Source organism: Antechinus flavipes, chromosome 1 (genome assembly GCF_016432865.1).
Source record: "Antechinus flavipes isolate AdamAnt ecotype Samford, QLD, Australia chromosome 1, AdamAnt_v2, whole genome shotgun sequence".
In the NCBI taxonomy this organism is placed as follows: Eukaryota; Metazoa; Chordata; class Mammalia; order Dasyuromorphia; family Dasyuridae; genus Antechinus; species Antechinus flavipes.
Window position 1 is genome coordinate 154,702,514 of NC_067398.1, and position 144,179 is coordinate 154,846,692.

At 36.7% G+C, this 144,179-nt stretch overlaps 2 protein-coding genes across 4 annotated transcripts in view; one reads left to right on the forward strand and one right to left on the reverse strand.

The window, feature by feature from the left end:
- Nucleotides 1-9,752: 9,752 nt before the first annotated feature.
- On the reverse strand, nt 9,753-63,009 carry THBS4 (thrombospondin 4). The gene is made up of 22 exons (XM_051991720.1): nt 62,679-63,009; nt 58,832-59,035; nt 45,025-45,272; nt 42,309-42,417; nt 39,638-39,720; nt 39,093-39,144; nt 37,568-37,752; nt 35,674-35,811; nt 34,418-34,486; nt 31,151-31,303; nt 25,824-25,928; nt 25,107-25,214; nt 24,735-24,894; nt 22,544-22,662; nt 21,588-21,640; nt 18,138-18,331; nt 16,430-16,608; nt 14,863-14,911; nt 14,540-14,736; nt 12,575-12,747; nt 10,819-10,958; nt 9,753-9,976 (listed from the first exon to the last, which is right to left on the reverse strand). Exons 1-22 carry the CDS (start codon nt 62,764-62,766, stop codon nt 9,915-9,917), a joined length of 2,868 nt encoding a protein of 955 aa, XP_051847680.1. The 5' UTR covers nt 62,767-63,009; the 3' UTR covers nt 9,753-9,914.
- Nucleotides 63,010-136,782: 73,773 nt separating this feature from the next.
- MTX3 (metaxin 3) overlaps nt 136,783-144,179 on the forward strand; it is a 13,440-nt gene continuing 6,043 nt past the window's right edge. The window contains exons 1-8 of one of the 3 annotated variants that reach the window (XM_051991753.1): nt 137,620-137,908; nt 138,634-138,703; nt 139,225-139,301; nt 141,400-141,492; nt 141,938-142,120; nt 142,274-142,350; nt 142,884-143,041; nt 144,103-144,179. The exon at nt 144,103-144,179 is cut by the window's right edge and continues 12 nt beyond it. In XM_051991753.1, coding sequence (XP_051847713.1) covers nt 137,828-137,908; nt 138,634-138,703; nt 139,225-139,301; nt 141,400-141,492; nt 141,938-142,120; nt 142,274-142,350; nt 142,884-143,041; nt 144,103-144,179 — 816 coding nt within the window. In that variant the 5' untranslated portion in view covers nt 137,620-137,827. Of the gene's footprint in view, nt 137,909-138,633; nt 138,704-139,224; nt 139,302-141,399; nt 141,493-141,937; nt 142,121-142,273; nt 142,351-142,883; nt 143,042-144,102 lie in introns of all 3 variants that reach the window. The other 2 variants (XM_051991736.1, XM_051991745.1) reach the window with 2 other exon arrangements.

Below are 144,179 nucleotides of genomic sequence, written 5' to 3' on the forward strand. Positions count from 1 at the left end.
AAGAAGTCATCTTTCTTCCTTAATCTGTGTCACCTTCAGATTTCTTGTTCCCTGAGGATGACATCATCCTATCAATCACCATATTTTATAATCATAAAGTCATCCTTGATTTTCTCCCCTTTCCCCTTTTTCTGTCCTATACTCCATTAATTGTCAAGTACTATTGATTCAATCTCCACCCCATCTTTTCTACCCATCTCTTTTCCATTAATAGGTTATCCTATTTTAGGTTCTCATTATCTCTCACTTAGAGAATTGTAAAAGTTTTCTGCTTGGTTTCTCTGACACTGGCCTTTCTCTTTCCCACTCTCTGCTTCACACAATTGCCAACACATCTTCCTTGAGGCACTTTTCATACCATTCCTCCACTCAAAACCCTTCAGCCATTCTGGATTCCTTCTAGAATGAAAATACAAATTAATCTGCCATTCATCTGTCTTCAACCTACTTTTCCAGGTTTTTCAAAAGACTTCTCAGTTACATATCCAAATTCCAGCCAACTTGAGCTACTGATTGTTCCCCAAACTTGAAATGCCATCTCTTGTTTTAGTATATTGGCGCATATATACCTAGAATCCAGTACCCTTTTATCTTCCCAAAGGCTCAGTTGTGCTTTCCTTTATGAAGTTTTCTCTGATTCCTCCAGTAATTAGTACTTTTTTATCTTCAAATATCCCTATTACTCTTTGTTGATCTGTTCTTTGACCCCTTTATTCCATACCTTGTATTGTACCTGTCTGCATATCCGTTGTATCCCAGTACAATATAAACTCCTTCAGCACAGGGACTTTTGTCTGTAATTCTATGCTTTAAAATGGTAGGTGCCTCCTAATTGTTGATTGAATGAATTTTTTCAGTTGTGTCCAACCCTTCAGGATGCCATTAGGGTTTGTTCTTGGCAAGAATACTGGAATGATTTGCTGTTTCTTTCTCCAGGTCATTGTACACATTGGGAAACTGAGGCAGGCAAGTGAAGTGACCTGTTCAGCATCACACAGCTAGTAAGTGTCTGAGGGCAAATTTGAACTCAGGAAGAGTTCCTTCTTATTTCAGGCCTGACACTCTTATCAGCTGCATCACCTAGCCCTTTCTATTTAATTATTTATAAAATTATTAATTAAGTTATTAATTTATTTCTACTTTAATGATAAATGAAAGATTCCATGATGGTGCCTTTGCATTCCCTTTGGAAGATAGCATGTCACTTTGCACACACACACACACACACACACACACACACAAATATTCATTGAATACTTGAACATTTTTTAATCTCACTGTAGAATGAGCAATAGAAATTATGGGGGACTGTTGCCATCTAGAGGAAACATAGAAAATTATTCAAATCAGTTTCTGGGTCCTAGATCTAGGAAAGGAACTTTATTGATTTACCAGAAAATAGTTATTCAAAGCATCCTTAGTCTCAGAGGAAGTTTGGAAGGACAGCCACAAGAAGTCTTCAGCACACTGTCTGTATCAGGGGGTTCTATTCCATACTTAGAACCCCATTTTTGTTTATAGAAGCTATCAAACCAGTAAGAACAGGATAATCCATACTTTGATAATCAGAAACTAAACACAGGTAATATAATGTCACATGGGAGGTAGAAAGAAGGATCACAAAAATAACAATGACCAGGTTTGACTGGTAGTAGTAGCGATATGCGAAGATCTTACCCATGTAACAGGATAAGCTAGTTTTTCCTTTGTGGGTATTGAATCTGTACTTGGCTCAGGAAGCTGAAACTCAAACCAGTGACATAACTTCTTGGTGAACTAAATACAAAAGTGCAGAAAAGTCGGGAACTACTCCCTCAGGCTTTTGTTAAGCACATCAACCTGGTTAACATGGAGACGGGCAGGGGAGCTAGGTCCATCTGTGTACTGATGATTTATCTTTTCTGAATGTCCTTTTCTTCTTATAGTTAAATAAACTTTTCTTTGTTCACTGATATATAACCAACCAGGATCATGTTTCCTTCTAATTTTAAACCTAAACCATTAGATTAGCCTAGATCAGGTCCGGCTTACAATAGCTGATCTCCCATTCCCAAAAGCTTGCTGAAAAGAGGTATATTTAATTAGATAATTTCAATTGAAATGCAATTTGATTTTGGTTTAGGGAAATGTCATCTCTTCCTGAGGACTCTGCTTCACCTTTTCTCTGAGATCAATACTTTGTGGTGGTCTTTTAAATTTATTTTTTTAATGGGCCATTCATTTTATTTTATTTTTTTAGTTAAAAATTTTATTTTCAAAACATATGCATAGATAATTTTCAATATTTACTCTTGCCAAGTCTTGTGTTCCAATTTTTTCTCCCTTCTTTCCTCCCCTCCCCTAGATGACAAGTATATATTAAACATATAATAAATATACATATTTCCACAATTATCATGCTACACAAGAAAAATCAGGGAAAAATGAGAAAGAAAACAAAATACAAGCAAAAAACAAAAACAGTGAAAATACTATGTTGTGATCCACATTCAGTCCCCACAATCCTCTCTCTAGGTACCTGTGGTTCTCTTCATCCTTGTGATGGTTTTAAAAAGAATTGTATTTTTAATTTATGGAATAAAACAAGTATTTATATAACATAGGACAATAAAAAGATGATTACATACGAAATTATAAATCTACTATGTACGGGGCAGCTAGGTGGCGCCGTGGATAGAGCACTAGCCCTGAAGTCAGGAGGACCCGAGTTCAAATCTGGTCTCAGACACAGTCTAGCTGTGTGACCCTGGGCAAGTCACTTAACCCCAATTGCCTCAGCAAAAAAAAAAAAAAAAAAAAAAAAAAATCTACTATGTACAACCTGCTATTCATTTCAATAAAATTATCATGTAAATTTCTTTTTTTTTCTTCTTTTCTTTCCTTTCCCTCCCCCTTGCTCCCAGTAGAGATAATTACCATTAGACACAAATAGAAATATATAGGCTTTTCTTCATGTCCTCATCCTCAGGACTTTATTATCTCATTGCCCTCTGTCTTCCTACAAAGGCATCAGTCATTTTCCTCTTTGATGTTATGATATTAGAACCATCACTCCTTCTTCCCAATTGTATCTTTTGAAAATAGTTGCTTGAGGGCAGCTAGATGGTGCAGTAGATAGAGCACCAGCCCTAAAGTCAGGAGGACCCGAGTTCAAATCTGACCTCAGACACTTAACACAGCCTAGCTGTGTGACCCTAGATAAGTCACTTAACTCCAATTTCCTCAGGGAAAAAAAGACAGAAAATAGTTGCTTGATTTTTGTTTCCATCTCATATTAGACATAAAAACAAACAAAAAAACTTCAGTTTTTAAAACTATAAGATCTACTTTCTCCCTATATACTTCCAAGACTGAGTAAAGACATCTTGTGTACCTTTCTGTAATAAGTGGAAAATTCTGTAACCAGCTCTTGCTGTCAGCAGTCAGGACCTTGACATAGCACTGCCACAAACTGCTCCACCTTCCATTGTTACTTTTTTCCAAGCTCTTATTTTGTGTATTTCTAGGAACAGGATTTGTTCAGTTCCTGGATCCCATTCCAGTCATCCTTTCAAGCACCTTATGCTCTTCCAGCCTTCACAATATGCTGTGTGTCAACAGGCTATCACAGTGCCTGTATGAAACTTGTATGAAAACCAAGTTTATTGCAAGAGAAATGAACATGTAGGTGGAACCCAAAGAGTTCACAATACTTATAGACGTTTGTGTATTTATGATAGTACGATAAAAGGAGGAGGAGGAGGAGAAAATATGAAGGGATGTGGTGTGGGAGGGACAAGAGCAGTAGTGGTGGGAGAAAGGACAAAATCACTCTTGAAGGGGAGGAACTTTTGCCTTTACAAAAGTTTTTGTCATTACAAAAGCTAAATGCTTTCCCCTTGGGACTTGCTAGACTGTGAAGATAGGAGGGCTTGCTTTTCCATAAACAAGCATTTTCCCAACCTGGAACAGACTAACTGGCACCTGTCTTGCCTCCCAAGAACACACAGGGGATCCAGCTTGGGGAGCAGATAACAAATTATGTCATCTGAGGGACATCATCCTTGACTCATTCAGGGTCTCTTGCATACTCGGGGTCCAGTTTTTCTGAAAAATTGGCAACTCAAAAGTACAAGTTCAAGGCACGCCTTAAAATATCAATCTCAAACTTATGTGTAAAGAATGAATATTTTATTTCACAGCTTAATTGTATTATACATATGCATAATGAAAAGTAGAAGAATCAATTGAATATAACATGACAGATTGCAAATTCTGTTCATTCTGACCCTGTAGGCAGGAAAGATCCCATTTGAGTTGGATCTGCTGGAATAGCTGCAACTTTTCCAGATGAGGTCTGGTTCATAACTCCAAAAGAAAGTCGGTCTAGAAGCTAGCATCTTGCAATGACTCTCCTATCTTTGGGTAAAAGTAGAGCTGTACAGAAACTCCCAACTAAATTTTTTGTATCAAGATTAGAGAGTGCTTTGGAAATCTTCGGTGATTCTGCTTGTTGGAGATACATGAACAAACAGATACCAGGATTTCTCGGTCCCAAGAAGTCCTGTTTGTGCCTCTGGCTATCCATCAGGTCAGTGTTACCAAAATGCCCTGGAAACTGATGTGTTCCAACTTTATTATAGGTAGACAATGCTCCTGTAGCTATTGTGTCCCTCTGATTTTCTATTGGTTTCCAATTCAAAATCTGCAAGCAGTTCTTGTGTCTGATGTCAGTCTCCTCCCTCCAAGGAGCCTTAGAAACCCAAAGGACAATAGAAACCATTTGGGCACATTTTCACACTGCAAAAGGGCAAACTGCCTCTGTTACACTTCTAAGGCTCAGAGATCAGAAAATGTTTTTCCCTACCAAACATCTCTAAAGTCCAGGTTAGAAAAAATGGGAAGTAGCACCTCCCTTCCCCTAATTTTGTGGGCTGTGGAGAGTTTTTGGTTTAATAGAGTATATGAAGCCAGTCTTTTGCCTGGCAACCAGCAGCCTAGTGACCATGGAAAGGGAAAATCTTGGCTTTGCATCAAATAATTTAGCTTTTTTGTATTTGCAGTTTTGTTTTCAAATCGCTTCACTAATGTGTATCTTACCTCTATAGACAAGGAGCAAATTGCCTAGACGCTATTTTTCTTTTATCTTCATAGTAAACTAGAAGGGCTCTAGGTCATACTGTGGATTGTTGGAAGTGACTTTCATTACATCATGGACCTATTGCTTTCTGTTCTCTAGTAGTTTTGTGGTTGTCTGTGGGAGAAAAGTTCTTCCTCCATCAGACTTCGTATGTAATCATGAAAGGGAGAATCAGGATCAGTTGAAAGGTTTTTGGCTTGTAGAGTCTGGGGTCATTATATAGTATAGGAACAGTTAGGGACTGCATCTATGCAGGGCTCCTCAAACTTTTTAAATAGGGGGCTAGTTCACTGTCCCTCAGACTGTTGGAGGGCCGGACTATAGTAAAAACAAAAACTTTGTTTTGTGGGCCTTTAAATAAAGAAACTTCATAGCCCATAGCCATAACCCATTGTCCTCAGCTGCCGCATCTGGCCCGTGGGCTGTAGTTTGAGGACCCCCGATTCATGGTTTCATTGAAGGGACGGACTCCCAGAAGAGGGAACTCTCTCACAATGAGGGTGCTGATGAATTCTGTCTATACTAGTACATATTTAGCTGTCTTATACAGATTACATTACTCTCAAAGGAAGGGAGTACCTGTATCTGTACTATTGTAATAGTTGGATCTGTACTATTCCCAGTAGGTCTGATTAAATGACTGACCCTCCAGGGTTTAAGTAAATATAATTGAAACATAAAAAGGCAGCATATAATTTCTTTGTAGGCAGAGAGACACCAAACCTACCCCCATTTGGCAAGATCTGGTCCAATTCCACTGTTAGGTACCCATCTCCAAATATGAGGAAAGGAGAAATAAGATTACCCTCTAGGATTCAAGTAGGCAACTCCAGCTAAGCTCTGACTATAGTTTTCATGATCATTTACTGCTCCAGTTTTGGTGTTTGGTGTCCTCTGGAAGAATACCAACTTCCAGACACTCATGGACCATTTATTGCAATGACAACAAAAAGAGAGAGGTCTGTGCTCAACTGTCAAGAATGCTTTGGGTGCCTCAGTCTCTCCCCTGCACTCATTCCTTTCAGTCATTTGCTCTTTGTTTTTGTCAAGTAAAGAGCATTTTAATCCTTCCCTAGGATCTGGCTCTCCTTGAGCCATTTCCTTGGTGGAAATGCCAGTGCAATAAAATGCTTTTCAGCTTAGTTCTAACTTACTTCTTCTCAGAAGTCTTTGTTCTGTGAGAACATCCCAATGGAATCAACTCTGTGCAGAATAATGAAGCTTCTGGGATTCCTTCTCCCTCTCTAGTCTGATTATTCTCCATCTAAGGACCATCCAACTCTTTTCTTGTAGAGAGGAGAGGGTGTACCTTGTTCTTTCTTCCTGCCCCAGGGAAGGGCCTGATTGGACTACCTTCCTCCTTAGTCCACTAAATAATTGCTTGTCTACTTTTTTCTTGTCAGTTGGTATAACTTTTAGTGGTACTTGTCTAATTCTAAATCTTCTTCCTGTGGATTTTTCTTGTTTTGAAGGCTGGATTTGTGTTGAAGGCTAGTGCTAATACTCCCTCCCCCTTTGTTGTGCCTTCGGAGATTTGGCTAGAAGTAAAATGTAATAACTCCTTTTCTTTTATCTGTTTTTGAATTTTTCCAACTAGAGGCAGAAGCCTGAATTATAACTTCTTAACCTCAACTCCCCTATATAAAACTTTTTGGACTGCCCACTTCAGGGCAGTAAGAATGCTGTGCAACATGTCTAACTACCCACCATTGGCATTCATCTTGGCACCTGGGCATCTACCATGGAGACTCATCTGACCCACCCATCCCTCTAGTGACCATGAACTTGGGCTCTTCTTTTCAAGGATAGAAACATGGGAAGACTCTAAAACCCACCTCATCTGAGCCAGGCTCAGGCCAATTTTTCCTCCACAGTCCCAGAAGAAGGCAGGGTTTCAATCATGACTCTGCCAACTTCCTTTGGCAAGTTATTTCTATCTTACTTTCTTGATTTGTGAATAAGACCAGATGATCTCTAAGGTTTATGCCCACAACAAATGGAGGAGCCTATGAAATCAGGTATAAGCTCTATGGGTAACATTTTTATAGGTAGGTCTCCATTTCATTATCCACAATACTTTAAATTTCTGGTAATGGAGCATGTGTAAATGATGGACACCTGTGACTGCTAGAACCAAACAACACTACATATGAGTCTGTGTCTTTGTGAATTGACTCTGTCTCTTGTAGCCTCAATTATTCTCTTTTGTAGCAGGATTCATTAGGAGACCCTTGATAAGTCACCCTCAATTCACTTAATGAGATGGTATATAGCTTTCAAATGGGAATACTTTCCATTGATTTAGGCATATATCCCCTGGTCCCTTACAGTCACCTAGACAGTTATCCTACTCTTTGCTTGGAGAATTTTGGGAACTTTTTCTTCTTTTTTTTTTTCCTTTGGCAATTGGTGTTAAGTGATTCACCCAGGGTCACACAGCTAGGATGTGTTAAATGTCTGAGAACAGATTTGAACTCAGGTCCTCCTGACTTCAGGGCTGGAGCTCTATCCACTCTGCCACCTAGCTGCTCCAAATTTTGGGAAATCTGATGGATGCCTGGTACATAGGGTTGCTTTGAGGAGGAAAAGACCTTCTCTGGATGTAGACTTTTGTAGAAAGAACCTGCCTCCTTTTTAGTTTATAAGAACTATGGAAAAGATTTCAAGCACTTAAGGACATTTTTCCCTTCTATTTTCTCTTCCTTGTGGATTATTAGACTGGAATATAAGGCAAAGGGAGTGGGAGAAGATTTTTCTTCTCCTCCCCTTCGTTCTCCATCAACAGCAACTTCCAGCATAAGAAGCACATGGCAGTGAGAGATTATGTTTGCTCAAAATTAAAGTTTGTTGGACTTTGAGACCCTAATTGTCTTCTTTTGCCTTTCTATTTCCTTTTCTAAGCAAAGTGATCCTGAGAAATAAACATTTACAGGCTTGGGTTCTACCTTATGAGTAGTTCTAACTTGAGAGTTCTTGATTTTGACCTTCAGACATCAGCTGCCCAGAGGGAGGTTTTATAGAGAATTTGTCAGAGAAAACTATCTCTAGAAATATCCTTCAGAGTGGAGGACTAAAGTCAAGAAATGAGGGACCAGGAGATCTGGATCTTGCTAATCCTCCAGGATGATTACTGTGAATTGTTCTGACAATGCAGGTCCAAAGTGAATGGGGAACAATTATTCAGCAGTACCATAAAAGGTCTTTCCCTTTCAAGATTGTGAAATAAATGCAGTGGGCTACTTGAAAGCTTTATGTTTATGTATATGTTCATAAATACCTATGCATCTTTTAAGTTTTATAAAGCTCTATGGTAGAAGAAATAAAAAGATGCCCCATCCCTATTACTCATGTTGTACATCTCTGTTACCTATTTAGGTCTGTATGGGAATCAGGGATATTGTTATTCAGTTTTGGGGAAATCCTGGACATAAGCATCAGTCATAAACTTTGCCTTAGAGATTTCCCTGGAGAAATCCAAGAAAAGTTATTAATGATCTCCAGCATGGAACTCAGTTCCATGTAAGCCCAGAATCTTCTGGACCATGGAATACAATTTTCTTCAATCTACTTGGATTTTTCTCTTATTTCAGGTTTTGGACTGTTTCCATTTAAAAGGCATCAGCCTTTTCCCTTACTTTGTTCTCCAAGTACCTTGGTGGAAGTGCCAAGTTAATTCATTAACACTCAATTTAATGTTTCTTTCAGCCTCAGAAGTATTCCAGATTAATCTCCTACATAGAGCACATGGCAACCTCATCCTTATGGTATCTTGTTTTACTTACTATTTAATTTCCCTGACAGTAAGCATTTTTTTCTTCAAATAGTGGTGAGGGGGTTCATGTGGAATCATCCATACTTTTTTGGTCTGGTCTCCTTGGGCAAGGGTTCTTAACTTGTGCTCCATGAGCTTATTATGTCTTTTTAAAAAACCCATATATTTTGATAATTATATTTCAGCATAATTCATTTCTTTTATAATACTTTGCATTTAAAAAGATTATTCCTAAATGGGATTTATAGATTTCATAAGATTTTCAAAAGGAATCCATGATACATAAAAAGCTGAAGAACTCTTCTACATGGAGCCTATTGGAATACTTTTCAGAGATGGTAGATCTAAGATAGAAGGTACTCTGTTGTTTTGGAATAGTTTTATTCTATGTAAATCTAAGTGGACTGAATAAGGATCTGATCTGTGATTTAGACCTTAGAAATCATACTCTGCTCAGTCTTTCCAACAGAGCCAATTTGTTTAAAAAATATATATATATATATAGGCATCTAGGTGGCCTAGTGGATGGAGCACTGGGCTTGGAATCAGGAAAGCTTATCTTCATGAGTTCAAATCTGGTCTCAGACTGTGTAACGCTGGGCAAGTCAATTCACTGTTTGCCTCAGTTTCCTCATTTTTCCAAATGAACTGGAGAAGAAAGTGACAAACAACACTAGTATCTTTGCCAAGAAAATTCCAAATGGGGTTGTGAAAAGATGGACACAATTAAACAACTCAACACAATGAAAGGAGAACCCTCTGAGATTTGAACTTAGATTCCTAGATTCAAAGTCCAGAGTACTAGTCAGAGCACCATAAAATAGCTGAGCAGCTCCTAAATTATGTCTGGGTCACAAGATGTTTAGAGATGACTTAATCTCCTTTTTATTGTCACATTCATAAGAAAAGTCTTGACATATTTGCAGCAGTGAGAAAAAGCCGTGACAGGCACTGAGATATGTAAAGTTTAAAAATATATTGCTTTAGTCTTTAAAAAAGAAATTGTAGTTTGTTCTCTCTCACTCAGTTATCTATACGATCAAAATTCTGAGTCTGAAATTCTTGAAAGTCCTCGGGGATGGTATCTGCAGGAAGAAAATAAATGGAAGGTTATTGGGGCTCCTACAATTCTGTCACTAGAGCTCTTGAGGGAGTCTGTAGAGGTCACTGTTGAGCATATGGAGAGGGAGCTAAGCCGTCTCTGCAATTAATTGTTACTTTAAGGCAGGTTGCTCAGGCAGGTTTCCTTCACTTCTCTGGGTTTCAGTCTTTTTATTTTTAAAATGAAACAGTTGAAATGATGCTCTATGATCCCTTCCTGCTCTGTAGTTATTAGCCTACGAGTAACTAGATAGATTTTAGTTGACATAGGAAGAGGAAGAAGAAGGTGAGACTGAAAATTAATCATATGAGACTAAGAGCCAAGATCCATATATCCTCAAATCTAAATATGATTGAATTCTTCATTAGTTCTTGGGCTAAAGAAGTCTTATCAAGATGTCTACTGGCCCATTGATTCTCAAAACTGTCTGAGAACCCTTTGGTTAAAATTATTTTCTTAATAATACTAGATTTCTAATATGGTAAATATTAATAGATTTAATCCATATATACAAAAGTTCTTTGGGGAGGTGGTCCTTAAAAATTTAAGAATTTAATGGGGTCCTGACTAAAATATGTTTGAGAACAATTGTCATAACTAACTTAAAATCTTAGATAAAATCCATTCATTTCCATGGACCTTAATTTCCTCATCAGTAAAATGTGAAAAGTGAGATTAAGATTTGCTTCCCTTACAATGGGGTTGTGAGGTTACTGTGAATTTGCATTAAATAAATATTTTGAGCTTGTTGGAGGAAGGTACAGTATAAAAATACGTTAAGGGTCACTTGGGATAACAACAAAAATAATTTGGTAATAAATTTACCATTGCAGCGGTATTTGAGATTGGACCAGATGATGTTCTCTTGAGAGAAGCAGAAGACTCCCAGTCTTCCTCCACGCATGGTAGTGTCAATGGTTACTCCTGAGTCAGCCACAAGCTCGGAACCCTCAAAGAAACGAACCCTGCAGAGAATAGAGTCATTAGGATCCTTCAGGAGGCTCCAGAAGGGGGAAGAAAAGTTCTGACCTCTGACCAACAATGGGGTGCTGGCAGACACAAAAACAGTTATGGGCAGGAAATCATGGAAACAAATTTGGAAGGGGCTTGCCACCTGCAGGCTAGCATCTCTCATCCCTGCAATGGTCTCCCTCCAGATTTCCAGTCTTTCATAGTTCCTTTCCAGGCTCAGGTCAAAAGCCATCTCCTTCAAGATAGGTCATTCAAAAAACCCTTCAAGAGGTCATTCTTGACTTACTGAATGATTAGTGGTTTGCCCCCACCTTCCCCTACCCCATCCCTGTGTATTTATTTTATGTATATCTTGTATTTTCTAGGGTACATAATGGATGAGGTCCTGGGGAATCAGGAAAACCTCAAATTGAATAATTTGAATCTTCACTCAGATATTTAGTAGCTGTATGATTTTGATGGATTATTGTGAGGATTACATGAAATAATACATGTAAAGTGTTTCAAAGATTTTAAAGCACTACATCAATGTTAACTATTATTATTAAATACATTTTGTATTTCTTTAATACAACATAAGCTTCTTGAGGGTAGAGAGGGTCACTTTTGTATTTGTATCCCTTGTATCTATCAGGTGCCTGACACATAGCAAGTGCTTAATGAATGTTTCCCTACCAAAATGACTTAGTTATGGCTTTGATTACTTCATTTGGTGATTGATCAATCAATCAATAAGCATTCATTAACCACACTAAAGCAGGTGGTACAAAGTGGGCCTTCAGTCCACACTTAACCCCAGGCTGCCATCTAGCACCATCTTACTTTTAATTATTTTGGTTAATTAGGTGCTAAACTCATTGTTTTTATGTTGTTGAAGGAGAGATATGGTATCCTATAAATTGGATACCTTGGGACAAAGCTTCAGTTATAGCATTGCCCTAGTTATAGCGCTGGGAACAGTGCTTTCAATTGCCATAGTTTGGCTATGGTTTCAGGACATTGGAGAAATAGGAAGACAGATATAAATTTCAAAAAATAAGGTCCTCCACCATCTCCTCTTGATATAAAGTCTTGTGTTTATCTATATGGTATGATTATAAAGTGATGATGGAATCCACCTGGTATCCTATAGATATTGTCTAGGGTCTTCTGTTTTCTCATGTCCTTTTCAATAATCTTGTAGAAATATTATCTCAAGTCCCATAGCAAAACACCAACGCTAGGATCAACCCAGAAGTTCAACCTGTGCCCCTGATGATCTAAGATTCAGAGTGCAGGGTCTGAGCAGAGACTAGCAGAACTTCCCATTGTTTCTTAGAAGCTTGTGTGAGAACTCATAACCTCACAACTAATTTGGGTATGGACAGGCTCTGAGAAATGACGATACCAGAAGTACATAAGAGCATCTCAACTTACTTTCAATTGTACAGACATTTGTTAAGCACCTACTATGTGCAAGGAACTTGTTAGATACTGGGATATCCCACAATAGTCTCCATCCTCAAGGAGCTTACATCCTACCAGAAGGCATTTGAAGATGAAGAAGAGAAAACCAGATAGTGGAATTATAGCCCTCTCTCTGAAAGCTTCCTGTGGTTCTTCCTCCTACCTGATGTAGCCAACCTGGGGCCGGTGCTGCAGGAACCATCGGTAGGACACCTTGTCTTTCCAGCCGACATTTCTAGAGTCTTTCCACAGCAGCCTCACCTGGTCACTGGTATCCCCAGTGTGCCACAGGGAGTTCCTGAGGTGTTCCCCGGGTCCTGTCTTTGACTTGACGGCCTGATTATAGACATAATAAAGTTACAAGATGGAAGACCATGGCCTACTTTCTCATTTTCACTTGAGTCCTGAGTAAGGAGATGGATGTAGGCTTAAGAAGTCAACTTTATAATCAAACTACTTTGTTATTTAGAAAACAACAAAACATATATATCCCCTCCCCCCGCCCAACTCAAGCTACATAAATACTATTTTTGCCATATAGTGGATAGAGGAGGCCTTGGAGTCAGGAAAATCTGACTAATTCATAATCTCATTCATACTAATCTCTCCTAAGACCATAAGCTCTAGAGGAGAAGGAGTTGTTGAGTTGCATCAGTCAAGGGAGTTTCCATACTGGGAGTTCTACGACATCAATGAAATCATAGAAAGGAGAGAAAAAAAATTTAAATGCTGTTTTGTCTCAGTTTGCTCTAATCCTTTTGCTATAAACAATGGACAATTTAATCTATCCCATTGGGCAAGTGAGAGGATGCAGTGGCTAGAGCACCAGGCTTGGAGGCAGAAAAACCCAAGTTCAAATTCAGCCTCAGGCACTTACTAGCTATATGACATTGGGCAAATCACTTCACCTTGTTTGCCTCAGTTTCCACAATTTGTAAAAAATAATAGCACCTATTTTCTAGAGTTGTTGTGAGGCTCAAATGAGATTATAATTATAAAGCATTTAGACCATAGTAATCAATATAGAGATGTTAGCTAATATCATTCCATTCCATTTTTCTCTATTAATAACACACATAATGAACTAAGGATCTTATGACGATAAAAAAATTGGTTAAATGGCAGCAATGTCACTTTGTTTATATTTTATATTTATTTGCATACTTGTTTGTTCCCTCTGTAGAATGGAAGCCCCTAGAGAGTATTTTTTTTTTGCTTTTGTCTTTCTAGCCCTAGTACATAGAACAGTGGTAGCATGCAGGAGGTACTTAATAAAATGCCTAGTGAATAACTTAATTGATTGGCAGGTGATCTGGAAATCTTTTGAATTGGTGCTAAATGAGTTCAATTCAATTTAATCAGTAATTATTTAATAACTACTTAGTACAAAAGTATTTTACTAACAAGAACTAGCAATACAAAAGACTAATACAATACAGACAGTTCTCACTATACCTTACATGGACTGGTTCTCTATTTAAAATGATTTTTGCAATATGAATTTATCCAGGGAAGAAGGAGACTGATAGACAATGGAAGGACACATTAGAGGCCCCAGACCATCCAGAATGGAGAAGAACAGGTTGGGAGAGACACCTGAGACTGGACATAAATCCAGAGAAGATGGGTGACATATGGGGCTGTAGTTGGACTAAGGACAGACATGAGTGGAATGGGACAAGTTTCCTTTCTCCGTGGGGAAGGTTTCAAGCCAAGACCCATTTCCTTTGTGGAGGTGGTGATCTTTCCACATTCAGGTTCATCTGATTTCACTTTTTTTTAGGCTTATTTTTTGAGGTGTGTGTGGAGGGTAAGAGTCCATGAGTACAGGAGCTGAGAGAGACATAATACTGAACAGTAAAGTTAACATAGATTTTCTCTCCCCCAGAATATGGATTTTTTCAGAATTATTTATGCAAAGTCAAATTTGCAATGCTAATTTATAAAAAGCCAGAACTGTCTGTACAATTCTTTTTACTTAAGGTACTCCTGATCTAGGAGAGCAAAGGCATGTACACAAATAACTGTGGAAAGAAGGGGACGTGCTAAGTGTGTGTCTGATGAGAGGACAGGAGGTCCAGGTCCAGATTCCCAGCCTGGGGAGGGGTTGGGTGGGGGGGGGTGATACCTTGAGCTGAATGCCTGGCTCTGCTACAGCCCGGAATGGCGTGGCTTGCCAATAGGTCTGTTCTGTCTGCTTCCACATGACCACGTAGAAGCTGGAGCTATCTTGGTAACCAAAGATAAAGCCAGCATAATCGTCATCTGTTTGAGTATTCACATGGAAGGTGCCTTCAAAGTCAACGCCATTGAAAGCTGTGTATCCTGAAGAGAGAAGAAACTTGGTTTTTAGGAAAGGCTTGAGAAGAAGAGTGAAAATACAAATGTTTACTCAAGTGTCATTAGGGGACTTTACTAGAGCACCTGGTGACCACTGTCCCCTAGACTTACCAACTGCCAGACCAGGGTCACTGTTCATCGTCTGCACAATTTCCATGCCCTGCAAAGGAAGATTCAGCTAGTTGAAAGCAATCCTAGAATTGGTAGAACGAGTTCATGGGCGTTGAATGGCGCATTGAGATTTAAAACACTATCTGCCATTGAGTTCATCCATAAAATCAGTTCAATATTCTCATTAAGGATTCTGCTTTAGCTCAAAGAGAATGACTAATAACATGTAAAAATTTCATACAACAAGCATTAAGGATGCCACAGGACTACTGATAAAGAAAGCTGCCCACCTCCTGCAAAGAGGTAGATGATGGATTACTATGCAGAAGGAGATATGTTTTTGGATATGGTCAAATGGAGAATTTATTTTGCTTGATTATATATATTAATTTCAAGGATTTTGTTTTTTAATTTTTTTTCACATGGAGGGAGAATTAGGAAAAATGTTTGCTAATTGAAAAAATAAATTTTTATTTAAAAAACAACAAAATGTGCATCTTTTGGGGGATCCAGACTTGTTGTTTCAATGGTGCAGATGGGAATGAGAAAAATACATGAACAAAAATAAACACACATACATGCATGTATATGTATGCACATATATGTATGATGTATATGCACATATATACTTGTGTGTATGTTTATACAAACAAATAAATCTGTGATTGCTCAATTAGAGAATTGGGTGGGGGTGAGGAAATATTAAATGACTCAGTCAATATGGGACAGATATGAGAGACACTGCAAAGACAAACCAAAAATATGCTGGCCTTCAAACAGCTTACATGCATTCCACATGTATGTGTGTTCTCGGAGAGGGGCAGTTTACAACATAAAGAACAAGGTAAATTGAGAGGAGGGAAGAGCCCTAGCAAATAGCAAGGGGCATTATGTATGCTGGGGCACTGAGTTGAACCTTGCTATATCAGAGGTGAGAAGGGAGCCCTTTCTAGGCATGGGGGAGTGAGTGTGGCCCATGTGAAGGCATAATGGGAGATAGGAAATAGAAAAAGGTTTGGAAAAGAGCTAGAAAACCCCAAATAGAGTTATAAAAAGTTGGATGTGGGTGAAACTGACTGAACAACAACCACCACAACAAATTGAGGAAGACAGAAGTTAAATTATTTGCTAATAATAATTTCAGATATTTGCTAATTTCAGATAATTTGCTAATAATTTCAGATCATTCAGATAATTCAGACACTAATAAGTGTCTGAAATGATATTTGAATTCCTATCTTCCTGGTTCAGTGCTCTATCTACTTAGCTATTTGTAGATAGAAAAGTGAAAAACTATTGTGTGACTGGGCATTCTACTCAGCCTCTCTGTTTTTCATCTTATTTATTTGTTCATTGGGAAAATTCTGACATCTTAATTTTTTTTTTGTTTTTGTTTTTTTTTGGAGGAAGGGGAAAATCATAATTGCAGTAACAATAATAGTAGGAGTGGGGCACCTCCTACCATGGAAACATAGCTTGAATCAAAGTAGTAAATACTCCTAGAGGAGAAAGACAAGTATGGCTTATGTGCATCATACCCTCTCAATAAAATGAAGCACAAACTCACCTGGTTCAGAACCACCCAGTTAGGATCAATCTGGGCGTCACCTTCAGGGTCCAGGACAACAGTCTGATAGGCTCTGAAATCTGTCAGAGTGACCTCGGCGTTCTCAGGGCAGACATCAATTCGGTCAATGACCTGGTCTTGGTCGAAGTCTGTTTCACAGATGTCTCCCACACCATCACCTGGATGCATCAGGAGAATAGGAGAAAGGTGACACTAGTACCCACGCATCTTTCCCAGGTAAGGATAAAGATTAAGCTAAACAAAAAGAACAGAAAGCCCTTCCGAAAGCTCTATTGTATGGTATCCAAAAAACTGTTCAGACCAAGGACAAGTCCTTCAGCAGGAGCTGTCCCAGGTGGCAGGTGTCCCCCCAGTGAGGAATTAGCTATTTTAGCTCTTGGAACAGAGCTGGGGATCACGGGGAGATCCAGCTAAACATTCATGACTCATTCTTTATTCAGGGTTTTCCTCAAACTGGGAAGGAGGAAACACAAGTATGACATCTTGCAACCTTAGCAAGTATATCTCAAAGTTTCCTGGGGCCATATTTCCTCTCCCCATTCACTCTTTAGCTTGGGTTTGGGATCTTCTCAACAGAGAAGATGGCAGAGTTCTCCGTGAACTCTCTTTGAGGCTGTCATCTCTGATGTTCTCAAGGACTTTACTGCCAACACTGCCCCATCTTCACTTCTACTCTCATCTCCCTCCACCAAAACCTTGATATTATCAAACTTTTTTCCCCTTTGTGGATACTTCACACAATATTCTGTTCAAAAATTTTTTTCTGAACACTATAATCTGGACTCTGGATTCTTCTCTCCTTTTTTTTTTTTTTACTTACCTTTGTGGCTCAATTCATAAAGAGTCAAATGCAGGTCACAACAATACCGAGAAATAAATTTACTTATGAAAGCAGCATATCTGAGATGAAAAAGCTACAACCACTTTGGACTGGGTACCCTTGGAAAAGTGAGCACGCTACTTTGAACAATAGAAAAAATTATAAAGCAAGTGACTGTTGAATAGACAATTAGACTACAGTGGAATACCTTTGCTCTAAAACAGACAACAAAGATGAGAATTCCTAGAAATAGGGGGAAAATGGATAAAGATCAGGAAGAACTTGATATAACAAGTAAGAATTTGGAGAACAATATGTATATCACAAAAGAAAAAATGAAATTAAGGCTGTAATGGATGCTGTCTATTGTAATTACCAATCCTGGCTCTAGAGAAGAAATGAGGAAATGTCCCACTGTCCTTTGTTAGTTTGGGCAGGGATTATAGGTGAAAGCTTATGCCATCAAATGTAGTTGGTTTAGCTTAAATATTATTTCTTTGTTAGAATCCAAGGCTCACTGAATGTTGTAGATTGGTTTGTGTTAAAAAATTATATTGATGGTACCAATGAGACTTCATTTTGAAAAACAGCACTGGTGTGCTGAGGTATGACTGTGTCCCTATATCTGGGTATTTCCCTATGCAGGGATTCTCAAACTATGGCCCGTGGGCCAGATGTGGCAGCTGAGGACGCTTATCCCCCTCACCCAGGGCTATGAAGTTTCTTTATTTGAAGGCCCACAAAACAAAGTTTTTGTTTTTACTATAGTCCGGCCCTCCAACAGCCAGTTCACTGTCTGGCCCCCTATTTAACAAGTGTGAGGACCCCTGCCCTATGTCATAGTGGCTGTGGGTTCTGTTGTCTTACGGTTGACATCTTCCTGGGATGGGTTGGGGACCAGTCTGCAGTTGTCAGGTCCTGGAGGGATGAGGTCTGGGATTCCATCATTGTCATCATCATCATCACATTCATCCCCCAGCCCATCCTTATCTGTGTCCAGCTGGGAGCTGTTAATGACGGTGGGGCAGTTATCGGTGCTGTCCTGGTGTCCGTCTCCGTCACTGCAGGGAGATGACAGGGATGGAGGGGGAGAGAATAAACCTTTTTGGCCACTTGTGCCTCAACTTCCTGACTTGTTTTGAATATGTTATCTTGAGAATGTTGTCTCAGGGAGGGGTTGAGGGCCAACTATCAGGGCTGAAAAAGTGATATCACAGAGATTTTTGGCATTTGCCTTTTTCACCCATTAAGACAAAAACTTCTTTTTTACTAGGATATAAATCACTGTTACTTCCTTCTTGGAATCTCTACTTCTTGCCTTGAAAAAAGATCCCAGGAATATCAGTTTAGAACTGAGAGATCTGAGAGGCTGTGTAATGCAAACATCTCATTTTACCAATGAAGAAATAGGCTCAGAGAGATTAAGGAGCTTGTAGAAGGTTACACATATATTTAAATGGCAGAATTTAAACATATGTTCCCTCTGTGCCTTTGGACTCCAAAGCCACTTGTGTCACTCTAATTTTTGTTACCAGACTTTTATTAGCAGCATCTTTTGAATGTATGCACAGTCAAGAAAAAACACTGGATTCAGAATCAGATTCTCGGGGAAGGAAGCTCTGCTATTAACTATCTATTGTGATTATGGTAAGCCTCAGTGTCCACAGTAAAATTAGTCCATCAGACTATATGTGCTAGGAGTCGGTGTTATACAGTGGAGAAAGCTCTCACTGCTTCTGCAGGCAGCACACATTCAGATACTGCCTTGGTGACCTTGAACAAACCAATTTGCTTCCCTCAGCTTAAGTTCCCTCATCTACAGAATGAGGGCTTTCAACTAGATGACCTCTAAGTTCCTGGCCAGCTCTGGAGATCAGCTTCTACATGTCCATACTGCAGTTCTAGCTTTGATTTTATGCTAGATTGAGAGAAGATAAGATCTTTGGCATAGTGGCGAGAGTGCTGGAACTGAAGTCAGGAAAACCTGAATTCAAATCTGTCCCCTAATTGGGTGATTCTGGGCAAGTCATTGAACCTCCATCCGACTTAATTTTCTCATCTGTAAAATGAGTTGATAATAATAGCACTTACTTTCCAGGATTATTTTGAGGATCAAATTAGATAATATAATCAAAGCACTTTGCAAACTTAAAAGGGGTTTATATGTATGTATAAATAATGTAATGTATAAATATAGGTATATTTTATAGGTATATATATGTATATATACATATACATATATATTATATACGCACATATATATATAACACATATGCATATATATGTATACAAGTAAATTATACACACACATATATTATATACATATATGCATACATTAGCTATATATCCAATAGGAATTAAGAGAGGAATATTGTGGGGAAAAAATGACAAGGTGAATGATGACCCTGTGCCCTCCAAGGTCACTTTAATTCTGAAGAGATAGATATGGGTTAGCCCTGGTCTAAGGAATTTCTTCTTAATTGCACATATTTAACATCTATCAGATTGCTTGTTATCTTGGAGAGGGGGAAGGGGAGAGAGGAAGAAAAAATTTGCAACACAAGGTTCTGTAAAAGTGAATGTTGAAAAGTGTGTTTGCAGATATTTGGAAAAATAAAATACTATTAATAAAAAAATAATTTCTTCTTTCCAAGGATTGATTCCTAGGTTTCAGGTCCACAGCAAGGTAAGTCTGAGCTTCCTCTTTCATTCAAGAAATCACAAAATTGACCTTATATTCTAGGGACTTTCCCCAACTGGGCCTGATCTGAGACAGCTACTCCCCATTTTGTTCCTATATTCCAATTTGATTCTAAACCAACCAGTGGTAGAGGAAAGGCGGGGGAGGAGAGGGAGGCAGGGAGCCACTAAAACCAAGATGAAGCTGCCAGCTCCACTTAGTGGGTGAGGAGCAGATACATTGATCTGGAGAAGGGAAAACCACTCTAAACAAGCATAAAAACATATAGCCTAAGAGATGGAATTTCCTGTCCTGAAGTTGTTTTTAAAAATCATTAGGTTAGGCTATTTCTATTGGCAACCCTTCTATATCTTTGAATGGTTTTATGCAAAAATAAGGGATTTAATTTTTTCCAGGTTTGGGGATTTGTTGGAATTAGAGTTTAACTGGATGTGTCACATTCACAATACTCAGAGGCTAGTGCAAAAAAAAAATGCTTTAGGAATTCAGAAAATACATGACTTGATAGTTTTGCAGTAGCTAATGATGGTAATTTATTTTATGTATTTCTTTATGTCTGACAAAGTGTATTTCCCTTCCACAATTATAGTGCAAGCTGTTCTAAAAATGATAATTCTTGATAGTTGATGAATGATAGTTCTTTTCTGGCCATCAACCCTGACCCTAATCAACCTGAGTCTCCTGTGTGGTCCCAGAAAGGGAGACAGGGCGGCTCCATTTATGAGTCTCTCTCACTGATTGCCCTTCTTCACTGGGTAGACTCAATGGGAGTAAAGAATGACACACAAATGCAGAGTGTTATTATGGTCTGGCAGGGAATGTAGGGAATTTACTCTCTCTCTTGTTTCCTTACTGGCTTCTGAAAAGATTTCCCAAGGAGGTAGAAAGGCTAGGACTAGTTAAATGATTTTAAATTCCTCTAGGGAAGAGACTGTGATATTTCTGTCTTTATCTTTCTTTCTCTGCCTCTCTTTCTGCTCCCCTCCCTTGTATCTCTCCCTCTCCCTCTTTGTCTCTCTTTCTCTGTCTCCGTTTATCTCCTTGTCTATCTCTGTCTCTGAATCTCTGTATCTCTGTGTGTCTCTCCTTCCATATTTTCATGCTCCTTCTCTCTCCCTCCCTCCTTTTTTGTTCCCTTTCATCTGTCTCCCACTCCCCGCCTCCTTCTCTCTTCCTCCTTGTTTCTCTCTCTCCCCCACCCTGTCCCTTTCCTTTTCTTCCTTTTCCCAGTCAAAAAAAAAGTACCTCCTAATCAAATCCCTTTAATGAAATCCTGAGGTTAATGAAACAGCAAATCAGACACATTCTGCACTATTTATGGTACACTGAGATTTTCCCTGAGCAAAGAGAACCGTCTCTAAATTTCTGCACTAGAATTTCTTCTGTTCACCTGGTCTATGGCGCATCATGACAGGAACCAAGCTTGCCTCAGAATTTTTAGGGCTGCTTATGAGGCATATATATGTACTGACTTTGGGCTGAGTCCAGTCTCATTACCAGCTCCCTGCCGCCAGGAAGGATCTCAAAGCTGGTGGGTAGGAGAAGGCTTGCAAAGTTAATCTATTCTTCCTGATTTTTCATTTCAACTGTTCTTCTAGCTGAGAGGTGTACTGTACCTGTCCTGATTGGTGTCACAGGAGTCCCCGACCAGGTCATTATCTATATCAGACTGCAAATAAAACAAAACACTGTTAACAAAACCAGGGGTGTTCCATCAAGACTGTTCCCCCAGATCCAAGCCTGGCCCGGGATTAAGTTTGGGGAATGATAATATCCGGAATAGATACTCTGTAAAACTGCAAAAGGACAATGCCATATTGGTGTAGACACATTGTTGGATTTTTAAAAAAATCTTTTAAAATATCAAGCTATGTGGTTGGGCTACCCACACACCAGATGAGCTAATTATAAAAGGGCTGAGAGGTAGCTGGGCGGCTGGGGGTGCTGAGGAACCAGCTACCAGCCCTGGCAAGGGAGGAGAGGGCCAAGAGATTTTTTGTATTTTGGAAGGGATCCAAGGTGATGAGTCAATGTTCGCCTATGGCTCCCTCCTCTCGAAGCTTTAAAAATAAAATGCTGCATCGTCCCAAATTATCTAGTCAAAGAGGAGGAGTGAAAAGAGAAACTTAACAAGTAAGCCATGATGGTGCTTAATCAGAAAGATCCAAGTGTGGGACCTGCTGGGGAGGAAAGGAACCTGGAAAGGTGGAGGGGGGCTGTATGTGTGAAATTTTGCATCTTATTTTCTTTCCATCCAAAGGGATTCTGGTTGAGGAGCAGGAAGGTCACTTTCTTGAATGAACAGACCATTTACAGCCTTCCTTTTAGGGAGAGAGTAATAAGGAAAAATACCAGAGGGATGAAGAGCCAGCTAGCCCACTTTTTCCCCTTTGAAACATATATGTTTCATTGGTCAGCATCTCCAAGAAATCGATGAAGGGAACGGTGTCAAATGTGCTCTTGGGTTTTTTCTTTGATGCTGATCCAAAATGTATCTCTGTATAGAGAAGTTACATATAGAATCCTGGATTCCCTACAACTATTCACACTCAGGCACCGGCATCCTACCGACCTGGTTAGGGTTGCTGACATCAGGACAGCTGTCACAGGCATCCCCGACACCATCATTATCTTTGTCCCTTTGGTCCCGGTTGGGAACTTTTTGACAGTTGTCTAAAATGTTCTTAATTCCTGGAAAAAGAAAGTCTCAGTGTATCAGCTGGAATTACCTTAGGTTTCACAGGATCACAACTAGAGCAGAAAGAAACCCTGGGGGTGATCTAGTCCAACCCATTTATCTTACAGCTGGAGAAACTGAGGCCAGAAGAGATTATGTAACTTGCCAAAAGTCACAGAAAGAAAGGGGCAAAGCTAGGATTTGAACCTAGGTTCTCTTGCCATTATTCCATGATGATTCTTTTTGATACTTTATAAACTACTAGAGAGGTGACTGTGACATGATGACATTTAGATCTCACATCAAAAATTCCAAGGTTCAAGGTTTCTGTAAGTGTTCTTATGAGGTCATCTAGGGCTACTAGAACAAATTTTTCTAGATTATGTGATGCTATATTCTTAGGGAATAAAGAGGAGACTATATTATACATAATCATTTTTACGTCAATGATTTACATTCTAGGTTTGTAATAAAAGAATTATTTAGGGGCAGATTACTTCCTCCACTGCTCATGAAAATGGCTATGTAGAAGAATGTCCACAGAGGAGAGGTCCATGCTATAATATTAATATATTCTATAATATTTCCTTTCTATAATATTAATATAATTTATCCTTCATTGGTATCTTACTATTTACAAAACATTTTTCTCTCCAATAACCTTAGGAGTTGGGTAACCGAAATGCTATGATCCTAATATTACAATGACAAAAGCCAAGGACTTAGATACCAATGAAGGACATTGGCTTGCCTAAGGACTGGACCTCAGCCTTTGATTAGAAACCAAAGGCTCTTTCTAATATACCCTATCGCTTCTCTATGTGGTTTCCAGGTTACCTAAAAGTTGCCTAATTGTCTTCTGAGGTAGTTTAAACTCAGATATTGCATTAACATTATGACCCCATTTTTGCCCAAGGGACTTGATGTTAAGCCTTTTTCTTTAGCTGCTTGAGATAAATACCTACCCCATTTATTTTATACATCAGTTAAGAAGGTCAATACCATCTGTTGACAAATGCTTGGAACATTTCTAACAGTATCTCAAGGAATAAATACAATGAAGGGTGTTAAATAGAAGGATATAATATGAAGTTTCCTTCTTTAAAAGCATAATAAAGTGATAGGATTATTGGATGTCAAAGGGCTACTTTCTACATGAAAAATTTCCTGATCTTACCAGCTCTTAGCATCTTCCCTCCCACCAACAAATTATTTTGTATCTACTTTGTCTCTGGACAGTTAGGTGGTGCAGTGAATATAGTTTTAGGTATGGAGTTAGGAAGACACATCTTGAATTCAAATCTGGCTTCAGACACTTACTAATTGTATAATCCTGGGAAAATCACTTAACCCTGTTTACCTCAATTTACTCATCTGAAAATGAGCTGGAAAAGGAAATAGAAAACCATTCCAGTGTCTTTGTCAAGAAAACCCCGAATAGAGTCATGAAGACTTGGAAATAAATGAACAACAACCTATACGCTTGTCATAGACCCTAAAAGGGTTCATGAAGAGTTGGACATAACTAACCATCACTCTCCCAGCACCAATAACAACACTTTGTCTCTATTTTGTAGATGCATATATATATATATATATATATATATATATATATATATATATATATATATATATTGTAAGATTTGTAAGCTCCTTGAAAGTTGGGCTTATTTTATTTGTGTCTTTATTTTTGTAAGAGCTAGCAGATAGTAGGCTCTTAATAAATGATTGTTGTTATTGACTGATATATGATCCTATTGGGGCATAATAATAATTGCTCGCATTTACAAAGTGCTTAAAGGTTTATAAATTGCTTTGCAAATATTATCTCATTTTATCCTCACAACAATCCTGAAAGATAGGTACTGTTATTACCCTCATTTTTACAGATGAAGAAACTGAGCTGGAGGGTAAGAGATTTATTTAGTGTTACATAGCTAGTAAATGTCTGAGGTTGTATGTGAACTCAGGATTTTCTGTCCTCAGGACCAGAGTTCTATCTGCTGTTCCACCTAACTGCCAGTAGAGGCTTTAAGAGCAATAATATGTATAAGGTAAAATCAAGGAACAGATAAGAATAATTAACCATCTCCATCCATGTCATCATCACAGGCATCTCCTTTTCCATCCCCATCAGTGTCTTTCTGGTCATTATTTAAGACAGTTCGACAGTTATCACAAGCATCTCCAAAGATATCTTGGTCGCTGTTTCTCTGGTCAACATTGTGAGTCAGGACACAGTTATCCTAAAAAAAAAATCAATTGCAAATTTTCTTGGCTTTGTTATATGTATTGGGACTTTCTGAATCTCACAAAAGGTATTTTTATATCATGAACACTTTAACTCGAGTTGCAGTTCTATGTATGAACCCTCCAAAATACTGCTATAAAACTGCAATTTCTCTCCATCGCTATTGGGCACTTGCAAACATGCATTCCCCTGGAAGAAAACTCTCACCTGTTCATTGTTGATTCCATCACCATCAGCATCCTCATCACAAGCATCTCCAATGCCATCTCTATCTGCATCTTCTTGACCAGAGTTTGGTACGTATTTACAATTATCCTAAATAGAGAAACATGGTCTAAAATTATACCATAGATAAAAAAAATGGTCAGTGGTTCTAGTATTTGGGGCAAATCACATCTGAGGCATTGAAAACTAACTTTTAAAGAAATGTAGCCCACAAGGAAGAGGGAGAGCCACAAGACTTGGACCTCAGGATCGAAGATCCCATATGTGGAGAGACTTTAGGAAATCTAGACCCCATTGCTGAGAAAGTCACCTTAAAGAAAGTAATCAGGGTAGGACGTCATTGCAAAGGAGCTTGCTTTAGATTGTAAAGTGCCTTATGATATCCCTATGCTGATAAAAATAACAGGCCCAGTTAAAAAATATTTCTAATTATGTGCTGTTTAATACTTTCTGCTTGCTATAGGAGTTCACATGTATCAGCGCCTTGAGGCAAATTGCATTAGCTCTGTTTGACATCAGTCTGAAGGACAGACATAATTTCTATGGAATCTTGTTGTTAATAGCACACTTGCTTCATTCGAGATGGATTTATCTGGGGGAGTATAAGGGACAGGAAGGCTCTGTTAAGATCCTTCCTACCCAAAACATGTTTTTGGCTGTGTGAAAGCCACAGGTATTTTTCCCTCTCATCTTTCTTACCTTTTTGCAATGTCTTCCAGAGCACGGCAGTTCCTCATCAGGGTAACTATCAATGTCAATGTCCTTTCCACAGATAAATCCATCACCAGCCCAACCAACACCACACTGTGAAGAGAAACTCCATTAGGGATGGAAGGCTGAGTCAGGCACTGGTGCTGGGTGCCAGTTGGCAAACACTTCAGCTTCTGGTTAACCCAACCCCAAAACACGAGGAATCCGAACAGCTTTACTGTGTGGGCTTCTCACTCGGTTCCTGACTGCTCTTCTAACAGCCCTCCTCTGGGCCTTAAGTCAGTGACTCCTTAGAATGGAACAATCATCTGCATTGACTTTTACCAGAGGAAAAACCTTCTGAAGCCTGAGCACTGATCAGTTTCTTGCATTTAGTATCAAGCAAACGAGCAACAAGCATTTACATTTTTTTTAAACATTATTTTCTTTTCCAAATACATGTAAAAATAGTTTTCAACATTTGGTTTTTTTAGACTTTGTATTCTGAATTTTTTCTTCCTCTTTCCCTTACTTCCTCCTCCCCAAGACAGCAAGTAATCTGATATAGGTTAAATATGTGCAATTTTTTTTTGCTGAGGCAATTGGGGTTAAGTGACTTGCTCAGGTTCACACAGCTAGGAAGTGTTAAGTGTCTGAGGCCAGATTTAAACTCACTGTACCACCTAACTGCCCCCTGTGCATTTCTTTTAAACATATTTCCATATTTGCCATATTGTGTAAGAAAAATCAGACCAAAAAGGAAAAAAAACTATAAGAAAGAAAAAAAAAACAAACAAAAAGTGAAAATACTATGCTTCAATCCATATTCAGTCTTCATAGTGCTCTTTCTGGATGTAAATGGCATTTTCCATACCAAATCTTTTGGAATTGCCTTGAATCACCACATTACAATAAGCATTTATTAGGCACCTACTATATTCTTGCTACTGGGCTATGTGCTGAGGATACAGGCACAAAGAATGAAACAATCTTCCCAAGAACCTTAAGTTCTATAAAGAAAGAAACTAAAATATATATGTATATAGGGTTGGTGGAAAGAATGCTAGTCATGAATCAGGAGAACTCCATCTTCCCGAGTTCAAATCTGGCCTCAGACACTTAGCAACTCTGTAATCCTGTGAAAGCCACAGCCTCAGTTTTCTTATCTGTAAAATGAGCTGGTGAAGGAAATAGCTCCATTATCTTTGCCAAGAAAACCCCATATGGGATCATGAAGAGTTGGAAAACTACTCAACAACAACACTAATTATATGTAATAATATATATACCTATGTGCTCAAATATGTATATGTATATATATGTGGATATATGCATATATATACATATATTCACAGAGAAAAAATTAAATTAATCTTAAACTTTTGTGGAAATGTTTTGCATAACTTCACATGTGGTTTCTTAATTGTGGCTAGGGATATGTGAGAGAACATAGAATTCAAAACATTTAAAAACAAATGAAAAAATTGTTTTGGCTATAGCTAGGGAAAAAGAAATCAAATGAAAATTAAATTAATAAATATAAATGTACAAAATATTCTGGGAGGGAGTATGATAGCACTTGGGGTAAGGGTGAGGTCTGAAAGACATCCACAAGAAAATGCTTGAGATGCATCTTGAGGAGAAGGATTCTAAGGGGTAAGGAGGGAGAACATTTTAGGCATGGGGGAGTCCAGTGCAAAGGTGGGAGATAAAAAGTGGAATATTTGTGTGAGGAACAGAGAGATGGTCAGTTTGTTTGGACCAGTATGGGACAAGGGAGTAAAAAAAATCAAGGAACCTGGAAAGAGTTTTACTCTGAATTCACTTGCTTCCTTGAACTAACTATGGAATCACAGAGTTAGTGTAATGGTATTGCCTCTTCTGGGTATCTATCTGCCTGTTCAGGGATTTCCTCCCCTAGTTTCCTAACATTCTAACTAGCACAGACAAAAAATAACAGTCAAAGGAAGAGAGAAAATATCGGCTTCGACAGCCAAGTTCTGGAGAGTCAAGGGGTCTAGCTAGGATTTGGAAGGAGGTCTCTGGGATAAATCAATCTATGGAGAAGTGTGAGAGTATAAGATGGAAGGCAAGGGAGGAGACAGGAGAAAAGGGAAAGTAGAAAGAAAATAGTAAAGTTAAGAGAAGAAAAAAAGAAGTGTTAAAAGAGAGGGGTCAAAGAAGAGATTTGTAGGTCAGAGAAAAAATAGAGCCCAGTGAAATGGAAATGAAAGGAAACAATTAGCGTTTGGTATTCATTTTTATGGTTCTTATTCAAATCCAGAGAAGTCGATTTGAGACCAAAGCCTCTACTTGCTGGGGGAACTGTTCCTTCTCAGTCCTCAGAGATGGCTGTTTGAAACTAGGGGATTTTAAGGTATTGGATTCTAAGAGTGACACTGCTCCCCTTTCCCCTTATCTGTACTTAGTTCCAGCTTGGAATATTCCCCAGAGAGGGCCCCGAACTCTCAATGGTGCTGTACGGTTGCTGATTTGCTTTAATGAAGAAAGAGCCCTCTAGGAACAAATACATTTTTAATGAGCCATTTTTTGGCAGATTAAATTATTTTAGTAGTCACATGAAGCTTATTAATCTTTTACCATCTGCTGCTGCCTCTCATTACAAATTCAAAAACACATTAAAAGTCCCACCACCCACCATCCCAGTGCCTCCTCAAGTAGGGCAAGGGAAAATGATTTAGCTAGAGAGGCAGGCTGCCTATCGGGCCATTCTTTTTCAGAGAGAAGGCAGCACAGAGAATTAGGGATTTTTTTCTCCTAATGCACTGACTCCCCCAGTGCCATGGTGCTTTTCATAAGACCTCAAGATGAGCTGCCTTTGCTCACCATTCTGGTGAAAATCACTGCCATCATCTCTCGGGAAGAGTATGTCAGGGAGGACGAGGATGCTGGAAGGTGAGCCATTTAAGAAGGATGCTGCTTTAGTGCTGAGAGACCCGGACGTCTCGGAAGCCAGGGATCTGGGGAACTCTGAGCAAGGAGTCTGCCTACATGAGCCCACCCTGTCACTGCCTGGGTTATTTTCAGTCTTTTCCCTTCTGCTGGGTAGGCTTTGTCAGTTTGGAATACTGTCAATCCAGGAGACTTTTCAGCTAGAAGTCATGTAGGAGGAGTATGGGGGAAGTGGTGAGGGGGAAAGGGGATGTTTCTAAGGCATGAGACAGCAGAAAATATACTTGATTTGTAGTCATAAGATAGGTTCAAATCCTGACTGTACCACTTGTGATTTGAGTGACATCACTTTGCCTGTAACGAAGCTCAGTTCTTTGGCTGTAAAGTGAGAGGATTAGACCAGATGACCTCTAAGGATTCCTGTCAGCTCTAAATCCATAATCTATACGCCAAATGGCCCTGGAATAGGAGTCCAGCTATTTCAAGGATGCTGGGGAGGGTGCATTTCCAAGGGTTAGCCAGAAGGTGGTACTGTGATCCTGCAAATAACACTCTGGTCCAAGGCAAGTCCTACTCATTACAGCCAGAGTCCTCCTATTTAGCACTTCGAGGCCCTTATCAGATTTATATCTATATCTATCTATAGCCGTAGATATGTATCTATATATGGAGATATTGATCTATATTTATATAGATACAGATAGATGTACAGATATAAATCTATGTATATAAATAGATATAATTTCTTTTTTTTCTCATTAGTATTTTATTTTTCCAATTACCTGTAAAATACATTTCAACTTTCATTATTGTAAGATTTTTAAGTTCTAATTTTTTCTCCCTCATTCTCTTACGTCCCTCCTCTCCAAGACAGCAAGCAATCTGATAGAAGTTATACAGGTGTAATCATTTTAAACACATTTCCATATTAATCATGCATTAGTAGATGGTTTTAAAAAAAATTAATGGATGAACAAAAAGTCTTCTCCCTTGATACTGGGAGTCACTCAGGGAATGTTAGAAGACTCTCAGTGTGTGTCTGTGTGTGTGTGCTTGTTGTACCAGGCATCCTCCTAAGCAATTTATAAACAGCATCTCATTTGATCCTCACAATAACTGGGAAGATGGGTAATCCTCATTTGACAGATAAGGAAAATGCAGTAGATAGGGCTTAAGTGACTTGCCTAGGATCACACAGCTAGGACTCAGGCAGAATTTGAAGTCAGGTCTTCCTGACTCTAGCTTAGTTGTCCTGATAGGTTTTATATAATGGCAGACCTGCTCTGAGGGACCAATACAAAAAAGGATTGACTTTCCCTTCAAGTGAATCGGGTCCTTGACCACATAAGGTTTCTCCAATTTCTTCCTGCCAATCAGTTGCCAAGTTAATTTATAATTATGACATATATGTCATATGATATATGACAACTTTCTCCTAACTCCACTCATTCACGATGGTGACTGCTCAGGCTCGCAGTACTTCTCACCTGGATGCTTGCAACAGCCTGCTGGGTAGCCTCCTTTTGTTCTCTTTTTTGTTCTCCTTTTCCTTTTCCTTTTCCTTTTCCTTTTCCTTTTCCTTTCCTTTCCTTTTCCTTTCCTTTCCTTTCCTTTCCTCCCTCCCCTTTCCTTTCCTTTCCTTTCCTCCCTCTCCTCCTCTCTCCTCCCCTCCCTCCTTTTTCCTCTCCTCTCCCCTCCCTTCTCCTCCCCTCCCCTCCCCTTCCATTTCCTCCCCTCCGCTCCGTTCCCTTCTTTCCCCTTTCCTTTCCTTTCTTTTCCTTTCCTTTCCTTTCCATGCACTCTGTCTCTCGCGCCTGGGAAATAGAACTCCTCACCCCTGCCTCTTATAATCGAGGTTTGGCTTAGATGCATCCTTCTGGGGTACCTTCCCTGACTTGCCACCCCCACCTCAGCGATTGCTGCCATTCTCCCAGAATTGCCTTTCATTTACTTTTTATAGTCTCATATGCTTCCCTCATTAGAATGTGAGCTCTTTGAGAGCAGGGGTTGTTACATTGCTGAATTTATATCCCTAGGACCCAATACATGGAAGGGGCTTAGAAATGCATTTTGATGAATTAGTTGCAAGCCTGATTGTCCACAGAGGAGTTTTAGGCAGATCTACTTACATCTATGAGAAGCTGAAGGTCTGAAATTTGAGGACAACGGAGACATTTTTTATTTTTACTGATTTATTCACCCTTTTCCATAATTTATCTCAGCTGATATTTTAGTCAACTGGCTTTCTCAAATGGGGTAATTTCTTAAAGACTTGGTTTTAAGAGCTATCATTTATTTGTCATAATGATTGTGATTTCACATTTCACACACTTTGATTAATGTTTTGTTCTTGAGTACTTGAACTCAGAAGGAGCTGGGTAAAATAACGATCTCAAAAGTTGAAAAGCAAAGTGATAACTCACCACGCAGGTCACACCTCCTTGCCTTTCCTCAATACACTGGGCATTCACACTGCACGGATTAAGTTCTGGGTTTCTGCAGTTTTGTTCAGTTTTGCATCCTCTGATCTGATCTCCAGTGAAACCGGACTTACATGGGCCACACTGATAAGATCCCTGTAAGGAAACCAATCACACGATCAGTTAATCAATATTTATTAGGTACCTATTATGCTTTTTTTTTAAACTTTTAAATAATAAAATTTATTTTGGACATTCTTAACATTTTGAGTTCCAAAATTCTTTCCAGTTCCTCTGACACCCAAAGACAAAACAAGAAATATATCAGTTATACATGTGAAATAATATGGAAAAAAATGTCAATAATAACCATGTAGCAAAATCATTAAGAAAAAAATTTTAATTATATTTCTATTTACATGGAATTCACCAGTTTGCTTTTTAGATGTGGATAATATGTTTCATCATGAGTCCTTTGGAATTAATTTGATCAGAGTAGCCAAATCTTTGATAATTGATCATCATTAAAATATTGTTGTGACTATGTACAAAGGCCATGTGGTTCTGCTCACTTCATTCTATCTCATTTCATATAGGTCTTCATACGTTTTTCTGAAACTATCCCCTTCATGTCATTGTTGTTATTTATTGGTTCAGTGGGGTCCCTGATCCCACTATGGGGATTGTCTTGGTAAACACAATGGAGTGGTTGTGTAAGTTCTTTCTCCAATAGATTAGAGCAAACAGAGCTTAAATGACTTGTCCAGAGTCACAGAGGTATTAAGTATCTGAAGTCACATTTGAACTCACACTGTGTTCCAGACACAGTATTCTATCCACTGAACTACTATCAAATAATATTCCACTAAAACTATAAACCACAACTTATCTAGCCGTTTCCCAAATGATGAGTATCCCTTCAATTTCCAATACTTAGCTACCTCAAAAAGAGCTACGAGAAATATTTTTGTACACATAGGTTTATTTACGTTTGCTTTGATCTCTTTGACATACAGTACATACCTATTATGTACCAAGCATTGTGCCATGTCCTGGGAATAGGTAGAAAAATGAATAAAACACTTTCTGCTCTTTACTTTCTAAAAAGAAGCCTACATTGGCCAGGATCTCACCTTGGATCCTTACTTTCTTTTTGGGGAGACAACTGGGGTTAAGTGATTTGTCCAAAGTCACATACATAGTTAATAAATGTCTGAGGTCAAATTTGAATTCAGACCCTTCTGATTCCAAAGCTGGACTGTACCACTTAGTTGTCTTTGAAACCTTAGTTTTTAAAATGAAAACAATTCCCTTAACAAGGGTATTATTATCATCATTACTAGCAGTGTTTTGTATGTTTCATAATAATAATGGCTATCATTTATATAGATTTAAAAGTTGTTTTAAATATATTTTCATTTGATTTTCATAATAGGAGGATTAAGTCAATTGCTGCTCTATTGAGATGACGCTCCATCCTTGCTGTTTCATGCAGGCGCCTCAGACCAGCAGTCTGTCTCCTAAGACAATATCTGTGAAAATACCATCCATTTGTAAGGTGTCACAGGTCAGAAAAATTGCTGTGGGAGATGGGAGAGAGAAGAATGATAGGGGATTGTCTGAAGCTATTTGTGTGGCTCTTTGCTCCATCTACTTTCCTTTTTATCTCACAGTGGGTAGAGAATAAGGAAAATAAACAATTCTGTGGTCTCTGTGGAAAGAACACTGGATGTGGAATTTGGTGCCCAAACCTCAACTCTGCTATTTATTTCCTGTGAGACTAAACAAATCACTTGTCTCTTGCGGTCATAGTTTCCTCAATTGAGAAATAGCAGACCTGAACTCTTCGAAGGGGCTGAGATTTTCAATGGAGTTAGTAGGCTTCCCTCCAGGGACACGATAAAAAATAGTATTTCTTTGTCTACCAGACACGTCCAGGCATTAAAAGAAACATCTGCATCTCTGAGGAGAGATTCTGTGGGCTTTTAGTTAAAATGAAATGAGAAAGGCTGAATGTGATAAAAAAAAATCTTAAAATTCACAAAATGCTTTCTATACTGATTTTCAAAATAATCCCATAAAATAAGAATTATCTCTATCATACAATAAAGATGGGGAACCTGACGTACAGAGAGTGACTTATCCATAGTCACATAGCTAGTAAATGTCTGAGGCAGGATTTGAACTCAGGCCTCTGGTGACTCCAACTCTTCCCACTGTATCCCTGTACTACTTCCCATCTTCCTGACAATGTAGTGAACAAGTGATAAGGGCAAGATAGGAAAGAAAACTCTTAATTCACAGTCACTTTATTTCATCTCCTTATAAACAACATGTCAAGATGGAGGTAGGTCCCGTGGGCTATAGTGCTCCCATTAACTCTCCATTTTTGCCAACTGTTTCCCATTTATTTTTATTGCTTTTCCACAAAACCGTGTATCCTTAGGCTGACTTCACATGCAAGGAAGCTGCGGAAGGGAGAGCTCGCCTGGGGACCACATGGTTCAGACAATGGCTCCTCCATCCCTAGCCCGCTGTCTGGCTTGTTGACCTTATTCCCATCCATTTCTTGCTTAGAAATAGCTGACAGGAATTTCCAGAACTGTGTTGGTAAGGACTGAAATGATTAAATCATCGCCACTAGATGCATTTCAGAAAGTACCCCGGCGTGCCAAGTATAGGCAGGGATTCTGAAGAGTCTCCCAGAGGAGTTAGAGATACAGCTGTGGGGACACATTCTCGTCTGGGCCCCTCAAAAGCACTGTGCTGTGTACATTCCAAACAGGACATGCCTTTTAAATATTGCCATCTTTGCAGAATAAGTATCTTAGAGATAATTCCATCATATGCTTGTATTTAAAAGCACATTGATGAAACTTAAGTGGAAGCAAGAGGACGTGGGTGGCTTGTTAATTCTCTGTATAAACTTTACTTCTTACTTGATCAGTCACATATATTATTACATCCATGTGTTATATTTGAGTTTTGTGGTTACAGCTTATACACACACACACACACACACACACACACACAAAATCATTTTGGCAAATTACTGTGCTTTAAAAATTATGGATTAAAACAAGCATTTCCATAATAGTATAATAAAAAAAGATAATTGTACCTAAAATTGTAAATTAATTATGTACAACTTGCGATTCCTTTGAAATATATAGTAAAGTTGTCATGTAAATTTCTCTTGTTTTCCATTTTTTTCCTTCCCTCTCCCACCAAAATTATTGTGCTTTAAAAACAGTCACAGAAAATACTTACCACAGTGTTAATACAAATAGAATTGGGGACACAGGCTCCATTTCTACACTCATCAATATCAGAGCAGATCTAGTATAGAAGCATAAAAGAAAAATCTAGTTTAGAAACATAAAAGAAACCCACACAAACCATTCTTAGTGGTCTCAATAGCTTTGTGTGACACGAAGTAATACAGAATAATGGATAGGAAGGCCATCTGGACCACCCCCACCTTTTAGCAGGATGAGACTGCTAATTTTCAATGGACAGATGTCCTTGGTTTAAAATAGTCAGAGAAGACTCTCTAACCTCCTTTGGTAATTCCATCCCCTGTCCTGCAACCTCTATAAGCAGGAAGTTCTTTCTGAAGGCTATACTCAGATACTTCCTATGGCAATTTAAGCCCATTTTATTTTGTTTTGTCCTCAGTGGAGGCAAAGAAAAGCTTCTCACCATCACTCACTCATCCATCTGATGACTGTAATTCAGCCTTATTACCTTCTGTCTCTCTCTGCTCTCTTTCCCAATACTCCCTTCTCTTCTCTGGTCTAACAAATGGCTCCCACTGGAAATGAAGGATGGGATAACTAAGAAATAATGATGCTTCCTGCTCTGCTTCATACTTAATGATTTCCCCAAGGTAGTAAAAACCTATCCGAAGAAGATCAACCATCTAAAAAATGCTGAAAACATCCCTCCCAAAGTTTCACAGTCAGTCAGTTTAATAATGACCTGGATATTCTAGTATATTTGGAAACAAGTGGAGAGTGTCATAGAATGCTCTAGTATTTTACTGCAGAAAATGCTATTGAAGAGGATGTGACTATTCTTTTACATCCTCTCTAGCTGCAGTAAACAGTGCATAAATACAAGTTTATCTTCTCTTTTAAAGTTCTTCTGTTGCTTCTGTTCTTTTACCCTTTGATGCCCATCCAAGGGATGGATCTGAATATCAAAATGTTCTACTGGTGTAAACCCAGTGAGACTCCAGTCATTCCTCAAACTCAGTATCACCAGGTTGCCATCACTGAACAGCTGCTTCCTCCCTCCCTTCCACCTTCCCTCCCAGAAATCCATGAATCAGAGAGGAGGGAAAAAAATAATACAGATGTGCCTTGGTGTGCATTATTTATCTTCAACATGTGATAATCACCCAACAGGCCAAATTAATATTTTCTGAAAGAGACGTGAAAGAGCTAGATTCCTTCCTATTTTTTACCATGTGAGAAGGGGAAAATACAAAAGGGAAGATGCCCATCCTTGGAGTCATAGCTCACCTGCTTATGTGTCTTGGCAAAGGTAACCCCTACCCCTTGCACCATTGGTCCTGTGAAACCAACTGGGCAAGAATCACATCTGAAACCTGGACTCAGATTCAAGCAGCGTACTCCACGGAAGCAGGGGTTGAAGGTACACTAGTAAGAGAGAAAAATTCAAAATATTTAGTTAAATGGGGTGCTGCCATTGAAATTGGAATTGGAACTTTGAAATCTGGAACTCTATCCAAATAAACAATGTATCTTTGTTATCCTTATCACTACTTCAATACCTAAGGACTATGCCTTGCAATGAGTAATAAATGTTTATCAAAAGAAGGAGGGAAGAAAGGAAGGAAGGGAGAAGGAAAGAAGGAAGGAAGGAAGGAAAGAAGAAAGAAAGAAGGAAGGAAGGAAGGGAGGAAGGAAGGAAAAGAGAAGGAAGGAAGGAAGAAAGGAAGGGAGGGAGGGAGGGAGGAAGGAAGAGAGAAGGAAAGAAGGAAGGAAAGCATGCAGGGAAAGGATAGAAATGAGTTAATTTATGATTCATTCAATAAACCTTTGTTAAACAGGTTGTCAGGCTATCTAAAGACCAAAAGGTCTTTGGTTTGTTGCTAGGGGAGAAACACAATTAAAGCTATTGTTTTTGCTCTCAAAGACCTGCCAGTCTAGTAGAGAAAAGGAAATAACTATTAAAAACCACAAACAGGTACAGAAGAGAAATGTGAACAAGGAATCACCTCAGTTGGGAGAGGGATCAGGAAAGACATTACTGAAAGGATGGTCTTGCATGGAACCCTGAAAGATTGGAGGGTGGAGGTGTTAGGCAAGTGGTGGATGATGTCCTAGCTTTAGGGGTCTATTTAACATCAACTCTGCTGAATCCCATTTCTTCACACAAACTGTGCCTGTGGCATTATGATAATTATGATAACAACTCCCATTTATACAATGCTTTAAGATTGAAAAAAACACTATCCTTTGACAACTCTATAGAGGGGGTGGACAAGAAATAATTTCAAAGTAACTGCTCTTGAGTTAAGAAATATGTCCGGGTTGGTGATGGTCAAGATGGGCTAAACAGTTGTTCTCAAACTTGCCACCAGGCGAGAAAACCAGCCAACTCCTCTGATTTTAAAAGTATAAAGATGAAAAGACATAATGGAGATAGAATGGAGATAAAAAGTTCCAAAGTCAGACCTGACTCTTCCCTCTGATTGGGCACACAAGACCAGAAGGTCTTTTTAGGCTCCTTTTTATTACTTCTTCAATTAATGTAAAAAAAATCTATAAAATTATGTGTAGATGTTTATTAAAATGAAGGATTATTAGATATTATCTTAACACCTCAATTTTTGGAGGTGGAAAAGAAGAAATATTTTTTATTTCAGACTTTCTATTACTCAGCCCAGTGAGATTGGCTATCCTGAAACTTCAGTTGCCCTCATGGTCTCTCTGCAAGCTTCGAATAATAATGACAACTATCACTTTAAGATTTGCAAAGTGCTTCACATATATTTTCTTATTTGATCTTTATAATAACTCTGGGAAGTAGGTACTATTATTATCCCTGTTTCGTAGATGAGGAAAGTAAGGTAGACTGAGGCTATGATACTTGGCCAGGGTCACAAAGCTAGCAAATATCTGAGGCAGAATTTGAATCATCTGGCAAGCTAATATTAACTTTCAATTCCAGCACTCTGTAGAGGACCAGGTGCTTTCATTGGAACATGTTAAAGGTTAGGAAGAGTGACTAGCCTGGGCAAAGTACTCTTTAATATTCTCCTTCTGAGGACCTGTGGAGGCCATAGCTGTCATTCAGTAAAACTATCCCACTATTGTGTTGTGTTTGAGAGAGATAATAGGATGGTAGTAAAGGAATTGCTTTTCTATATTCTATGAGTCTATTCTTTACCTCATCAATATCAGAGCAGGTAACCCCATTTCCTGTGTATCCCTCTGGGCAGGGACCACATTGAAATCCATCTCTGGTGTCCGTGCATCTGACTCCTCGGAAACAGGGGTTGGAGTCGCATCTGTGAAGCAGGGTTGCTGGAGTTGGAATGGTGTTCGGAGTTGGAGAGTGGAGGCTGAGGGGGCCTGAAAAATACAAGATAAAGAACCTCCAGAGCTGTTCTGTGACCCAACCGATCAGCATTCAAATGATGCTACCATGATTGTCAGTCTTGTAAAATTGCAGTCTCCAAAGCACGCAAACTGTGGCTGACCTGAGGGGCAACGGACAGATGTACAACATGCATGAGTAATGCACAACATATTTCCAGTGATGACTTTGGCACAAGAAGTGACATAAAGATTCGGGATTTGGGACCGATCCTGTGATTTCATTGGTGTAGGGCATTGAATTCAAACTCAGATAGAAAGGGGGCCTCTAAACCATAAGTATCCCTGTGTGCCGTATATTGATTCAGAAAACCACATATTAACATTATTTATTTCTATTGCGTTTTGGTTTATTTCATTATTTTATTTTATTTTAATCTGTGTTGGCTGCTCTGTTTGTGTGTTTGACACTCTGAGAAGAATGTTTCTACCAATGCAAATTAACACTCTGTGCCTTATTCCTGATGTCAGACTATCTGCAAAAGAACTTCAGGATGTCACAGGTGCTGCAATATGCCTTATGCGGATGTTTAGTGAAATGCAAAACCAAATCTGGCTTTCCCAGTGGACTTTCTATCCCAAAGAACATTGAAAGACCCCCAGTCTGAGAGTTGTCTGGGGACATTTAGAGTTTAAGTGTCTTGTCCAGACTCATCCAGCCAGTGTCAAAAGTGAAATTTAAGTCTAAGTATTTCTGATTCTGAGACCCCATCTTTCTATTATACCATTTGCCTTAAGAAATATATGACTGGAAAAGGAGGTGAACTAGTCATATAATAAGAACAGATAAAACTTGTGCATCACTGGTGAAAGCTTTTACTACATCTATAAGAAAAAATGGAAGAATCACAGAAGATGAGAAGCCATAGATGGGTTGCTATCTGTATATTTGAAGGGAATATCCATGTAGGATCATAGATATGTTGAAGAATTTAAGTAAGTTTGGTCCTTTTTTTTTTTGTTTAGACTTGTGATTTCATCAGTATAAGGAAATTCTCTTCATGTGACAAAAACTTCTGAAATGTCTACTTCCCCGGATTGTCTAGGGTATTAGCTGTCCCATCCAAACTGTTTTTCAAGTAAAATCTTTGACTCCTCATTCTTTTGGATAATGAAGAATTTTATTCTACTTGCAAAGGAAAGTTTTTCTCTCAATTAACTCTTCTCCTGGATTATGTGCCAAGCCCTGGAGCTCCAGATCAATGAAGACTCCTCCAATCTCCAACAACAAATTCAACAAACATTTCCACTAATTGGCTCCTAGGATGCATCTTAGTTATCTCATTAAATTAGCCAATTATGAGAAAAGCACTTACCACATGCCTGACACTCAGCAATGGTGTTTCGCAAAAAAGAGGTTTCTTTGACCTTTAGAAATAGAAAGATGATTGGAAAACATTATGTAGCATGCAGTTGAGGGATTGAAGGATCTTGGGGGAGCAGTAGTAAAGATCCTGGCATTGGCTAAGCTGTCTCCTGTGAGATTTGTCTTCCTGTGTCTGATGCTTTGTTGCCCAATGTCAAGAACCATTTCAAAGGGTTATAGATTTAAAGATGGAAGAGACCTTCGAGGCTGTTGAGTCCAACTCCTTCATATTACAGATGAGGAAACTGAGGCACAGAGAGCTTAAGTGATTTTTACAAAGTCACACAGTGGGTAAATGTCTGAGGGAGACCTTCCTGGCTTCCAGTCCAGCTCTTTGTTCAATATGCTACTAGGTTGCTTAGAATCTTATAATAATGAAACTTTAAGGGGACATCATTTAACCTGTGGGCAATAATGTGCCTTTACCTTCCAGACAAATATAAATGATCACTTATACTATTAGGAATGTGTCCTGTTCAATGATCCATACTATACCTGTTGTCTCAAGAGGTCTTTTACTTCTCCCAGTAACTTGTTGAGTTGTGTCATCTGACCCAAGATTTGCCAATTTACATCTCCTGTGGAATACCAAAGTGAAAACCAACAAGCCGGATTAACAACGGTCTTTTCATTGATCCCCAAAGGCTAGACCTAGACCAGCTAGCTCTCCAGGGAAATAGCAAAAGGCCAAAAATTATAATACAAGGGGTCTACGCCAATTTTCTGACTTAAGTAATTGTAATGAAGAGGATGATGATGTCAATTATAACAATGTAACTGGATAAGAAAAAATGAGTTTGTACAAAATTTATCCAGATTATAGAAATAAACCGACCACTATTCACAATGCAAATTCAATATTTTAGACTATCGCACTTAAAAATGGAGTCACCACATGGGTCCCTGTGAGATCACAGGGAACTTTCATCGAATCTCCAGATATTATTGCAAAGCTGTAGTTCATCAATCAACAAGCATTTATTATGAACCTACTATATACCAGGTATGATATTAGATGTTGGAGATGCAATTACAATGATCAGAATTGGGTTTACAGGCATATTAATAATCTAGATGGGAGGTGATAAAGGTCTGAATTTAATTGGTAGCTGTGTGTGGAGAGAAGGGGCAGATTCAAGAGATGTCTGGAGGAGGAAATGGCAAGATTTGACAACTGGTTGTTTATGTAGTGGTTTGGTAGAATAAAGGATTGGAGTAATTTGATTTGTGAAGGTGTGATTGGACAGGAACATCTTTGGGGATCTTTCAATTCTTGATTAGAAGGAATACACAGACTGGGAAGGAGGCTTGCCTGTGCTTGGTCACTTTACCTGAGGGAGCATTCTAAACAAATTGTAGTGTGTGAATATAATTGAATGCTATAATGGCATAAGTAATATGAAAAAAAGATGTTTATAAATAGCTATGGAAAGATTTGTATGAACTGGCAGAGTGAAGTGAACAGAATGAAAGCAATTTATCCTATAAATAAATATCCTATAAATAAAAAAATCCTATAAATATTATAAAAATGAACAGTTTTGGGGCAGCTGGGTGGCAGAGTGGATAGAACACCAACCCTGAAGTCAGGAGGACCTGAGTTCAAATCTGGCCTCAAACACTTAACACTTCCCACATGTGTGACCCTGGGCAAGTCACTTAACCCCAATTGCCTCAGCAAAAACAAACAAACGAAACAGTTTTGAAGGTTTGTATGAATGGATAGAGTCAGATAGTTAGTAAGTGTCTGAGGGGCAGAGTTTGATTTCAGGTTTTCTTGTCATTAAACCCAGAACTCTATTTACTGTGATACTAAGCTACTTCTGGCAGCAATTTAAAACATATGCAGCATAAATACAAAGTGAATAAATGCAAAGAAGTTAGTTGTAAGATAGTTTGGCTTGGTGTCCTACAGCAAAGGTAGAGAGGTAGGAGATGGAGTATTGTGTATGAAGTACAGAGCAAAGGTCATTTGGACTCGATTAAAGAATCCAGGAGGAGCAGTCATGCCCAATGATCCTATAAAGCTAATTTGGAGCAATAAGGATAAACAGAAGAGTTTATATTTTGTACTCGAGGCAATAGGAAGCTGGTGGAACTCACTGAACAGGACAGTTTCATAATCAGATGTATGATTGAGGCAAATTAAGCGTGAAGGATGGTAAAAGCCTTGAGGCAGGGAGTCCAATTAGGAGGCTGTTTTTGTTGCTTATTTGTTGTTGTTTATCCTTCCTTTTCTAAGAGGTCCATTGACATCTGGAGGGGGATGTTTTGATTTTCAAGTAAATTAAATGTAAGTGAGAAGAGGTCCAGACAAGTGGTGATGGAGACTTTGACTTTTTTTTTTAACTTTATTTTTTCTTGAGGGTTTTTTTTTTAGTCTATATTTTCTTTTTCTTTTCTTTTCTTTTTTTTAAAATAACTTTTTATTGACAGAACCCATGGCAGGGTAATTTTTTACAGCATTGTCCCTTGCACTCACTTCTGTTCCGATTTTTCCCCTCCCTCCCTTCACCCCCTCCCCCAGATGGCAAGCTGTCCTATACATGTTAAATATGTCACAGTATATCCTAGATACAATATAAGTGTGCAGAACCGAACAGTTTTCTTGTTGCATAGGGAGAATTGGATTCAGAAGGTATAAATAATCCGGGAGACTTTGACCTTTTTAAACTAAGGTCTTTCCCAGATTTCAGTTTGTCGGAGGCAACACCCATTCAGTGATTGAAGATGAAGTAAAAATTGAGGCAAAAAAAGGACCTAGCTTGCCTTCATAAAAGAATCAGTCTGGGAGGGCAAGACCCACAGGATTTCAGGCCAGAACACAAACAGTTGCTATTTACACTCACTCTGAGCCAACAAAACCTGCAAATACTGAGCAAGTGAGGTTTGGACTGAGACTATTATTGACCAGTTGGTGAGAGTCAGTGGGAAGTGATAAGGGCCTGATTTTAATTGATAGTTGTGAGTAGAGAGAAGGGGACAGATTCAAGAGATGTCTGCAGGAAGAGATGGCAAGATTTGATAATTGATTCTCTCTGTAGTGGTTTGGGAGTATAAGGAGTTAGAGTAGCTTGCTTTGTGAAGCTGTGATTGGATTGGAGCATCTTTGGGCATCTTTCACCTCATGATTAGAGTGAATACACGGCCTGAGAAGGAGGTATACCTGTGCTTGATGAGGGCACATGGTCACTTTGCTGGAAGAAGCATTCTTGGAGGCTGGCGACCTGGAACAGCGAACCTCTCACAACCAGCTTTAGTTCTTCCAAGGTATCCTGGCAGGAAAAAACCATCCATGTCATTGATTTTTGGCACAATTCTGAGCAAAGCGCACTCAGTCATGATGTGGTAGCCCCGTGACCACAGTGAGGTTTACAGGCTGTGATTAGAGCTTCATACAGTGGGCAGGAGAAGTGTTTTAGAGAATATACTACTATTTCACCATCTCACCAGAGAAAATTCCTGAGGTTTCCTGTCCAATGAAAGAGAAGGCTTTAAGGATTCGGACCTGTGCCAAAAGATAGTTGTGTCCAAGTGAGCGAGAGCCCCAAACCACAATCTTTTCAGGGAACTAAGGGCAACATCCTCCTAGGGAAGTTAGTGTCGTGGAAAGAGCAGTGGAGTCAAACTCTGGAGCATCTGGGTTCATTTACTAGTTGTGTGATCCTGAACATGTTTCATAATCATGCTGAATCTCAGTTTTCTCATCAGTAAAATGGGGATAAGAATAGTATCTACCTAACTGGACTTTGGTAAGGATTAACTTAGTGACTTTCATTTCTTCCTATATCTTCCAAATCTCATCTAGGGAGCAATCCCTGGTAGCAAAGAATACCAAAATCACTTTGTAAGATAATTAAGAGCTATAAAAACATCAGTTACTATTAAAGCAATAGGAATTGAATTACAATGTGGAAGGAACTTTGATTAAGAGGAATATTGTACAATGAAAACATCTGGGGCTATGGGATCTGGGTTCAAAATCCTCTCTGCCATCCACTTCCTATGTGACTTTGATTATCACCTAGCTTCTCTGGGCCTCAATTTTTTCATCTACAAAATGAGGGGAATTGGTCTAAATGACCTCTAAGTTTCCTCTGTTGGGTACACAGTGGGGACTATGCTGTTTGGTTATTTCAGTCACATCTCATTCTTTGTGACCCCATTTAGGATTTCTTGGCAAAGATACTGGGGTGATTTACATTTCCTTTTTCATTTAATTTTACAGATAAGGAAACTGAGACTTGCCCAAGATCACATAGCTAGTAAGGGTCTGTCACATTTTAGCTCATCTTTCTGACTTTGGGCTCAGGACTCTAGCTGTCCTGTTGGGATCTACAGGGAACTGCAAAAGAAAAACCTAAGTAACACAGCAAAATATGGCTAAAAACACTGAGCGAAAGAAATCTGTGTACTGGGGACTGCAAGTGACTAAAAATTTGAAATGGATTTTTGTGAGAGAGTTATTCAACAGGCACTTTCCTTTCATTTCCCAAAGATTCCTTTTTTCCCCTCTGCATTAATTTTCCAAGTTTTCTAGGTGGGTTTATGAGCCAGAGATGAAAAGAATCATCCAAAGTGTACTTGGGTCTTTCATGCTCTGAGTGTCTCAAGGGTTACATTAATTTTATTCTTTTATGTTGCCTACATGCTTAATGGAGGAGGTTTATAGAATATCAGACAGAGGCATTATTGTACTTCAACTAAGAGACAAAGATACTCTGGTAGTTTGAAGGACTTCTTCAGAATGCAGTCGGAAAAAGAAATCTTGTAGAAATTTAGTTTTCTAGGAAGAATATTCATGAGGGCCTTTCTTTCCACTCTTAATGTCACAGATTATTAATATCTTTAGGCTGATGGACACTGATCTTAGATTTCTTTCATGATATAATTATTGACTTCCAGGTTAAATGATTTAGCTCATCCTGAGATTTTGAATGAGGGTTAATTTCCTACCATCCCCATCTTCCTGAGCGTCTTCATATAGTTAGGTATTTTCTATTCAGAAGAGTTTTCCCTGAAAGTTGTCTTCTATTGTTCAAGAATATATTTGACTCCAGAGTAAGAGGAATCATTTTTATGTTGGTTCATTGGATTAAAGGACTATAAGTTTATAGGAGATCATCTAATCTTACCACCTTATTTTACAGATGCATAAACTGAGGCATAAAAAGGTTAAATGAGTTTTATCCAGGATAGCTAGACAGATAAATAGCTAGAACATATATTAAATGTTTAGTATGTGTCAATTCCTGTGCAAAACCCACACAATTACTATGTGATACTATAAGTGGCAGAATTGGAATTTGAAGTTAATATTTTTGTTGTCTTCACATATGGACAATTCAAAAGATCAAAAAATCACAGAAAACAGTATAGAGCTGCAGAGCACCTCAGAGGCCATGATGTCTCTATTTCTACCCCATATTTAATGCACAGAAAAAATTAAAAAGGGTAAGAAGTCAAAAGGGTAAGAAATGTGAAAGATTATTTCATTCTTTCTGTCTCTGTCTCTCAAAAATGCCCTATACATAGAACTATTTGTGATTATATGGTTATGGTTAAATGAAGAAATCAAGAATCGCAGAGATTAGATGGCTTGATCACAGATAGTACATGACAGATCAGATATGAATTCAGATCCTGGATTCAAATCCAATACTATGTATGATACAAAGGTTATGTAGTTGACTGGTAAAAATATTGTAAAGTAGACCTTGGGAGTTTCTTGCTTGTTAGAAATTAGAATCTCAATTATTACTACATTTACTAATGTAGCTCTTTGTTTTTGGTTGGCCATATATAAAATCCATGGACAAATCATTGTGTTGTGACTTCAGCTTATGAATCTACCTTAAAGGAACAGATACTGTTCTACTTACCTGTGCTTTTCTTTGAAATGTCCTCAGTTCAACGGGCTCAGAACTGTGAGAGAGCCCGGAGAATGCCCTGGGGAGATCCTGGATGGTGTCCACCTGGTTACAGTCCAGGTAGAGCTCCACAGAGCTGGATCCTCGCTGAAAATTGCTCAAGCGAAGGAGCAGCCTGTGGCGTTTGCCATCAGCCAGCTGGATGTTGTTGAAGACCACCAGGTGTATTTTTCCGTCAGCCTTTAGGTAACGGAGGATGGCTGGAACAAATCACAAGTTAATTATAAGGAAGAGAATTATTCAAGGGAAAACTCCTGCACCAATCAGAGATGGAGGGATCATAAATACATTGGTTATCCTCTTATATTCAATGAAGACACCCTCTCTTTTTCAATCCAAAACTCCACCCACAAGCCAATGATCTGTTAAGTCTAATAAAACTGTTTTTCTTGATAGCTCTTGTTTTTACATCACTTTCATTTTCTTTTCTTTTCTTTTTAAAAAAATTACATTAGGACAACTAGATGGCACATTGGATAGAACAATAGCCCTGAATGTCAGGAGGCCCTGAATTCAAATATAACTTCAAATATTTAACACTTACTAGCTGTGTAACCCTAGGCAAGTCTTAACCCCAATTGCCTTGCCCCTTTCCCCCAAATTACATTTTTTTATTATGAGCTTGGCAAACATAAATTATATTTCAATATGCAGAAAAAAGCCAGAAAGATTACATAAGAAACAGAACTTTTGATGTATAGTTTGTTTTTAAAGAAATACATAATAAATTTTACAAAATAACAAAATTTCTTTATTTATTTGTGTGCCCTTCTATTTTTTTTTTTTTTTTTTTTGTTTTCTTCTGGGTACTCCCCCGTCCATACTTGGTAATTCACCCATTGTAACACCCATTGTAAAAGAAAAGAGGGAATAAAAGGTAATCTAGCAAAACTAACATTTCAGCCAACTCTAACATTTTATGCAATGTTCCATATTCAATGTCTAGCATCTCTCTGAAGAAGGAAGTATATATTCTCGTGTATTCTTCAGATAAAACTCAGTCATTATGACTGCTCAGCTTTTAGTTTTGGCTTTTCTCTCTCTCCAGTTTGGTTTCCAGTTTGTAGCCACTGGGCATTGTTTTCCTGGTTCTGCTTCCTTCACCTTGTATCAGTTTAGATAGGACTAACTGACCAAGTTTTGACTATGGAATTTCATCTCAAAATTTTTGCCAAAGATGCAGTTCTGTTTTTAAATTGCCTCAAGAGCAGCTGTCCCTAAATGCTCTAGTGTTGCCTCAAACTCAAGAGGTTTAGAATTGAAAATTGTATCCCCATTCCCCAAATCTATCTGGTTTCAAACTGCCTTATTTGTGCTAAGGGTACCACCCTCTTTGCAGTCATCTAAGCTAAAAACCTTAGTGTCATCTTGGTGTCTTTCCTTTCCCTCACATTTCATGTTGAATCAGCTGCCATGTCTTGTGGATTCTACCTCCACATTTCCTCTTTTTCCTGCTCTCTATTCATGCTGGTATTTTTTTTTTTAATATCCTGGCTCAGATTCATGTTCTTATCTTCTGGACAACAGAAATAATCTGCTGATTGGTTTTTGTACCTCCAGGCTCTCTTCTGTCCATCTTACTTTTCATACTATTCCCTAAGTAATCTTTGTTATGCACAAAATTGATCAGGTTAGTTTGCCATTAAAAAAAAAAATGGTGATTCTTCACGCTGAAAATTTGGGTTTGTATCCTCCAGCTCTGCTGTTTAAAGTCTCGGGGACCTTGAATAAATCATTTTGGTTCCCCTGGACCTCAGTTTCCTTCTTTGTATAATTAAGGGGCAGAACAGATTGACTTCTAAGGTCCCTTTCAGCTTTCATTATGTGATTCTATGACTTAAAGGATAAACTTCATTCTGGTATTCAATGCTTTCTACAATTTAGCTCCAATCTGCTTTTGTAACTTTCTTTCCTCCCTTATTCTTCATTCTGTCTGTCAGTCACACCGAGCTTCAGTTTGCTGGTTGTGTCCTCCCTCCTCCAACCTCAGTGCAATTGTAGCATGATTTTTCTCAGATTGTGCATGGGCTATCCACACATATCCAGTTATTAAGATTCAATTTAGATGCTGCCTTTTCTATAAAGCCATCTCTGATTTTTCCTCTGCTACAGGTGAAGCTTCCCTCCTCAAATCTCATTTTGAACTCATCTGTGCATTTTCTTAACTTGTATGATAATTGTTTACATACATGACTCTTTCCCTCAATAGACTGCAATCAACAAAGCATGCCTGGTTCCCCCATCTCCTCGCACCTAGCACAATAATCATAGCTAATAGTGATATAACACTTAAAGTTTGCAAAATGTCTTATTTTTATAGTTATAACATTTTATATTTATAGATAAAATATTTATAATTGTATTTTGTCCTTGCAACAGTGCTGAAAAGGAAAAATACTATCTTTCCCATTTTACAGATAAGGAAACTGAGGCAGATAGAAATTAAGTGACTTGTTTGGGGTCACACAATCAGCAAGTTTCTGAGACTGATATTTGAATTGAGGCCTCCAATTCAACTTTAAGTACAGTATTCTATTTATTCAGCTGCTTAGCTGCCTATAAGAATTGAGTTGTTCTTTGACATTTGCCATATTTGTTCACTTTTGATTTTTTAAAAAAAGTTCATTCAAGAAGGCTTTAATTGCCTGCTGTGGACAGAGAACTGTATTATGTGCTGGAGTAGAAACTCAGTTTAAATAAAGTAGTCTCAGCCCTCAGATTTTTAATAGCAAGCTGCAAGGTTTTCAGATTTGGGGCCCAGCTAATGTGGACTTGAGAGCACATTATGGGCCCAGAGAGAACAGACACCACTAAGAGACCATGACATATGGTGGTAATAAAAATAATCAACACATGCCGATTTGAGTCTGCACCAGGAACTCCTGTGTGGCCACATTGCTGAGTACTTAAACTAGGTTTAAGCTGTAATGCCTTTTCCAAGGAATAATAGGCATCCATTGGCTGGCTCTGCACCCTCCAGCCATCCAGTAAGACTCAAGGAAGGTCACTTTCCATTCTCAGGACTGCCAGATACATTGCTTAGAATAGCTCTATGCTGAGGTCGGACAATATAGCAGAAGAATAGTATTTACTCTCAGAGAGGCAATTTTTGACTGTGGTGAGAGCCCAAATCTTGTGTGGCCAGATTGACTGTGACCAGCACAGAAGCTACAGTCCTGTGGGAATGTTTTTTATTTTTATTTTTTTGCTATGTGATTTTTAAATTTAAAAATAATTTCCATTAATATTTATATTTCATATTAAAATATGTTAGGAATATTCCTTGAGAAAGGAATTCTGCTACAAATTTATATGCATAGTTGAGCTAAAAAAAGTTGCCAATATAATAGGATTTTTTTTTCCAAATGTCTTTTTTTTTTTCTCTTTTTGCAACTACTGGGCATGATTTTTGGCACACTCTTACGTTGCAACCCATTTCAGAAGGTCACTCATATTCACATTCTTTGCAGAACTCCATTCCAAAAATTCCAAAGGAAATGTGCTGAGTTTTTATATAATATGGGTAACATGAGCTCAGCATCAGACAGTTAAATCAAATGCATTGACACCAAGAAAATCCTTCATAGGGTCACTTTATCCTCTCCAGGCCTAGATGATAGCTAGAAACTGCCAAGATTTTGTCCCTGTGGTAGTTCTTGAAAAAACAACCAGAGGGAAGGGTTCACCTGGCTCTCCACTCTTTCGACTAAAGCTCTGGTGCTATCCTGGGAGGGCTCGGAATAGTAAATAAGCCAGTTTGACTGGGAGAAAGAGTAATATATAAAAAGGCTGGAAAGGCAGGGTAGGTCCAGGTTGTGAAAGGTTTTAAATGTCATACAGAAAAATTTATATTTCATCCTAGAGGCAACAAGGAGCCACTAGAGAGACCTTTCCAGACTCGATACAGCCTATGTTAATTTTAGTTTATGCCATTTAATTTGTAAAGCACTTCTACAATCTTTCAGAACTGTTTTTAGAGTATAAAAATTCAGGTTTATAACCTGGACAGCTTCCTAAAAGTGGAAGACACAATTCATAACTACATACTTTCCTTGACTATACCACAGAGCCATTCTATCTTCAAATGCTCTCACTGGGTAGTGGACCTCTTCCTATCCCAGGGGTAATACCATATTTTTTGTGATAGACACTCAGCAAAATGGCTCACTTCATCACTTATGCTTAATTTTGCATTTTGGTCAAGAATATACATTTATTTCTTTAAAAAAATTTCTGACAGTCCTTGCTATCAAGAAACTTACATTCTGTTAAAGGTATAATCTATTTATGGCTAAGATAATTGGCTGCCAGCCTTAGGACATGAGTTTTCCACATCTATAAACAGAGATTGGATAAAGTCTTTGAAGAGATAGTATAAATAAAATTCAAGCTTTGGTAGATTTTTTATTGCTTAATTCAGAGATCCCTTTTAATTATGAAACTCTAAAATATGGTCTTTCTTTGAGAGATATTAATAATTGATTTTACTATATTATTAATAGTAATTCACAATCATCACTTTCATTTGATCTTACAACAATAACGTAAGGCCATTAGGGTAAACATTATTTAAATTTTATAAATGAATAAAATGAGGTTCAGGGAAGTAAAATGATTTGCTCATGGTCATATGTATATACATAATACAAACAATGGGAGAACCAGCATTTAAATTCTTATCTTCTGACACTAAGTAAAATCTTCTTTATACCAAGATAGATTAAGACTGATTTTAAAGGGAATTAAAGGGAATTGTTTGTTTCTGTGTATATAAAACCATAGAAAACAATGTCTAGGCCTGTTCAATCAATTCCTCTTAAATAATACAAATTCATCAGTAAGAACTCCCCTAGTTAACCATTTTAAAACTCTTACCCCAGAAGATTTACTAAGAATTGATGCAAAGGAAAATAGGCAGAACCAGGAAACCTAACACACAATGACTCCAATCACCCAAGTAGAAAGAATAATAACACATCAAAATCAAACACTATGTTATTATAATGACCTGCATGGTTCCAAAGAAGGTTTATGAGATTACATCTTCTCTTCTTTGCAGAGCTGGGGGATTCCATTGTGGAACATAATGCATATTTTTAGATTCAGTTAATATATTGATCGGTTAGTTTTGCTAAACTTTTTTTTAATTCTTCGTTATAAAAGATGGTTATAAAGGAGTCATCCAAAATCATCAATCATAGTAATGGCGGGGGAGGAGGGGAGAAGAAAAAGAATAATTATTCTTCCTTTTCTTTTCTCCCCCTAAGAATAATTATTCTCCCTCTTCCCTTCTCCATCTTTCTAATTTTATACTTCATCTCAGCTCATATCCATGGGCTCCTGTAAGAAATCTGAACAGGAAATAAGATTCCCTCAATCTGAATCCTTACAATTCATTGCTATCTGCTTATCTGGGACATTAGACCTTATAATAAATGGATCAACTCTTTGAGAGGGGGGAATAGAGGGGTAAATCAATGGGAAAAATTAACAGAAGGTGAACCAGAATGGTTTCTACCCCTTTGGAAGTAAGGGAACTAAATGAAAGCTGTCCAAAGAAGAACTGGGAGCAGTCTCTTTGCTCCACCCCACCCCAAGCCCGGGTCTTCACTCAAGGGAGCACCATGCTTTGGAAAACAGGTACTGGGTACAAGTGTGTTTCTTCAGCTGTGAGTTAGTCAGCTCTCATTTCCTTTGTTTTGTTCCTTACAAACCAAAGGAGATTTGTGCAGCAATTTTACAGCTGCTCACCCTTAGCTAGAAGGAAGATGCAGTTTGCAGGTTCATAAGCACAAGGATCAGATAAAAAAAATGGAAAAGCACTTAAAAAATCTTACGTGCTATATAAATTGTGGTTGTTATAATAATAATACGTTTTAATTACATATTATAAAATATGTATGTGTATATCATAAGGATACCACAGAGATATTCTTTTAAAACTGGATGTCAGGAAGTAGAACTTTGGAAAGAGTACTGAGTTTGGGGTCAAACAGTGTGAGTTTTAATTCTGGTTCTGCCACTAATTACCCATGTTCTTTTTGCTAAGTTGCATAGTGACTCTGGACCTCTGTTTCCTCATATGTAAAATTAGATAGTTGTGCCATAATAGATCATACAGTTCTAAATTTATCATCCAGTAGTTATATAGTCATAACTGTAGACTATGAGACTGTAGACTAGAGAATTAGTTTATCAGCTCTGATTTATCAAATGAGAAAATATAAACTACTTTGCAAATCTTAAATTACTATATAAATATTAGCTGTTATTATCATTATTATTTTTAAATGGCTACCAATTGGCTAGATTTTATTTTTTCTATGCATTTTTCTACCATTGTTAGGTTCTAGAGGAAAAAAAGGAAATGTGGAGTTGAATTACCTAGGATAGTTAACCTAAAATTAATTGCCTAAGGTTATTCAATTGTGAGGAAAGAAATCTAGAGGAATCCTGAGATTGTGAGAGGTTGTGGGAAGAGAGGGTTTTAAGCATAGGATAATTTTTTGACTTTGGGGTATGGTTCCTTTTTTTGGTTTGTTTGGGGGCACCTTGATCTCCAGTCTTGCAGCAATCCTTAGGAGAAGCCAGAGACTGCACCCAACCTTGGAATTTTTGGTGATAATACAGTGAAAACATTTGGTGATCAGCCAAGGGCTAGAGATGAATTTTTCCTTGATTTACCAGATAGGAGTAAGATAACTGAGGGGTGAGCCCATCTTTCTCCATGAGACTTTGAGACTAGAATACTGAAAGTTTTTTTTCACTAAAAAGGCATTAGTTTGGACCTAGGAAAAAAGATCAGAAGGCTGTGAAGGTGAGGTAAGATTTCAGACCCCACTGGGAGTTATGGTTGTCTGCCATTCCATCATTTTAAAACTAGCATTGTTAATTTCATTATCACTATAGTCATGAATCTGGGAAATTTCAGTTTCTGTCAAGGTGTGGTACTACTTCCCTAGACTCCAAACTCTATATTTCATTAGTTTTAATTCTCTTTTATAAAAATAGACTCTGATTTATGTAGGGCTCCTATGTAATCCTTCAAGTCTCTTTTAAGTTGGAAAGATTAGAATCTTCATGGGATGGGGGCTGAGCCATGAGAGACTAATATATTATTATATTTATTCATATCTCTAAGCAGAAATCCAAGTTGCATGAAAAGGAACTGTGGGATTCAGAATCAGACATGTGCAAAGAGAGTCAGAACCAATTGTGCCATTTCAGTTACTTGGAGTATTAGCTGACAGCTTGGAAAGCTTATCTGGTGACTTATCCAGATAGAGTTCTCTGAATAGATATTCCAAAAAATCTCTTAGTGCCAATGAAAAGTAAAAGTTTCTGTGGATAAAAGCATGCCCTCCTCCATTCTTATAATTATTACATATAAATATAAATAAAGCATAATTTTAAAAGTTTCTATTGACTTAATTATTTAACATCTTTCAGCTCTTAAAAGTTTAGCATCCGTACATACCTGCTAATTCTGGGGCTAATTTCAAAACAACAGTTCAACTCAACAAATATTTATGAAGCTTTTACTCTGTTCAGGACATGATGCTAGACCTGGGGATTTGACAATGAAAAATTACACGGTGTGTAAACTCAAGGAGTTTACAATCTATTGGGGGTGGGGGTTAAGACATGTATGAAGATCATTAGGAATTAGAAAGTGGCTAAATGAATATATTATGAAGAGTGGACCAAAAGTCCCTCTAAGAAATTATTGAAAAGATATAGAATGTCACAGCAAGTAAACAGTATGGACCACCTTCAGGGAACCAGCTGCATTATGAAAGGATAATGTTTTGTCTGTTTGAAGAATCAATCAATTTACCCAGCATTTTTGAGCAACTACTATGCTCCTGGTGTGATATAGTCTACAAGGCTATGAAGAGTCAGACATGGCTTAATGACCCTTTTTTGGCACTGGGCTAAGTACTGAGGGTACAAAGAAAAGCAAAAAGGAATTTTAAAAGCTCTGGTTTTTATATAGCAAGTTCAGGGTATGAGTTTGGTATTCCACTTGATATCTGATGCAATAATGATTACACCATTATCTACATTTATCATCACTGTATACTTGCCTTCTTCCTTATTTAGGGCCAATGTGTGTTTTAAATAGGATAGCTAGGTGACACAGCCCTGGAATCAGGAGGACCTGAGTTCAAATGTGACCTTAGACACTTACTAGCTCTGTAGTAGGCAAGTCACTTAACCTTGTTTGCCTCAGTTTCCTCATCTGTCAAATGAGCTGGAGAAAGAAATGGGAAACCACTCCTGTATCTTTGCCAACAAAACCCCAGTCATGGAGAGTCAAACATGACTGAAACGACTTAATAACATGTTTTTAAAAGGTACTTTCTTGCTTTTTTCACCCCTTGCAATGGTTTTCCTTGTTTGAATTTGCTAATTGATATTTCTACATCCCCTGTGCTTTGCCTTGGCAATTTTTATGCCTTCTACACAAACATAAGTGGAAAATCACCAAATTTATATTCCTGAAAGTTCTGTTAGTCTTCCAACTACATTAAATTACAAAATCTGGTGTGTTTAAAAAAAATCACTTAGAGTAGTTTGAACAGATGTAAATGCAACATAATATAAATATGTATAATCAAAATAAAACATATGGAAAGAAAATATGTGAAGTAGTATTTAAGATAAGAACAATGCTTTATGTTTGTGATGACTAATTAATGCATTTTACACGGCATGTAAATGAGGCTTATCATAATCATTTTGTTTTCTAAGGCTTACAAACTAGGTGAAGATTATAATGAAGGATAGATGCAAAGTTAGAATTGGAAATGGAGTTTTCTGGAGCATGTACAAAGCTCATTAAGCAAGGGCAGAATGAATAGAATCACAGAAGAGTTGAATATTAAAGATTCTACAGACTTCAGAAGTAGATTATCTACATTGGTGCTTCTAAACATCAGGGTCTTGAACTCCTCAGGGACTTTGGATCGATTTTAGGGGCTCTTGAAGGTAGAGTTTTTAATTGTTTGATAAATTAAATTTCAATATAATTGACTTCTTTTGAAAATACATATACAAATATAAGTATTTTATTAGCTTGAACCAAAATCTGCTCTCCTTTGATTATCACCTATTGCTCTATTTTTTTGTTGTATAAAATCATATTGACTAAATATCTTTCATATGAGAACCCTTTGCAAATTTGACAGCTAACTGTACTAGGTTCCATCCAAGTTTTTTCTCTAGGCTAAATATTTCTAGTTCCACAAACAGTTATCCAAATCCATCATTTCCAGACAGAGGAACTATGATATAATAGAGAAAAAGACAGCCTTGAGATTAGGAGAATCTGAATTTAAGTCCTACACACAACTGGGACGGTTGAGATACACCATAGATATTTCATAAGAGATATTTCATAAGAACTTTGATATCAATTGTGAGAAATGGGAGACTAGTTCAAGACTATCTAGCACAGCATTTCTGCATCAAAGAAGAAGCTGTACTCTATAAGCAAAGCAGAATTGCAATAGTTCAAAAGCAATGTGAAATGTGTAGAAACATCTCCTTTCCAAATGTTCATATGGACTATTTGTGCTCACCCTGTGGTAAAGCCTTTTGAGTTTATGTTGGTTTGATCAGCACCGTTGGACATACTGAACATTGACTCTGACATCATGATGTCACTTTGGTCCCCTTTGATTGAGGACAACAATAAAGGAATGTGAACCTGGAACAGTCACTTAACCTGTCTCTCAGTGCTTTGGGTAATTCTAAAACTATGAGTTTCAGAGAAAGTACTGACTTTCATTGGTAATAGGAGCTCCCTCTTCTTGGAAATTTCTTGTGCCAGTGAGGGTATGACTCCTATCCCTACACAGACTTTTGCCATGGTAGTTATTCTCTTTTAGATTCCTTCAATTTTGTCAATGTCTTTCTTAAAAGTGTTCAGAAACAACTGGAGTGAAGTCAGTGCCCAACTGGGAAATGGTTAAATGAATTGTGTTATATCAATATAATGAAATATTTCTGGGACATAAGAAACAATATCTGTGAAGAATTTAGAAAAGTATGGGAAGATAGATAAACTGATGCAAAGTAAAATCAATAGAACTAGGAAAACAATATATATTATGATACAACAATGTAAACAGAAGAAAAACAAAGACAAAACCAAATATTATTTAATTAAAATGATCAAATTTGAACCTAAAGAAGAATTGGAAAATTTATATTGACTTTGAATTTTTTTTATTACATACATGAAGAATGATGTAACATTGCAAGATTGGCAGACCTGGTGCCTATATTAGTTACTTTTACTGAACTATTCTCTTTCTCTTTCTCTCTCTCTCTCAGTATTATTGCGCCCATCATGTGTCAGGCCCAGATCCTTTCAGCAAACATTTTAACATAACTAGTATATGGAAACTTCCCCAAAATAATGTTAAATATTTAACATCTCTTATGCTATAGCTATTTATTTTGGGATTCTTAGAACACAGGTGACAATATTCACAGGCCTATAATATGATTTTATTTTGGAAAAAAGTATCTGAGATTGTGTCTAAATATCCTAATCCAGGTATTTCATCTAAGAGTTTCCTAATCATATCCTATTTGATTTCACTCAATTAAATCTTGAATATTCCTCAAATGTAACTCATTCCATAGCCATCACAATGCTTCTGACTCTACTCCATGCTTATAACTACTTTAATCTGACAAGGACAAAATGTTTATATGAATAGTCACTTGATTTTTCATAGGAAAAGACCGAGAAAAGACATGGTAGTTTTCTACTTAGAATCATAACTGAAGTCATTCTTCTTAGAACTTTGGAACGAGAACCACAGAAGAAGGAATAAAAGGAAGGGCAGGAAGGAGAGAATTCAGGAAAGAAAGAATGAGGAAAGAAAACAAGCATTTAAGTGACTGCTGCAAACTAGGGACTGTGCTGTCATAGAGGACCAGTGATGGCCATTCAGTACTTCTCTCTATCCATGTCACTAAAAATCTCAAGAGTTAATGTGAAGGTCTCATATAACTTTAGAGAATGAAATATGTGTATTCCAAGTCTCATGTAAATCAGATTTATCGTGATTTTTTTTTCTTAAGAAAATCCTAGTTTAGATCTATGGAATATAATTCAGTCTGGAATGGTACAGAAGATAAATTGTCACTTTTGTACTTATGGGTAGCCCATAACTGGAAAGAAGGGACAGAATGTGGGACCAAGAAGCAAAATTTCATCTTCTATTATAGAAACCTCTGTCTGCCTATCAGGCTCATAGATTCAGGACTGGAAAGGATATTAGTAATGATTTAGTCCAATCACTTGATTACAAATGAGGAAGCTGAGGCACTCCTCATCGCCTCCCCCTGCCAAAAAGGTGAAACAACTTGTTTAAGTTCATACAGGGAGTCATAGAGCTGATATTTGAACTCAGGACCTATGATTTCTGCTCCTGAGATTCCACTTTTCTCATTGCCCTTTTAGGCTATATGTATGTAATGAGAAAAAAAGTTCTTTCATGCCTCCACAAGATGATAGCTGAAAAGCTGGAAATATTCTGAGAGCTCAGCTCATTTAATCCACTCCTATTATAGATGGGGAAACTGCGACCCAGAAGGATAATATGCTTGGCTTAAGGCCACAGAGCCAAAAATCGAACTTGGGTCTCCTTCCAATTTCAGCATTCTTTTCTCTATCCTAGTAATGAGAGTGTAGTTACTCTATCAGGGCTCCCCTCACTTGATTGAAGTCCTTTGCAGTGGTCCTCAAAGTGTAGTCCAAAGAATTGTTGGGGTCTCTGAAACCCTTTCAGAGGGTCTACAAATTCAAAATTATTTTTTTATTTCTAATATAGTAAATAGCTATAAATATAACCCATGTGAACAAAAATTCTTTGAACGGATCCTTGATTTTTTTTTAAACAACATAAAAATACTGAGAACAAAAGTTTGAGAACCACTGCCTTACAATCTTATATTGGTTTGAGGCAAGGGAATGAACTAATTATACTTTAGTTGCTACTTAAGATGGAGAAAAAAGAACTAGAATGGTTCCTGACCATTAATTATGACCATGTTCCCCAATTCCCTGTTTTCCTCTTATACTTTCTCCTATTTCCATTAACACTTTTACCAAAATGGGAGTTTAAAAGAAAAGAGGAGGAAGGAAAAAATCATTTTGGTGTACTATATGGGAAGGAGTGTGTGAGTACATATGTGTACCCTTATCAATGGAACCAAAAATTCTTGAAGGACTGTTATTAAATTCCAAGACTGGAAGGGTCTTGGAATTAAATCATTAAAGAAATTAGTGGAGACCCACTTTCTTCTTCATCTTAGACATGGTGATCACCATAAGATACTCTGATGGATATTTAATTATTTTACTTTCTCAAGTTTAGGGAATAAATAATTCAGCCATGAATAATTCTCTAAGAAAGTTTATAGTACCGGTAATGTCTCTGTTATAAAGGTAAATTGAAATAAAGTATCAGATCTCATTAGAGCCAATCAGTCAAATTTTGTCTTGATTTATTGTATATAAAGTAGAGCATATATGTATTTGTCATGTTCCCTAGTAACCAGAAACATGTGTAGTACTAAAAGGTGAGGTGGGGGAAGAAAAAAGAGATCAGATTCCTTATTTCTTTGGGAACCATTCAGGAGTACTTGGAGTATCTCCCTCTGATAGCAAAAACAAAAGGAGAAAATTGTTGCCTGATTGGGAGCATTTGGGTCTTGAGACAATCTGTACAAATCCTTGGATTCAGATTTGCTTTCTCCTTCAAGCCCAGGAAGGTGCTTTTAACTCATTTATATGGATGAGGAGGAGGAGAAAGGGAGAAGCTTCCTTAGTGTGGAGGTGGAAAGTGGGAAGTGCACACACACACACACACACACACACACACCACACGGTTGGAGAGGATGCTGTTTCCAGATTACTAGAATTTAGCTCTTGGGAGAGAAGGGCTGGTTAAATCATTCATTTGTAGGTGAGCACAAAATCCCTCTTCTGAGTAGCCTTGTGTATTGCCCACTAACACTCTCTGTGCTTTGTCCCTTTGGTAATCCTTTCAGAACTGAGGCCCCAGGGCAACAATTGAGTGTAATTTAGTCACACAGCATCTTTGTATAATGGAAAACATTTCTGCCTTCCTCCTTTTCATCTCCTGCCAAAGAGAGGGAGGCAACATAGTAAAGAGGATTTGGAGTCAGAAGTTGTTCAGTTATTTTTCAGTCATGTCTGACTCTTCATGACCTCATTTTATGTGCATGTGTGTGTGTATACACAAAAATAATGGAGTAGTTTGCCATTTGCTCCTCTAGCTCATTTTACAGATAAAGAAACTGAGACAAATAAGGCTAAATGACTTGCTTAAGGTCACACAATTAGTAAGTGTCTAAGGTAGAATTTGAACTCATTCCTTCTATCTACTGCACTACCTAGCTGTCTGTTTCCTATTTCTGTGACTGACCTTAAGTTCCTCACCAATCTCCCTCCCTAGACTTCATTTTCTCATTCTGAAATGAGGGAATTAACCCAGAGGTTTTCTGAGGTCCTTTCCAGGTTTATAACTATGAACCCATGTTCTACAAATGTGCACTTGGAAAAATTGGACTCAATGAATAGGCAGTGGGAAAGGAAATGAACCTTGAGTGAGAAGAAAATTGTAAGGAATACAATCTCTCCTGTAGGATAAGGAACATAAGATCACAACACTGGAAAATTTTTGAAGGAGTGATTTCTCCGTCCCATGCTTACCTTTGTTTAGACGTCCCATCACTGTAAATTCAAAATACTTGCTGTTATCTGTTGAAGAATAAAGGCCAAATATGGTGGCAGAACTTTTTGTCTGCAGCTTAAAGGTTGACATCACATAGACTTCATTCAGGGTGGGATCCATTAAGATTGGTTTCAGGAAACTCGTAACCAGTTTTTGGTTTGAAGATGAAAGAAGATCGAAGACTGTAAAGAAGCAACAGTGGAAAGTTAAACAGTCGATTAAACCACAAGCAGTAACACTTCTACAGAATGAAACCTAACCTTCCACTACTGAGCTTTGAGGCCAGATACCAGGTGACCCTGTAACAATTAGCCCTTTGCTTACTTAGAGTAAACAAAGACTCCCCTTACAAGGCTGAATCACTAGCGTTGTTTTATAAAATAATGGTATGGTAATTTAATTCATTGGTCTAGTCCTGTAATCCCATTTCTCCCACCTGAAAAATTCTCATAGATCCTTCCTGCCCATATCAATGTCTCGGCAACTGTGCCCAGAGAGGCATTTAAGGAAGTGTGAGCCAGTGGTTGCATGGGACCAGCAGGAAAGAACTGAGACAGTACTGAGAAACACTCCTGCTTAGGAACCAGAAATGAAGAGGAAAAAAAGAATGACTATGGGTAGAACATCATTTTTTTTTTTTTTTTTACCGATCATTCCTGTGGCCCAAAGAATGCAAGTGTTGCTGTGGGGTCCCTTACATGTGCTGGGTACAAAGGAATTAATTTAATGTTCACACTGACTGACCCTTCCCTAAAGCCTTTAATGCCTCCTTGGAATAGAGGTGGCTCTAGGATCTCATGCTAGAGAAGTGAAAACTTTGATGGGAAGGGAAAAGCTTGGAATTCAATTCTAGGGCTAAGTATAGCCCCATCACTACCTAGTGCTGACTTGGAGAGAAGACAGCAACTCATGATGACTGTTTAAGGGATGGAGGAGGTTGTTGGTGAAGGGACTACCCATCCTGATGAGATCACAGTTCTAGCTCAAATTTGAGTTCAGGATCGGAAAGGAACCAACCTAGGGACCTGGGATATAGAGCAGAGCAGTAGAAAGGGCTCTAGGTTTGGGTTTGAATACTGACTCTGCTACTTAATATCAGTGTGACCCTGAACATATGTCTTCATTAGTCCTTTGTCTATAAAATGAGAGAGTTGGATTAAATGGCTTTTAAGCTCCTTTTTGGCTCAAAAATTTATGATCTTTAAGGTATCGAAGAAAAATAGTCCAGTCATATAATGAAACAGCAGAGACTTTACAGATGGATTGCACCAAAGGTAAGCCAGTAGTTGTCTCTAATTCTGAGTATGCCTTACTTTAAATGGAACCAGCCAGTCGCACTTACTTTCAAAGATTGAGCTGTGTCATTGAGCCAAGAATGTTCACGGACTATCTAGCAGGGGAAACAGCATAAGTTGCAGCTCTAGTAGCCTGTATGTAGCATTGGAGAACTTCTTTTGGTCTCTTAAAAAAAAATCTACTCTCTGAAAATTAAGAGGCCCGTTATTTTTAAGAGACAAAAAAAAATCAGATTTTAAATTCGGTTGATTGGATATGTGCTGAAAACCACCAGTGCTTTGAGAGGGCAAGGAGACACACTGTGTAGTGCGTGAGTGGCAGTTCACATCCAGAGCCATTGCCTAGAATTTGTTCTCTGTGTGGTGTGAGGGAATCTTGGCCAGAACATGAAGGCTGCTACCTAATGTGTTTCAGAAAAAGGGAATGGAATCTTTAAATCTGGGGAGGAATGGAATTTTGAGACTTCCACCTGTAGAGGAGAGGGAGAACAAGGCAATACTGTTTAAAACTTCACTACAGGAGGTTCCACTCTCCAAAGAGAGTCTCTGTAATCTTAAAATTCAAGGATCACTCTCAAAACTAAACACATTTGATTTATGTTCTTGCTTTTTACCAGGATCCCTTCAGTGACTTACTGTGGGCAAAAATCTCACTTCCTTTCATCTGCACCATTGAGTTTTCTTCTCTTATGGAGTCATGGTGGAGATTAATTACTGCTGAGCTGCCCAAGTGTTTTCAAGAGGAAATGATCTCTCTGTACATTTATTCCATTGCTGAGGTTAGCCCTCAAGGTAAGCATTACCTCCTGGGTTAGAGGCAAAATTTCTGTTCCCAAATGAATTCAACTAGTACATTGTGTATTTCTAGAAAGTTCAGAGGAGAAAGGAACTCTGTAGTTTCATATTTTCATTGTTTTCAGAACTGGAAGGAACCTGATAAATTTGTTCAACTGTAAATAGGAAATTTCAGATAAATAGATATATTTGACACTTGAGAAGTCTACACTGATCAAATCAAGCAGATAATTAACAATTTTTTGTTGCATAGATTGTGTATAAGTGTGTACAAGATAATCCTACCCTTATTCTGTCCAAAGGAGTAGGGGCTACCCAGACAATCCCTATTCAGACAGAATTTACAAAATTTATCAAACAAGAAATCTATAAATGTAATTCAAAATATCGCTTGTGACCTGCCAAATGACTTCTGCAGTAATGAAATCTCTCTTGAGTTATGTAAGGAGGAGAGTTTCCTTACTCCGAAGTTAAAGTCACAAAGAATTCAAGTTGCAGAGCATTTCAAATAGGTTTTCCAAACACTAAGGCAGAGGTCCAGTGCACCCTTAAACCACTCTTCTGATTGTTTGGGCTGGAATTGAGCAGGGCAATTTGCTAAAACCCTACAGGAATACCGAGGTTATTGGAGAGCTAAAGATCTTTGAATGTAGATTCATTTTGGAAATATTAATATTCTGAGATCTTCTGAGGAATAAAGAAGCTTCTAAATATTTGTGTGCTTTTTTTTCTTGTTTTATTTCCCCAGCATATTAATGATCTAAGTCTGCCACTAACTTTAAACAAACAAAGGCCATAGCTGAATAACACATAACACTTGCTATTAGCTCTTCTTACTTGAGTAATTCTATCTTTTTTTGAGGTTTACATCATTTTTCTGAAAGGGCTCTTCACATATTTCATACTTAAATAACAAAAAGGTTTGAGGTCTGACTTTTTAGAGTGGATAATATTTCTCCATGAGAAGAAAAGAGGAGGGATTACTCAGCTCCTCTCAAATCCCAGGTGATCCCAGGGTTCCCTTTGCTTGCTCAGGGGAGGAGACAGAAAAGCTTCAGTGGAAATAGGAGAGGACACTTTGGAGGTGTTAATGGGTATGACCAACCTGGAGAGTATTTTTCAGAGGCATACCATATCTCAGAAGATTTACAGTCTTTATTTATAAGGGTGTCCAACACATTATGGGAAAAAGCTAGGGGAAAGGAAGGTCAGGAATACTCAAACCTCTCTCTGAGGAGAAAAACTGATTTTAATAAGTATAAGAAAGGCTATTTTCCAGACTCTTATTTTTTAAAGAAAAATCTTGTGGAAAATGCCAGATATTTTCACACTCTTCCCCTCTCTCAAAATTTAGTATTCCTGTCTCTGCGCCTCACCCCTTACCATGAAACAAACACCTTCCCATTGCAGGAATGTGATTATTTCAGTCAGGTTTTGAGACAGAATTTTCAAGATGGACAGGACCTTAGTGATTTTTAGACATAATTTTTTGATTACATGATTGTTACTGTTAGTATCCTGTTCTTAAACTTTGACCTATGGGAGATAGAAGAGATGGAGAATCAAGAATTAAGAGGAACAAGAGCTACCTTGCCAGACTCATTTGCATCAGGGCAAGCTTCAGACTAGAGTGATTTGATTTTTAAATCTGCCTGTCCATCGGAATTCCACTCCTAGTTCAGTGGCAAGCTCTCAGCCCGGTCCCAACCCAGGGACAATCCCTGAATCTACTTACCTTGAGGTGCAGCTTGGGCTCCAAAGCCTGGCCAGGACTGAAGGAATATGTGCAGGAAGAGGAAGGCAGCTTTGAGTGTGGGCAACATAGCGCCTTTTCCTTATTCTGTTGGCTAGTGAGGAGAGCAGAGGGCACAGCAGCCCAGATGTTCTGTCTGTGTGTGTATGTGCGTGTGTCAGTCTTGGAGCAGCTCAGGTGGACGATGCTCAGAACTGGGTTGTGTCCGGGCCAGACCTGTTCCCTGTGCAGTTCAGCCCCTCCAGTGGAGGAGACTCAGCGGTGGCACGTCTAGGGCCAGCCAGACGGGAGCTCTCTGAGTGGGGCTCAGCATCTAACGGGGCTGTTTATGCTCGGGGCTGCCCCTGGCCAGGCGCTGGGGGAGGGACCGAAACCAGTTGCAGCCCCCTTGGCTGTGACTCTCTCTTCACGGGTTGGGAGGCGCCGGGGCGGGGTGGGCGGGCGGTCGGGTCTGGATGGACCCCAGGAGGAGCCCAGAGGAAAAAATGGGGGCCCGAAAAAGGATGGGGGCCAGAGACTTGGAAGGGCACAGAGCAGGAAAGTAAAGGAGTCAGACGGTTTCTGGGAAACAGGAGATAATAGAAGAGGGACGTAAAGAGCGGGAGAACCGACGGACGGGAAATGAATGAAGAAACGGGGCGTGAGGAGGGTGATGTCAGGGAAGGAGAGCCAGAGAAAGAGGAAATTAAGTGAAAAAATAGTACGAAGAAGAAAGCAGGGAACGAGAGACTAGGGTAAGGAAGATGGGGGGGGGGGTGGGGGGAGGAAGAAAGAGGAAAGGAGAGAAAATAAGGGAGGAGAGAGAAACTGACACACCCAATAGACTGACCATCCTGGGCTCTCTCCTTGATTCTCTCCACACTTGATACTTTCTTTGTGCCTGTCTCGTTGATTTTCTAATTGTTCTTTCCCACTATAAAAGGATGAATAGGAAGCTGATCGGCCTGAAACCGCCCTTCTGATTTCTAAGTTCAGGAAACTTCTTTTCAGGTATTCCACCTAAGCACAGAACTAAATTCCATTTCTTTTGGTATGGTCATTAAAAGGAAAGATCATGGCTATATTAATTTTTAAAAAAACACCAATGATTGAATGGATTGAATAGTACTCTAAAATAAAAGTCAAACCACATATAGCAAAAAATGTATCAAGATAATTCCCTTTAGGAACTGGTATAGATATGGGCTTTTATGTTGATTAGAAAGAAAGATGCCTATTCTAACAACAGAATTAACCCTAGGTTCTCATGTCACAGATGACAAACTCCATCAGGTTCCATCTAGATGGAAAGGCAAAGGATTCCAGTATGACCCCCCAGTAATGAACAATGTGCTGTCTGGGGACCTGCCTAGGAGATGATTGGCATCTGAAGGTTGGCCAGAAGGTCAGGAAACTTTGGCATGGGTGCCCCATGTATAAACTTCTTGATCTGTGCTTCCATATTCATAGAAATCACACACAAATCATTAATACTTACACACCCATTGGAAACAGGCTATATGATGTTATGTCACTTATTAAGTAATTGACAGAAACAGTCTTACGATGAATTTTTTGGATGTATTTGATGGGCACGTGCACTTCTAAGATGAATTCTGTTTCATGGAGTCACAGAATCTCAAAGTTTGAAGAGATTTCAGAACGGATCTTGTTCAGCAATATCCTCTAAAATATTCTTGACCAGTGGTCATCCAACCTTATCTTGAAGACCTCTGAGATGTGTAACCAACTCTTTCCTGAAACAGACCCACTTTAGTATGACTCTAATTATTATAAAGTTTCTTCTTATATCAAGTCTAAATCTGCCCCTCCATAACTTCCTTTTGTAGTAAAAGGCTAATGACCCATTGGAACTTTAAAAAGGTATTGATCCTTTCTTCTGTCTCTTCTTCCTTAAGAAGAATTCTGTTCTATGGTATAACAAACCTAAAACCCTCTTCCACATAGAGACTCTTCAGATAGTTGGACAGTATGCGGTTCCTTCTAAGTGTTCCCTTCTGCAGATAAAGACTTCTAGTTCCTTTCAATCATAATGTGGCATAGTCTCTAGGATTTTCACCATTTTGGTCACTTTTTCTGTACATGCTCTAATTTGGCTAAATCTTTCACAGATTATGGGATCCAGAAATGAACCGTATCTTAGATGTTGCCTCATCAGGAAAGAATATAGTGGAATTACTTATCAGTTTGTTCTTTCTGACTCTTATGCCTTTCTTTATGCAGTCCAGCAATTTTAGGTGGCACAGTGTATAGAGTGCCTGGACCGAAGATAGAAAGACTCATTTTCCTGAGTTTAAATCTGACCTCAGACACTTAGTAGCTGTGTGACCCTGGGTAAGTCACTTTATCTTGTTTGCCTCAGTTTCCTGATCTGTAAAATTAACTGGAGAAGGAAATGGCAAACCCCAGTCCCTTTGCCAAGAAAATTCCAAATGAAGTCATGAAGAGTCAGACATAAGTGAAAAATTATACTGCTACAACAACAACTCTTTTTAGTTGCCATGTCACATTATTGATGCATATTGAGATTCCATTCAATTATAGCCCTAAAGAATTTCTGTCTAGTCATATCTTCTCCATTCTATATTTGTTGAGCTGATTTTTAATACAAACAAAAGGCTTTGCATTTTTAATTATTATATTTCATATCATGAAATTTGCTCCATTTTCCTAGTCTGTAAACATCTTTTTGGATTCTGTAATACATTCATTAACTCTCTCACTTTGTGTCATATGCAAGTTTGATAAGGATGTCTTCTATGGATTAACTCAAGTCAATGATAAAAAGGTCAAACAGCATAAGATCAAGGAAGATCCCAAGGAAACTTCACCAGAAATGCCCCTCCAAGTTGATATTGAATCTTTAATGACAACTCTTTTGGATCTGGTCATTCAACCAATTTAAAATACACTGAACTGTACTTGCATCTACCCCATATCTCTTCATCTTGTCCCTAGGGATAGCATGAGAGATGATTTAAAATGCTTTGCTAAAATCTAAATATACTATATTTACAGCATTTCCCAGTCTAGTAATTATCATTTTAATAAGGCCTTCCAGAATTTTGCTAGGAATAAAATAATATGGAAGGAAGAAAAGAAAAACAGAAGGGAAGGAGGGAAGGAGAAAAGGAAAGGAAAGGAAGGAATGAAGAAAACAAGTGAGGAAAGGAGGAAAAAAAGAAGGAAGAGATTCAGAGGAGGAAGGATAGAAGAAAGAAAGCAGGCAAAGAAGGGAGAAAGAAAGGAGGAAAGGGAAGAAAGGGAGAAAAGTATTTATTAGATTCGACTATGCCACTTTGTAATGGGCTGAGGCTTGAGTTGATGCACTGAGGTCCCAAGCCCATGAGGCTAAATAGTAATTGGACCATACTCTATTAATATATAAGCTTGGAGAAAGAATGGCCCCCGCCCACTCTTTGTGCAAGTCCTGATGTGTTGTATAGGAAATGATGATTTTGGTGGGTGGAGGCAGGGGAGTGGAAAAGGAAGGGGGAGGAGAGACTTTTGGCATTGCCATTGCGACGGTTTGCTTAGCTCAGATCTCTTTCTGTTAGCTGGCTTCCTATTGCAACCGCCCATATTGCTATCACAATCTTTCTTGCCTATATTTGCTATCGCAATCCTTATTCATCTCTTCACTTCAATAAATATTGAAGATTTTTCCCTTAACCTGAATTCCTGACTCCAGCTGATTTTAAATACGCGGTCATTACACCACTTGAACTCTGGCCATCTTCTTCTTCCTTCTCTTCCAACCATAGGGGCTTAAGCTTTTCCTCTGACACTTGGAATATTATAGGAGAGGTTTTTACCTTATGTTGTGTGGAATGAGGCCACTATACCACTTCCTGATCATTTCCTGTAGCATGTTGCTACTTGCATATCCATCTCACTCAATTTGAATGTAAGTTCATTGAGGGCAGAGGCTGTTCTGCTTACTTATCAGCAATTAGCTTAGAAAGTCCTATCATTGCTAATATCTTCTAGATTCCCCCTTATTAGCCAGCCTTTAGTAAATCAAGCATCATTCCATTTACATATTCTTATTCTCCTCTATCAATTACTATGCACAAAAATCCCAAAGCATAGCTCAGAAAGTGAAGGTAGTACATAATATATTACTTTTCACCAATCCCTGTCCAGGAATTCATTCTCCTAAAAAAGAAGGGACCATCCCTAACACATTTATCTCTTCAAAAAAGGGAGCATTATTGGAACTGCCAAACCACTATTGTAAATAGGATGCAGATTTGGAGGACTATATACAGTGTGATCATCTTAATCTCTAGCTCTTTTGAAGCATTGGTTGCTCTATAGACTATCCTTAAATAAATTTACTCTGGAAGTCTAATGCCCTTTCCTCTTCCTTTACCTAGTGCAGATTCTTGTGTTAGCATATAATCACTCCTTAGGAGAACCATTCACCACTAAATTAAGGCATTTATATATGTAGGAGAAAATGATCAAGTTTCTTCCTTGTTTCGAAATTTGTCAAATTTGAAGAGCCCTGCTTGCAATAATTTCAATGAAAAACTCTAGGTTATTTGGGTTAACTTCTGGGACTCAGGAATTTGACTGGATGACCTCAAAGATCCCTTCCAAATTAAGGATTCTATGTAAATGATGGGCACAACAATGTTTTCTTAAAGATACTGATAAACATGCAGAGGAGATTCAATTCAGTTTTTCAAATATTGATTACTTATCTTTTATGTGTCAGGCACTGTGCCAGGCATTGGGCATACAATGACAAAGACTAATTCCTCTTGTCCTCAAGGGGCCAAAGTCTTAACAAGGATATAAAACTTGTATCCAGACAAGTGTAAATCAGGTAATTTGAGGATGGAGAAAACACTAATAATTTGGGCCACCTTTAAAGGTTTTGCCTAAGAGGTGGCACCTGGATTAAGCTTTGAAATAAGCTAAAGATTCTAAGAGGCAGAGTTGAGGACGAAGTGCATTCTAGGCAGGAGCTTCAACCTGTGAGACATCATAGGGAACACCAAGTTCAGGGAAAAGCTATTGGGCCAGGTTGGCTGGTACATAGAGTACACAAGGAAGAGTAATGGGAAATACATCTGGAAAGGTAGTTTGGAATTGAGTTGTGGAAGGCTTTAAATGCCAGACTGAGAAGTGCAGACTTTAATCTTTTAGCAACAGAAAGCCCCTGGAGATTTTTGGTCAGGGAAATAATATTCTTAGATTTGACTTAGTAGCTAGATCAGTGGATAGATTGAAGAGGAGAGAAAATGGAGGCAGGGAGGCCAATTAGGAGCATATTATAGTAATGAGAGGTAGCAGGCAGAGGAGGGTGGGACTGAGAGGCATTGGGAAGGTAAAAATCACTATGACTTGGTAACAAATTAGAAAAGAGGGCGTGATTGGGCAGCTAGGTGGTGCAGTGATAGAGCACTGGCCCTGAAGTCAGGAGAACCTGAGTTCAAATCTGGATTCAGATAGTTAATACCTTCTAGCTGTGTGACCCTGGGCAAGTTACTTTACCCCAATTGCCTCAACAAAGCAAATAAAAAAATATAAAAGGGGTGAGGAAAAGAAAAGGTCAGGGGCAATTCCAGGATTGTTTATCTGAGGGTCTGTAAGCATAATGTTGTGTTCAAAAGAAATAGAGGAGGGAAATAGAGGGAAGATAATAAATTTTTGTTTTGATATGTTGAATTTGAGATATTGAAGAGATACCCAGGTGAAGATGTTGAACAAGAAATTGGCAATGTGGCAGCTGAGATCAGGGGAGAAATTATGATTGCATATATAGCTATGGGAGTCATCTATTTAGAGTTGACTGAACCCAGAGAAGATGAATTCATTCTCTCTCTCTCTCTCTCTCTCTCTCTCTCTCTCTCTCTCTCTCTCTCTCTCTCTCTCTCCTCTCTCTCTCTCTCTCTCTCTCTCTCTCTCTCTCTCTCTCTCCTCTCTCTCTCTCTCTCTCTCTCTCTCTTCTCTCTCTCTCCTCTCTCTCTCTCTCTTTCTCTCTCTCTCTCTCTCTCTCTCTCTTTCTCTCTCTCTCTTTCTCTCTCTCTCTCTCTTTCTCTCTCTCCTCTCTCTCTCTCTCTCTCTCTCGTAGTTGAATGTCAAAAGCTACAGAGGTCAAATGGAAAGAGGAATGAAAAATATGCCAGTTGATTTAGTTAGCGATTGTTAGTAGTCTTGGAGTGTGTGTAAGAAATTTCAGTCAAATAGTAGGGCTGAAAGTCAGATTTCAAGAGGCTGAGATGTCAATGACAGATGACAAAGTGGAGACAATGAGTGCCTTTTCTAGAAGTTTGGCTATAAAGAGATATAAGACAACAGGTTCAAGAGAACGTTTTTAAGGGGTAGAGAAGATTTTGGTGTTTGAAAAGAATCAGGAAAAGAAACATTAAATTGGGGTTCTTAATTTTTTGTGTGTGTCATACATTGCACCCCTTAGCTAATCCTTGACTGCTTCCAGACCGGTATTTGTGACTCAGTGCTGAAGGACTTGGGCATTCTGGAGCTAATAAAGCAGCCCTTTTATTAACTATTGAGCAGGAAGAGTCTATGATCCAGTGGATCATTTAAAAACGAGTAACTCTCCCTTAGACTGCTTCTGAGACAATTGGGGAAAAGATGAATAAATTGTAGCATGTAAATATAATGAAATATTCTTGTTCTGTAAGAAATAATGAAAGAGAGAATTTCAAGATAACACATTGGTATATCTTTATACAGAGTAAAATGAGCAGCCCCAGGACAACACCATAAGGGAAAACAAAAAAAAAAAAAAAATCACTTTTGAAAGACAAGAACTCTGATAAAAGCAATGTTTCTGTGGGGCCTAGGATTATTACTCACTTTGATAGAGAAACAGTCTAGATACAAAGTCTAGAGACAAGTTTTTGTGTATGGTCACTATGTGGGTTCATTTTGCTCTACTTCGCTTGTTACAAAGGACTTTCCCTCCCCTTTCATTTTTCTTTTTATGGTTAATTGGAAGATTAAGGAGGAAAGGGAAAGGTTAGTAAAAGTGATACCACAAAAAGAAGATACTGATTAAATTTTTTAAAGCACAGAATTAGAACAGAAGGAAGTATCCACAAGCAGGATAGTTTTAAAAGCAACATTGTATCCATTTGAAAAAATAAGCAGTATGGAATGGAACTTTATGCTTTCAATTATTTTGTATATTGTACGGTGTATAGAAGTACTTACTTACACTCTTCTTTGCTTTTCAGTTTAGAATTTTTTAGAAGTTGTTTTTAAAAAGAATGACTCGAGACTTGTCTCCCTTCCACCCAGCAGGTGGCATCCTGTAACTTTGGAACTTCCCATGAGACTAGAAGAAGCCTGGTCTCCTTCTCTGCCCTGGAAGCCTGTTGACTGCTCCTATGTGGCAGCTGGATCAAAAGATCTCCTTTAGGTGAGTTTGTAGTGGCCTCTGGCTGCTTTTTCACTTTATACTTCTTAGCCTGTCCTAGTAACTAATCACTGATCTGGAGATGGACACCAGGCTTAGAGGTGACCTGATGAGTTTGAGAGGTCCAGTGATGCTGGTCCTTGGTGAGTTCTGCCTGCTCTTCGTCAGTCCCTGGCATCCACTCCAGCTCTCATGGAAAAGATGGTCACTGACCAGAGAATGATCCAATCACAGACGTGGCTTCCTAAAATGCTTTGGGAGTAAGGGAAAGATCATGAAAAACCCAGGTAAAATGCTTATTCAGCAATCATAGCAGATGTTTCATATTTTGGCTTTTTCTTTAATGAAAAGATTAGGAGTAATATTTATTTTTATTTTTTCCATTTTTTATTTTTTATTATTTTTTTCAAATAACAATGATATCTTTTGAGCCTCTACCAAATACATGGTCTGGAGTTTCAGTCCTGGGAATCATCATTTATAATAAGGTTCAGACTCCTTTTTTCACACTCTAGTTCATTACCTCAACTAATAAAATGAAGGGACTGGACCTAGTTACCGCTAAAGTCCCTTTCAGCCCAAATTCTAAGATCCTATGGTTTATATCCATAAGGAAAGAACTAGGAACAATAGGTAAAAAAAAAAAAAGGTTAAAATACTAATTATAGAGAGTAATATGCAGGTTTAAGCAATCATTAGTATTTAGATAGTGCTTTTAGATTTACAAAATACTTTACAAATTTTATTTTATATTTGCAGCAGCCCTAGGTGGTAGGTGCTATTATTATCCCCATTTTAGAAATGAGGAAACTGAGGCAGAGAAGTTAAGTGACTTTCTCAGGATCATACTGCTAATACATGTTCAAGGCCAAATTTGAACTTTAATCTTCATGACTCCAGGTCCAGCACTCTATTCACTTACTGCCTAACTATGGAAAAACTTCCAAATAATTAAAACTATGCAAAAGTGGAATAGGATTCCTCAGATAGAGAGGGAATTTCCTCTCAAAAGGGATTCTTGTGCAGGTATGAGCTGGACCAGATTGCTTCTGAGGTCTCTTCCAATTCCTGATTTTGTCATATTTCAGACTACCTGACTAGCTGGGGGATCCAGATAGTGAATTGTGATACAAATCAATGAAGCTAGTTAGTACGATGGGTAGAATCCTTTACTCGGGAAGATCTGAGTTCAAATTCTGCCTCAGACACTTATTAGTCTGAGTAAGTCATTCCATTTCTGTCTGCCTTAGTTTTCTCATCTCTAAACTGAGGGAAATAGTAGATCGCACCTACCTTCCAGGATCACTGGAAAAATCAAGAGAGAGAATATTTGCAAAATGCTTTGCAAAGTGTTATATAAATTATAGCTAACTCAATGCTAAGTGCAACACCTGTCACATAGTAACTGCCTAACAGATGCTTATTGACTTGAAATGTGACAATGAGGCAATATAGAGCAATGATGAAGGACTTCAACTATCTGGATATTTGCTGAAAGTCTCTTTGTACTAAAAGCAGAACATTTCACACATTCCTGATCTGCTCACTATGTAATGTCTTGGAAATTAGAGGAAATGACCAGAGGACCTACTCTTTTGGTTTTAATTCTCACCACCAAGGGGGAAATATCAGTAAAATCAAAGTTACAAGAATTTTGGGGCACAGTGAATTAAGTATTCAGTCAGTATTCAATCAACAAGCATTTTTAAAGTACTTGTAATGTACCATTCTCTGTGCTAAATACTAGGAATAGAAAGACAAAAGTGAAACAATTCCTGCCCTCAAGTATGACGATCACGCTAGCACCCAGGATACCTTAGAATTAGCTGGAGTCAGAATAAGCAAAAGTCCTTAGTCTTTATTCTTGGTCTTTAGGGGTAGAAGTGAAGGGGATAGAAATAGGATCTCCGCAACCTCCTTCTTCCTTGTCCATGTCCAAAGTGACCCTGGCTAGTCTTACTCCATCCTCTAGTCCCTCCTACAATTCTCTGTATACACCAATCATCGAGCCAGCACAGGATAGTGGGAAGGGCCATTTTCCAAGCATATGCCCATAGAGTATTGTCCAATCGGTAATTAGCCCTAAGTGCTTGAACCAACCTCAGTGCAATGACTCAAGAGTTTCAGCCCTCTGCACTCAAGGAGCTTACATTTGATTGGGAGAATAAATGGAATATAAATATATATATATTATAAATTATATATCATATTTATATATTATATATATTTTCATACATATATACATTTGTATGCATGTAAATATATAAAATGTATAAATAAATACTATGTTTAAAATTATATAGTATTTATAAAAATAAATACTTATAGTTGGGGAGGAAGTATGCTAGCAATTATGGAGAAGGAATAAATAAAGAAAGGCTTCAATCAGAAGGTGACCTTTCAGCTTAGGTGTGAAGGGAATTAGGGATTCCAAGAGATGGAGGTGAAGAAGGAATAAATTCTAGGCATAAGGGACACACACTGTAACATAGACATGGAGATGGGGATAGAGTGCCTTGGGTGTGATAAGCCTTGATGATTCCCCATCATCCCTGGCTGGGGGGTAATGTTGCATTCAGTCAAGCATCTGATAGACATTCTGATGAATATTATTTTCTTCTTTTTCTGCACCTTTTTTTCCCCTTAGACCTATTTATGAAAGAAATTTCTTGACATGAGAGTCTTCCATGTCATATTAACTCCATCCAAGTCCCCAGTTTGTTTTTAATTTCTGCATTTGTGACCCTCCAAGGAAAAATTCAACTTCCCTTGGCTTATCACTTATCTTCAGTTTTCTAAGCAGAGAACAAGAGGAATGGGCCATCCTACTTTACACCATATTTTGTCCTAACAATCCAGTTTTGAAAATTTAGAATTTTGTCAATAGTGGTTTCCACCTTTGTTTCTTCTGCCCATTGAGTTCTTGCAAATAGTGATTAGCTGGAGGAGATAGGAATTAGGTTATTCTGACTTTTAGCATACCTTACAAGTTGCCAAGGTAGCCAAAAGGCAGAGAGAATAACCACCATCTTGTCTTCAGGTAATGCTTAGGCATCAAGGATCAGATCTGGCAACTCTTCCTTGATATCTACTTTCCCTAGAAACTGATAGTATCATTTAGGTGTGGAATCCTATCAGCCATTAGGCATCAGGTAAGATTAGTAATTTTATTCCATATTCATTCTGTATGCAACTGGTTCTTATTAAAGTGCTCCTTATTAAGATGCTCAACCCTGGATTCTGACCCATAGCCTAAATCATCCAGAAGATTCTTAATTCATTGAGATGATAAAATAATATCAAGTGAATTGGCTTGAAGGGAAACATGGGCTTGAAGGGAAACGTGTAGAATATTGCACAATGTGTGTACCCCAAAATGATCAAGACCTATCATCAGTGTGATTCCACCATACTATTAACTGTCAGGGATAAAAAGATAGTTTAGAAGAGTGAGATAGTATTCAAAGGCATGGCTTGCCTTGCATAGTTTAAATAGGAGGGAACATGGCATATTCAAGGACCATTGACTATGCTGACATATCAGTATAAAATGTGAATGAGAAGCACATATTGTCTGCATAAAGGGGTGAAAATGAGGAGGCAAATTAATCAGATGCAAATAGGCACAGAATGTGAATCATATATACTGACAGATAGTAAGGAAGCATTCCCAATGGCCTCTTCTTTGAGGGGAAGGGTAGGGTCAATGGAACAGCTTCCTTGGGAGGGGCTAGCACATTGCTCAATGTAAAAGTGAGCAGTAAGAAAATAAAGTGTGCACACCTTTCTGATAGAGTTTCTCCTGATCTCTATGACTTGAAACTAGCTTTTAGTTTCTCTCTCAGGCCTCTAAATTTAATGATCCAAGAAATTCTTATTCCTGACCTGGCATGACTTCTAGTTCACATTCTAAATTCATCTCTTTTTTCCTGGGGGTTGGGAGGTAGCCAGCCTTCTGGTGATGAACTCCCAATTTAACTAGATAAGTCTTACTTTTATAGACACCAGGTTATGAAACATTTCACACTTGGTAAGACCTTCCAGAATTCTGTGGGCAAAATCTTTAAGGCCTTAAAATGAAGACCACCCAACAAGATGTAGCTTTGACATAGAAATTGAGTAGGCATTGATTAAGATTATAAAATTGATGACAAAATTTAAATCCTTTTTTATTTAAGTACAAAGGGATACCATAAATGTAAAATCATTATCAACATTAAAAGGTGATTTAAAGAGAAACATTAATATTAAATGGTGTGACAATATTTCAGACTTGATTTTGAGAAATATGGATTTTCACCTTCAATTAATTTTCTTCTTTTTTAAAAATTAATTTTCTTCTTGCTTGATTCAGAATTAGGAAAAAGGTACAGGGAGACACTATTCTAGGTTTCAATAAATTAAGGGAAGAACGGTTTTTGATCAGCATGTAATTGTGAATCTAAATTTTTTTTTCATAATTTGGAAGATATTTTGTCTTAGCAATTAGTTACTTAAGTAAAAGAAGCAAGCAAATGAACTGTATACTCTTTCATTTTAAATTGCACCAAGGAATTAGAGAAACCCTATGAAAAGGTATTTATTAGGGTACTTGAATACACTTTGATAATAGCAACAGATATTTCTATAGCACTTTAAAATATGCAAGGTACTTTGCATATATTATCTCTTTTGAGCCTTACAAAAAATTCTTTACGGTAAGTATCATGAAACTGAACTCAGTTACCAAGCACTTCACAATTAATCAGTGTTTCAGGATGATGGCCTCAGTTCTTCTGCCTTATTGGCCATTGTTATAGGACCAAGATTCTCCCATTTCTCTTGGAATATGGTTTAATTTTCTTTAAAAAGAGACCTGAATGGCCCTTGCCTCCCCACCTCAGCTTTTTGGTCACTTAAAGTTACAAAAAGTTCTATCCCCATGGATTTCTTGCTCTCTGACTCGGTGGATGTTTGAAAACCACCATATATGTTGCCTTATTGAAGAATTTTCCCTATGGAAAAGTCACTATATCCTGATTGCATATCCTTGCTATGTTAGAACAAAGTAAATCTACTTTGGTGACTTGTGAGTTACTTCACTTCAGACATGAGACCAGAACTAGATGCTGAAGTTAGGTCTACTCCAACAGCCACAAAAATAAGTCTGGTCCCTTTTCAGTTTGACAGACCTTCAGTCTAGAATCATTCCCCCTCTGTTTTGTTGCTTTCTCTTCTCTAATGTCAATTATCTCTTATCTTTTTGAATCCTAAACAATTCTGCCAAACTGAACAGCCTTCTCACTGAGTTCTATAAAATACAAAGGAAAGAAATCACAGTCAAATGTTCATAACTATGATCTATCCAACAGGAAGCCCAGATAGTGTTTGATAACAAATATTTATTACAGTCACTGTTCCATCCTATTAAACAAAGAATTAATCCATCCACATGGGTGGTTCCTGCAGTGTCTATTGATAGCAATTAATTTGATGCCAGGAAAATCACATATTTGATGCCAAATATCTGAAAATATTTTCTAAGAAAATATGATGAACACAGTAAGAGGATAGAAAATGGGACAAAATTATGAAGTCCAGTAAGAATCCATTAGGATAGACTTCACTAGGTGGTGCAATAGATAGAGCACTAGGTCTGGAATCTAAAAAAGACCTGAGTTCAAATTGAGCCTCAGAAAGTTACTGGATGTGTGAGATCATTTATCCTGTTTGCCTCAGTTTCCTCATCTGTAAAATGGGGATAATAAGAGCACCTACTTCCCAGGATTGTTGTGAGAATCAAATGAGATAATATAAAGCACTTAGCCCAGCGCCTGCCACATAGTAAGGACTTTAGAAATGTTAGCTATTTATTATTATATTTAGTTCGGAATCTCAAATAATTTGCTTTGGGCTTTGGGCTACAGGGAAGAAAGATTGGAAACGACTTTAGAACTCATGTAGTCCTCATTTGATAGGTGGAGAAACACATTTAGAAAAGTTAAAGTGACTTTCTTGAGATCATATATCTCCTAAGTCAGAGAACCAAAATTTGAATGCTGGTAATGTGACTCCAGAACTAGCAGTCTTTCCCCTGTACAACACTGCTTCTCATTTATGATTACCTTTGTACTATCTATGAAAAAAAGTTTTTCAAATCAAATGATAAATGCTAACAAATATTAGAGGCATGTTTAACTTATGAGAATGAATCTGTTAAGGAGGTTAGAGAAATGACTTAATAAGAAACTAACTGGTTGTTAAAAAAAAATGATGGAAATTTAGGGGGAAGTGATCATTTTTTATTTTAGTATTTATTTAGTATTTTATTTTAGTATTATTTAATATTTTATTATTTGATATATATAGTATTAGTATTTAGCATTTATTTAGCATTTAGTGTCTAGTATTTATTTAGTATTTTAGTACTTAGTATTTAGTATTTATTTAGTAATTTAGTATAGTTAGTAATTATTTTTATTTAATAGAGGAGAGGAAAGCAAGCATAGTTTAACAAATATATAGCAAGTATGTTCTGGCCTCCTCTCCCTGAGCCAGGATGCTATATCTTCTTCTTGGGATTCTGGGGTATTCTGTGGGGTCACTTTTCTTCACTGTTATCAGATTGTCATCAGCTGTGTTCTCTCTATTATTAAGCTCCAGAAATTAGCCTTAGTTCCATTTAACCACTTAAGATAAATTTTCTTTTACAAAAGAGTATTTTGTTTCAAAAATATAGCAAGAAAAAAGTATCCTCATTATCTTGAGGAGCTCTCTCCTATACCACTAAAATCAAATACAGAAGCCAAGGACCAACCACATGGCATTGGAGAGGAGGAAGCCCCAAAGCCTTTCCCTTTCTAACATGGTCTCTCACCAGATTCTATGCGCCAAAGAAGCCAGTGAAAATCAGCCAGAAAGATTGAAGCAAGAGAGACATAGAAGATGTCCATGAAGGACTTTTGAATGCCTCTGCAGCCAAAGAACCTCCCCTTTCATCATGTGGTTAGCAGCTGGAATCAGCTACAGAATGTTTCTGCATGTTCAACAATCTCCTCAAGGCACTTCCTTTATACATCATCTTGATTCTTCCCCAAACAGGCTTCTGTTCTCACCCCATGGAGAGATGCCATTGGCGACACTCAGTGCATACACCAGACCCCTATTAAATGTGCATTTTAGATTTTTTTAAAGAACAAATTTCAAAGGGTTTGGAAGATAGAATGTGGGATCTGACAGCAAAAATTCCATAGGAAAATTGGCCTAGAGCAAAAGGAAGCTCTCTAAAATGTAATTCTATCAATATAAACACATATGATTCCAATGAAGAAGAAAAGAGTGGGTAAACTAAAAGAGCTGTCTGTGACACATCAACCAGCTCAGATTTTATAAAGATATGCAAAAAGACATGAAAGGTAATGAAGGATGAATATAAAAGTGCTAAGACTGTCCTGTAAGAATGCCAGGAGGGAATCTAAATGTTGGATAGGATAGTGTGAGAGTTTGAAACCATGCCATAAATCAACTGGTTAAAATAAAAAATGTTTAACATTGAGAAGAAAAGACTTAGAACATCCTACTTTCCAAATACTTGAAGGATGGTTATGTAAAAGAGTGATTATATTGGTTCTGTTTGGTCTCAGAGGTCAGAATAAGGTCAGTTGGTAAAAGTTTCATGGAGCCACCTTTTGATTTCACCCAATACAGAGATTTAAAATCAATAAATAATTGGCTAAATCAGGAGATTGAATATATAAATTTGGAACTATCTTAACCTTTCTCCTGAGCCCCAGTATTGCTTCACCAATTGCTTTTGGGACATCTCAAGCTTGTTGTCCCCTAGGTACCTCCACCTCAACATGTTTAAAACAGAACATTTCATCTCTTTCCTCAAAACCTTGCCCCTTCTGAACTTCCTTCTTACTGTGAAGGACACTGCCATTCTCCTAGTAATGTGGTATTACAACCTCAGTGTCATTCTCAACTCTTCACTATTACTCAATCCACTTATCCAATCTATCATCCAAACTTGCCATTTCTATCTTTTCAATATCTTTTGCTCCTTTTCTCTACTCATATAACCACCACCAAGTTCAGTCCCTCATCACTTCCTAGCTGGACCTCTGTAATAATCTCCTGGTTGCTCTCCCAGCTCATGCCAATCTATCTTCCACTCCAATACCAAAGATTTTCCTAAAGTTCAAGTTGGATCATTTCCCACACCTCTCCTCTTATTCAATAAACTCCAGGGGCTCCCTCTTATTTTCATAATTAAACATAAAATTCTTTGCTTGGCATTTAAAGCCTTTTTTTTTTTAACAACCCTCCTTGCTACCTTTTCTATCTCCTTACATTTTATTTCCCTTTACACACTCCACAATTTAGCTATACCTACCTCCTTACTATCTCCTACCTCTGTTTCTTTCACTCTTAATGTTCTTCTTCCTCACCTCTGAATATTAGCTACCACGGCTTTAAAATTAAGTGAAGTGAGCAGAATTAAGACATTAACAGCAATATTTTTTTTAATTTATTTTTTTAAATTTTATTTTATTTTATAATAACTTTTTATTGACAGAACCCATGCCAGGGTAATTTTTTTTTTACAACATTATCCCTTGTACTCGATTCTGTTCCGATTTTTCCCCTCCCTCCCTCCACCCCTTCCCCTAGATGGCAAGCCGTCCTATATATGTTAAATATGTTGCAGTATATCCTAGATACAATATATGTTTGCAGAACTGAACAGTTCTCTTGTTGCACAGGGAGAATTGGATTCAGAAGGTAAAAATAACCCGGGAAGAAAAACAAAAATGCAAATACTTTACATTCATTTCCCAGTGTTCTTTCTTTGGGTGTAGCTCCTTCTGTCCATCATTTATCAATTGAAACTGAGTTAGGTCTCTTTGTCAAAGAAATCCACTTCCATCAAAATATGTCCTCATACATTATCATTGTTGAAGTGTATAATGATCTCCTGGTTCTGCTCATTTCACTTAGCATCAGTTCATGTAAGTCTCGCCAAGCCTCTCTGTATTCATCCTGCTGGTCATTTCTTACAGAACAATAATATTCCATAACAGCAATATTGTTTTAAGAACAACTTTGAGCAAAGAAATCATTTTGACTATTATAAGCACCCAAATTAATTATAAAGAATATATGTAGGAAGATGTTATCTGAATCCAATGAAAGAAATGATGAATAGAATTACATGTAAAATGATTTTACATATATATGTATATATACATATACTTATAAATGTGTGCCTATACATATATATTTATATACACACAAATGTGTGTGTATACATATACATATATATTTATATGTATATGTATACACACACATTTGTGTCTATTGGTAGCCATGTCTAGAGAGGTAGGGAGAGGGAAGAAAAAAAAATTTACCTGATAGCTTTATTATATATTTAAAGGGAATAGCACAATTATATATAATAGATTTGCAATTTCGTGGACAATTATTTTTTTTTAATTTATATTGTATTATAGAAATGCTTGTTTTATTCCACAAATTAAAAATTAAATAAATAACAATTAAAAAAACCTTAGCTCAAATCTCACATTCTTTTTTGGGCCTGTTGCTTTCCCTACCCTTACACCTTAGTGATTCTAAGATTATCTTCTATGTGTACACACACACATACACACACATACACTCACACACACAAATACATTTTTATCTAATTATCTATTTTATTATATTTACATATTGTTTCATTTCAATAGTGAGCTCCTTGAAAGAAGAGACTATTTGCCTTCTTTATATCCCAGACTTTTAGCATAATACCTGCCACATTTAAGGCATTTAACAAATGCTTTTTGATTAATTGATTGACTGGATTCGTCAAAGGTATTTTCGGGAAAGCTGATTGATTCTCTATTGGTGATTTACATAGGATTAAAAATTTGATAACTGTTGGATTAGATGATTTCTGAGTTTCTTTCCATACTGAAGATTCTATGATTCTAAAATCTTTGTGCTGGAAAGGATAGAACAGAAAAAATTAACAGGAAGTTAAAACTTAATATAAATAAAGAGATAGTGAAAGAGTGTGAGACAGTAAGAGTAGCTGCCTTCACTAAGTTAAAGTCACCAGGCCTGCATGAACTAATCTCAGGGTACCAATGAAGGAATTGTCAGATATGATTACAGAGCAGCTGTCAGTGATCCTTGAAAAATAATGGAGATAGGAGAAGAACCTGGAAACAGACAAATGTCTTGATTTTTAAAAAAGGAAGAAAGTTTAGTCAGCAAACTAGAAGCTGGTGATTGATGGATTCCTGGAAAATTTGGGACCTGTTGTTAAAGGAAAGTCTGTAAGTAGTCTGCCTTTATCAAGAATAGGTCATGTTGAACTAACCTCATATCCTTTTTTAACGGTTACTAGTCTGGAAGAACAGAGGAACCAAGTGGTTTCTCACCTTTTTGAATCTGAGTTATTCAACATAAAAACTTTTTACAATTCCTTTCCCTCTATAATAATAATTGAATTATGAATATTGAATGTTGAATGAATATTAACTCATTGACTATTATATAATTATAAAAAGGTGTTATGAAGTTAGCAAAGCCTTTAAAGGAATTGTTTTATGGATCACAACAGTATGTGTGTACATCTGAAAAAAATAGTAAATAGTACAAGATATTCATTTAGCTTACACAAATTATGCTTGCTTATTCATGAATCACCATATGTATTTGGGAGTCTTTTATGAAAAATCTATAGTCCCTAAGAGCACTATTGTGCTCAAACTATGATCAGTTTATATACCCTTATAATATTAACATTTCAGCAAAGTATCTGACAAAATCTCTTCTACTTTCCCCATGGGCTAGTTAGAAGAATGAGAGAAGTTGGGAGATTCACAATTGATTTAATGATTAGATGCAAAGAATAATCATTAATGGATCAACGCCAACTTGGAGGGAGATCCTCAGTAGAATTCTCCAGGGAATTGTTCTTGATCCTGTGATGTTCCACATGTTTAGGAGTGACTCAGATGAAGATCTAGGATGGCTACTCATCCCATTCATACAATGTGGAGAGAGAGGCCATGCATCAGATGTATTAGAAGTTAACATTAGGTTAATAGGTTAGAATAATAGGCCGATGCTAATAAGATGAAAATTGGCAGGAATAAAAGTATAGTAAGGTTGGGATAAAAAATGTCAATTTTATGAGTACAGAATGGGAGAGGATCTGTTCCTATAAAAAAGGTTTAAGGGATTTAAAAGACTGCACTCAACTCAATAAGGTGATGAGACAGCCAAAAATATCTAACTCATTTAGACTGCATTAAGAGAGGTAGAGTGTCCAGGATGAAATACTCTGCCATTGGATAAAATTTGGAGAATTGAGTTGTGTCCTAGGCATTGCATCTTGGGAAAGATATTGAGGAGCTAATGTGCATAGTGTATGAATATAATGTGAATATTGGAGTAGGAGGAATAGGAGTTACTGTGGTATAGTAGAAAGAACACTGATATTTGAATAAGAAACTCTGAGTTCAAATTCTGCTTCTGGTGCTCATTGTGTGACCTTGAACAAAGTCACTTAAACTCTATGGGTCTCAGTTTACAAAATTGGGGTTTTGGGCTTCTTTCCACTTCTAGGTCTGTGACTCATGTTACAGGAGGAGTGATTGAAAGATGTGCATGTGTAGCACATACAGATTCTGGGAATCTACGCTGTTGATTCAGGTACCAGAAATAAAACTGGCTACATTTCTCCTCTGGATTCCAAGGATAGTTCTGAAGAGTTGAGTGTTGTCTCTCTGATAGTTCATGAACCTCCATCAATGACCTTCATCTATGATTATCAATTGATAGAAGTCAGCTAGTTTCAGTTACATTATAGAAAGGAGATATTTATTAATTTACTATAAAATGTTTCCTGGGACCCATTGTCTCCCTAATAGAAACAGTCTAGGAAATAATGCATTCAATCTTGTATAAAAAGTATCATAAAGCTCTTGGAGGTCTCTTATCATGAATCTCAAAAAGTTCATGTATGGAATAGAGTTTTTCTTTTGGATTCTTTATGGAATCTTGCATTTGTATTCAGTATGTCTTTGCCTCTTGCTGTAAGTACTACTATTTTGGGGATTCTCCTAGGATGACAATGGGAAGTCCAAAATTTTCCTACCCTTCATAGCTAACAATATTCTTCTCCAATCAAGATGTAAGAAATATTTCCATCCATATCCCCAAAATTTCTTCTTAGGGGAAGTTCCTTTTTTTTTCTCTACCACTAGGCATTCAAATCGCTTCTGTTTGAGCTAGTTCTTTGATTGTATTCTGAGGGTGTTACAGAGTTATACCTAATTGAATTGCCTTTGATTAATTTAAGGAGGTGTTTAGGTCTTACGCCTAGTTTTATCTAATTGATTCAAATAATAAATGTTTTTGTCTGACCAAAGTAATTATTTTGAAGTCATTAAAATTGAGCCTATCCTGCACTTAGCATGGAGAAGTGAGGACCTGGGTTGGGGTCTTCCAGGGTTTGAAAAGCTCTCATTTAGAAGAGACATTAGAACTGTTCTGTTTGTCTTCAGACAATAGAATTTAAGTTTGATTAAAAGGAAAAATTCTAAATAATTACAGCCCTTCAAAAATGCATTGGGCTGCTTCTGGAGTAGGTAACTTTCAAGGGAAGATTGGGTGGCTATTTGCCAGAGAATGTTCTAGAGGGAACTCCCTGTTCGGGTATTAGTTGATTTAGATAACGTGTGAGATTCCTTTCACTTTTGAGACTGATTCTTTGTCACATAAATGGATATTCTTCATTATGAATTAGGCTTACTGTGCTATTTCAGAAGCAACACTGGATTTAGATTTGGAGATCCTTGGTTTGAATTCTGGCTTTTAAACTTATGGACCACTTAGTCAACAAACTGAGAATTAGAGAATCTGGATTTAAAATTCTATTTTTGTCATTTAGCTCCTTTGTGTAATATTGGACAAGACACTTATCCACTCTTTCTCATTTGTAAAAAGTAAGCTGTAAACTCGATGGTGATTAAGATCTCTTCTATCTCTGTGTAAATCTTGTGATCTTGAGTAAATCTATTAATCCCTCTGGGTCATCCATAAGATACAGAAGTTGGGCTTTGTTGTTATTCAGTTATGTCTGACTCTTTGTGACCTCATTTGGGATTTTCTTGGCAAAGAGATTGAAATGGTTTGCCATTTCCTTCTTTAGTTCATTTTATACATGGGGAAACCAAAGTTAAAGGACTTGCCTTGGGTCACACAGACATTAAGTGTCTGAGGCCAGATTTGAATTTATGAAAATAAGTCTTTCTGACTTCAGATATGGCACTCTATCCATTGCACCACCTACCTGCCCTTAGAAATCAGAATAGCTGTTCTTAAAGTTTTCTCCACCACTAAATGCTATATGCAGAAATCTCTGCGTATGATTTGCAGACAATTGCTCTACACTATGAAAGAACAAAGAACCAATTGGGTCTATTCTGTTAGTACTGTAACTCCTCCTTAAACTAAGAAGAATAAGGAACAACGAGAGTCAAACGAGATAACTTATGTACAGTGCTTTGCAAAACTCAAAGATCTATATAAAATACTATTATTACTATTAAGCTATTGCTTGCTCGTCCAGCTTGCTCTCCCAGCTTTTTTTTTTTGTTTTGTTATTTAGCAGTTAGTTACTGACTATACTTGTAAGATATAAAGTTGCATTTCTTTCTTTCTTTTTTTTTTTTTTTTTTGAGTCAGTCAACAAGCATTTGATAATTACTACATATTTATCAGGTTTAGAACAGCTAGATGTTGCAGTGAACAGAGCACTGGGCTTAGAATCAGAAAGACTCATCTTCCTGAGTTCAAATCCAATCTTAGACACTTCCTAGCTGCATGACCTTGAGCAAAATACTATTTGTCTCAGTTTCCTTATCTGTACAATGAGTTAGAGAAGGAAATGGCAAGCCACTTCAGTATCTTTGTCAAGAAAACCCCAAATGGAGTCAAGAAGATTTGGACACAATTGAAAAATGACTGAACAATGACAATAAAATGTGTCAGGCACTGTGGCAAACTAGAACCACACCACATTCTTATCACCGATTCTGAACTCTGTGTTCCTCTATAATCAGAGAACCATCAAACCTGGGTTCCTTTACTTTATCATTATTTGCCCTTCAAATTCATGGGAATGGACAAAATATCATTAAGTATCAGAAATGGGCTGCAAACTGAGATCTTTTCTGATTCCATGCCCAGGGCTCTTGAAAGCTCCCAAATGACATTACAATGAACTCTGTATCTGTGCTGGTTTCTTCTCCTTCTTCTTCTCTTCTTTCTCCTCCTCCTTCTCCTCTTTCTTTTCCTCCTTCTCCTTCTCCTTCCCCCTCCTCTTCCTGTTCTCCTTCCCCTTCCTCTTCCCCTTCTCCTTCCCCTCCCTTTCCCCCTCCTTCTTCTTCTCCTTCTCCTCCTTTTCCTTCTCCTTCTTCCTCCTCCTCCTCTTCTTCTTTCTTCTTTTTCCTATTGTGGGCTCTGTTTATTCTTTCCTGAACATACTAAACAAAATTCTTTCCAGAAAAATTCCAGAAGCCATTTTCACATTATCAGCCTAAAGATCTATTTAACACCTTTCTCTATGAAGTTTTGGTGACTGGATAAGCTCTTTCCTTTTTCTCCCTTCTGCACAATTATCAAGTTGCTAACAATTCTGAACTCCAAAAGAGATAGATGTTCCCATGGAGGAATTTTTCTTCTTTGCTCGGGAGGGTGGTGGTGGTGGGGCAGATAAAGAGAGGGTGTTGAAGGGAATGTCACTCACTAACACAAGGAGGGAAAGAAAAAAGAAAATCCTTTCTAAAAAAATCTTTTCTTGCTATGAGCTAACCATCCTTTAGAAAAAGCTCAGAATAGAACTTACCAGAATCTCAGAGTTGGAAGGAACCAAAGATCCCCTTGAACAGAAATTCCTTCTTAGAAATCTCTAGAAAGTAGTCATCTAGGTAGACCTGAAATGATGTGGTACTCACTATTGATAAAATTGAATGGCTTTTTAAAATGGTAATTATTAGTATCATGTCATTATTATTAAGCTATTGCTTGCCCACCCAACTTATTTTATTGCCTTCAAAATTTACCAAAATCTGAATATCTTTCACAGGTTTTTGAATGCACTCATTGCTTTATTTATTCTGCTTATGTCAGAAAAAGCTATCTTTTCAATATCTTGATGTGTTGGTTTTGAATAGTTCTAAATTGTTCCTTGAATCTGGGCCAGGCCACCTGACTCTTGTTTCTTCTCTGTGGCAAACCTGGCAGGATATTTCTTTGAAACACTTATTTAGCAGCTAAAGTTACTGAATGTACTTGGAAGAAATAAAATTACATTTCTTAAAAAATATTCTAGAATTCAGGTTTTTCATAAATATAGACAAATCTTTTGCCAGTGTGCATAGATTATCAAAACTTTGCTAAATTAAGATTTTTAAAAGTTAAACTGTGTTTAAATTCATGTTCAATGCTCAAAAAACAAAATATCATTCTATATTTTGGAATCTGCGTAGTTTTACATTTGTTTGATTGGGAGTTTATAATACAGTGAGTCAGTCTTAAATGCTGAGTGTTTTTAATGTCTTTTCTCAGAAAATTCTTCTCTGACGTGAAGTTTCTTTTCTTCTCAAATTAGACAAATGTAAGACAAGTTCTCATTCTTTATGTTCATATATTTTCTAAACTTTCTCTTCTTTTCTGTCAAGATTAATTTTGAAAAAAATTGATGAGTATGGCCCACTGTGATATAATGGGAAAAGCATAGACTCTTGTGTTAGATGTGTTTGGTTCAAATTCTACGTCTAATATTTATTACCCATATGATCTTGAGCAAGCTACCTCCCTGAGCCTCAGTTTTTTTCATCTATAAAATGAGAGGATTAGGCTAGAGAGATGACTCTGAGATCCTTCTGAGCTCTCAATCCATAAATTTAATAATTTTATAAAATTAAAATTAATTTATATCATAAATATATTATTTTGTATAAATGTATAATATAACATTGAGATATATTTTATTTTACTATATTATATAATAAAATATAATTTTATATAAATACATTATAAATAATTAAATAAATTTACAAATTTCATGATATTTTATAGAAAAACTAGCAAGCATTTAAGACAGTCCTTCAAATAGAATTCTTTCTTATTTAATAGAAAGATGTTGATCTTAGAAAACCTTTTTTCTCTCTTTCTAATAGAGTTGATAGATAGTGTGACAATTGAGACTTTTTTTTGTTAATGACCAATGCTGAAATTGTTTTTGCTTGATTACAAACATTACATTATATGTTTGTAATAGAAGTTTTGGGTTTTTTTGCTTCTTTTGGGTAGAGGGAGAAAAAGTGGGAGAGAGAGAATGTAGATGTTCTTCCAACTTTTCCCAACTCACAAGAATTAAGGAAAGATAGGGAAGATAGGAAACAAAAGAAAAGATAACAGGGAAAGAATAATGAACAGAAACATGTGGTTAATTCCTAGGCAGGATAGTCTGCTAGAGCTAATTTTCTCTCTCTCCCCATTGGAGGCTTACAGCAGTCCTTGACTCCCACTTGGGATGCAGTCAGACAAGGATGACAAAGTAAGGCACTGGTTATTTAATGCCTTTTCAATGTTCACCCACTTTTAGCACAGCAGTTAATTAACAGTCCATTTCTTTATCTTCTTCTAAACAGACATGAGGTAGCTGAATATATACAGCATACTACATACTGAGCATATAGGCACTGAGGTGCTCTCCATTACACATCTGCCTTCTAAAAGTAGATTCATGGAGGCTTCTGCCATGGATCAGCAGTAAAAGGAACATACCGGATTTGCTCTGAGGATGGAACTTACTTTGTCTAATCCTCTATTACTATTTCAAGTGAGAGCTCTTTGTAAGGAGAGTGGGAGAAGTCAGAAGGAAAGTGAACTTTTTTTTAAAGCATCAATAACATGTTTAAAAAGTATTCATGCATTTTGATGCTCTTGTAGAGGAGGCTGACTTGACCTATATAGGTCATTCCATATCCTACAGAACATGTTCAAAACCATCATTCTTATTCTGTTCAATCATGTAAGAGCTTTGAGGCAATCTTCTGATGATATGGTGATTCAGTCATGAGTGACATGATATTGTAAGCCCCTCCTTCCCCAGCCCTGGGACTGCAGCAGTGGGGCAAGGCTGTATTAGTTAAAAGAAGAAACATGTTCTGCCTTAGTCTTTTCTTTTAGCTCTCCTGATAAAAGACATTTCCAGTGATGCAAGAGGAGGACTTCACCCCAGCAAAATGGTGACCATACCCACATGGTAGCCAGTGCAGGGGAGACTCAAAAAGGTGAGATTGCCTGGGTTATTGGCTGACATTTCTCCATTCAGTGTTTGTTCGTCCCTGATCATAGGAAAAAAGTATTTTGAGATGGCTATGTTGGGCTTAGTTGCAACCTTTTGAGTTGAACAGATTTGAAGGACTCATTGAAATCAAACTGAATGGCAGCAAGGGCAGAGTCCCTAGCAACTACTCCAGTATTCTTGGAGAACAAGAAACCAACAAGAGGCTGGACCCAAATCTTGTGATTTTATCAGCAGACATTTATGTAGAATTGTTTGGATAGTGTAAAGCAGAAGTGAAATATAAAACAACTAATTAAAAGACCCATGAAATGCTTTCAGTACTTCTAAAATATAAAAATCAGCTACCCTCTCCCCTTTTCTATATTATTGTCTTGTCATGGTGGAGAGGCTTATGTAACTCAATGAAACTATGTCTATGCCATGCAGGGATACCCAACCTGGACAAGTCATAGTGGAGAGTTCTGATGCACTGGAGAAGAATGTGGCAAATCACTTCAGTATCTTTGCCAAGAAAATCCATGGATTGAGAAAGGGTCAGATACCATTGAACAACAAAATCAGTCTCCCAGAATAAAGTATCAGTAGTACTATAGCCAGATAGGGACCTGGACTTGGAGTCAGAAAGACCTGAATTCAAATCCCACCTTAAAATCCTGGCTATGTAACCCTGGTCATTTAACTTCTCAAAACCTCAGTGACTGCATTTGTGAAATGGGAGTAGTAATAGGATCTACCCATAGAATTATCATGAGGATCAAATGAGACAATAGTTGTAAAACATAAAATTTTGTAAACCTTAAAGCACCAAAGAAATACTATCTCGTATTAATTCAAATTGCTGGATTTCATCTTAAGTTTTATGGAGTGCATCCTGGGAATTTTATACTTCTTTTGAGTCCAGAAAGAAGTCATATGTCCTGCACCTGATTCATCCTGTCCACTGGTTTCCTTTTTATTTTCCAAGCTATGGTCCCTAAGAAGTTCAATGACCTGAAGAATATAAGAACAAGGAATCCAAATGGGTCTCGGGTCTTAACTAGGTCCAGATCACCTAGTTTATTACAGAAAAAGAAGTTGACACAGTCCCTGTGGACACAGTATTGATTCCTTAAGGTTAGATTACATTCACATTAAACTCTTTTTTTCCAGCTTTTATCATGTTAGTTTTCATAACATTCAGCTTACTTTTCTTTTTGTAATTAGCTTGATTCACTCTTGTGTTATAATACACTTCTCATTCTTCCCCATTAACCAATTCATATATTTTCCACATTCTCCCTCCTAAACTCTAGGTATTCTTTCTTGCCATTCTCTAAGACCATCAAGAAGAAATATTCATTAAGCACTTACTGTATCCTGGAAGTTGATAGATAATGGACACCATGATATGGATTGGCTTATAAATTTGTATCATGTAAATGTCAAAGAAGGAATGGTTGCTGAGGAAGGTGACTGAGGAAGCATGTGGAAGTAGAAATGGTGAGGAATAGTTTGATTTGTGCACCCCAATTAGTGAAGCATGGAATATGAGAATAAGGATAATCAATATTAGTAAGAATGAGGAGAAAAACAGTATCTTCAAGAGAGAGAGGGAGCTATGTACAGTGAGGGCAAGAAGATAGAAGGAATGAGAAAGATGTTTAAGATGAAAAAAGTTTGTTAATTACGGAGCAAGCATTTCAGAGGGCACAATGGGAGAGATGGGCAAATTTGGAGTAGGATGTGATGGAAAGGGTATTGAAGTGGTTAGTTTTGAGTTAAGCCAGATAAGAATAGGTTTATATATGTTGGCTATCAGGGGTTCAGAATCACTCAAATAGTATGAGTATAAGGAAATAGGAGCATGTTAATTAACCAATGAGTCTAGTAAAAAGCATTAATAGTGGAAGAGAAATTTGTTGAAAGACTTATGAGATTAGATTATTTGAAGGCCTTTTTTGGGGTACAGCCCCTCAAAAATGGAGAAATTCAAGGAGGCCCATCACATAATAAACAGGAGAAAAGGAAACATTAGGAGAGACCTGAGTAGACCTTAAGGAAAAAATATAGAAGATAGGGCAGTCCTGAGTTAGAGATGGTCCTGGAGTAACAGTCTAAAATATATTGAAGTGCTTTATTTTGCTTACTATAATCCTTTTAGATTATAAAGATAAATAAAGATAAAGATAGATAAAGAAGACAGAAAGTAAGAGGAAATGGTAGGAAAACTTGAGATTAGCAAACATAGATATAAAAGGGATTTGTAGTTAGATTGAAGATGGGGCAGATTCAATGAAGAACTAGAAGAATAAATGTCCTGATGTTCATCAAATCTTCTTTCTTACTCTGAAGTTTTTTTGGTTACCATTAGCCTTTTTGTCCCTTTCATATCTTTTAATAACAGCTGACAAAGAATTCAGGTCACAAATCCAGCAGATCATAAAAAGGGAACAGGAAAAAAAGACACTGACTCCAGCACTTTGCCTTTTACGCAGGCAAATCTAAACAAATGAAAAGGAATATAAAAAGGGAATTTACTGCACCTGTCAGCTGAGCCATTCCCAGGTTATTACAGAAAGTATTTATGACTTACTGAGGATAAGCATTGCCACAATCCAGCTTTTCTTGCTACTTTGTACAGAATGTATAGAATTACATCTTTACTGCAGACTGAGTCTATAGGCTTCATAAATCAGGAAAGAAGACTAGTTTGAGAGATCACTTGTTTATGTAGAAACAACTCTGAGAAAAACACAGAGCAGTTGAAATGTAAATACTAAAGATTTATGCTTTAATACTAAGATCATTTGGTGAAGTGTTGGTTTTTTTTCCTCCCAAATATGCTTGGGGCTATTGCCAACATTTGGATTTCCTGCAAATGCAGCAGTTGGTCAATACTTGCAATGGATTTTCTCCTTTAATATTCTATCAAGCTGGTTGTGATGATAGTGGATGGAAGAAGGGATAAAATGACATTTTTTCCTTCCAGCTGCATGTTTCTAAGAGCCAACTGGGTAGGAGCAGGCAGTCTAGTCTGAGCCACTCCCCTTGGAAATGCTGAACATTAGCAGCTTTCAGAAAAGCTCTTTCTGCCTAGATTTCGAAGCTCCATCTTCTGCCCCTAAAAACACAAAGGGAGTCTACTGCATTATTAATGGGAAGGAAACCAGAGCTCCCTGGTAGGATCCAGTGACATGGAAGCTAAGGTGTATGTCTCTTTCCCTTGACTCCAGATGGAAGGGAGAAGCAGGCTGTTTCCCAAATGTCCCTCTTAAGATGGGATAAACAAACATGCCTTCAGCCAACAGGAATCTCTCATGGAAGGCATAATGATTTGGGGTTAAGGGCTGTGATCCCACAGGCTCAAGTCATTTCTTCAGATAATAACACTTAATGTTGAATTTTTACTCCGAGACATCACAGTAAACCTTTCGGGTTATTTAATGTGACCAACACCTATTGTTTTGTAGAGTAGTTATTTTTGTATGCATTTTATTTCTGTACAAAACTACATGAAGTTCCATGAAAGGAATGTATCTTATTTAAAATTTCTATACTGCCACTCCTCCTCCCTCAGTCTAGCATTGTACTCAGCACACAATAGTAACTTAAAAAATGTTCGTTGAATTTATTTCTTTCCTTTCTTGAAAAATAACAGCAACAGCAACAACAAAACTTGCAAAGGTCAGAAGCTCAAAATCAAGAATTTATCAAATGTTTGCTTGTGTAAACCACTTTGGCACAGTGGATAGAGTGATGGACAAGGAGTCTGGAAGAACTGGGTTTAAATGCTGTCTCAGTTGTAAAATCCTGGCAAGTCACTTAAACTTAGCTTCTCTCTTTCTTGGGTTCCTTAAAAAAGTGGGGATAATTCCTAACTCCCAAGGTTGTTTGAGCAAAAAATAAGATATTTATAAACCTTTATATATCTATATCTATATACATATGTATGTAGATATACATGCACATGATATATGTATATGTACATATGTGTATATATGGATGTACAGGGCCATCTAGGTGATGCAGTGGATGAATAACTTGCCTGGAGTCAGGAAGACCTGAAATCAAATGCAGTCAAAGATACTTACTAGCTGTGTGACCCTGAGCAAGTCACTTAATCCTGTTTGCCTCAGTTTCCTCATCTGTAAAATGAGCTGGAGAAGGAAATGGTAAACCACTCCAGTATTTTTACCAAGAAAATCCCAAGTAGTTGGCTATGACTTAAATAGCTGAAGAACTATATAACTAGGTGTGTGTATACATACATTTATATTCACAGAACATATGTATATATGGGTATACATATAAATACATATATACAGTATATGCATATATACATATATTTATATATCTCATATTGTAGATATAAATATAAAAACAAATCCATTCCTCTCTTCAGGGAGCTGACACTCCACTCAAGGAAAATCATGTAGAGAAGTAAATACAAAATATATGCAGATATTTTTGTGATAATAACAAAATATCCAGTCAACTCTATTTTATGTACAATTGAATTTCACCGAGTGTTAAAGGTTAAAATCCATTTAGTTCTTATGCTTCTACAGTTCCATGGGAGCAGACCTGTATTAAGTTAGTCATCAATCTCTGTATCTCTGAGATAACTTGATCATGTGAAATGTCTAAATAATACCAGGAAAAAATGATAAATATGAATCCATTGTATTTTGTTCAAATACTATTGCTTCATTTTTAGTAGGGACAAGACCAAATGTGTTTACTACATTATGTACAAAGGAGGAAACTAAATCAAACATTAATGACTTTTCCAGATACATGGGAACACTTGGATTAGTATCTAGTTTTTCATTCTGTCTATGGTTTGAAGGGAAAAAAGGAACTTGAACAATTTTCCCCATCAAGTTTATCAGTGTCCCCTACAATCCTGCCCATGTTATCCCTTCTTTCTTGCCTGTTATCCCTAAAAAATATAGCTTACATTATAGTCAGCAGGGCTCAATGTTATAGTTCACATAGTGCTTTGACCTTTACAAAGAGTGAAAGAGAGCACCCAGAAGTCTCTTCTACTAGAACTCTTGATTCTAATCTTTGTCCCAAGTGGAATCAGTTGGGATATTCCCACCACTGCTTAAAAGATGACCAGATAGACAACTGCCTACCTCCCCTTTCTCTACTCGAAGATCTTGTGCTGGCAATATATTCAGGGAGTGACTGATCAGGAATCCACTTATGTAATGCTCCCACCTCCATAATGGAACCTCAGAATTGCAAGTTAGAAGGATCTCAGTTGTATAATCCTTTCTAAATCATGAATCTTATCTGTAATATCTCCCAATGAGACTTCAATAATCAGCCAAACAAAAGCAAAAAAAAAAAAAAAAAAAAAGGAGAAAAAAAAGAGAAAAATATATAAATATAAAATACCTCATGGACCTGGAGAATAAATTCAGGAGAAACAATCTAAGAATTATTGCAGTACCTGAAAACCATGATGAAAAAAAGAGCCTAGACAATATTTTTTCAGGAAATCATCAAGGAAAACTGGCCTGATGTCCTCAAACTAGAGGGTAAAATAGCCATTGAAAGAATTTACTAATCACCTCCTGAAAGAAACACTAAAATGAACACTTCAAGAAATATTGTAGATAAATTTCATAATTATCAGATCAAGGAGAAAATATTGCAAGCAGCCAGAAAGAAACAATCCAAATATCAAGGAGCCACAATCAGGATTACCCAGGACCTAGCAACTTTCACTTTAAATGATCAAAGGGCCTGAAATATGATACTCCAAAGGGCAAAGGAACTTGAATTGCAGCCAGGAATCAACTAATTAACCAGCAAAATTAAGCATTATCTTTCAGGGGAAAAGATGGATATTTGATTAAATAGTGAATTTCATTTATTTCTGATGAAAAGAACAGAGCTGAACAGAAAATTTGATTTTCAAATACAGAACTCAAGAGACGCATAAAAAAGTAAAAAGGAAAAAAAAATTAGCAATTTCTTTTAAAAGTTAAAAAGTTTACATCCCTATATGGGAAGATGATATGTTTAACTCTTGAGAACTGTATTTCTTTGTGGGTATACTTAGAGGGTATAAGTATAATTTGATTGACAATATAGTTGTGATGATATATAAAAGAAACTAGAGGTGGAACAGGAATTGTACTTGAAGAAGAAAAAAATAAGGTAAAATAGGATAAATTATATCTCACGAAAAAACAAAAAAATGCTATCACAATTGAGGGAAAGAAGGAAGGGGAATGAGCTTTGTGTGAACCTTACTCTCATTGGATTTGACTTAAAGAGAATATCAGACCTATTTAGCTTCACATAGAAACTTGTCTCACCTTATAGGGAAGTAGAAGAGGAAAGGGGAAAGCAAAGAGGCTAATAGAAGGGAGAACAGAAGTAGAGAGGGAAAGGGATAAGAAAGGGGAGAGGCTGTAAAAGGGAAGGGCTGTTTGAGGGAAATGATGGTCAAAAGCAAAACACTGGGGAAGAGAGAAAGGGGGCAAGGACAGAGAAAAATATAACTTGGGAAAAATAAGATGGTGGGAAATACAAAGTTAATAATTTTAACTGTAAAGGGGATGAATTCTCCCATAAAACAGAAGTAGATAGCAGACTGGATCAAAAGCCAGAATCCTACACTATGTTGTTTACAAGAAATACATTTAAAGCAGAGTGATACATGCAGAGTAAAGATAAAAGGTTGGAGCAAAATCTATTATGCTTCAGCTGAAGTAAAAAAAAAAAAGTAGGGATTATTATCCTGATTTTAGATCAATTAAAAGCAAAAAATAGATCTAATTAAAAGAGATAGAGAAAGAAACTACATTTTGTTAAAGGGTTCCATAGATAATGAAATAATATCAATACTAAACATATATGCACCAAATGATATAGCATCTAAATTCTTAGAGGAGAAGTTAGGAGAGCTGCAAGAAGAATTAGAAAGAAAAACTATACTAGTTGGGGATCTTAACTTTGTTCTCTCAGAACTAGATAAATTGAACCACAAAATAAATAAAAAAGAAATTAAGGAGGTAAATAGAATTTTAGAAAAGTCAGATATGATAGATCTTTGGATAAAATTGAATAGAGACAGAAAGGAATATGCTTTTTTCTTGGTAGTACATGAAATCTACACAAAAATTGACCATGTATTAGGGCATAAAAACCTCAAAATCAAATGCAGAAAGGCAGACATAGTAAGTGCATCTTTTTCACATCATGATGCAATAAAAATTACATGTAATAAAGGATTAGGGAAAAACAGACCAAAAAATTAATTGAAAACTAAATAATCCAATCCTAAACAAATCATAAACATAATTGATAATTTCATCTAAGAGAATGAAAATAATGAGACAACATACCAAAATTTATGAGATGCAACCAAAGGAGTTCTTAGGGAAAATTTTATATCTCTAGCTGCTTATTTGCATAAAATAGAGAAAGAGAAAAACCAGTGAATTGGGCATGTAACTTAAAAAGCTAGACAAAAAATTAAAACCTCCCAATTAAAATCCAAAATTGAAATTCTGAAAATAAAAAAGGAGATTAATAAAATTGAAAGAAAATTATTGAACTAATAAACAAAACTAAGAATTGGTTTAATGAAAAAAACCAACAAAATAGATAAACCTTTAATTAATTTGATTAGAAAAAGGAAACAAGAAAATCACATTGTTAGTGCCAAAAATGAAAAGGGTGAACTTTTCACCAATGAAGAGGAAATTAGAGCAATAATTAGGAGTTATTTTGCCTAACTATATGCCAATAAGTCTGATAATATAAGTGAAATGGATGAGTACTTAGAAAAAATATAGATTGTCCAGATTTCCAGAAGGAAATATATTACTTAAAAGTCCTATTTTAGAAAAAAGGAATTGAACAAGCTATTAATCAACTCCCCAAGAAAAAATTCCCAGGATCAGATGGATTTACATGTGAATTCTGCCAAACATTTAAGAACCATTAATTTCAATACTGTGCAAAATATTTGGAAAAATAGGGAAAAAAGGGAGTGCTACCAAATTTCTTTTATGACCCATATATGGTGTTGATACCTAAATCAAGTAGGGTCAAAATAGAGAAAGAAAACTATAGACCAATTTTCCTTTTTTCTTTCCAAGTTTTCTTTCTCTGTTCCATATTGATGGGAAAATCTTAAATAAAATATTAGCAAAGAGATTATAGCAAGTTATCCCCAGGATAATATACCATGACCAAGTAGGATTTATACCAGGAATGCAGGGCTACTTCAATATTAGCATAATTAACTATATCAAGAATCAAACTAACAAAAAATCATATGATTATCTCAATAGATACAAAAATTTTTTGACAAAATCCGAATTAAAAACATTAGAGAATGTAGGAATAAAAGGAATTTTCCTTAAAATAATCAGTAGCATCTATTTAAAACCATCAGCAAGCATCATATGTAATGGAAATAAACTAGAACTATTCCCAATAAGATCAGGGGTGAAAAAAAGCTTCCTACTATCACTATTACTCTTCACTATTGTATTTAAAATGTTAGCTTTAGCAATAAGAGAAGAAAAAAGGAATTAAAGTAATGAGGAAACCAAATTATCACTTTGAAGATGATATGATAGCATTCTTAGAGAACCCTACAGAATCAACTAAAAAACTATTAGAAACAATTCACAACTTTAGTGAAGTTGCATGATACAAAATAAATCCACATAAATCAGCATTTTTATATGCTACTAATAAAGTCCAACAGCAAGAGATACAAAGAGAAATTCCATTTGAAATAACTGTTGATAATATAAAATATTTGGGAATCTGCCAAGCAAAGTCAGGAATTATATGAACACAATTAAAACACTTTCCACACAAAGTCAGATCTAATCAAATGGAAAAATATCAAGTGTTCATGGGTAGGCTAAGTGAATATAATAAACATGATAATGCTACCTAAGTTAAACTACTTATTCAGTGCCGTATCAGTCAAATGCCCAAGAAATTATTTTACAGAGCTAGAAAAGAGTAATAACAATGTTCATCTGGAAGAACAAAAGATCAAGGTCAAGAATTTTAAGGGAATTAATGAGAAAAAATGCAAATGAAAGTCTAGCTGTACTATACCTAAAACTATATTATAAAACAGCAGTCGTCAAAATTATTTGGTACTAGCTAAGAAATAGAGTAGTCAATTAGTGGAATAGGTTAGGTTCACAAGACACAATAGTCAATGACTATAGTAATCTAGTGTTTGATAAACCTAAAGACCCTAGCTTCTGGGATAAGAACTCACTATTTGACAAAAGATTGCTGGGAAAATTGGAAATTAGTATGGCAGAAACTAAGCATTGACCCACATCTAACACCCTAAAGTAAAATAAGGTCAAAATGGGTTCATGATTTAGACATAAAGAGTGATATTATAAGCAAATTAGAAGAACAAAAGATAGTTTACCTCTCAGATCTGTGGAGAATGAAAGAATTTGTGGCCAAAGAAGAACTAGAATACATTATGGAAGGCAAAATGGTTAATTTGGGTTATATTAAGTTAAAAAGTTTTTGTACAAACAAAATCATGCAGATAATATTAGAAGGGAAGCAATACAGTGGGAAAAAATTTTTACTTCAAGGGTTTTAATAAAGCCCTTATTTTTAAAATATAGAGAGAATTGACTCAAATTTATAAGAAATCAATCCATTTTCCAATTGGCAAATGGTCAAAGGATATGAACAGATAATTTTCAGATGAAGAAATTAAAACCATTTCTAGTCAGATGAAAAAGTTTTAAGTCACTATTGTTCACAGAAATGCAAATTAAGACAACTCTGAGGTACTACTGCATGCCACTCAGATTGGCTAAGATGACAGAAAAAGATAATGATGAATGGTGGAGGGGATATGAGAAAACTGGGACATTAAAACATTGTTGATGGAGTTGTGAACTGATCCAATCATTCTGGAGAACAATTTGAAAGTAGTCCCAAAGGATTATCGAACTGTGCATACCCTGTGATCTAGTAGTGTCTCTACTGAACCTTTATCCCAGAGAGACCATAAAAAAAGAAAAAGGACTATAAATGTACAAAAATATTTGTGGCAACCCTTTTTGTAGTGGCAAGGAACTGGAAACTGAATGGATGCCTATTACTTGAATAAATTATGGTATATGAATATGAATGAATATGGTATATGGTATATGAATATTATAGAATATTATTGTTCTAGCTAAAACAATAGAGAAACAATCAGCAGTATGATTTCAGAGAGGCCTGGAGAGACTTACATAAACTGATGCTAAGTGAAGTGAGTAGAACCAGGAGATCATTATACATGGCAACAAGAAGTTTATACAATAATCAGTTCTGATGGATATGGCTCTTTTCAATAGAGAGATGATTCAGGCCAGTTCCAATGGTCTTGTGATGGAGAGAGCCATATGCACCCAGAGAGAGAACTCAGTTTTGGGAACTGAGTGCAGATCACAACATAATATTTTCACTTTTTTGTTGTTGTTTGTTAGCATTTTGCTTTCTTTCTCATTTTTTTCTTTTATGATTTGATTTTTTTTGTATGCAGCATGATGGTTATAAAAATATGTATACAAGAATTACATATGTTTAACATATATTGGATTACTTGCCATCTAGGGGAGAGAGTGGAGGGAAGAGAGGGAAAAAATTTGGAACACAAGGTTTTGCAAGGGTAAAATTTGAAAATTATCTATGCATATGTTTTGAAAATAAAAAAGTTTAATACAAAAAATAAAAAAGACTATGACATTCTTTATAATAGTGTAGATAACATAATATAAAACCAATTAATAAGAAGGGGGAAAAGAATCCTGTTTCATATAATACCATATGAAAAATTTGAAGAAATCCCTTAAGAGGATGAACTGGTGACTTGTAATAATCTTTGATTACATTTCTTAATATATATCCTTTAAAAATTTGAGATCTTCCTCCTAGCTCTCATTAGCAACATTGGCTACAGAGTCCCTTTATCTCTCCCCCCACTCTCTTGCTCATTGTAGTGAGTTGCAATTGCATCTCTAGAATGCAACCAAAACTTATCTATCCTTTCTTTTTTACTTTCCCTTTTTTTTCTATTCTTTTAAAAATTCTCTTTGGAATCTTTTCTCTTAAAGTTCAAAATACATATTATCTGGGTCCCAGTGTCTTCGTCTATATTTATCACAATGATTACCATGATTACTACTTCTCAAGATGTGAATCATTTCTTCTTTACCAATTCAATCCTTTCTCATCAGAATCAGGTCTAGAACAGCAGTTCTCCCGTGCTAAGATAGAATTCAGTTCTACTGTTGCTCAGTGTCTAGATGGCTAATTAACCACACCTTTCCTCTTGGACAATTTGTTTACCCCCTTGCATATCCCATACTTGGTTCATCCACGATCTGGTCCTATGAAGAAGAAGAGTTATCTGTAATCACTGACACTGATACAAATTCTGCCTTTCCAAAAATCAAGAAAAATAATGGACAACATTCAAAGACAAACCACTTTTCTTGTTTACCCCTTAATCTTGATTACTGATCTCTATCCTATGTTTGATTCTGCATTTACCAATGAAATTCTTTAATAAACCCATACTAAGCATATTTCTGTTTATCAGTTCTTTTTATGGTGGTGGATAGCATCTTCCTTCATAAGTCCTTTGTAGTTTATTTCAATATACTCCAAAGAACTTAATTGTTCACAGTGGTTCTTTGAATAACATTGCTGTTACTATATACAATGTTCTCTTGGTTCTGCTCATTTTCCTCTTCATTAGTTCACAAGTCTTTCCATATTTTTTAATCAATTAACTCTTAGCTTTTTATACCATAATAATATTCTCTCACAATCATATAGCACAACTTGTTTAGTCATTTCCCAGTTAATAGATATTTCCTTAATTTCTGGGCATTTCTGTCTTCCCACTGTATCCTGCTGCCCAAGTGAGACTTTCCTTGTAACAAAGAAAAGTTGTCAAGCATGAAACAAGCAAGATATGATGGTTCAGTCTGCCAGTAAACACACCATTCTTCTTCCACAGTCCACCAACTCTTTAACAGAAGGAAGAAAGTGCATTTCTTCATTTCTTTCCATGGTCAGTATTGGCCATTATAATTACCAAAGTTTCAATCTTATTTAGCTTCTTTGTATTTATAAGATTGAACTCACTATTTATATTTTTATATTCCTGATTCTATTTGCTTCATCCTATTTTCATACAATTCATAGTCTTTGCATTTTTATTGAATACTTTATATTTATCACCAAAGAAAAGATTTTGAGTTTTATTTTAAATAGCTTGATGATTCAAAATTATTGATTTCAACTTCAGAAAAATACACACATATCATCTTTCTAGAATGAAAGACTTAGTAATGATTTAGCTGGAAACAGATTAGATTTTCTGACTCAAACTAGGAACTTTTTTAGAATCAATCAATCCACAAGCATTCACTGAGTGCATCCTATGGAGACTGAATTAATAAGACATATAACAACCTAGATATGGGTAGGTGATGTGTAAGAGAGGGAAGGGTACATTTTAGACAAAATTCTATTGTGAATCTACTCAGGTAGAGAAGAATGACTTGATTATACTATTATATTATAATGGGCCAGAAATCAGTGAGTTAAGAATGTTTTTCATATTTAAAAATAAAGCTCAAGAATTAAAGCAAAGAGTCAGCAGGGATAGGAAAAATATGTGTGTATATAGGTGGGAGAGAAAGGGTGTGTGTGTGTGTGTGTGTGTGTGTGTGTGTGTGTGTGTGTATAAATATATATATACACATATGTATGCATAAAAATATCCTTTCTTAACTATAATTTGGATGGTAGGGAGATGAAAGGAGGGGAAAAGAATAAAGTAAAAAAGATGGGTAGCAGAGAACAAAAGAAAAATTTCAAATTTCAAATTCAGATATTCAATTCAATTCAATTCAAAATTCAAATGCAAACAAATGGAGGCAGGTCATCCAACGGAACATGAAAGTATGCTAGGCCTCCTGGGATCCTTGAATGGGGAATGAAGGGCAAGAGACATAAGAGCTGTACTTGGCCAAAGAAGGTTAAGGAATGTAGCCACACCAAGATATCTTGGTCTAGACAAACAAAACACTAGATTCATATTTTGTCTTTGGGGAAATAAAAGCAATAAGACTTCATTTAGCAAAATTCCATGCAAGTATTTTCTGAATGTGAAATAGTATGTAGTTTGTAAGCATTCACTCTATTTCCAAACCATTGCTTGTTGCTTTGTTGTTTTTGTACACACACACACACACACACACACACACATGCATGTACACACACAGAGTTAGAAGGGTAGGTGGTCCAGGTTGGAATATTAATTTACTGGATTTATACACACACACACACATACATGCATGTACACACACAGAATTAGAAGGGTAGGTGGTCCAGGTTGGAATATTAATTTACTGGATTCCAAATAAAACATTACAAACTCTGAAATGGGACAAAAGCTGCATTGACTATTCCTCTGGAGCTGGTGAAACCTACATCTGGAACCTGGGAGCTGCTTCCAAATACTTGGTATTATCTTTCTCAGATGACTTTGCAGCATGTATGATGCTTTATAATATACTTAGATTATAAAATAATGTACTATGTGCATAGTTTCATTGATGCTGTAAAGTACTTCCTATTAATCTTTCCCCACTAAAAATCTCCTAAGGAAATTTGTCCTGAGAACAAAATAAAATTTTCCTTTTTCTTCCATTTTTTTGAATACAACTTAGCTAAAAAGTTAATTCCCTCTCTTCTCCTTCTACTCTTTCCTCCACCCTGCCAAGGATCAATATTATAAGAGGGTGATTCTTTTTTTTTTACTAAAGCTTTTTATTTACAAAACATATGAATAAGTAATTTTTCAACATTGACCCTTGCACAAAGGATATGAACAGACAATTTTCAAATGATGAAATTGAAACTATTTCCACTTATATAAAAGAGTATTCCAAATCACTATTGATCAGAGAAATGCAAATTAAGACAACTCTGAGATACCACTACACACCTGTCAGATTGGCTAAGATGACAGGAAAAAATAATGATGAATGTTGGAGGAGATGTGGGAAAACTGGGACACTGCTGCATTGTTGGTAGAGCTGTGAACGAATCCAACCATTCTGGAGAGCAATCTGGAATTATGCCCAAAAAGTTATCAAACTGTGCATACCCTTTGATCCAGCAGTGCTACTAGTGGGCTTATATCTCAAAGAAATACTAAAGAAGGGAAAGGGACTTGTATGTGCCAAAATGTTTGTGACAGTCCTGTTTGTAGTGGCTAGAAACTGGAAAATGAATAGATGCCCATCAATTGGAGAATGGTTGGGTAAATTGTGGTATATGAATGTTATGGAATATTATTGTTCTATAAGAAATGACCAGCAGGATGAATACAGAGAGGCTTGGAGAGACTTACATGAACTGATGCTAAGTGAAATGAGAAGAACCAGGAGATCATTATATACTTCAACAATGATACTGTATGAGGATGTATTCTGGTGGAAATGGATTTCTTCAACAAAGAGATCTAACTCAGTTCCAACTGATCAATGATGGACAGAAGCAGCTATACCCAAAGAAAGAACACTGGGAAATGAATATAAACTGCTTGCATTTTTGTTTTTCTTCCCGGGTTATTTACACCTTCTGAATCCAATTCTCCCTGTGCAACAAGAGAACTGTTCAGCTCTGTACACATATATTGTATCTAGGATATACTGTGACATATTTAACATATATAGGACTGCTTGCCATCTTGGGGAGAGGATGGAGGGAGGGAAGGAAAAATCGGAACAGAAATGAGTGCAAGGGTTAATGTTGTAAAAAATTACCTTGGCATGGGTTCTGTCAATAAAAAGTTATTTTAAAACATGCAATTAAGAAACATTTAACAAAAATGAAGTAAAAATAATTTTAATAATAAATACATTATAATAATAATTTTTAAAAAATTGACCCTTGCAAAACCTTCTGTTTCAAATTTTCTCCTTCTTCTCCCCATCCTCTCCCTAAATGGCAGGTAGTCCAATGGGTGTTAAATATATTAAAAATATATGTTAAACATATGACTGCTTGCCATCTAGGGGAGGGGGTGGAGGGAGGAAGGGAAAAATCGGAACAAAAGTGAGTTCAAGGGATAATGTTGTAAAAAAATTATGTACTGTCAATAAAAAGTTATAATTATTTAAAAAAGAAAAAAGAAAAATATATGTTAAATCCAATATCTGTATCTATTTATAGTTATTTTATTACACAAGGAAAATTGGATCAAAAAGGAAAAAAAAATCTGAGCAAGAAAATAAAATGCATGCAAATAACAACAGAAAGAGTAAAAATGCTATGCTATGGTCCACACTCAGTTCTCACAATCCTCTCTCTGGGTGTAGATGGCTCTCTTCATCACCGAACAAGGGGAACTGGTTTGAATCATCTCATTATTGAAGAGAGCCATGTACATCAGAATTGATCATCATCCCATCAATTGGAAAATGGTTGAGTAAATTGTGGTATATGAACATTATGGAATATTATTGTTCTGTAAGAAACAACCAGCAGGATGAATACAGAGAGGACTGGCGAGACTTACACGAACTGATGCTAAGTGAAATGAGCAGAACCAGGAGATCATTATATACCTCAACAACGATACTGTTTGAGGATGTATTCTGATGGAAGTGGATCTCTTCAATAAAGAGAGCTAATTCAGTTTCAATTGATCAAGGATGGACAGAAGCAGCTACACCCAAAGAAAGAACACTGGGAAATGAATATAAACTGCTTGCATTTTTGTTTTTCTTCCCGGGTTATTTATACCTTCTGAATCCATTTCTCCCTGTGCAACAAGAGAACTGTTCGGTTCTGCACATATATATTATATCTAGGATATACTGTAACCTATTTAACATGTAAAGGACTGCTTGCCATCTGGGGGAAGGGGTGGAGAGAGGGAGGGGAAAATCAGAACAGAAGTAAGTGCAAGAGATAATGCTGTAAAAAATTACCCTGGCATGGGTTCTAGCAATAAAAAGTTATTTAAAAAAAAAAAAGAATTGATCATCATATAGTCTTGCTATTGCCATGTATAATGATCTCCTGGTTCTGCTCATCTCACTTAGCATCAGTTCATGTAAGTCTCTTCAGGCCTCTCTGAAATCATCCTGTTGGTCATTTCTTAAAGAATAATAATATTTTATAATATTCATATATCATAATTTATTCAGCCATGCTCCAATTGATAGGCATCCATTCAGTTTCCAGTTTCTTGCCACTACAAAAAGGGCTGCCACAAACATTTTTGCACATGTGGGTCCCTTTCTAGATGGTGATTCTTTATAAATGAAAGAGCTACCCAGATTTCATTTTTTTATTTTACTTTGATTTGAAAGCACTTTTTTGAAAGTAAAAAATCACTTAAGCAATTTGATATCCTACTTTCTTGCCAGAATCAAATTTTCTTGAGTTACTAAATGTACTTTAAAGATATCCATTATTCTTAAAAGAGATGATACGTAAATAAAACAACTAATTTTATTTCAGAAAACTAGTTAAACCTATTTATGAATCCAGCCTAAGAGGGTCGCCATTTTTCTCTTTGAAAGTTGTAACTGTCTACTTTGTTATTTTTAACTTATTATTTTTATTTATACTATCACCCAAATCAATGATAAAAAAGTTGGCCAAAATGGGGCCAAGAACTGAATTCTTATAAAATACCAGAGTCTCTCCTACCCCTCCCCCTCCAGCCCCAAATCTAGTTGACAGATACATTAATCCATACTTTGAATTGGGCTGTTTCAAACCTACGTGATGGGGATATCCTACAGTCCATATTATTCACCTTATGGGGATATCCTACAGTCCATATTATTCACCTTATCTATAAAAATTTAATGTAAATGTCTACTATTCTTTCCTCACTCTCTTACTATGCAGTGAATTAGTGGTAATTGCTTGGATACTTATTAGCTGTGTGACTCTACGCAAGTCATTTAATCTTTTTGTCTCAGTATGCTCCTCTATAAAATGAGCTGGAGAAGGAAATGGCAAATCAGTACAGTATCTCTTTTTAGAAACCATCAAATGGGGTCAACAAGAGTCAGACAACTGAAACAATTGAATAAAGTTCATTCTAGAATTTATTCCATTCTAAGATCTTTTAAAATGAATGAATTACAGACTCAACTTTTTTTTTTTAACTTGGGAGGCCATTAATGCCCTCTTCTGTATTCCAAATAATCATCATCATAATAGATGAAATATTACATTCATGCCCCATTTTAAAAGCCAGGAATATGCCTACAAGCTAGCAAGATAGTCCTTGTCTTCAGAGTTTACACTCTAATGGGAGAAGACATAAAGGAGGGTTGGGAATCAAGAAGGAAGGACGTATGAACTTGGTAACACACTGTAGAGATGACCTAGAATTGGCAAGCTGTCCTGCTTCCAGTCCAAATGGAACTCATCTGTCAGAACCTAGCATCACAAAGTTGGGGGAAGATAACATTCTGAAGGGGAGAAATGAAGATATTCCCCATAATACAGGCAGCATGATGAAAACTGTTTACATTGCATCATTTTTATACTATATTACATGACTAGTACATTACTTTGTATTACATTATATCACATTTAAGATTTCACAAATCAATAAATCAAACATTAAGTGCCTAGGATATGCCAAGCACTGTGCATACAAAACCATCCCTTTTGAATGTAAGCACAACCCCATTAGGCAGATAAACAGTTTTATATTTAGAAAAATTTGAAAATGATCATTTGAATGAAGTTTTTGGCCTTGGTATCATTTTATTTCCACACAGCCAGAAAAGAAAGTAGATGATTAAGACTGAAAATGATAAGTTAACTCTGAGTAATTAAAAAAAAAACCCAGTGACAGGCAGAAGAGATATTGAAACAAAGCTCCTTCTTTGTTGTTTGAGAGGTAGTAGACTACTGTGACGGAACATTGTACACATTGTCAGGCAGACTTTTTTGGAATATTTTAATTATTTTTCTTTGTCATAAAGTCATAGTGACTTCTATACAGACAAAAGACTTCAATAAAATATCAAAATATCTTTAAATGTATATAAAAATAAAGAACATCTTAGGACAAAGTCTAGCTAGAGATCTAGATAGAATCCAAAATTCACAACATAGCAAAAGAATCAGGGGAAAAATAGTAGCCATTTACTTTAATTATGTCTTTCATGATCTCTTTATAGATAAAGTGGAAAGATATGGATGGTAGGATAGGTTTGGAACAGTTGAATGACCCATACAATTTTTAGCTACTTTCAAAGCATGTATAATCTTACCATCTAAGATTCTTGACTGGGAATCAGGACAACTGGTTCTGCCTCTGATTAGTTGTATGATCATTTGGAAAATCATTTCATTATCCTGAACCTCAACTTCATAATCTGTAAAAAAAATAAAGGGGGCTAGACTTCTCTAAAGTCTTCCCCACTTCTAAATTTATGAACCAATATAATCGAAACCTAAATTCTAGTGCTAATGCTGATCTTGGACAAGTCATTTAACTTACTTGTATCTAATTCTTCTTTAAAATTAGAGGTGTTGGATGAACAGATCAATTAGATTTTTTTCAGGTCTCATGTTCTATTATCTTAGAACTTCATTATCTTCTACTAAAACTCACCCCCTGCTCCAGGAAAGGAAGGTCCCTCCATATCATATCTAATATTTCACATTGCTACATGTTTTAGAAAACTGAATGTATTAGTTTAGAAATGTTTAAAGTTCATAAAATATATGAACAGCTACTCCAGAAACCTTAGTCAATCTGTTTCTGATAATGATAAATACCAGATGTTTTATAGGAAGATTAAACTTCCATAAAATTCAACTAGAATTTGTGTAGTAATGATTTAGAAAAAGGGAACAGCTGGATATGCAATTTCTTTTGGAGCTTAGCTTTCCACCTGTTTGTTTTTACCCTCATATAGGAAAACTGTAAAGCCCCCTTTTTCCATCATTTGAGGAGTTTATATATATATAGCTTTAAAAATTCTTCTCCATATAGTTACTTAGTTGTCAGTTCATGGTAAGTAATTGTTGAAATTCATTTCCATTCAACTTGGTAAGCATTTGCTTTATAAGTATCTATTATGTTTCAGGCATTGTGAAAGATACTTAGAATATAAAGACCAAAATGAAACAATACCTGCCCATTCAAACAGAGAGAAATGAAGTAGAATCAAATAAGTATGTTTGTGCATAGACATGTATATGTGTATACACATGCATACATACATACATACATATACATGTGTTCATAAGTTAAGAGGCACAATGGATAGAGTGCTAGATAGGGAGTCAGGAGGACCTGAGTTCAAATTCAGCCTCAACATTTATTAGCTGGGCAAATCACTTAATCTTGTTTACCTCAATCCCTCACATGTAAAATGAGCTGAAGATGGAAACTGAAAACCACTTTAGTAATTTTGCTAAGAAAATCCCAAATGAGATCACAATGCATCAGACACAATTGAAAATGACTGAAACAACAGTAAAAATGAAATGCTTATGTCAGGATCAGAGAGATAAGAATAGGGTGTATCAGATTAATTAAGTTCTTCTTCTGAGACTGAGATCATAGATTTAAGTTTAATTTTATCCAGCCATGAGAATCATATTGCTTATATGACTGAGAGTGAAAACTGGGGATTAATTTCTATGCTGATGAACTTTCCATTTCAGAGCAGAGCTTGTAAGGTTAAGGTTGAGAGTCTTTGCAATTACATTGTATTTGTTGTCAATATATTTTGTATGGGCTCAGATGTAAACATGCTGTCTTTCTTAAGAAAATTTAAGATCTACATGAACTGATGCTAAGAGAAATGAGCAGAACCAGGGGATCATTATATACTTCAACAACGATACTATATGAGGATGTATTCTGATGGAAATGGATTTCTTTGACAAAGAGAAGATCTAACTCAAGGATGGACAGAAGCAGCTACACCCAAAGAAAAAAACACTGGGAAATGAATGTAAACTATTTGCATTTTTGTTTTTCTTCCCAGGTTATTTTTACCTTCTGAATCCAATTCTCTCTGTGCAACAAGAAAACTGTTCGGTTCTGCACACATATATTGTATCTAGGATATACTGTGACATATATAACATGTATAGGACTGCTTTCCATCTAGGGGAGGGGGTGGAGGGAGAGAGGGGTAAAATTGGAACAGAAGTGAATGCAAGGGATAGTGTTATAAAAAATTACCCTGGCATGGGCTCTGTCAATAAAAAGTTATAATTATTAAAAAAAAAAGAAAATTTAAGATCAGAGAAGGCCAATCATAGTCTAATTTTAGGCACAGTATCTGGAACATAGTAGGTGCTTACTAATTGCTTATTGATTGATGGGATAGTTATGATCAATAGTCATTTATTTGACTGATCAAAAATTCAGAAATAGATACTGAAGAATACTTTGATGCTTATAGTCCAAATAAACATCAGAGTGTGACCTTAAAATTTTCTCTCTTTTCATCATTACCTATTTTATTCTCTTCCTAGTTACATGTTTCCTTTTCTCTACCTACCTACTGGCCATCACATGGAGCTAGAGTATACTTTTTTAGTATCTGCTATTCTTATTGAAAAGAATTTTATGTTCTCTGTTCTTAATAGAAAAACAGATAACTTCAATGTGTTAGATGTCTCTAAGAAAAAAAAATGAAAATTTTTTACACATAGTCCTAAAATTATTTTAATGTAAGTAGGCAAACTTTGATAGAACAGATAATCAGCTCTTGCATTTGCACCTGCCAACACTTTGATATTACCTGAGTGTTCAAAAGCCCTTTATTAAGCCATTCTAAATTTTCTGTTTTTCAGTTTTGCTGACAATCTCTTGTTCTTTTTTTTTTTCTTCCTGGATCTTCCTCAACTGCTTAGTATTTCTTTGTTCTATCTTCCACAATAGACTTCTTTGCAAAAATGACATTTTCTGCTTTTAAATTTTTGTTCTCGAAGGTAAAGGGCTCTTTCTTCCCTATAATGCCTTTGCACTTAGTAATTACAGTCATTGGCTTGCACCCCTCCCCCCCTACTTTTTAGCCAGTGTCTTTGTGAATGTGGGAAGCAGTGTTTCAAATTTGGATGATTGTCAGCATCCTCTGAAGGGCATTTTGTGACCCTTCAAAAAACATCACGAAAGCAATGAAAGGCAAAAGGGAAATGACAAACTAACCTCATCATGGGGCTGTCAAATTGCAAAAAGAGAAAGAGAGACCTCTGATCTTATCTAATTTCTGCAGTTATGAATTTCTAGTGAAGGGCTTCTCTGCCTCTGGAACTCATTGTCTAGTGGAATGCTCATGTCTGTAACAGGCAGATGTGCCTGAGGACAAAAGGCAATGTGTGCCAACAAGGTGAACAACATCCAATTTATGGCTATTTTTACTTAGAAATAATACTAATTGCTCCAAAACCTTCAAAAGAGTTGTAATTTTTGTCAGCGGAAGCATTTCCTGCATTGATCCAGCCTACGACCCTGATAAGGCTTGGGAGAGAGTCTGTTCTTGAAGCCAGGCTGGACTTCAGATGACAGCTAGTCAGCCCATCCCCCAGCTCAAATTTCAACCTTTTGCAGCTTGGCAAATTCCTGCCAGCATAGCCATAGCCAAAGAGAACCCAGGGCCATCTCCCTGACACAAGGATGCATAATTTCAGTAAATGAATAATATCTGCCAAATTCTTGGTGCAGCTCAAAAGAGAGGAAATAACATTTTGCAACTAATGGTTTAAAATGCAGACTAGAAGCTTATATAATGTATGTAGCTACCAGCATTACTCAAACATTTTCTGCACAAAAACTGTTTGATATTTCCTTAGCACCTCCCGACTTATTCTTTTGATAACTGGCTAAGAGCAGAAAAATCTGAAAGCTACTCTGCAACTACCAATCCTTCACCTATAGAGCATTTTTGAGACATCGTTATGAAAACACAGAAATTGATACAGATATTCACCTGTAGGTGTCGTTTTGTACTCATTATAACTTTTTCGTAGCAGGATGGCAGCTGTACTTGCCCAATTTAAGATACCATTTGGTTCATGAAATGCAAACAGGAGGAAAAATGCTCATGTGCCAGATCAACAGTTTAATTGAAAACCAATTAGTTTCATGAAATGTTGGGCAAGAATGTCAGTCTGGAAAGAAAATAAAAGTATAAATGCACTGCTTTGTAAACAAGTTCTATAAATGATGAAGATGCCATTAAAATAAAAAATATGTAGTAAAGAAGGCAATGGTCTGAGGAGGAGAAGAAATGGAGAATTATTAATTGATAAACATAATATTATTAGAACCCTGCCTGGCACATAATAAACACTTAATAAATGCCTTATTGACTAATTCTTTCCCAAATGGTATTTTATTTGATATATAAAAGAATCCTGTGAGGCAGGTAGGATGAATTTGACTTCTATATTAGGAAAATAAAGTTTTTTTTTTTAAGTTCAGTTATTTCTGGAGAAACCTCTCCTCTATCTCACACCCCTTGGACTATCTTTTTTAATGAAGAAAAACTACTTAACTCTATTTGTAGCCCCCAAAGTCCTAGTTTATATAAAATGATACTTTCTCTCTCAGGAAATGAGCATTTTATGGACCTAGTTTGGAACTGGAAAGGAATTTAGAGATGATCTAGTTCAAATATCTTCATTTTACATAATAAGAAAACTGAGACTTGTCCAAGTTATATAGCTAGTTAGTAGTAAGGCTAGGAAAAATCCTTGGATTTATTCCCTCCCATGTGATAAAAGTCAGTTAGTCAATAAATGTTCATTATATATCAAGCACTGTATGAAGAGTTGAAAGTAATGCAAAGTAACCGATGTTCAAAATTATTTATCTTTGGTTTTATGATAAAGTTAGAAACATACCCTCTATTTCACATTAGCATCTCTATTATACTTTGTGGTGGATCAAGATCCACTCTTGGCTTGATGCTAAAATTAGAAGGTTAGGATCTGACTCTATATTAGAAGCAAAGAAGCTTCTAAATTCTAAATTCTAAAAATTATTTATATAATCCAGAAGAAAAGAGAATTGAAATCAAAGACTCTTGAGCTTGAGTCCAAGTGATTATTAAATGCCTATTAGACATTTCAAACTGGATGTCCCATAGTCATCTCAATCTCAAAATGTCCAAAACAGAATTTGTTATCTTTCTGCTTAAACCCATTACTTTTCAAAACCTCTGTTTTTTTTTTCCCACCCTTTCAATCATTCAGGTTTCAGAGTCATACTCAACTCTTCAATTTCCCTTACTCCAAAATATTACCCTTTCTATCTGTACACCTCTTATGTACCTCTCCTCTATGCTACATAGATACCACTATAGTTTAGGCTTTCACTATCTTTCAAGAGTTTCCACCTTCCAAACTAGCTAGCCAGGTGATTTTTCCAAAAGCATGAGACTGCTCTTCCTACTCCTACTCCAGTCTCCCTATTAACACTGGATTCAGATATACAGTTGTTTGCATAACATTCAAAGCCTTTTACAACTTGGGTCTAACCCACCTTTCCAGCCTTACTTCCTCTTACATACTTTATGGCATAGCCATGGACTGCCCACTGGCCTTTTTGCTGGATCTCACATATAACTTTTATCCCACCTCTATGCTTTTCTATGGTCTATTTTCCCCTCATACCCTTACTCATCATCATATGCTACAATTCCAAGTTCCCTTCAAATATCACCTCAAGGATGATCTTACATGTCCCAATCCCTGGATGCTATTTATTTATATTTATATTTATTTTGTATATACTTTTAATGTACATGTTTCCCCTAATAGGGGGAATAATAGTATAATAAATAGTTTTTGATTGCTCAATCTCAGGCAAATCCATTTACTTGTCTATGCCTAAGTTTTTTCATCTATAAAATGAGATTGAAGCATTTGTTTTCTAAAATTTCTTCCAGATTTAATTAAATCACAGGAAAGTAAGTATATGTAAAAGCATGAATTGGTTTTATTTCAAATACTTTGATTAGATTGGATTGGATTCTTTCTGGTACCCAAAGCAGTCTCTAACATTAAGCAAGCAAGTAAGTGAATTATCTTTGTATTTCAATCTGAGAGGACCAATTCATTATTCTGCAGCAAATTGAGAAGGTGCCTCTATAAAGCTAGAAATAATGGAAGTATGGCTCAATTTCTACAACAAATATAATTCTGAAAAGTTGTTCTGGTAGTTACTTTTTTCATATAGAACATTTTACATTTGCACAGGGAACACAGGGAATCATAAAATCTTCTAATCCCACAACTAGAAATAACTCCAATTTCCAATTCCAAAGGTAAATTTGTTTATAAAGCAAGGAAATCTAATTTATCTATTTCTCATATCTAAAATTATGCAAATCAAGTTTTCATAAAGGAGAATATATACACAATCTACTGAATGGCACTGTGGTAATCTGAAATGATTAGTAATAGGTGATATTTATACAGTAAGACAGATTATATCAGAAGCATATTTGAATCCAAGTCTTCCTAGCTTCAAGTTTAGCTTTCTATATCCACTGTGCCATGTTGCCTTGTAAAGAGTAACAGAAGTGCTAGAAATAACTTGATTCATTACAGGTAATAAAGTTTAAAAAAAAGCAGTTTTCTGTCAACTACTGTTAAAATTAACTACAAAAGCAAGCAATATTTAAAGTTTTTCCTTATAGATTGGGCCCAGTTAATGTAGAAAATAATACTGTATTTATACATCCAACAAGAACAATTTTCTCCCATAGTTCCTTTTCCCCTTAGAACAAACGACATGAAATATATTTTTTAGCCTAAAGAACTTTCCATCCCACAGTGTGCAGTATATTGTTCAGAATGAATACCCCAGTAACTTTTATGGATGACTTACTCTCCGTGATTTCTGGATAAGGGCAGAGCTGTCCAAAGGAGACTATTCCAAGAGAAGTTGATCCATGGGGGTGACCTGCTACCCATAATCTGAGCTAAATGTCCTTGAATTATAGAAGAACTAATTTAAATAGTTGAAAATGGCCTATCATCACTTGAAAACAACTCAATTATATATCCTATTGATAAATCAAAAGTTCTTTGAATGCCTAATATATGTTATTAGTTGCTTTTTTGAACTTGACTGAAAAAGCAAGGTATAGTTACTTCAGACCCTCTGACCCTTTCTATCTAATCATTCTCCATTATTTCATATTTAATTCCTTCCAAACACAACTCTTGGTTTGAAGCTGTATACATTTTCTAGGTATTTCATGAATTTTTAAGCAAGTTTTTATTCATGCATTTTGTTTTCTACATTTCCATAACTTTCCCCAATGTCTCTCTTCCTTCCAGAGTGCCATGTTGTTGTTCTTCACTCCTTCAGTTGTGTCCAACTTTTTATGATTCCATATTTGGTTTTCTTGGCAAAGATACTGAAGTGGTTTACTATTTTGTTCTCTAGTGGATTAAGACAAACTGTTAATTAAGTGACTTGCCCAGGGTCATATGCTAGTTCATGTCTGAGGCTGAATTTGAACTCAGGTGTTTCTGATTCCAGGTCCATTGCTCTGTCATTTAGTTTCCTTCTTAAAGAGTCACACAATACAACAAATAGTATTTTTAAGAGACAACAAAAAGAAAAAGTGGAAAAAATCAGTATGACCAATAAACAAATTGAAAAAGTCTGAAATATATATACTTGTGTATCTCCCACCTTTGCAAAACTTTGGGCTGGGACTGATTTTTCATAGTTCTTTTTCTTGAACCATGATTGTTCATTATAATTTAAAACATTATTTTTTATGGTTGTTGCTTTCATTTACATTATTGTATTATTGTGTATTGTTTTCTTGAGTCATTGAGTGACTTTATTTTGCATTGTTTCATGTGGCTTTCTTCATGCCTTTTGATATCACGTTCATTGCTATTTATAGCACAGTAATTTACGATTATATTCATGTACCACTATTTGTTTAGTCATTTGATAATTCTTCTGTCTGTTTTAACTGTTCATTTATTCATTTCACTCACACATCACAATGCTATCAGGAAGAGAGCATAGTAATTTGAAGAAGAGACAACATGAAATAGTCAATAAAGTCTTAAATATCTAATCAGGAAAATGTAGGCTCAAATCCCACCTCAAGTACAAATCACCAGCCTCTCTGACTCTTAATTTTCAATGAAGGGGCAGAAATAAACTTTAAAGACCCTCCCAGTTCTAAATCTATAATTCTGTATTATTCACCTATTTTCTGTTTATTGGTGGGCCTTCAGTCATTCATTTTTTTTTTAATCCAGGCCATTAACCTCATCTAGTTATTTAAGAAAAACTCTTTTTACTTTGAGTTCCAAGGGCAGATATTCCCTTTGTCGTTGTAGACCAGAATCATCAAATTCAACTCCCAAATGGCAGAATCAGATTAAAATGTAATTAGGAAATATTTAACAAAATAAATAAAAATATAACTAAGATAATGTTAATTTGTGGTTTTCAGTGTCAGTTTGTATCCCCAAAGTATTTGAGTTTTGACACTGTGATCAACCTACTCTTCCAAGGAGTTTGCTGTTTTATTTCCCAAATTTGGAATTCCCATAGAATCCCGGATTTATTAGAGTAGGAAGGGACCATATGGCTACCTTTTTCACCCCATAACCAACTACAACACATTCAACAATTGATTAGCATGAGAGAGGAACCACTACTCTTGAGGCAATCTTATTCCTCTTTTAGATATGGCTAATTTTCAAGATGGGTAGCAAGGTAGTCAAGTAGATAGAGCATGGGACTGCAATCAAGAAGATTCTTCTTCCTGAGTTCAAATCTGACTTCAGACATATAGTAGCTATATGACTCTGGGAAAGTCATTTAATACTTCCTGCCTCAGTTTCCTAAATTGTAATATAGACTGGAGGGAAAAAAATGGCAAACCACTCCAGTATATCTTTTGAGAAAATCCCAAAATGGAGTTACAACAACCACAATAACATAAAGAAATACAAAAGTGTTTTTATGTGGAGCCAAAATGTACCTCAAATTCCATTGCTTCCAGTTTTGGCTCCTCTGGGGCCAAGCTGAATAACCCTTACAACTTAGAGCTATCCTGTCTCCCTCTCTGAGACTTATTGGGATAGGTGAGTGGCTCAGTAGATAGACTTTGGACGTAATAGAGTTAACAAGATACTTACTAGCTTACTAGCTTGCTAGCAACTCACTTAATCTCTGTTCATCTCCCTAAAATGGGAGTAATTATATCATCTATTTCTCAGGATTGTAGTGAGGATCAAATGAGATAATTGTAGAGTGCTTAGCCTGGTATCTGGTACATAATAAGCACTACATAAATGCTGCTATTATTATTATTAATCTCTCATCCAAATTAGCCATTCCCAGTTCCTTCAACTGATCCTTTATATAGCGTGGGCTAGAGGCCTTTTAACTAACTGATAGCCCTCCTATGAATACTCTCCAGCTTATCAATAGCCTTCCTAATTTGTAGTGAACAGAACTGAATACAATTGTCCAGATGTGTTATGGCCAAGATAGATTCCAACTGCACTATGATCTTCTTATTTTTAGAATAAGTTCTGTTTCTCTTAATGCAGCCTAAAATTGAATTAGCTTTTTTTGTTGCCATTTAATTGTGATCCTTATTGATCTTACTTTCTCCTCTTTTCCTGGTTCACTAATTACTTCTGTTGGAAAGTGCATAATTATTCATACTTTGTTCCATGCAAGTTCTCACTAATTTCAATTTGGACCTTGGTACCTTCAGTAATCCTTTTTTCCTCCATCCTTCGTTAACCTTCTAATGTCTTCCCCATGTGGCAACTGCTCCAGATGGTTTCCTCTCACCTTAAGCTCTCATATTCCCTCACTTTGGGCTGATAATACCTCCTGTAACTTTACTGAGAAGAGTGGGATCATCTGTCATGTGATCCCTGCTGAATATGCCTTTATGAAGTTATCCTTTTTTCCCTCCTTCCTCCAGTGTGTGTAGAAGTGGAGGTCATGTTTTCTGAACCTTTCCACCTCTCTTGTGGATTCTGTTTCATCTTTATTTTTGAGGGCTCTTGCTTTAAAACCTATAAATGCTTCTCTGGCATTTTAAATGTCTTATTGATTAGCCCTGTTTGCCTTTAGAAATATACAGATCTAGTTTATCATTTCACACACACACACACACATACACACACACACACACACAACACACAACTTCTGTTTTACTTTTTTCTTCCCTATCAAATTCCTTAATTAAGCACAATCTCTGCTTTCTAATCATCCATTTTTTTCTGTCAACTTTTATGGATTAATTTCCACACCCATCATGCTACCGAAAGTGTTTAGTGTTCACCAGTAAACTTCTAACTGAATTCATCTATTAAAAAAGTCTTTTAATAAACTCCATTTAGACATATAGTTATTCTTCATAAAAGTGATGTATAGGGGTGGCTAGATAGTGTAGTGGATAGAGCACCAGCCCTGAAGTCAGGAAGACCTGAGTTCAAATCTGGCTTCCAACACTTAACACTTTCTAGCTGTGACCTTGAGCAAGTCACTTAAACCCAACTGCCTCAGCAAAAAAAAAAAAAAAAAAAAAAGAAAAGAAAAGAAAAAAGAAAAAAGTGACATAGCAGGGATGTGCTTGTAAATGTTTAACAATTAGCATTAAAAAAAGAATTGTGTGCAATACACATTTAAATTTAATCTGCATTATTAGCATGTTTCTCCATCACTTTCCCAAGTCTCAACAGTAAGTGAAATAATAAATGAAGCCCTTGTTTGGAATATCTGCCAAATTCTGAAGTGCAAATACTCACAATTAAAATTTAACAATGGCTCCCAAGAGTGAGTTAGAACTGGTTCCATCACACTGGTGTTTCCAGGATACTGAAAGCATCTATTACCTCTCTGAATGCCTCCTTTTTTAACTCTTTTCTCTTCTCTCATGCCTCAACTGCAAAATGTCCTCTAAAGCTTAGATCCTGGTTTTCTATTCTTCTTATTTTCTATTCTTAAATTAGGGCTACTCATCAGTCAATCAACATTTATTAAGTACCTATTATGTGTCTAGCATACAAAATGTGCCAGGGATACAAAAAGATATAAAAAACGGATCCCCACAGAACTCACAATCTAATGGGGAGAAATAACAAAGAAAAACGTATACACACATATTCAATACAGAATAAATAGGAAAAAAAAATAGATTGGGAAAGGCTTTTTGTAGAAGATGGGCTTTTAGTTGGAACTTAAAGGAAGCCAGGGAAGCTAGGAAGCAGGAATGAGAAAGAACATTCCCAGATAAGGGAGACAGCCAGAGAAAATGCCTAGAGCCAAGATGTTTTAATCTGAATTGCAGTAAGTTGAATGAAGGTTAATTTTTGTAAGTTTGAGGAACTTCAAAATAAGGGGATAATTTCTTTTACCCATTTTAATTCCAATACTTTGGCACAATAGCCTTTCCAAATAAGTGATTATATGATGTCAGCTCCACATCAGGCAAGGTAAAAGGAGGGGAAAAAAAAGATATATTTCCAAATTAGATTTATTAAAGAATTTTTTTTTGCATCTGACAATACAGGACAAGTGTTATGCTCCCCCAAATCTGCAACCAGATTGAAGTGAGAGTGTGCTCCCAAGATGGCATTCTAGCTTTCCTCTTTTTGTAAGAAAAGTCCCATCTCCAAACTATGTTAGAGATACTTTCTTGCTTTTGGAAGTGTGTGTGTGTGTGTGTGTGTGTGTGTGTGTGGGTGCTCTATGGTTGTAATTTGTGGGAAAGCTAGAGGGATCACTTGTTAACTCCACTCCTGGATGTATGCTTTGGGATCTTTGAATATTGTAGCTGGGAATATTAAAAAGATCGTAGGAGAAAAATAGTAATATAATTCTTGGTGTTTTATGTACAAGCCTGCCAGAAATGATTAATTTAACTTTATTCTAAATATGAGATTTCTAATTTAGAGAGAAGTCTTTAAACTAACATAGTCCCTCAAGCCCCTGAATACTTCAAACATACCAAGACAATTTAAGGCAATATTTATAGGAAATTTACACAAGGAAAAGGTCACAATATGTCAATAACACCATTTTGAATTAACAATCTACTCCATTGGATAGAACAAATCTAAAACTTACTTTCTTCTTAAAGTTATTTAGTTCATTCCCTGATATAGCCTTCCCTTATTGAAATCCAGTTCACTTGCCTGTCACAACATTATGATATATCCTCTTTGACAGTGAAGGACAAACAACAATAATAATAATCTTTCTTTAAGGACTCAAGAACTGAGAACGAGCCTTCATAATTCAGGACCTCTTCAAAGGATGGGGGACCAGAGATATTTTTTGCTCTAAGACTGGTTACTACCATTAATCCATTTTCCAGGAACTTCAGTTTTTGTTCTTGACCTTTTACATGCTTTCCTAAAGGGAAAAGTCTGGAAAGAACTTTAGGCTGGAGAAATATTTATTTCTTAATATTTTCAGTTGAACCCAAAATGAGGTTTTTAATATGCTTCTGCAGAAGAAAAAAGGAAAGAGAAAAGAGTCTGACTCATCCCATGGCTGACTTTAGGTATGTTCTTATAGAGAAGAAATTACTCTTCATGGACTTGGCTGGACTCTGAAAAACTTTCCTTTGCATAGGTGATTATGAGCTCATACAAGAAACAAAAGTGCCAAGGATTGTTCATACCCAGAGTTTCTTATTTAATTCTTGATTTTTTAAATCAGATTTGAGAAATGAGAGCATATTCTTAGTACAGTGAATAGGTTAACATTCACTCAGAGACTTTTGTCCAGTTCAAATGTAGTAGTTCTAAAAGATGGGCCAGATCTGCATCTAGAGAAAGGACTTTGGGAATTGAATGTGGATCACCATATAGTATCTTCACCTTTATTGTTGTTGTTGTTGTTTGCTTGCTTGTGTTTTTTGATTCTCTTTTTTTTCCCTTTTGATTTGATTTTTCTTGTGCAGCATGATAAATGCAGAGCTATGGTTAAAAGAATCGCACATGTTTAACCCATATTGGATTGCTTACTATCTGGGGAAGGGTGGAGGTGGGAAGGGTGGAGGTGGGAAGGGAGGGAGAAAAATTCGGAACACAAGTTTGCAGATGTGAGTGTTGAAAACTAAATTTGCATATATTTAGAAAAATAAAAAGCTATTATTTTTTTTTAAATAAAGAAACCTCTAGAGATGGGGGGAGAAAAGAGAAAGAAAGAGCTGGGCCAGGAAATATTTGAAGGTTAAAGTAAGCCCTAAAACAGATCTCTAAGAAAATTCATTCATTTTCTCCCTCCAACTATTTACCTCTAAGCCAATGACTCCTAAATCAATCAAATACTGATCTCACTCTGGGCACCAGGGCTATATCTCAAATTTCTTACAGGACATACTGCTGCCATCCAAATAACTCATCATCTTCAACTCTACCCGTCAAATTCTCATCAATTCCAAAAATTTTTATTCCTGTCAATGACCTTACCATTACCTACTTATTATTCACAAAATTTCAAGGTTATCTTTGACTTACTGCCCCTCTCTTTGATATAAATGATCTATCCCTAACACTAGTTGAGTCTTCTTTCATAGTATTTCTCAGACTCATTTCTTTCTTTAATTTTTTTTTTCATGCCCACTGCTATCAACTACTTCATGATATCTTTCTGCCTCTATTCTTTCCCCTCTATCCTCAATCCTTCTTACACATTGCCTGTTATCAGATTAATCTGCCTAAAACATTACTTTCATATCATGATTCTGCTCAAGAATCTACAGAAGACTCTTTTCAAAGTCAAATTCCTGTGTCTGACATTGGAGACCTCCATGGTCTGTCCCCATTTTGTGTACCAAATCAGTGTTTGTTTGTTTCTCTTTTAAACCAATGTTCTCCTCTAGCCTTCTTGTCATCTCCTGAAAACACCTCTTACTGTAACCTGGGAACCTTTTCTTTTGCTTTTATCTAGCATGAAATGGGCACCTTTCTCTTTTCTGACAGATTATAACCTATTTATCCTTTCAAGTCAGACTCAAGACTTACCTGCTCCATTAAGCTTTTCTTAAATGCCTCTGGCTGAAACTGACTTCTGCCTACTAAATTCTTATCATGATTACAGATTTTTGGTTTTTGTTTTTGACATAATTAAGTTCTTGGTTATGTTATCTGATGTAATTCTCAAACTGCTTCAGACCTTTAAGTCTTGTTTCCTCAATAAGACTTTGAGGTCAGGAACCAATTCTTGATTCCACAAACTTTATCCCCAACATACTAGTACAGTGCTAGATACATAGGGATAAGGACTGTACTTTTAATTTCATTAGTATAAAGAAAACTTGTTACCTTCTGTGAAATTTATAGTTTTAATGAGTCATCTAGAATAGTAATTTTTCTAGTGCTATCTGGGAACCTCTGGAGGTCTCTATGACCCTTTTAGGGGATCTATAAAGTCAAAATTATTTTCATAATAATACTAAGATGTTTTAATTTCTAATATGGTCAATATCAGCATATATAATCCATATAAATTAAAGTTCATTGTGGGGAGGCTCTCAATAGTTTTTAAGAGTGTCAGGTGGTGCTAAGAACAAAAAGTTTGAGAACTGCTGATCTGACAAGTTAAATGAATTGGTCAAGGTCTCAGACAATATGTGCCAAAGGCAATACCTGAACTCGGGCTTTCTTCCCTTCAATGTCATTCTCTATGTCATTCTGTAACATTGCCTCTGTTGGATATATAATATTTGCTAAGTAATCTTGCTGACTGATTAAACTTTAAAAAAAAAACCTTGCTGACTTCAACACTGATTATGATGACATGGAGTTATGCTACATATGACTGAAATCAGATGATATGTTTAGATTGCAGGGGTAAGTGCTCGTAGATTCATTTTAAATTATACAATTTTAGAGCTAGGAAGAATCTTGGAGGTCACAGTTCAACCCTCTCATTTTAGAGATGGAGAAGCTGAAGTTTCAAAGGGTTAAGCAAGTTGCCAATCACACAATAGCTAAGTGTCAGAAGTGGAAAGTTAGGTCTATCGTTCAGTGATTGTCCCCCATCATAAGGTGACAGATGTGGAGGAGAGAGCCTTTCCCTTCAAAGTTTTAAGTCACTTAGTGTTGTCTGTTATCAGTGTTATCTGTCACCATTCAAGCCTGAAGTAAGATTACCCAATAATGTGATTTTTAATGATAAAGGGGGGAAACAACCTTAGAAAAGACAGCATCATGGTAGGTAGATTAGGTTAAGAAATGTAAGAGGCCAAGTTGTGGGGAAATGTCAAGGCTAGAGTTCCAGAGAACACCAGCAAGTGAAACTATAATCTGTCTTTTGAATGACTTTTTCGGGAAAACATAGCCTGGAATACCCATTATGATGTTTTGATTCAGGCCATCCCACACATACATAAGTGTTTTGCAGATAGTATTCTTCCTGGCAGAAATGAAGGGTCTTTGAAATTTATGATTCCAATTAAATCAACAATAATAGGTAGCTAGGAAAACGTGCAAAGGGGCCAACCAGGCATACAAATTCTAATTCCGAGAGGCTTAAGTCTTATGTTGCTTTCGGGAATTTGACTCACTCTGGTTGTATAAGAGGCTGCCCCAATGACTTCATATTTCACAGAATTTGAGAGGTGGAATGGACCTCAGCAGCAATTTAATCCAAACTACTCAGAAGGAATCCCTACTATAACATTCTCAACAAGTGGGTATCTAACCTCTGTTTGGAGACTTTCAAGGAGGGTGAACACACTCCCCTCAAGGTAACTTCATTCACATTTGGACAGCTCTAATGACTGTTTCCTGACATCAGCCCTAAATATGTCTTTTTTCAGCTTCCATCCATTCCTCTTCTGCCCTCAGGGGCCAGATAGAACCATACTAAATAACACCTCTTTCATGTGACAGCCCTTCAAATATTTGAACTTAGCTATCAGAAACCCCTGGAATCGTCTCTTTTTCAGAGTAAATATGTCCAGTTTTGCAAATGACATTGACTCAAGGACCTTCTCCATTCTGGGTTACCCCTTTCTGGACATTCATACAAACCGAGAATATTTAAAAATAAAATTATTAAATGGGAAAATGAATCTTTTTTGAGATAGGTTCCCTCCCAAGTTTACAGGTGAGGAAGCTGACCTTTAAATAAGTAAAGTGTCTTATCAAAGGTGACATAAGTAGTAATAACAGCAACAATAATAAACTGCATTTATACAAGAGAACTTTATTCCCTGTCCCATCTGGTTGTCCAAATGTGGGAGATTTAATTTCTCTTTAATTCTCAGGAAACTAGCTTCTTTATGTGACAGTAGCAAGAGACAGCTGGGAAATTTGCCATCAGTGAGACCCTCCTCCTTCCCTCTTTCCATCCTATAAATAAGACAAAGGGAAACTTTGTCCTTTGTTTAATATGATTTTTATATCTGATTATGAGTTAGGGAATCATAGTGAACTTGTAAGCTTTTATTCATGGAATATGGATATTAGTAGTGCACTTCAGATAAATCTGATTATGAAGAATCCATTTAAAACAGAAAAAGACCCTCCTCTGAAAAGCTTACATTTGAAAATTCTTACTTTCTTTGCTTTGCAAACAGAAGATTCCTAGGATGACTCCTATCACCTGAATCTCTGACAGAAAGGGCAACTTTGAATTAGATTACTATAGCATATTTCTGTTATATTTTTTTCTGGAAATCTCAGCTTCTACCACTTATATTACAAAATCCATGTTAATTTGCATTTTTATGTCAAATTAGGAAGCTAGGTGATACAATGGAGAGAGTGTAGGACCTAGAGTCAGGAAGACTCAGCTTCTTCAGTTTAAATCTGACTTGTGATTCTGGGCAAGTCACTTGCCTCAGTTTCCTCACCTGTAAAATGAGTTCGAGAAAGAAATGGCAAATCACTTTAGTATCTTTGCCAAGAAAACCTCAAGTGGGGTCACAGTTAGACACAACTGGAAAATGACTAAACAACATGTTGTGAGAATTGGATGAAGGTTCAGTTTCCATAGTCACGAAACTTAAATTAGAGAAATGTAGAAAAATGAAACTTTAATGAGAAAAATGAAATTTAAAGATGGAAGCCACAAATTAGAATAAGAAACAAGCTATGAGATTTAATTAGAAGTAGAGAATCACACTCACATAGGGGGAATAAGTGTTCTGGATAGGCTGTAACCACTGTAGTACCCAGCCAAGGGGGAATTAGGGAGGGACTTTGGTTTCAGGACAGGTCATAAAAGACTGTGTTTTTGTCCTTGTGCCTACTAGCTTAGACACCTGCTCTTGCAAGAATGTAAAATAACTGTTATTCTGTAAGAAACAACTGGCAGGATGATTTCAGAGGCCGGGAGAGACTTACATGAACTGATGCTGAATGAAATGAGAAGAACCAGGAGATCATTATACACAGCAACAACAAGACTATACGATGATCAATTCTGATGGATATGGATCTTTTCAACAATGAGATGGTTCAGGCCAGTTCCAATGATCCTGTGATTATGGGAGCCATCTACATCTCTGGAGAGGACTGTGGGAACATAGCATTTTCATTCTTTTTGTTGTTGTTTATTTGCATTTTATTTTGATCCTCATTTTTTTTTCTGGTTGGATTTGATTTCTCTTGCATGGCAAGATAATTGTATAAATATGTATACATATATTGGATTTAACATATATTTTTATCATGTTTAATATATATTGGATTATTTGCCATCTAGGCGAGGGGGTGGGGGAAGAGGGAGGGGGAATTGAAACACAAGGTTTTGTAAGGGTTAATGTTCATACATACGTTTTGAAAAATAAAAAGCTTTAATAAAGAAAAAAAAAGAATGTAAAATAACTTCCTTTGTCTGGTTCCATCAACAGGTTCTTGGTCTTACCTTGTCTTTTACACATATGTCAAAGCTTAATAAGAATTCGCATTTTTATAGTTTAATATTTGCAAAACACTCTTCTTCCCAGCAACCATATAAGTTGTTAGTATTTCAAATAGTTTTATTCCAAGTTTACAGAGGAGGAAGCTGATCTTCAGATAAAATAAGTGACTTATTAAAGGTGACACATTTATATAATATCTTAAAGTTTACAAAGTAAACAAATGTCATCTCACTTGATCATCACAACAACTTATAATGTATGGACCAAGACATTGTTATCCCATTTTATAGGTGAGGAAACTGAGGTACAAAAAGATTAAGTGATTTGCCCAACTAGAAAGCAGGATTTAACTTCAGATCTTCTTGAATTTAAGCCTAGTGCGCCAGTCTCTGTGCTACTTAGTAAATGTCAGAAGTGATATTTGAAGTCACATCTTGGTGTAATCTAAGAGCATCATTTCCTCCATCACTATAAGCTACCAGAATCCTATACATTGTCTTTTTTTTTTTTTTTAGTAGCTTTTTATTTACAAAACATATGCATGGGTAATTTTTCAACACTGACCCTTGCAAAACCTTCTGTTCCAACTTTTCCCCTCCTTTCCCCCACCTCCTCCCCCAGATAGCAAATAAACCAATATATGTTAAATATGTTAAAATATATGTTAAACACAACATATGTATTCATGTCCATACAGTTATTTTGCTGTACAAGAAAAACCAGGCTTAGAAATAAGATAAAATTCACCTAAGAAGGAAATAAAAAATGCAAACAGACAAAAACAGAAGGAGTGGAAATGTTATGTTATGGTCCACACTCATTTACCATAGTTCTTTCACTGGGTGTAGCTGGTTCAGTTCATTATTGCTCCATTAGAACTGATTGGATTCATCTCATTGCTGAGGATGGCCAGGTCCATCAGAATTGATCATCATATAGTATTGTTGTTGAAGTATATACTGATCTCCTGGTCCTGCTCATTTCACTCAGCACGAGTTCATGTAGGTCTCTCCAGGCTTTTCTGAAATCCTCCTGTTGGTCATTTCTTATCGAACAATAATATTCCATAACATTCATATACCACAGTTTATTCAACCATTCTCCAGTTGATGGGCATCCACTCAGTTTCCAGTTTCTAGCCATTACAAACAGGGCTGCCACAAACATTTTGGCACATACAGGTCCCTTTCCCTTCTTTAGTATCTCTTTGAGGTATAAGCCCAGTAGAAACACTGCTGGATCAAAGGGTATGCACAGTTTGGTAACTTTTTGAGCATAGTTCCAAATTGCTCTCCAGAATGGCTGGATGTGTTCACAATTCCACCAACAATGTATCTGTGTCCAGTTTTCCCACATCCCCCCAACATTCCCTATCATGTCCCATATCTTTCCCTGTCATTCTAGCCAATCTGAGAGGTGTGTAGTGGTATCTCAGAGTTGTCTTAATTTGCATTTCTCTGATTAATAATGACTTGGAGCATCTTTTCATATGGCTAGAAATAGTTTCAATTTTTTTCGTCTGAGAATTGTCTGTTCATATCCTTTGACCATTTATCAATTGTAGAATGACTTGATTTCTTATAAATTAGAGTCAATTCTCTATATATTTTGGAAATGAGGCCTTTATCAGAATCTTTGATGGTATAAAGATTTTCCCAGTTTATTTATACGTTGTCTTTATAGCAGTCCTTGGAGGTAGGTAGTTTAAATGATCATCAGTCTCATTTTATGTGAAGTTTTGAAAGGTTTTAGGAACTTGTGTAGTTAGTCTACAAGTATTGATTAAGCTACTCCTATGTGCCAGCAATTGTATTAAGGACTGGGAATATGTCATGATGAAAAGCAAAACCACCTTCTCTGCCTTTGAAGAGCTCACATTTCAAAGGAAGACATCATGCAAACAGTACAACATACAACATATACATACATACAACATACAAATAGTGTAAATGGTATATAGAAAGAGCAAACTAACAGTGGAGGGAGCATGGAAGGTCTGCTTCAAAAGGTGGGATTTGGGCTGAATTTTGAGGAAAGCCATAGAAGCCAGGAGTTACAGAGGTAAGAGGAGAGAGCTTTTCAAACATGGAAGACAATCATCAAAGGACATAGTCAAATGAATCAGCAAACATTTGTTTATCTATTTATTTTCTTTTAGATGGTATTTTATTTCCTCCAATTACATGTAAAAATAACTTCTAACATTCATTTCTAGATTAGTACTGAATCAAATATTTATTAAATACCTCAATGTCCCAGGCTCTTTATAAAGCACTGGGGATACAAAAAGAGGAGAGAGACAATCCTTGACCTCAAGGAGTTTACAGTCTAGTAGAGGGAGACAATAAACAGACAAAAATACAAACAAGCTACATAAAGGATAAATAGGAAAAATTTAATAGAAACACAATTACATGTCAAAACAATTTTTAGCATTCATTTAAAAAGGATTTTCAATTTAAAATTTTTCTTCCTCTTCCTCCCTTCTATTCCTCCCCTTTTTCAAAAATGATAGGCAATTTAATATAGTTTATGTTCTATCATGTAAAACATTTTTATATTAGTCACAATTGTGAAATCAAAGGGAAAATTAAAAGGAAATCAAAAGAAAAAATATATAAGACAATAAAGTAAGTGAAAAAATATGATTTGATTTGTATTTAGAGTCCATTAGTTCTAGTAGCTAAAAATGAAATAATTTAGAGAAGGAAGGCACTAGAATTAAGGGGATTTAAGAAGGCTTTCAGTAAAGATAAGAATTGTGTGTGAAACAGCAAGAAGTCCAGTGTGACTGGATCGTAATATGAATGGAAGGGAGTAAAGTATAAGAAAACTGGAAAAGTAGGAAACAGCTACATTGTGAAGGGAATTTAAATACAAAATAGAGCATTTTTTCATTTGGAGGTAATAGGGAACCACTAGAATTAATGAAGTGGGGTTTGGAGGGTTGACATGGTCAGACCCACAGTTTAGAGAAATCATTTTAATAGTTGAGTGGAAGAAGATGAATTGGAGTGGCAAGAGACATGAGAAACGGAGACTAGATGATGAGATCCCCCACCAAGATGATACATGGAGAGAAGGTGGTTTACATGAAAGATGTTGTGAAGGTGAAAATGAAAGACTTTTGAACAGTCTATGTGAAGCGAGTGACTGAAGAATCAAGGATGACATGGAGATTTTGAACACGTCTATTAGAAGAATGGTGGTATCCTTGAAAATAATTTGGAATTATTTGGGGAATTTGGAAGAGAGGAGGTGTGGGGGTGAGAGGGAAGATGAATTCTGTTGTGGGATGTCCAACAGACAGCTGGTGCAATGAGGGTAGAGGTCAGGAAAAAGTTTAGGGCTGTTTATACAGATCTAGAAACTGTTGAATTGTTTCAGCTATATCTGACTCTTCCTGCTCCTATTTGGGCTTTTCCTGGAAAAGATACTGGAGTGATTTGCCATTTCCTTCTCCTGGTCATTTTGCAGATGAGGAGACTGAGGCAAAAAGGTGAAGCGGCTTGCCCAGGATCACACTGCTAGTAAATCTCTGAAGTCAAATTTGAATTCATGAAGATGAGTCTTCCTAACTCTAGACCCAGCACTGTGCTCCATCTGACAATCATCTGCATAGAAATGATAACTAAACCCATGGGAGCTGATGTGGTCACCAAGTAAAATAGTGCAGACAGAGAAGAGAAAAGGCCATAAAACAGAGCCTGGAGGAACACCCAAGATTACTGAGTAGGCCTGGATGAAGATCCAGATTACAGAGGAATAGTCAGAAGGTAGAAGGAAGAGCCGGTAGTAAAAATGTCATGAAAATCTGAAGAAGAATATGTAATAGAAGATGATTGACAGAGGTTGCAGAAGTCATGAAAGGTAATGATTGAGAGAAGATCATTAGATTTGGCAAATAAGAAATCAGTGGTGACTGGAGACAGCAGATTTAATTGACTGATGAGAACAGAAGCCCATTGAGAAGTATAGAAGCCTGGACTCTTTTTTTTTTTTTTTTTTTCATTTCCTTCTCATTTTATTTTACTTTTTTATAAAGCTTTTTATTTTCAAAACATATGCACGGATAATTTGACAACATTACCCTTGCATAGCCTTGTGTTTCGAAGCTTGGACTCAAGTCCAAAGACTGAAATATTTCTTAATTTTTAACCTGAAGTTATTTGAAACAGTAGAAGTAATGTTTCATAATGGAAGGAACATTGAAGAAATGTGCATATACCCCATTTTCTCTTCTGACACAGTACTGCCCTGGTGCAGACTTTTATCACCTCACAGTTGGACTATGATAGCCTGCTAGTTGGTCTTTATGTCACTCTGTCAAAGTAAACTTCCTAAAAATCAGGTCTGACCAAGTGACCCCCTTACTCAGTAAATGCCAGTGGCTTGCCAGTAATACTTCTAGGATCAAATATAAAACCTGTTGGTTTTCAAAAGCCTTTATAACCTGGTTTACTCCTACCTTTCCAACCTTGGATCTTACATTCTATTACTTATTCTTTGATCCAATGACATTGGCTTTTTTGTGAAAAAGTGAAGATTGATCATTTTCTTATTAATGCTTTAACAAGTAACTAATTTCGCCCCATAACTGCTCAAGTCTTTGTCTCTGACCTTAGTTCAGAGTTTAGCTGGCTTACAATGGATTAAATTTAAAAATTCATCCAATTTGATTAACTTTGGAAAATATGTGAGAAAGCAACGGAGTTTGAGCCTGATATCTTTATTCCACCAGGATATCTGCTTTGCTATCTTGTACCTAGACTCAAACAAAGAACCTTTCTTAATTTCATGAGAAGAGAGGTATGTGTGTCATTGCTAATCCCCATTATCAAAACTCCCACCAGGCATGTTGTTTGTAAATAGCTATGATGTCATTTACCCTGCTGAGTTCTTTGTTCTTTATTCCCCAAAACTTATGAAAGGGAAATGTCTTTTTGCTTGGGGTCTTTGACATCCGTGGAGGTAAGCCATTCACCCCTTTATTGGCAGATAGCATGATCCCTACTAAGAAATGCTATCTTGCTCAGAAATCTGCCTCAGTTTACCCATTTGTTACAATTCAGTTGTGAGATTTGCTATTCTTCAAATAAAATATTTTACCTCCAGATTACTGCCATTTTCTTTGGCTATCCCCCATGTCTGGATTTCTCTCCCTCCTCATCTTCACTTTCTGCTTTCTTGGTTTCCTTTAGGTTTTAGCTAAAATCTTACCTTCTATCAGGAACCTTCCCTAATCTCTTTTAATTCTATGCCTTCCCCTGTGGATTATTTCCAATTTATCCTATCTATAGCTTCTTTGTACATAGTTTTTATGTTGTCCTTCTCATTAGACTGTGAGATTCTTGAAAGCAGGAACTGTCGTATATTTCTTTGGATTCCCAGCACTGGTAAAGAAAAAGGTTTTAATAAATGTTTATTGACTGACTGATATCTTTCCATTCCGAATCACAGAATCCTATTCTCCTTCGCTAATCTTATAATCAAAATATAATGGACAGATTTTATTAGTAATTGAACTAAGTTAAAATAAACATTTTTGTTGTCTATCTGGCATATAGTAAATGTTTAATAAATCCTTGTTCATTGACTAGTTTCAATTAATATATATAAGAACTATGATTGTTGCTTGCCCTTTTTTTCTCTAAGGGAATGTGATGCCATGACATACACGTAAATTGAATTTAAGTGAGGGAGGGCTGTGCAAGGTCATGTGCCTCACTTTCCCTCACAGCCATCTGGGTCCAGTGGCCAGATGTAGATCAAGCCCACTGGAGATGGCCCTGGGTGCAATGAGAGAGCTTGGTCTTTTTAAGCTAAAGTCTTCAACAAGTCTCAGATCAAAGGCCACACCCATTCAGTGATTAAGGCTAAGTAGTAAATGAGCAAAGAATCTCTTTTACTTAGTCCCTCCCTTCCTTCCCTTCCCCTCCCCCCCCCCCCATCCAAATAAATAAAAAAATCTGGGAAGGTGAGACCTCAGGGTTTCTGGCCAAAGCAGAAATGATTCCTATTTATATTCAGTGTAAGCCAAGATCCAAACAATGACCAAATGAGCTTTGGCCTGGGATCTGAAGATAGCCAATCAATGAGAATCATAGGGATTTTATTATGATATAAGATAGCAATAACATGGAAATGTCTTACTAATGGGAATTCTTCATAGGACTATGGATTTAGAACTGGAAGGAACCTAGATTAGTCCAATCACTTCATGATGAAGAAACAGATCCAGAATAACTGTTTTTTTTTTCCAGTGTTACATAGACAATATATATTATTACATATTTACCTTCAATTATAGCACAATTTGTTTTATACTCATATAGTATGTTCTTCCAGTATTATTGAAAAAAATTTTGACATCTGATATATTTCAAGAGTTTTAGGTCCAGTTCTGCTTTGCTATCCCTTTTAATATGAACTGCCTCAGAAGGCTGGAATGAATACAGAGCAATCAGTATATTCAGGTCCACCTGGGACTAGTATACAGTAGAACCCAAATGTTTATAACTTGTTTGAGTTGGAAGACTGCCTGAAAACTGTATTTCATTAGGCCTGAATTTCTCTGACCCTTATTAACTGTGTACCCTTAGCCAAGCTCCCTTTTCTTTTTTTTTCCCTTTCTTTCTCTCTCTCTCCCTTTCTTTCCTTCCCTCCTTCCTTTTTTCTTTCTTTCCGTCCCTCCTTCCTTTTTCTTTCTTTCTTCCTTCCTTCTTTCTTTTTTCTTTCTTTTCTTTCTTCTCTCCTTCCTTTTCTCTTTCCTTCCTTTCCTCCATCCTTCCTTCCTTCCCTCCTTCCCTCCCTCTCTCCTTCCTTCCCTCCTTCCCTCCCTCCTTCTTTCTTTCCTTCCTTCCTTCCAGTATTCTGAAAATTCTATATTGCTTTCCTCGATCAACCTTTTTTCCTCAGTCTCCTCATCTGCAAAATGACCTGGAGAAGGAAATGGCAAATCACTCCAGTATCTTTTCCAGGAAAAGCCCAAATGGGATCAGGAAGAGTCAGACATAGCTGAAACAATTCAGCAGTTCCTAGATCTGTATAAACAGCCCTAAACTTTTTCCTGACCTCTACCCTTACTGCACCAGAATTCATCTTCCCTCTCACCCCCACATCTCCTCTCTTCCAAATTCCCCAAATAATTCCAAATTATTGTCAAAGGTACCATCATCATCTAGTCTCCTTTCCTTCCTTCCTTCTTTCATTCCTTTCTTTTCTTTCTCTTCAAAAAAAAAAAAACACCTGGGAAATCTGGAAAGCAGTTTCATCATAATTAGGTTTATTCAAATGTTTTACACCATATTCTATAACACATTCTAAATAGATAGTTCACTCATTTTCCGTTGTTTTAAGTTTCTGACTTTTCAAGAATTCATATGGGGTTTTCTTGACAAAGATCTTAGAGTCATTTTTCTTCTTTTAATCATTTTATAGATGAGGAAGTTGAGATAAATAGGGTTAAGTGACTTGCTCAGTCACATAGTTAGTAATAAGCTACTTTTCTTTCTTTTGTTTTTAACAGAGAAATAACATTTATTTAGTATTGTAAAAATGAGAATGAAATAGTTTCCAAGTTGGAATGGAATACTATAGTCTCACAAGAATTGAAAATAAGTATCACTCAGAGGCCAATGGAGAGACCCAAGAGGAGCATGAGCAAGATGTCAATACAAATAAGGAATAACAAAGGAGATGTGTAAAGAATATAATCAAAGAAACATATCAGAAAAAATGATGAGCCAGTTTTGTGAAGAGAACAAGGAGTAGATAGACAGACAAAGCATTTATTAAATGATTACTATATACAAGTTACTTTTCTAAAGCTCATTTACTCATAAAAAGAAGGGGTTGGATATAGCATATTGAGGTTCCCTTCTATCACTAAATTTCTTTCTTTAGTATGCAGTTGCTCAATTTAAAACATTTTAAAATGTCCGAGGTCTGAGAAATGGAGAGGTTGGTAGAAGAAGCTATTAGGGATTTTTTCTTTTCATATTCTGATCTGAACAAGTGCTTCTTTTGGTATAGAGGAGCTCTAAAGAAAAGATACTTCTGTCAATGCAAATTGGCAACAGTTAGACAATTACAGCTTGACTGAATTGCCTGGAAGGCAAAGAGAGTTTTAAATTATTTGCCATGGGTCACACAACTACTACGAGTCAGAATCAGCACTTACTCTCAGGTCTAATTTAAAAGATGGCAATATACTTCTTTCATTAAGTATTTTGGGAAAGGGAAATGCAAAAGCCCAGAAAGTATGTTGTAAATGTTGGGAGAAAGGAGCCCATAGTCTCCCAATTAGAAAGTGAGCTCTTTGGGGGCAAGGACGGCGTTCCTGTCAGTGTTAGCACAGTTGCTGAATTTTGTCTGGTTCTTTTTACTTGAACCATTCCTTCCTCATCCTGCCCTTGAACCTCTGAACCAGGGGTCCTCAAACTACAGCCCGTGGGCCAGATGCAGCAGCTGAGAACGTTTATCCCACTCACCCAGGGCTAGAAGTTTCTTTATTTAAAGGCCCACAAAACAAAGTTTTTGTTTTTACTATAGTCATGTCCCCCAACTGTCTGAGGGACAGTGAACTGGCCCCCTATTTAAAATGTTTGAGGACACCTGTAACCCTTATCCTTTTGTGGACTCAAGCACAGGCTGTGCTGTGGGGTGTGACTATCTCCACCCTCCACCTCTTCTTTATCTTCAGTGTTCCTCCACTAAAATTTAAAAAGGAATCCAAAAACAAAATAAGAGAAATTGAGGGAAAATTAGGAAAAGAAAATAAAGCAATCCAAGAAAATAATAAAAAGAGAGGTAATCAATTGGGAAAAGAGATACAAAATCTTAAGGAATTGCTTCTTGAAAACTAGAATTGGGCAAGAAGAGAATATGAAATGTCTCATTAGAAAAACAACTGATCTGGACAACAGATCAAGGAAAGCAATATAGAATTTTCAGAATACCTGAAAGTTATAATCTAAAAGAATCTGGATAAAATTTTTTGGGATTCAGGGATGGGATCCCTAAAATATTGGGGTTTCAGACCATTGTCACAATAAAATAATTTGTAGGCTTAGATCATCTCCAAATCAAGAAGCACAGATTTTATTATTATGCCACCATTGAGAGGGAAGTAAAGGGTAGGAGGAGATAAATTCCAAAAGGGAATTAGTGAAAAAGCAAAAGATAAAAAGCTATTTTTATTGGAAAAAGGCCAGAGAAAGTCTGGTGTCATTGATTTTAGAAGGCGAGTAAGGGAAGTGATATGCTAAATTTTATGGCTTAGAGGCTGAGTTGGAATTAGGGATTAGGTTAGGTTTTGCACCTTACTATAGCTACTTATTAAAGCTGACCATTAAAAACAAACTAAGATGAGATAAGATTGCTACCTGCAATCTTTTGGAGCTAGCGCTCTAACTAAAAAAAGTAAACCAGTACAAATAGAGATAGAAGAAGATGAAGGAGAAGGAGAAGAAGAAGGAGGAGAAAGAAGGGAAAGAGGAGGAGGAGGACAGTATACCAGCGCCATGCCAGGAAACTGAATTGTTTCCATCTGAATTGTTTTAGGAATATTCTGAAGATCACCTGGCAGGATAAGAGACCAGACACTGAGGTCCTTTCTCAAACTAAACTGCCAAGCATTCTAACTCTATTGCAAAGAGCACAATGGCCACATTGTTCAAATGCCAAATGTAAGCTTGCCAGAAAAATTATTTTTTTTTGTGGAGAACTCACACGGAGCAAGCGCTCACAAGATGGTCAGAAAGAGCGATACAAGGACACTCTCAAGGTCTCTCTTAAAAACTTTAGAATCGATTATATGACATGGGGGACCCTGGCATAGGACCGCCCAGCATGGCCTGCCCTCATCAGAGAAAGTGCTGTACTCTGTGAGCAAAGTAGAATTGGATTAGCCCAAAAGAAGCTCAAGATGCGCAAAATTAGAGAAACTATCCCCAAATGTTCATATGGATTATTTGTGTCCTACCTGTGGCAGAGCACTCCAAGCTCATATTGGTCTGATCAGCCACAGTTGGACACCCTGTAACTCAACTCAAACATCATGATGCCATTTTGGTCCCTCTTCGAGAATGAAGGACAATAACCAATAAAGAATTGAGGCAAAAAAAAATGTTATCTAAAAAAAATCCTCTCTTCCCCATCTTTCCTCCTCCTACCTAGGTTTCAGGCCAAAACAGAAACAATTGTTATTTACATTCATTCTGAGTCAATCTGGGCTCAAACAACTAGGCCTAAGATTTATTGTTGACCAATAAATGAGAGCCAAATGACTTGGAGGAGAAAGTGAGGCTGAAGACTTTGCACAACTTCCTCACTTAAATCCAATTTACTTAAATGCCAGGGCACCACCTCCCTCAAAGCTCGGTGCTCTTCAAGAAAAATGGGACAACCTTGGTTAGAAATAGTAAGAATTGCCCTTGGGGGACCTAACTAAAACTGGCAGGTTGGGCCATAGTTTCTTTTCTTTTTCTTTCTACTTTCTCTTCCCTGGGATATCATGTCCTTACCTGAGGATGCTGTGACCAAAGGAATGTAAATTTTGATTGCTGAAACCTTGCAAAATATCTTGAGATTTGTTTCTTTCTTAAGGATCATGCCTTCAAAGGGAATTTCTATAAAAAGAAGGTAAAGTAGTAGGGGAAAAAAACCCTACCATTTGCCATCTGAAATATATCCTACGAGGAAAACTTTCACAAATATCATAGCCACATTTCAAACTCCTAGATTAAGAAAATATTGTTAGCAACAAGAAAAAAAAATTAAATACTGTGGAAATATAATATTTCACAAAATCTAGCAGTGTCTAAGATATTATAGGCCTTGAAACATTATATTTTGAAGAGCAAAAGATCTAAAGTTGCATCCAAGAATAATTTACCCAGGAAAATTGAGTATAATCCTCAATGGAAAAAAATGGACATTTGACAAATTATGATCTAAACTCTTTGAAGGCAGGAGCTGGCTTGTTAGCTGGCATTTGTAACTCCAGCCTTTAGCATAATGCTTGCTTAATAAGCACTTAAAAATTTTATCTGTAATCATGTCCTCAGCCCAGTGGCACAAGACTCTGCCCAGTGATGTAGACTGATGCCAGCATACAAAAATAATAAAAGCTTGTTGATTGAATGAATGAAATGTATTGGATTTGAAACCAAAAGACTCTAGTTTCAAATCCTTGTCCCCAAGCTAGGTGACCTAATAGATAAGAGGGCTTGATTTGGTGTCAGAAAGACCCAATATTTAGAGGTGGGATCTCTGGTCTCTTCTCCTTAGTCTATTAATTTTTTTAAAGGAATAATAGCACTTTCTCTATCAAAAGGATTAAATGAGATAATACAAGTAAAGTCAAAACAAAGGAGTATTTACTGAAGACTTAGTATATGTCACACCCTGTTGTAAGGGCTCCAATATAGAAAACAAGCAAGAGTCCCTGCTTTCACAGCGTCAGAGAAGACAACACTAAAGGGAAACAGAAAAGCAAAGTGAAGGGAAGAAGGAAGGGTACCAGGTGTTTACAGTCAAGGATGTCAGGAGAATGAGGGAGGGCTATTCTATGCCTTTCTCAAAATTGAATTCAACAATGGGAGAAGGTGGCTATAGAAAAAAGAAGGCTAACAAAGCATAATTGCAGTCTGGTGGCAAAAGCTTTGCCATGAAAGAGGTATATAAATGCTATTTGATGAGATCTAAGAAAAAATCATGAAGCTTAATTCAGAGACTCAAAGCATCTCCAGGTCAAGGAGTAAAGCTTTATTATGAAATTTAGCAAGTGGGTAAAATTCCTAATGATAGGAATTAACAGAATTAACAAGGGGAGGGGATAGTTCTGTCTGTACATGATAAAGCCAGTACAAGATAATTGTACAGGGTCAGTTTGTTCTTCACTGGGGCTCACTCAGATACTGGGCTGCTGCCAGGGACATGTCTTTTGCTGGAATCCGTTCACCCCATCACTGGTGTTGATGATGATAAATGACTGCCTACTTGTTTGACTTTGGGAAAGATTTGTCTCTTCTCTGGATCGGTTTCCTCATTTGTAAAATTTGGATTAAATAAAATCTAGGGTTCTTTCCAGCTACAACATAGAAACTAAAACGCCTTAATCCACACTACCAGAAGTAGTTAGAGGAAGCATAAAAAGGGCACTGGCCATGGAAATCTGAAAGAACTAAATTTTACTCCTGCCTCTGGAACATCCTGGTTATATAGCCTTAATCAATCAATAAACATTTATTAAACCTTTTTTCAAGGGCATCTAGGTGGTAAAGTGCATCATGATGATTCTTTTTCCGAGTTCAAATGTGATCCCAGATACTTATTAGCTGTGTGATTATGACCAAGTTAGTTAACCCAGTTTGCCTCAGTTTCTCATCTGTAAAATTAAGGGGGCATGGAAATGGCAAACCACTCCAATATCTTTGCAAAGAAAAATCCATACTGGGTCATGAAGTGTTGGACAGGACAGTACTACAAGATACAGTTGCTATGTTGGAGGTACTGTGCTAATCACTGAGGCAAAAAAAAGGAAGCAAAACAGTCTGTGTCCTGGAGGAGTTTACAATCTGATTAGGAAGACAAGCCCAGAAATACAAACAAGTTGTGTATAGGATAAATGGGAGATATTTAACAGAAGGAAGTCTCTGGATTAGGGAAGGCTTCCTGCCGAAGGCGTCATTTTATCTGGGATTTAAGCGCTGGAGGTCAGTATACAGAGTTAGGAATGGAGAATATTTATTCCAGGATTAGGGGACAGGGAGAAAATGCCTAGTGCTGATTGATGAGGCTCTCCTTCTTGGAAGAGTCAGGATCGCTAGATTAAAAGTGTAAAAAGACCTGCACATTTGTTTTTTAATGCAGTCAGATTTACTTTTTAAAAAAATAAATAGACAATAATATAATTTTATTATAATTAATAACAATAATGAATAAAATATAATATATATGTAAAATTATTTTATAGATACTCCAATTTATTGTTTTTTCCTCTGGATATAGAAAAATGCAAGAAAGATGCAGGAAAAAATGCAAGAAAAATGCAGAAAGACTACATCTTTCTTCATATGTCCTTAAGAGTTAATTGGGTATTTAGAATAATTTATTCACTCAAAGTCATTCTTCAATCACTGTTCTTACCAAATAGGATCTCTTTAATCTGCTTATTTCACCCTTCATTATTTCTGCACTTTTTTCTTTTTATCTTTTTTATTAAAACTTTTTAATTTTCAAAACATTTGCATGGATAATTTTCCTTTTTATTTTATTTAATAATAACTTTATATTGACAGAACCCATGCCAGGGTAATTTTTTTTTTACAACATTATCCCTTGCACTCGTTTCTTTTCCGATTTTTTTTCCCCTCCCTCCCTCCACCCCCTCCCCTAGATGGCAAGCAGTCCTTTACATGTTGAATATGTTGCAGTATATCCTAGATACAATATATGTTTGCAGAACCGAACAGTTCTCTTGTTGCGTAGGGAGAATTGGATTCAGAAGGTATAAATAATCCGGGAAGAAAAACAAAAATGCAGATAGTTCACATTCGTTTCCCAGTGTTCTTTCTTTGGGTGTAGCTGCTTTTGTCCATCATTTATCAATTGAAACTCAGGTCTCTTTGTCAAAGAAATCCACTTCCATCAAAATATGTCCTCATACAATATCGTTGTCGAAGTGTATAATGGTCTCCTGGTTCTGCTCATCTCACTTAGCATCAGTTCATGTAAGTCTCTCCAAGCCTCTCTGTATTCATCCTGCTGGTCGTTTCTTACAGAACAATAATATTCCATAACATTCATATACCACAATTTACCCAGCCATTCTCCAATTGATGGGCACCCATTCATTTGCATGGATAATTTTTCAACATTAACCCTTGCCAAACCTTATGTCCCAATTTTCCCCGCCTTCCTCCCACCCGCTCCCCTAGATGGCAAGTAATCCAATTTATGTTAAAAACGTTGCAGATTTACTTCTTTATTAAGTCAGTGAATTAATAAGTTGGAAAAAAGTTTAAAAAAATAATAAAATTAAGCGACATCTCCGTCTAAGTAACAAGCTAAGCATTAGAGATACAGAGACGGGAAAGAGAGCGCCTTCCCTCAGGGAATCTGCCATCTAATAGGGACACAACCAAACAAACGCAATACACAAAGCAATTCATTTTGTTAGTGGTGCAGAACTCCAAAATGACTTTCTGGAGCCGCGTCAGGGGTTGGTCTTCCAGCTTTGCCATTCAGTGTCCGCATAAGCGGCTGGGGTCGCTCCTGGGAGGGAGGGGGGCAGGGTGGGGGAGGGGGAGCTGTTCCATTGGAAAGTTCGGAAGTCTCTCAGAAGCGAGCACCGCACTTCAGCTTCCACTTGTCGGAAACGGAGCGGAGAGAAGGCGGGCACTTCCGGGGCATCCGAGGTCGCGGCGGTGGCAACATGGCGGCCCCCTTAGAGCTCAGGTGCTGGGGTGGCGGTTGGGGGCTCCCTTCTGTGCACAGCGAGTCCCTGGTGGTTCTGGTAAGAGCCCCGTCCCTCGGGGAGGACGGGGTGAAGTGGGGCTCGGGCGCGGAGCCGCTGACGCGCAGCTTGGGCTCAGCAGGCCGCCCCCTAGAACTATTCACCTCCCCTGCGGGGGGCTAGGAGGAGGTGGGGGCGGAGTGTCAGGTGGGAGACCGGGGCATCGGCACTCGAGCCTGGGCTCGGATGCTCCCGAAACTGGGCTCGAATCCCAGCTCTGCGTCTGCCTGACTCAGTGACCTTGGTCCAGTCATTGCCTATCTTTGGGCTTCAAATTCCTGACCCCTTTGGTAAAGAGGAAAGGACAGGCCCATGGGGAGCGGGAGGACTCTCCGGGCCCTTTCCGGGGAGGTGGACCCAGGGACCCTAAAGGCCCTTGGACAAGTGTCAGAGCTTGGGGAGTGGGAGCCCCCCACCTGGCGGTCAAAGTGGTGTCACAAGGCTCCTGCGAGTACGGGGTTGTCCGGAGCAAGACCCAGAGGGAAGTAAAGGTGCCCCCGTCTGCCCTGCCCCCTCCCCTAGCTCGTCCTCCCCCTGTCCACCTGTCCTCCGCAGCTTCCTGCTCTTCCCCCGCCGCCCCAGGTCCTGCAGCGGCCCCGGCTCCTACCTGCACAGGTGTGTCCCGCTGCTCCTCGTGGACAGAAGACGATTTTGAAATGAGTCTGAGCTTAGGGGGATGTGTCCGCTCCCGGACTGAAATGTTTTACCGCACGCTCTATTTTCAGGCTTATGCCAAGTTTTCTGGCGCGCCCCTGAAAGTCAGTGTTATAGATAACACCTGGAGAGGCTCAAGAGGTAATAGTGCAATGTTTTAAACCTTTTCTTCCGCCTCGATTAGCGTGGTGAGGTTGTCATTGATGAACCTGACAAAGCGAAGAGAGTCTTTCTTAAAAAAGAAAAAAAAAAAGTCTTCTGCATGTTGCTGTGAATCCAGTGGAAATTGTGTTTGGGGGAAACAATGGGAAATAAAGGGAGATTGCAAACCTTTTCTTCTATCTTGATCCCCAAGAATTTCAGATTAAAATGGTGAGATTCTCATTGAAGAACTTGACCAAGAGAGGAGATTCCTTGTAAAAAGTCCCATATGTATGCTGGTTTTCAGCTCAGTGGAAGTTGTCCTTGGGATATTCCAGTTCTTGGTATAAGCCAAGTCAGGCTTCCAAAATATCTTTTTTGCAAATTTAAAAATATTTGTGCATATTTATATATTATCTACAAATGTGAAATTGGTATAAATTTAAAGCATCGGTCAAGTTAAGTGAAATGTTTTATTGTATGTAAACTGTTCTTCAATTACTTATAGTTCTGATTTATAGGAGATGTACCTATTTTGACATCAGAAGACAATATTGTATCTCAACCGGCAAAAATACTTAATTTTTTGAGAAAACAGGTGGGTGGTTACTTTATTTAAAAAAAAAAAAAAAAAAAAAAAGACTGTTACCCTGCTCCTTTTGTTCAAGTTGAATTTATTTGCTTTTGTTCTCCTGATGCTTTTTATGGCTAAAACATTTTTTCTTAAAGAAAAATGGTTTTCACTGCATACAGCTATCTTTTATTAGTAATCTCTTGGTTGATTTAAAGTTTATCTCTAAGTAGCAAATTATCAGTCTTTAGGAACTATGTTTCATCATTATTTGACTTTGAAACACACATATTTATTGTACAAAAATTTTATACATATGTTATATATATACACACACATATATGTTTCATTTATATGTAATATATTCAGCTTATAGTTTTATACACTGAATTTGCCTGTATTTTATTGAATTTCTAAAATATTTATGTAAAACATATCACCTTCATTATACTAGACTTTGAGTGGAAAAACACCATCATTCATCCCATCTCAGACATTTAAAGGAGATGTGACCTTGAGCAAACTATTTAACATGTACTTCAATTCTCTCATCCATAAAACTAGAGCCTTAGACTAGATGATTTCTGAGGTCTCTTCTAGCTATAAATCTCTACTCTTATGTACTTGGAGTTGGAAGAAATCATTTAGTTCTGCATTGAGTCTGAAGGAGAAATATCTGCAGTAAGTGGTTGTTTTTTTTTTTTTTTTTTTTTAACTACTCCAGGGTTGGAGTACCTCCTGAAACTGACCAGTGCATTTACAAAAAATTTTAATTTATCAAGAAATCTCTGTGTATATTGAGCTGAAATCTTTCTCATTGTAATTTTCACTTTCTACCTACTAGTCCTGGTTCTCCCTTAGACAATACATAATTATCTAAGTTTTATTTTCTCTTTCAAGTATTAAGGCAGCTATCTTGTCTCCCCAATATAGTCTTTTTAACAATAAAATTAAGGTATGATTGATAATTACATTTAAGTACATAGCTATATGTACAGTTTATTTTTCCTTGTATATATATGTAACTGTTTTTCTTTAAATAAGAAATAAGGTATAGTAGATCAAGAGCTAGACATGGATTCACTTCCTGCTTCACATATGTCGCTATGATCCTGGGCAAATCACTTAATCTCTCATGCTCTTTAGGCAGCTTACCAAGACTATAATTGAAAATGCAGGGATCTTCCTCTAATAGTGAAATCTTAGGACAAGTCTCTTTGTACATTCCACATTAATCAATTAATCATCAAAGTACTTGAATGCCTACCATGTTTAAGATACTATAGTAAATATACAATCAAATTGTATTTGGCAGTGCCCATATTTCTCCTATATTTTTCCAACTGTCATGTTTATTTTAAGTAGTTAATTCTCCAAGTGTTTGAAGTGTACTTCTTCCCCCTAAAATTTTTGACCAAAAATTGAAATGATTTTGTGATATAGACCCTTTTGTTTGGGTGTATATTAATTAAATAAAGTCTTACATTATGATAGCTAGAGACAGTTGTATAAAATTCAAAGAAATAAGACAGATTCAGATTCATTTCCTAATAGATATTTCTGTACCACAAATATTGCAGGCTGATTACCAGTGTCTGGCAGCTTCAGCAGAAAGGCCAGGGAATGGCTATGTGTCTCCTTGGTATGATCCCTTAAAGAATGTAAGAATGAATCATATTTATAGAGAGAAATGTGAACACTTTTTAAAGGCACTTTCAGAACCACTTATTTTGCTCTAAATTTAATATATAGTAACTTCTGTACAATAACTGAAGTATAGTTTTGTTACCAGGCATAAAGAAAAATAGACCAAAGCTAGAGAAGTAACTTGAATTAAATGGAGATAGATTTCTGATTTTGGTTTACAAGTATTACAGGATAGATTTTAATAGATTCCTTATATACTAATTAATTGTAGTATTAAATACTTTATCTGGCTGATCGCTTTAACCTTGAGAGTTGCTGTTGTAAATTAGTAACATAATTTTTTTCTTTCCTTTGTTCTTTTAATAAGTGTTTTGTCTTATAAATCATTGTGAAGGAAGATAGTATTCCTAATTTGCTTTTGATTTATTGCTTTTGAGAAGAGCTTTGACTGTCTTTGGGTTATTTTTTTTTTTAATAGAAATATAATGCTGATTATCAACTTTCTGCAAAACAAGGTGCAGATACACTGGCTTACATTGCTCTCCTTGAAGAGAAGCTTCTTCCTGCAGTGGTAAGAGGAGTAAATCAATGTTATCCTTTCATGGTTTAGGTAAAAACATAGTTATTCATTAAGGTTATGTTAGGAAAGGGGGGAATCCCTTTATTAAGAAAAATATTTACTAAGACTCCACAGTGTGATAGACTAAATATATTCTGAAAATGGAGCTGACTGTGTAGTCTTTTAAAAACTTAGCTGCATTATTGAAACATTATTAAAACAGTGACACACAATATTCTTTTTGTAGGTAATAAATTGAACTGCTAGAAGACTGGATGATAATATTCCCTGGCATGGAATTAAATGAAGTATAATAACTAATAAACTTTGTAATTGCTCTAGTATTTTGTTCAAGAGCCTTTCTAATTAGGATTCAGCCCAGAGGTTTGTGAAAAATTGTGACATTCTCTTTTTAAAAGAAGCATTCTTTTTTGATTTGCTTTTTTCTTTCATGTAGCTCCATACATTCTGGATTGAGAATGATAATTACTTTACTGTGACAAAGCCATGGTTTGCTTCACGGATACCATTTCCATTGAGCTTGATTCTGCCTGGAAGAATGTCTAAAAGAGCATTGAACAGGATCCTCCTTACTAAGGGAGAGCCTCCTCACTACCATCTCAAAGAAGTGGAAGCCCAGGTAGAGTCTGAATGAGTTAAAGAAGGCATGCACATCAGGAGAGGTAATGGGGAGAATAGCAAAGACAGGCTTGTTACCAAAGAATGCTTGCTAAAGCATTGATTAAATGTAGGATGCCGTTTCTATTCTTGAGATGTAATTTTTCCCTATTAGATATATAGAGATGCCAAGGAGTGCCTAAATCTTCTATCAAACAGATTGGGAACATCTCAGTTTTTCTTTGGAGATATGTGAGTAACATTTCTTTTTCAATTACCAGTTTAATAATGCATGTGCAAGTATAAAATTGGAGATTATTCACTAAACAAAACTTTTTTTTTCTAAGAATATAATAGTTCCTCAATGTCCCTGTGTTAGAAATCAGTGTTTTTCAGTATAAAATTTTTCCCTCATTCTTTAGGTTAGAGTCAAAGATTTATCTACTGTGCCTAAAAAACTGGCATATATAGAATAGCTTCATTACCATATCATCTCTTTTGTAACTCTTTTGACCATAGATGTATATTTGCATAATTTATGATCTCACTGATTTCTTAAATAAGAGTAAGTTAGGTGACTGATTAAAGGACTGGTGAATATTGAATGAGTAAAAGCTTGTTTGATTTCCTATAATGAACTGAAAATTAAAAGTACTTGTTCCATAGTACTACCTGATATCATTTAGAATTGAGTCCTTTGGGTATATAATTTCATTTTTGACAAAATTTCAAATAAATATTTTCCTACTTGTATAATTTTAAAATAGTTTCTTAATTTCCTGTAGGCCTACTACCTTGGATGCCTATGTATTTGGTTTCCTTGCACCTCTTTATAAAGTACACTTCCCTAAGGTTCAGCTACAAGAGCACGTGAAACAACTTTCTAATCTGTGTCGATTCTGTGATGACATCCTGAGTTGTTACTTTAGGATTAGCCTTGCAGGTAAGTCATCCTTTGGTTTGATCTACCTTTGTGTATAAACCAAGAAGAATTTTTTTCCTATGGAGTTTTTCATAGCAACAATTTGAAAACTACCTTGTTTGCATGATTTTAAGGAAAAATTTTTTTAAGGACTTGTTTAAGTGCTCATTGTTTTACAATCCATTTAAAAAACTTCATTTTTCAAACCCCACATTTTATTTTTGTATATTGTTGATCTACATGTAATTGAATTAGATTCTGTAAATTTCTTGTTTTTAAAATCTTGAATCTTGTGAATGTTCTCCTTTTTCATTTTAGACAACCAAAAAACCAATATATACTGAGTATCTTCTAATGAGAGAAAGGCAGCTTTTTTCCCTTAAAGGATATAGGCAATTAGTTTAATGCTTACCTGACATTTACTTGTTGCCCCTAGTCTGCAGTGAGTAGATTTAGGTGAGGAATACTTCTTTGGTTATTACCTTATTCTCCCAATGATTGTGGCAAATTGGAAACTGTGATTACATAGGGGAAATTGGTGGCTGGTGCTTGTGAAGGCCTGGTGTATTTGATAAACGTGAACAAAAATATATCTGACACCTTACTTATCCTTGTAAAAGATTTAAGGTATCCAGCAGAATGAATGCATATTACTAGTGAGGGAAAGAGTGCTTTTGGAATAATTGAAGTAACAAATAATCTACTCCTGATAATGAGGGAAGACCACACAGATACTTTGATAAATGACCCAATTGGAATGCATAAGGAAGCATCTGACAGTGTAAATGTGGAGGGGAGAAGGGGGAAATGTTCACTCCTGTCTTTCTTTCCATTAATGACTATAACTAAAGTATGAAATTTCATCTGAAATGACCTAAATTGTCACTCACTTCATCTGTAATTCTTCTTTGATGCTATGTATGGAGTTTTCTATTTGGAGCATGAATTAACTTTGCATTTAGGGACAAAATGCTTTTTTCTCTTTGTTCTGGCACTTATATAACAAGTGGTCTAAATAGGTGTTGCCCCAATGGCTTTTCAAAATTTCTTGTCATTCTCTGATTTCTATCTTGGCTTTTTAGGCTTTTCTCCAGCGGGACAAGATACAGTAGATGCAAATCTGCAGAAACTCACACAGCTTGTAAATAAGGAATCCAAC

What these genes read in the sequence shown, in the direction of transcription:
- THBS4 (XM_051991720.1), bottom strand. Translation starts at nt 62,766, where the DNA reads ATGTTGCCCACACTCAAAGCTGCCTTCCTCTTCCTGCACATATTCCTT. An exon ending in ATGGAATCAACAATGAACAG is followed by an intron (nt 24,895 to 25,106) that starts GTGAGAGTTTTC and finishes TTTTTTTTTTAG; the next exon opens with GATAACTGTGTCCTGACTCA. An exon ending in TGTGACACCAATCAGGACAG is followed by an intron (nt 18,332 to 21,587) that starts GTACAGTACACC and finishes ATCTCCCTGCAG; the next exon opens with TGACGGAGACGGACACCAGG.